The sequence below is a fragment of the Oculina patagonica genome, chromosome 14, assembly GCF_052425735.1.
Source record: "Oculina patagonica isolate OP01 chromosome 14, crgOcupat, whole genome shotgun sequence".
Taxonomy (NCBI): Eukaryota; Metazoa; Cnidaria; class Anthozoa; order Scleractinia; family Oculinidae; genus Oculina; species Oculina patagonica.
In genome coordinates this window covers 17,686,895-17,807,838 of record NC_135771.1, presented here as the reverse complement: position 1 = coordinate 17,807,838, position 120,944 = coordinate 17,686,895, and the positions used below count along the sequence as shown (strand labels likewise).

Genomic DNA, 120,944 nt, shown 5'->3' with positions numbered 1-120,944 from the left:
TGTTTGTACAGCATGTTTTGGAATTATTTTAGATTTGGTTAGTAAGACGCTTCTGAAGACCTGAGCAAAACATTGGGAATGTACAGTATTAATAGGAACTTGAATGGAATTTTTCACAAGTTGGATAAAGGTATCAACTGAAAAAAATGGAATTCAAAATGAGAACTTGGATTTTGTTGTAATTAAATTTTATCGCGGATTGGATGTATAATATCACGGCTTTGAAAGTCTTCAAATAATTAGAAAGGTTCCTTTCTTCCTTTTGATCTTATTGTTATTTTTATGTATTGATTATTCGAAAGTGGTTTTCGTTGATACGAAAAAAAAAACGGGTTTTCACTGAATTGCCTGAAGTATTTTTAGACGTGATAATATTGGCTTAATCAAATTACATCGTGCACGAAATATTTGTTATTCTTTTGTCTTGAAACTTTGAGGAAATTGAAATTTTTGTTTGACAGTAGTGTATGAAAGGCATTTTATAGAACTGAATAAAAAATAAGAAACATTGATAAAGGTTATTTCAAAGATTTATTTTGCCTGATTTTGAAGGGTTTCAGGAGTTTTAAAGAGTGCTGGTAAACGGCTGTATGTTGTTTGTGATTACGGATCTTATTTAGTTTCGAACGCTCTAATTTTTGAAAGGTTAAAACAGGTTAAAACCGGGCGGTTTCATGAGTTTTTTGGGTAGAAAGGTACGGTGGTGGTCAAAAAAAAAATGTTTAGAAAGGAATGACTGTAGTAGCACTTAAGTCGGAGGTTTGCGTGAGTCACGGGGTATAGTATGCGTGAGCTGGATTTCCGGCGTCATAACGGCATGTTTTGTTTACTGAAAGATACACTCGACGTTTAGTTAGCTTAGTCGGCTTGGGAAACTATTTTAAAAATGAGTGTTGTAATAGTTAATTAATAGTAATCTAGAATTAACCCACTCTCGATTGGAGTCTGTTCTGGATTCGCGCTACCTTTTCGCCGCGAAGGAATTTTGTAAAATTTCGCTAGTGGAAAGAGGTACTGTAAGAACAGTATCAATAACTCAAAAGGAGGAACTTCTTTGTAGCTCTGAATTAAGACGTATGATAAAATTTTAGAATAAGAAACTTTCGATATATGGTTTTCATATTGGTTTTGTCAATTTCCTTTTGTGGCAGATTTTTTGAGAATCAGCTTTTCTTTCGTGTGATGACAGACACAGGACAGAACGAGAGGTGGATGAGAAAGATGCCGAAGATGAATAGGCACCGAAAAACGACAAGAACCGTCAAGGACTTATCTTTAGAGGGCGGGGAGTTTTGGCATACTGTATTTCGAGGACTGGACTGGACTAGTAAAACGCGGACTAGTATAACGCGGACTTGTAAAACGCGGACTAGTAAAACGCGGACTCAGGTAAAACGCGGACTTGTAAAAGGCGGACTAGTAAAACGCGGACTAGTAAAACGCAGACTTGTAAAACGAGGACTAGTAAAACGCGGACTTGTAAAACGAGGGCTTGTTAAGCACGGACTTGTACTCACGGACTTGTAGAACGCGGACTTGTGAAACAAGCGCTTGTAAATCGGATAAAACTAAACGGTTTAGCGAGCGAAACAATTTGTGTTTGAAGCTCTTGTGTGTTTCTTCGACGGCATATTTCTAGCTTTTTTGAGCACTCTATGGTCTGTTTAAGCGTGGAGATGTTTTTGCAGTATAGCACATGTTCGTTCTGCAAACCCCTACTAAAACAACGGGATTGATGCTATGAGTTGTGTGCATATGTTTCTTTCTTTCCACTACTTGACGTCTGTTGAGTGTAGTCGTTTGTATTGCTCGCACGAGGTAGAACGGGGCCCGTCCAGAAATCAGCAGTCAATCGTAAATAGGTGACGGGCCTACACGACTCCCCACATTAGAATATTTCGTTGAATGTTTAAATTCGGTCTTTCGACCTTATTTGCTTCTGACTTCTTTCTGAGGGTACTGTTTTAATTTGGGGGCAGTATGTGGTAAATAAAGGTGACGGGCCTACACGACTCCTACGTTCGTGACATTAGAACATTTGCCGTTATATGTTCAAATTCGGTCTTTCGACCTTATTTGCTTCTGACTTCTTTCTGAGGTTACTGTTTTTTTTGAGACATTATGTATTGAAGAGAGCCGTAAGATGATTGTGGCCAAGGAATTCGAAGTGTCTAGAGGCGTTTTACAAGTCCGCGTTTTACTAGTCCGCGTTTTACTAGTCTAGTCCAGTCCAGTCTACAAGTTAAAGACACATCAAGACCACCCCATTGTGAATTGCCATAGCACAGACAAAATTATAGTCAATATCTTATGTGTTTTTAAGAGAATTACATAAGAACCAAGGCATGTCTTGTCTTGCCTTACATTGACATGCAATAATTTGGAAATACTAAGCTCGTAACAGTTTAAGACAGAATCCATCAGGAATTTGAGTAACATTAATTTTAGTTACGCAAAAATTGAGCACCAGAATAATTTAAATCCTTGTGTTCTTTTCATACCTTGTTAAAGGCTTGACATGTGATAACACCAACATAACACCAACAACAGTTCTTTATCAGTGGGGATTGAAGAAAAAAATGGAAACATCATCACACAGTTGACCCCCATGCAAAAACACTCCAGGATGTCACGGGACTGTTTGGTGTCCGTCTGCCAATTTCTAACTTCAAATTCCAATGTTAAATTCACATTAAATTTTCAATATTTCTTAGTTGTCTAAATTTTACTAATTCTTTTAAAAAAACTATCACCTGCCAAACATCCCCAAAAATCACTCAAAAAATTACAAAATACCGCAATACATAGATACATGGGATGAGTGAAGTTTCCTTGGATTCCTTGAAACACCAACAAGATATTTCCGTTTAAGGTGGCTGATAATGGGTTTCAGTATTTCCCAGTCCTTATACTTTGGTTCAGGACTAAAAGCCTTCATCAATTGCTATTACAGTAATGGTATGAAACAAATGTCCAATCATTCATCGACAAGTTGTGATCATTTTCTTGACAATAGTAGTTCCCCGGTAAACAGTTTTAGTACTGTCCCATCAAAGTGCAATGCCTGGAAAATACCGAAAAGCACACGACCTTCAGGTGAAACCGCACCTTACAGTATTACCAATACACTGCACTTTGCTAAGTCTTAAAACTTTACATTGTCTAGTCGTCTACTTTAATCGTTTATTTGTATTGTGTGAGATACATTTATAAATTGAAACCATCATGTCATTAAGTAATAATGCAATCTCGACAACGTTCTAGATATTATATTATGCACACTAATACAGCTCATGCAAGCCCTGTGACTTACACAAACACAGTCGGACTGAGTGCTACTTAAGTAACTGCTTCGTGGTTTCTGCTGTACTGAACCCTGCCTTTCAAGGCAAAGCGCCCGATTTTAAGCTTCTCAAGCTTCTCAATGTTCTTGTTTATTACTGGTTCGCGGCCGGTTCGAGGCAATTAAGCGTGATGCGTTACTCGGCGCGGCGGTACCGGTTACTCGTAATGATTGTCTTTTGTCCAGTGATTTATTATTAATCGCGCCACGTTAATAAAAGGCGAGCACAACATAGCGAGTTTACCGACTGAGAAAAATCACATCTCAATTCACACCGCGTGCTCGATTACACTTCCTAAAACGATAAAAACATGCATTCCTTGCTTGATGTGTTACTCGGAATAACTGTCTTTTTGTCCATTTTATCATTTATTTATCGACACTGCCATCTAAAATTACGCACTCTCGTACCAGTACCTTTTCTAAGTGCGTCAAGGCCCGCACTTTTTAACCTGTGGTTACCACTAGTTAGCTTTAAATCTACTGAATTTCCTCGACCGTTGCAAACAAACCACCTGTACACTAAATGTAGATAATATTTTCCCTTGCTTCTAAGGCAAATACCCATCATTTTAAAGTACATCGTCACTAAGAAGTACAGTTATATCGCGCGCTTCTTTGACTTAAACATTAAACAGTGTCAGGTCTATCTATTCCATAATTTTCAAGTCTGTCTAAATTTTCAAGGCGATGTTTCGGCAAATCTTCAGCGGAATGAATTTTACCTTCATTTCCTTAATTAGCATCCCGTGTCAGACAGGAGACAAAAAATGAAAGGAAAAAAAATACACTTTTAAATAATCACTAGATAGCCGTCATTATCCTACTGTAAATAGCGAAAACGTTTTATGAGAAGCCTGGAGAAAAATTTTAGAAATTAAAAATTCACGCGCAAAAAGACCATTCAGAAAATTTAAACAAAACCAGATCAATATCTTTACCAAGAAATAAATGGAGTTGAAGCTCAGATTTTGTCAGCTGAAAGTCTTGCTGAATCATGAATAGTCATTTTTAAGCGATGATCGTCATCGACGAATAATTGGAGCAAAGCAAAACAAGTTCATTTTCTATTTCTATGCACACCTTGTTTGACAAGTGTAAAACCTTATTCAATTTTTAAAGAAATCGAAAGACTTTTCGTGATTTTATTTGTTTGCATTAATTATTATTTATGGTATTTTTAATTTTGGGTAACGTTTTAGCTTTTTAAACTAATATTGTAAAGATTTTGTCACTATGTAAATGTGTCATTTATTGTTTATAATAATGTCGAAGCTTGGCGAAGAATATTAGGAAAAGAACTTCCTATACCGAAAATTAACAGCATCAACGATTGTAAAATATTAACTACCGTATTTATTTGATTAAACGCCCACCTCGGCCCCTCAAACTTCCTGAAAAAAAAAAAACAATGAAGTACACAGGAGGAGTATAAGAGGCTTCCCCGAAGACCGAGTTTTCTTAGTTTTTTTTTTTTTTTTTACAAAAACTTTCAATGAACAGTTAGAATTCTGCTTTGGTTCAACTTCACGGTTTGTTATTATTCATTGTTTTGAGCCAAAATAAACTAACTACTTGCTGAAAATTTTATATAAGCGCCCAGCCTCGAATAATTGACCACCCTCAAGGTCCAAAAGGTATCATGAATATTTAACATTAATTGTTATTATTCATTGTTTTGAGCCAAAATAAACTAACTACTTGCTGAAAATTTTATATAAGCGCCCAGCCTCGAATAATTGACCACCCTCAAGGTCCAAAAGGTATCATGAATATTTAACATTAATTGTTATTATTCATTGTTTTGAGCCAAAATAAACTAAATACTTGCTGAAAATTTTATATAAGCGCCCAGCCTCGAATAATTAACCACCCTCAAGGTCCAAAAGGTATCATGAATATTTAACATTAATTGTTATTATTCATTGTTTTGAGCCAAAATAAACTAACTACTTACTGAAAATTTTATAAGCGCCCAGCCTCGAGTAGACGACCACCCTCAAGGTCCACAAATTTAATAAGCGCTTAGGGCGCTTAATCGAATAAATACGGTATAAACGTAACACTAAAAAATACTCTGTAATGTCTTTATATCAGCTATATTAACTGGATGATGTATAGCAATTCAAATTTTGGAAACCAGAACTGTAAAATGTTATTTTTTGTGTCAACTTTCGTGCCTTTTAATAAACAATACCTTAATTATGTCTTATCATTGCTTATATAATTTGGGCTTTTTAAAGATGTACCTGTTTTTAAATTGAATAAATCACGAAAAACTATTTTAAAGGTATCATCAGTTAAACCGCGTCCTTGTGCGCTATTGTGTCATTTCGTCAACACGCTTTTGAAGAAACACGGACTACTCGCGGTCTATCAATACCATATTCATGGCGACTGAAAAGGTAAGTTTTCTTTTCCGATTGTTTTGCTTTTGTTATATTCGTTGTTAGTTTTAAATCTACTGAATTTCCTCGACTGTCGCCAACGACTAAATGTAAATGAGATTTTCCTTTGAAGCTAAGGCAAATACCCATCACAATACTGAATAGAATCCCGATTTCTCGAATCCAGCCCTCGGTATGTCGAAACTGCCAATTTCTCGAACCAATTTTCGTTTCGCTTGGATATTACATTTTTGTAATTTTTAATAGCCCCCATTTCTTGAACCAATTTTCGTTTCTCTTGGATAGTACTTCTCTGTAATTCTATCCCCGATTTCTTGAAGCAATTATCGTTTCCCCTGGACGTTCGAGAAATCGGGATTCTACTGTACGGACGCTGCGAAAGCGCTCTCTACTGAGTCTTTATTTTGTCAGTAGATACCGTAATATATCGTTAAGAAGCGACACGTTGTAAGAACAGCCTTTGAAAAATATTACGAAAAGAAAAGTAGTTCACGCAGTAGTAAACTGAAAGATAAACAAAGCCTTTTGTTTCTGCCAAGAAACTTATGAAGATCAGCTGCCTTTTCGTTCCGAAATTTGGAGTTCGTGCGCCATTTATCGATTTGTCAGCCGAAAAAAACAGCAATTGACGATCTTTCAGCTAAACTAACAAAATATAACAGTATTTGATATTATTCCAATAAAATAATATAAGGAGTTTAGTTAAAAGCAAGACATTAAAATTTCATTGTCTACCTTTTTCACGTTCAGATCCTAAATTTTCACACGTGAAAATAGCTGTAAACATTGTTTCGATTAGTCAGCTGTGTTTTCAAGGTAACGTTTTCTAGCCGGTGGCAAAAGATTTCTTTTATTCTAAAATGAATATTTCTGCCTACAATTTTAGTATTTTTAAAGACTGGTTTTCACTAGAGATGGAGTCGGGATCGAAGACGTAATCAGATTCGTTAGAGCGCTTAACACCCTGTGAAAATCGACAAACGGAGTCCTAAGTCCTAAGTGAAGTCATACGATCGGAATACGAAAAATGTGTCAACCACGACAGTTTGTCGTAACACCGAAAGAGAAAATCTGTTCTCCAAGAACGATTGTCACATAAGATCTAGGCTTCTGTCAAACATTACATTATTATTATTATTATTTATTACTGGTTCGCGGCCGGTTCGAGGCAATTAAGCGTGATGCGTTACTCGGCGCGGCGGTACCGGTTACTCGTAATAATTGTCTTTTGTCCAGTGATTTATTATTAATCGCGCCACGTTAATAAAAGGCGAGCACAACATAGCGAGTTTACCGACTGAGAAAAATCACATCTCAATTCACACCGCGTGCTCGATTACACTTCCTTAAACGATAAAAACATGCATTCCTTGCTTGATGTGTTACTCGGAATAACTGTCTTTTTGTCCATTTTATCATTTATTTATCGACAATGCCATCTAAAATTACGCACTCTCGTACCAGTACCTTTTCTAAGTGCGTCAAGGCCCGCACTTTTTAACCTGTGGTTACCACTAGTTAGCTTTAAATCTACTGAATTTCCTCGACCGTTGCAAACAAACCACCTGTACACTAAATGTAGATAATATTTTCCCTTGCTTCTAAGGCAAATACCCATCATTTTAAAGTACATCGTCACTAAGAAGTACAGTTATATCGCGCGCTTCTTTGACTTAAACATTAAACAGTTTCAGGTCTATCTATTCCACAATTTTCAAGTCTGTCTAAATTTTCAAGGCGATGTTTCGGCAAATCTTAAGCGGAATGAATTTTTACCTTCATTTCCTTAATTAGCATTCCGTGTCAGACTTGCGACAAACTTGGAAGGAAACAAAATACACTTTTAAATCACTAGATAGCCGTCATTATCCAACTGTAAAAAGCGAAAACGTTTTAGGAAAAGCCTGGAGAAAAATTTCAGAAATTAAAAATTCACGAGCAAAAAGACCATTCATTAAACAAAACGAGATCAACATCTTTACCAAGAAATAAATGGAGTTGGAGCTCGGATTTTGTCAGCTGAAAGTCTTGCTGTTTCATGAATAGTCATTTTTAAGCGATGATCGTCATCGACGAATAATTGGAGCAAAGCAAAACAAGTTCATTTTCTATTTCTATGCACACCTTGTTTGACAAGTGTAAAACCTTATTCAATTTTTAAAGAAATCGAAAGACGTTTCGTGATTTTATTTTAATTTTGCATTAATTGTCATTTATGGTATTTTTAATTTTGGGTTGCGTTTTAGCTTTTTAAACTAATATTGTAAAGATTTTGTCGCTATGTAAATGTGTCATTTATTGTTTATAATAATGTCGAAAGCCTGGCGAAGAATATTAGGAAAAGAACTTCCTACACCGAAAATTAACAGCATCAACGCTTGTAAAATATTAACTACCGTATTTATTTGATTAACCCCCCACCTCGGCCCCTTAAACCCCCTCGAAAAAAAAACAATTAAGTACGCAGGAGGAGTATAAGAGGCTTCCCCGAAGACCGAATTTTCTTAGTTTTTTTTTTTTTACAAAACCTTTCAATGAACAGTTAGAATTCTGCTTTGGTTCAACTTCACGGTTTGTTATTATTCACTGTTTTGAGCCAAAATAAACTAACTTCTTGCTGAAAATTTAATAAGCGACCAGCCTCGAATAATTGACCACCCTCAAGGTCCAAAGATTTAATAAGCGCCCAGGGAGCTTAATCGAATAAATACGGTATAAACGTAACACTAAAAAAGACTCTGTAATGTCTTTATATCAGCTATATTAACTGGATGATGTATAGCAATTCAAATTTTGGAAACCAGAACTGTAAAATGTTATTTTTTTGTGTCAACTTTCGTGCCTTTTAATAAACAATACCTTAATTATGTCTTATCATTGCTTATATAATTTGGGCTTTTTAAAGATGTACCTGTTTTTAAATTGAATAAATCACGAAAAACTATTTTAAAGGTATCATCAGTTAAACCGCGTCCTTGTGCGCTATTGTGTCATTTCGTCAACACGCTTTTGAAGAAACACGGACTACTCGCGGTCTATCAATACCATATTCATGGCGACTGAAAAGGTAAGTTTTCTTTTCCGATTGTTTTGCTTTTGTTATATTCGTTGTTAGTTTTAAATCTACTGAATTTCCTCGACTGTCGCCAACGACTAAATGTAAATGAGATTTTCCTTTGAATCTAAGGCAAATACCCATCACAATACTGAATAGAATCCCGATTTCTCGAATCCAGCCCTCGGTATGTCGAAACTGCCACTTTCTCGAACCAATTTTCGTTTTGCTTGGATATTACAGTTTTGTAATTTTTAATAGTCCCCATTTCTTGAACCAATTTTCGTTTCTCTTGGATAGTACTTCTCTGTAATTCTATCCCCGATTTCTTGAAGCAATTATCGTTTCCCTTGGACGTTCGAGAAATCGGGATTCTACTGTACGGACGCTGCGAAAGCGCCCTCTACTGAGCCTTTATTTTGTCAGTAGATACCGTAATATATCGTTAAGAAGCGACACGTTGTAAGAACAGCCTTTGAAAAGTATTACGAAAAGAAAAGTAGTTCACGCAGTAGTAAACTGAAAGATAAACAAATCCTTTTGTTTCTGCTAAGAAACTTATGAAGATCAGCTGCCTTTTCGTTCCGAAATTTGGAGTTCGTGCGCCGTTTATCGATTTGTCAGCCGAAAAAAAACAGCGACTGCCGATCTTTCAGCGAACCTGACAAAATATAACAGTGTTTTTTTATTATTCCAATAAAATTATATAAGGAGTTAAGTTCAAAGCCAGGCATTTCATTGTCGACCTTTTTTCACCTTCAGATCCTAAATTTTCACACGTGACTTATATCTGTAGCCATTGTTCCGATTAGCCAGCTTTTTTTTTTCTAGGCAACGTTTTCTAGCCGGTGGAAAAAAGATTTCTTTTATTTAAAAATGAATATTCCTGGCTACAGTTTTAGTATTTTTAAAGACTGGTTTTCACTAGGGATGGAGTCGGAGTCGGAGTTGTAATTAGATTCGTTAGAGCGCTTAAGACCTCAGTTGTGAAAATCGAAAGTCGATTGCACGTGGTCAAAATATTTAGGAAATTTTGCAGATTGCAATTAAACATTCAGGTAGATTCACGGATAAAATTATTTAATAATCTTCAAAAAATCATTCTCAATCTGCAAAGTTTGATGCTTTAATCAACCGTGTAACGATTTCTTCAAAACTTTGCGCTAAACGACTCGTTCTTGAACAATGAGCAACATGACTGTACCATATTTCGTGAATAAACATTGATTAAACCACTTGTTTATGCGCGATTTTGTCATTTCCTCAAGACGGGTTTTGAAGAAACACGGACTGCTCGCGAATGGATCTATGTCTACCATAGTCATGGCGACTGAAAACGCACGTTCCCTTTTCCAACCGTTTTGCTTTTGTTATTTTCTTTGTTAGTTTTAAATCTACTAAATTCCCTCGATTGTCGCCAACGACTAAATGTAGAAAAAATATTCCTTTGCCGCTGGGGGCTCCGCTATTAACACGAAAAAGACTTTGAAATGTCTATATATCAGCTGAAAAGAAATTCGGGTATTCTCTTCATGAAAGAGAATACCCGAATTACGTGTTATTTGGGATTTTCAATGGGGTACCTGTTTCATCTGATAAATCACAAACAGACTTCGATTTTAAAGGGTTATAAATAAATAATGATTATAAACCTCGTATTCAAGAACTGTTTTGTTCAGTCGCTCTTAAACACGATTCCTGAATTACATCTATCGGTTCTACAGCCATGGCTATTGAAAAGGTAAGCTCCCCTTTCCAGCCGTTTTGTTTTTATATATTTCAGTGTTAACTTTTAGTCTGTTGAATTTCTTCGACTGTCACAAACAACCTGCAGTAGGCTGAAAATTTTCCTTCGCGTATAAGGCAAATACCCGTCCGTTGAAAGGCGTACCGTAACTAAGAAGTACGTTTATATAGCGAGCTTCTTAAATTTTAACATAAAAAATTCTTGGTCTGTCCTGTAGTTTTCAAGTCGATCGGCATCATTTTTCAAGGCGGCAGTAAGTTTAAAGAATAAGAGTGCTTTTTCCGCGTATCACAGAGCTTACAATGTTAAAATTGATAGCGAAATAAATAAAGATCCACGTTTAGAAAAGGACGCTGCGAAAGCCGGCCCTCTGCTAATTTTAAGCCTTAATTTCATCAGTAAAGTCGTCATTACCTGTCGTTATAGAAAGCGAGATGTTCAAGGAAAAGCCTGTGAAAAATATTACAAAAAGAAAAGTAATAATTCACGCACAGTTTAAGTCTAAGCCGAAAGATATAGTACAATAACCTTTCATTTCTGCCAAGAAACTTAAGCCAGCGACACACTAGGCAATTTTATTTTGATCGCCAGCGATCGGCGAATAAGATCGCTGATAACTGACATGCTAGATATCGGCGATTTTATATGTCGATCGCGGCGATCGGCGAAAATCGCAATCGCTGCACCGGGCACACTTGGTGATTTTCGCCGATCGTGGCGATCGGCGAATAAAATCGCCAAGTATGTCGCCGGCTTAATGCAGATGAGCTGCCCTTTCGTTCCGAAGTTTAGAATTTTTGCGCTTCTTGTCGATTTGTCAGCCGAAAGAAAACTGCTAGTGTCTATCTTTCAGCGAAACTGACAAAATATAATAGTATTTTTTATTATTTCAATAAAATAATGTAAGGAGTTAAGTTCAAAGCCAGGCATTTCATTGTCTACCTTTTTCTCCTTCAGACCCTAAATTTGCATACCTGATGTGTAGCTGTAAACATTGTTTCGATTAGTCAGCTTTGTTTTCTAGGCAACGTTTTCTAGCCAATTGTCAAACGATTTCTTTCATTTTATAAAGAACATTCCTTGCTACATTTTTAGCATTTTTAAAGACTGGTTTTCACTAGCGATGAAGTTGGAGTCGGAGTTGTAATCAGAGTCGCAAGCGCGTTTACGACCTAGTGAAAATCGAAAATCGATCGGAGTCCGACGGAATCGGAGATTGAAGAATCAGAACGTTTCCGTTTTCTCCGATTCCACTTATGACTCCGTCGCTTATGATTCGGTGTAAACTAAATTGTCGGAGCCGCAAGCTGAAGCGGAAGAACAAACTAATCACAATGCTGGTCCACACACCCTTTGACTGCTTTCTTTCTGCTTGCGCCTCCGACAATCTAGTTTTCACTAGATTCTTGAAAGCGACGGAGTCATAAGCGGAAGTCATCAATCGGTTTGATATTTACTAGACCATAACATTTGCGCTTCAGATTACGGCCCCGACTGTCTTCTTTTAAGAAATGTGAAATGATAGGCCTGCTTAGCTCATTTTCTACCGTATTGGCCCAAAACATAAAGAGCTCAACTCAAAGCTTATTGTACTGACTTAAAACAACAGATCGCACGATCACTTTTTTTTCAGCAAGGACCAATAAGCTTTTCTTTGATTCCCGTAGAAATAACATCTGCCTATTTGAAAAGGTTTTCGTTATTATGAAATATAAGCGGCAAAAAGCGATCAAAAAACAGCTGTATTCTCAGACAGCCCTTGTTAAAATAATAAATATAAAAAGAAAAAACACCTGGTTTAGGGGGAGAACGTCGCTATGAGATTTTTGGTTAGCGAATTTCTTTAATTTTGACTAACTGAAAAATAGCCTATCCATTCTGCAGTTGTTTTAGCTTTATTAAAGGTAATTAATCATAAGAAGTATTTCTTCAACTTTTACTTCCAAGTAGAAAAGATAATTTAGTTTTTCCGTATATATTAAGAAAGAAGCTTTTAAAAACGTTGTAGGAAAAGCCTAGAAGAAAAATGTTACAAAAAGAAAATTCACGCGCAATTAGTCTAGACAGAAAATTAAAACAAAACCTGTCAGTATCTTTGCTAAGAAATAAATGGAGATGGAGATCGGTCTTGCTGTATCTTGAATAGCTAAGTTATTTTTAAAGCAGTATGACAGTCATCGATAGCATTTATATCGTATTTTTTTTAGAAAGACGATTGCACATGTTTTTCTCGGTTTTTAGTGCAGAATGCACTATTGTGATGGTTTGTTGGGGCTGTCGTCCGCTAAACCCCTAAAGCGCTATGGTGTAAACTTTAATAGTCAATTAATTAATTATTTCTTGCGGAGGGGGTGGGGGTGGGGAGCACCTGACCGTACCCCTAGGTAAAACCTGGAGCACATCTACGTTACTTTCATATGACCACAGGCAGACAAGTCTCTGTGTTTGAGGCCGCGTGACTTAAGCGTCACGGTATGCGCTATTTGATCCCATACATTCACTGTAATTTGTAACGATTGACCTCCGCTTGAGTCAACTGATCGTGAGAAATGCTCCATAAAATACTGAATTTCGCATCTTTTCATCCCAAACGTTGATCTACTGTAAGCCAGATAAATAAAGTTCACTTACCTTTCATCTTTTGTATGATCTTTTGTGTTTTCATGGGGTTTTGAGGCCGTTAATTCCTCGATAGTCGTCACCGCCCCCAGCTAAAGTAAGAAAAAATGACAAGGCTGGCAACTTCGATGGCCCGCGGAGATCGACAGCCTCCCAGTTTTCGGCCAATTTCTCCAATTCCACGCGTCGCTCGCCATCCAGCCTCGGGCAAGTTAAAGGTAGGTAATTTTCAAAGATCTGTGCCAAAAATCACCGCAATCGATCGGTTCTAACATGCTTAAAAGCCGCCGCGAATTTCCAATTTTGCTGCGAAATCGCCATCGTCAGAGGATGTGAGCAACAGAGGTCGCTCATAACGCCGATATCAAATTCAAATTAATCGAAAACAACGGTCAGATTACGCCCGCCAGCGACAAAATTACCCCTTGCCCCATCCCACAGCGCACGGCATGTCAGACGAAAAACCCATATCAATAATTTGCGTTTTCTATAGTTATGCTTTAAGCATTCACTTTTTCAATAGCCCATTAATTAAAATTGTGCCTCTTTCTTAGGAAAACAAGATGTAGAGCTAGCAAAAAAGGTTATGCAGTTTGCTGTTATCACAGACATGCCGTGCGCTGTGGGATGGGGCAAGGGGTAATTTTGTCGCTGGCGGGCGTAATCTGACCGTTGTTTTCGATTAATTTGAATTTGATATCGGCGTTATGAGCGACCTCTGTTGCTCATATCCTCTGACGATGGCGATTTCGCAGCAAAATTGGAAATTCGCGGCGGCTTTTAAGCATGTTAGAACCGATCGATTGCGGTGATTTTTGGCACAGATCTTTGAAAATTACCTACCTTTAACTTGCCCGAGGCTGGATGGCGAGCGACGCGTGGAATTGGAGAAATTGGCCGAAAACTGGGAGGCTGTCGATCTCCGCGGGCCATCGAAGTTGCCAGCCTTGTCATTTTTTCTTACTTTAGCTGGGGGCGGTGACGACTATCGAGGAATTAACGGCCTCAAAACCCCATGAAAACACAAAAGATCATACAAAAGATGAAAGGTAAGTGAAATTTATTTATCTGGCTTACAGTAGATCAACGTTTGGGATGAAAAGATGCGAAATTCAGTATTTTATGGAGCATTTCTCACGATCAGTTGACTCAAGCGGAGGTCAATCGTTACAAATTACAGTGAATGTATGGGATCAAATAGCGCATACCGTGACGCTTAAGTCTGTTAAGTCACGCGGCCTCAAACACAGAGACTTGTCTGCCTGTGATATGACGATCTCAAAGGTATATATTTGTTTTGGAAAACCCTTTGCTCTCCTTGTGGTACTACTCGACGTTCTAGGGCAACGTACTTTACGCCAAACGCATGCGCAGTTTAGTCTACGTTTTTTGCTGGAACTCTCATGAACATCGCTTGTATTGCGTGTTTGTTGTAGGATACCTGCAGACTTCGTGGCGCCAAGTGAAAACCGCAAATTAATTATATTAGATTTTTAGACTTTTACAGCGCTTTCGTAATTAGGAATGCAAAAACTTGCACCGGGATTTTCGGCATGAAACTCCTGATAACCAGTAAACAAATATCCGAGTTTTACTGCGTTTTAAAAAACCTTTCGAAAGAGATGTTTTTTGTCTAGATTTGCTCTTTACTTTTTAAGGAACGTCTTTCGTGCGGTTTTATCCGCAGCTTGATTAAATTAAAGTGAAATAATTGGCTTTATTATTGAAAGAAAGACAAATGCCATCAATGTCGCCGTGAAACAAAAAAAAGAGGAGACAAACGAACAAAAGGTCACGTTACGGCGTTTTCAAGGAAAACAAAAAAGTATCGTGTTACAAAAAACAGAAGTGTCGTGTTACGTTTGCAAAGATTAGCGTAACAAAAAACCCGGGAAGGAATACAAGTGGTGTTTCAGCATCTAATTGCAAAACAATTAGGCAAATAAACACGAACATAAAACAATACTTTCAATTGTCGACTCCATTGCATTCTGCACTGTCCTTTGAGTCTCTGAGTTATACTTATCATCTTACGAGGCACCGGAATTTTCGAGTATTCTGTCGAGTGACAAGCGGATAGCAATTAATCGGCGCGTGGACCAGTTGGAAGAACCAATAGGGAAATCCCTCGTACAGCATCAATCGGAAGCGATCGCTGGATATATATATATATATTATTGATACATTATTATCAAACATTAAAAAAACTGTTCTTTATCAGTGAGAAAAATGTACCAGTTTGTTTGAAACACTTCTTGATTTGCGGTTTGACTTGGCCATGTAAAAAAATTCGGACCTTTTTCCCAATCCTAGAATTCTTAATTTGAAGCTGAAGCCGGCATCTTAAAGTACAGTGCAATTGTCTTTTTTAGACAGCCGAAAGCCGTTTTCATTCATGGCCATAATCATTCAACTCATTTGTATGTCTTGGAAAGACTATATTCCATAATATAGAACTTATATATAAGAGAAAAATAAAGTACCCATTCTCCCTGTTGCAAAGCATTTCCGTGAAGAACACCAAACGATTTCTGATTAAGTCCTTTTTTGGAAACAGCATCCACTGAAAGCCAGAAGATCTTCAAACTAGGCACAATACGATGCGGCAGGCGCGTCTGCCACTGCACAAAGAATTAAACATATCCCCTTGATATATCCTTTTGGTAGAATAATGCCATCTCTCTTTGTACGTCTTGGTAGTGGAAGAATTCTGAACTTGGGACTAACCGAGACTTTTTTCACCAGATATATAACTTTTTATTTATAAGTAAGATCAGTATAGAATGTCAGTTAAGCCTGATAGTTATTTCTTTGTCTTTTTATCAGCCTTCGTGGGAAGAATTTTTTATGTATATAGCGTTCGGGGTGTCCATGCGGTCGAAGGACCCAAAAACACAGGTCGGCTGCGTTATTGTTGACTTAAAAACATTAAAGGTATGTGTTTTAAAATATCTTAAATCATAAACATTGTAGATGACTGTGTTTACACGCATGGTGTAAACTTTCCAAAAATATAAATCAGTTTTCTTTTGATATTCTTGACAGATTCAGTCTATTGGTTATAACGGTTTTCCGCCTGGTATTTCGAACAGCGACGAGAATTGGTCCGATGAAGTTAAAGATGGCCTCGTAGTGCACGCCGAGGCGAATGCAGTCCTGCTGAAAGGTGGGGCAGATCTAGAAGGATCCATTGCTTTTGTTACCCTTTTTCCATGCGGAGAGTGTGCAAAACTATTGATACAGGTAAGCTGAACTGAAAAAGAAACCGGTGAACTATGTTATGCATGGTCTTGCAATTTTTTCATGTTATAGTATCCTGGCTAGCTATAATTTATAAGGTGCTCTTTAGGAATTAGGAATGGTCAATCCGAGACTTTGCGAGACGGCGAGACCCTTGTTTTTAAAATTCCAGATTGGAATTTAGAGAAGTTTAAAATAATCGATATTTTAAAATTCATTCTAAAACAATAGACATCACTACAAAGCTCTGGAGAATTAACCCCACAAACTCTGTAGTTTATTTCCCGGAGCCCCGTACTAAGGTCCTTTGTTTTAGGCTGAATTTTAATTTATCGAAATTGGACTATTTTTGAGCCTTCCGAGACTGCTGGTAATAGCTTATGACCACATGGTACAAAATAACACCTTGTTGGAGGGAGGGCTTAAATAGACTTTTTAACGTAGTCACAGAGAAACTAATAATAAACGATCAGCCTTTTCATCAATGACTTTGCTCAAGAAATTTATCTTTCATTAGATGAAATGCTTTTTGAAATATCTTAGGAAAAGCAGCGATAAAACAAATTTTAAACAAAACACGACACTTTTAAGTTTTGCAGACATGTTTCAGCATTACATATTCTTCCAATATGATCTCTTACTAGGCTGGAGTCAGAAAAGTTTACTACCTGTCCTTCAGAGACAAATACCGGAAGTCTGAGGGCATTTTTAAAGCAGCCAAGGTGGAGTTTGTGTAAGTTGAATAACATAACGACATCAGAAACGCCTTTAAAGAGCTCAATTCTAGCAAGTTAGTGCACAGTGCCCAGTTAGTGTATGACTTTGTAAGGCTATGCCACCATGACTTAGAGGGGCTCCCTGGGGGAAGAGGTAATTCATATATTTCATATACCATTTTCGACAGAAAAGGTAACTTATACCTTCAAAAGAAAAACTGTACTCCTGTCACATACCTACAGAAGATATACTGGATCCCTTTTCTTAAGGCGCATTTACTCGCAACATAAGCGTATAGCCGTCGCATTTGCCAGTTGGAATTTTTTATTGTTTTCGAGCTAAAAAACAATAAAATTTCCAACGGGAAAATGCGACGGCTATACGCGTATGTTGCGAGTATTTACTAAATACTCGCAACATACGCGTAGTACGCCCTTAATTTTTCACTTGAATAACCCCTTGAAATGCGTAAATAAATTAACCATTTGGTGGGTATGTTTGAAATATTTTGAAAGAACCTTTTAACCACCAAAATAACAGTTTTCACTATATTTCTGTATACTTCAACACGTGAAATCCCTACCCTTTTATATTCCTGCTTCATGTAAATGGATGAATCTTTTATTTTTCGTATTTTCAGGCCCTTCCGGAGAGAGGAGGATGGAAAACTAACCACTTTTCAAGATAGGTTCATTAAGATACTTGAAGGAGCAAGAAGAGACACCCATGTCAATAAGACGAATTTGGAACTATATGAACGGCTGAAAGAAAAAAAGAACGACTTGAAGGATAATGCAGATTTTACCAGTCAGTGGGACAGAGAATTGCTCCAATCAGGGTTAAGCCGATCTGACGAGGTAATTAATAAAATTATTTTGCTTGCTATAATCGCTGCTATTTCCTTAAGACGAATTTTAAAACTTCTAATTGTCATTTTCACTAGGTCCTGTTTAGGAAATGGGAAGATTATTTCCTTTTCCTTGCACTCATTGCCAGCACGAGGTCTTCGCCAGGAACTGTCAGCGAAGGAGCACTCCTTTTAGATTCTAAAACATTGAAGGTGTGTGTCCACTTTGTAGAGCTGAAGCATTCTCTTTCAAATGTTGCTTAGTGAACTAAATTTTTGTGGTAGCAATAATTCATACTCCATGTGAAACGTTTTTGTTTTAAGGCTAGAGTTTAGGGCCGATTAATAACAGCGAAACACAGTTTAGACAACAGTGGCGGTGAAATAAAACGGTTTGATACTTTCAACCAATAGCCACACTTGTTATCAGTCGTCTAAATGTGGTCTTTGTGAACAGTGACTATTCCACGTTTCACCATACCCAATCGCAAAAGCCACTGACCTGATATCGAGTCACTGACCTAATATCAAGTCACTGACTTGATATCAAGTCACAGACCTGATGTCGCCAAATTCTTGGTATAATTTTGGATACGGTAAATGCGTAATCGTACCATTTTGGTACACTCTAAACGCGTATCAGGCTCGCTTGGGTATTTTGGATCAGCTTCGTCTCGCCAAATTACTAACGCAAAGTAGAATAAAAACAAGAATGTCTACAGTTCACATTTTTCGGGCGCGAAATGTAAATTGTATTTTTGTGCAGTCATGGCACGTTGTTGTTCCCTGTAGAGTGAGCGTCCTGCAAACTGAACATGCTTCTAAACACTTGAAGCCAAACAAATTATGCCAAAAAGGTTACTCGATAGTTGCTCCTGAAAAACAAAACGCTGCTTTATATTAAGAAAATTTCTCCAAACTTATACTAATTTCCCTTTGAAAGTAAGGCTTAATGCAGTTTCACTGCAAAAGAAGTACCTAAAAAACATTTTGAGGCCAAATGTTTTTGAATTACAAGGAATTTTTTTCACTGAGAAAAATCGCGAAGATATCGATGACATCCTGATCTTCCTCGGAAATGTTCGGCAAACTTCGTTTAACTTTCGTATGGCCTTCGAACAACACTCGGACAATTTTCGAAAAACTTTGGTTTAGAAACTGCTCAGAATGTAAAAAGTTGCTCGAAGGAAAAAAAAGGGGCTCGAAATATGAAAAGTTGCCAAAAAGTTGCCGAAGACTTGTGGACAGCTCTACTGATGGGTCACTGACGCTGAGTGAGATCTCTTGTTTAAGAGTGCATTCCTGTATTGTAAAGCATAGTGAATAACCGGCACGCATACATGCATGCACAGGCGATGACGCTTTACAATGTTGATCCCAGAAATTGCATTTTTATTTATTTTAATTTTTGATTTGCTTTAACTACAAAACGAATTTGCAATACATTACATACGTACAGTATAATAAAATAAGCACATTTAATTATTATGAACTTCATCATTCGGGCAACAGAAAGGCCCAGGATTGATTTCCACACAAAGTCGATACTGAAGATTGTGTGACATTTTCGTATTGAAATGTAACCAAGTCAACACCGCTAAAAAGAATCACTTGCATTTATTTATGCAACTTATCAAACAAACCATTTTAGATCAGCTAAATCAGCAATTGGGTAGAAATATCAAATTCTTTTAGAATTCTGGCTTCTCATACAAATAGGAATACGGATACCGTCACTGCTTTATTTTTAATGGCTTGAGATAAATATTTTCTAAAACAGAAAAAGGAAAATGGCGAGTCGCGAAGGAAAGAGGAAATAACATATTATTATCGAAAACAATGCACGCCAAAACAAACAAAGATCAGATAGCTCACCTTTGCAAACTAATCAAGATACTGTACTGCCATCGGTTGGCCGGCCTTTTTATACTGGAACGGTCTCAAAAGTTATGACACTAACCGGTCTTCACTCGTTAAATTCTTATCGCGTATGCCGATCTTGATGAATATCGCTTACAGATCGAATATTTTCGATCTGTAAGCGAGCTCACAATTATCCAGTACATCATTCTCTCCTGGCCTCATACCTCCGTTCCACTGTAGAAATCAAGCGCGTTTTGCATACTGTACGCTCTAAGTTGATTCATACTCATGACAATCAAAGATGGCGTACCAAAACTGAGTAAACAATCAAAGTGCATAGTTCCCAGTGCTACTCGGTTGGAGTAATCGTAACATTGCCCGTGCACGGGCGACAACATATAGGCGTCACCGCCTAAAAATGACATGTTTAATTACATGTAATATGTATTTCATTTACAGATGTGCTCGCTGTCATATAAAGGGTATCCAAGAGGCGTTGAAGGAAGCCCCGGTGAAGGCATGATGGTTTCCGCATTAAGCAATGTTCTTGCACTTCGCTTTTGTGAAGGCAACTCTTTTTATGCTTTTTCGACGCATTTTCCGAGCGAAAACGAGGTGAAAAATCTTGCCCAGGTGAGAAATTCAAAATATTGTTCAGTATCGTACCGAGTTTCCCGGTGTCTTCCCATATATTTGATCGTTTAAACTGAATTGGAACATTTATCTAAAATGACAATGTCCCCGTTTTAAACGAGAATCCGAATGAGGGCTATCATTTAACATGAGAGCAGCTATACTTTGGAACACTTTTCCTAATTTCCTAAAGAAAAGCGAAAGTTTGCATTGTTTTACAGTGAGAACACGAAAACCGTGAACATTTTTATTGGCTTTGAAAAAGGAAGTAGAAGAAGAGTTGACAAATAATTCACGAGAAATGACGGTTCCTTTTTCTCCGTCCATTTGTTTATATTCCCTGCAGTTTGAGCTATCATTCGATGGTTTTCTGCAGAAATGTTCATATGCAACATAGAGTGAAGTGTTCACGGTTTTCTGGTTTAAACTGTAAAACAGGCCTAATTGATTTTTACGTATCTAGTCTTAACGACATTTATTGTATTTTACAGTTTTATTAATTTTTAATTCCTATCTCTAGAAAGTTCTTAGTGTGAAATTTTAAATTGTAAATATTAATTTGTTGTAATTTGTAATTCGAGGGCCGCTACTTTATCAGTTTTTACTGCTTGCCGTTAACCTTGGTTAATAAAGTTGAACTGAAATGAATAAATGAATTATTTCATTAATGTACTATCAAACTGTGACTTTATCAAGAGGTTTTACAGTTTAAGGTGGCTGGCAACGTTTTTTAAAAATTTCCAGCACTTTAATGACATGATAGGTCATTACAAACACTGTTTATCAGTTGTTGCAACAATGATAGTATCAAACGTCTGCCCAACCATTAGCCATTGACACTGAAAGCTAAAATTAACTTGTTTCAAAGAGGTTGTGCTGTTCCTATGGTAACCTGTTAGTTCAACAAAATGACCACAACTTGTTCCTCAAAGATCGGGAATTTGTTGAATCATCTTTAAAATTGCGACGGTTTTTGTGCACATCAAAATTGACTCTGTAAACAACAGACCTGCTTTAGATCTTCAAATGCGCTCGCACCAAACACAATTAAGCAATTGTTCATCCTTGTCTTCATCGTGATGCTATTAAATAAGCTTGCCATGAATGACTAATTTTCTCCCTTTTTTTATTTAAATACAGGCAAGAGTTGAATGTCTTTATTTCATATCGCCTGCCGGTATCAGTGAAAAATCGCAGGACATCCTAAAAGCCGCTAAAGTCAAAGTTGTGTAAGTAGTCAGCATGTGTAGCTTATTGTCTTTTTTCATGCAAACCGTTCGCTAATTTACGACACAACATAAATATATACTCCAGGGTAGTACCCCTTGGGATTTTTGGTAAGGGTGTGACGCGCTCAGTTCAAGTTCCTCAAATCCATTTTTGGATCGAAACGTCATTTTTCATACCTTTTACATATTTTTGCGGGGTAACTTATTTTTCCCTCTTTATAGTTCCAATATGAAAAGCTCAATGAAGAGAGAGATAAATACAGTCGTGTAAATACCTTCATGTGGTCCCTGTAAAAATCATACCAAAATGGTAAATCCATACCCCATTTTCCGACTAGAACGCTCAGCGACTATGTAACGGGGATTTTGCAAATTTTTAGTCCAAACTGTTCTGATATAAGTGGTAGGCAACTTTACCCATGAAAAACATTATCTTTGAACATTTAACTGAAGATATAACCTTTATTTGGGGATTGAAATCAAACTTCGGCTATAACAATCAATTGTTTTGAGGGCGCGCGGAAACAACTTGAAAACGTTGGCTAACGTTTTCAAATTGCAATCCATTTTCATCCGCAGCCAAACGCGCTTTTAAACAGTTTCAGTGCTCTGAAACGGCAATTTTTAATAAAAATGGAACATTTTTTTTAAGTTTCCTACGACACAAATAGAAATTTGGCTGTTCAAAAATCTGTTAAAATCCGTCCCTTTAAGCTGCACCGAGCCTCCGGGAGATTGTGTTGGGGAAATAAAATGTACTGTTTTGTATCATGTAATACATCTGTCTCATTTATAGGCGCATGGATCTATTGGACACAAAAAATGTAGAACAAGAAGTACAACAAACTATTGGGAGACTAGGAAAAAAAGAGGAAGTGAATACGGTTTCTTTTGATAACTGGCCAACAAATCAGTGGACGCCATATGAGCTGAAGCCAAGGAGACGAGATGCCGAGGCAGCCGGGGTCCTATAAGTTGCTTCTGCAGTAACAACTCATGAAGCATAGCTTTTGGCATCGAGAAAACTAAACGTTAACAAAAGTCATAGTCCAAGCGCTCATGCCAAGGATACTATCCATGCTCCTTTTTAATAATAAATAGAAGTAACTCTTCTTTTCAAACGTCCCCTCTCCAAAAGAAGAGTTCATTATTCAAAATGCGACTGAAGCCAAAACCGACTGGATTGGTGACTATTGATTACTAATGACCAATTAAATTTCAAGTTTTGATCGACTCTCATTTTTAATAGTACACTTCACTTGAAGAGTGGACGTGTAACTAGATAATAAACTAGTTTACATTAGTGAATTCATTTTTTGGTGGGAACGCTTGTTGCAAAAACTTCCTGCAATCTTACAAGTAATTCATATAAATTTAAAAGCAGGTTAAACCTAATTTACTTAGAGCTATAAATGTTTATCTACCTCAGAGCACTAGATATTTAAACATTTAACATGAGAAATTTTATTATGAAATTAAAATATCAATTTGGAAAGAAATTCACTTTTTCCTTAAGAGCTATAAATGTGTTTTAAAATATTGTATAAATGCATATGACTGCATTTTATGTCTATGAATTTTTAAATACAAATAGAGGAATCCTTAATCACACTTTTCTCTTAGATTAAATTTGTATGTAGAAATGTAACAAAGAGTAAAATGTTATTTCTACACATTGTAAGAGCTTTATAATAGAAAGAAATAATAGAGAGAAATATAAAGTTGGAAAAACAATAAAATTTAAGAATTCGTTGTAGAATGTCTACACTGTATGCCCATGAATTACCAATATAACTAGTGCAGTACTGAATGAAATTTCTATTTTTTGATTTATACTTTAAGTACTTTTTCAATCCCCCCCCCCCCCCCTCCTTCCCACCCCCGTACTTGTCCACCCCGGACCTCCACGTAGTTTTTCAATCCGGGCTCCCACCTTTTTATTTCGGTACTTTATCGACATGGGTTTAGTGAACGCACCAAAACATGTTTATTAGTCGTGGAATCGAAAGTACATGATGTTGCAATAAAATCACGTGATCGCCTTATTTTGAAAGCTTTAATAAATTTACATAAATCACTACATGGTTAAAAAAACCCTTGGCGCATTTGTTTGAAATTAACCTTTTATAATAAAGTTGTCAGCGCTGAACTTTTTACTTACAATCTCGGGCGATTCAAGTTTGTACAAGATAGCGTTTTGCTTCGGCAATGACGGACTAAAAATTTTGTACTGGAAGGACTCACCTTTGTGTGCCTTACACACACCTTTTATTTTTAACGTTCTTTTACTTTTTTAGCTATTAAGGAAAACATGTATGCGACGTGCTGCGTGTAATATTACTTATTACAATGTAAGTGTTAGACTTCTCGTTCGAGTGAACTTTGAAAGACAATTAACTGCCGATGAAATCAACAGTCTGTGATGGCAACTTGCTTTGTCATTTCATTGGATTGACTGTGAGATTCACACACGGTTCATGAGGGAATGGATTGCCTTGATTTTCCCCCCCTTATCTGACGTATAACAAAACTTCTGGGACGCAGCGGGTGGGGGTGGGGGTTGTGGCAAGGAGTGGAGCGCAGAGTGTCCACCTACTTCCACTTCAACAACATTTAACCCATGAATGTAGTGTTGTAATTTCGGATTTAACGATCTGTTTCAATCAACAAAAGAAAAGGCAAAAATGCCATTGCTGTCAAAGCAAGAGTAATTTGTGACTCTACTGCCTTTTACTTCTCGTTTTAGACACAGGTTAATTGTATAGGAACAGACAATACGAACAGCTGACTGTTTTTGATAGTTTGAAGTATGTTTCGGCCAGTGAGAAATCTGTAAGCGAACCACGTAAGCTCTTCGACGTTAAGCGAGTTTTCCATATCTCAAGCTTAATCGTCGTTACTTAAAAGGGCTATGTCACGCAATCAAAGGCAATTTCGGCACTGGCCAACTGTTCATAGAATTAACTGTAAAATAACTAAAAAGAAACACAGAGAGGCCAAAAAGGGGCATAGATGGGCAAAATTCGAGAACATTAAAACGGATTGCGTTCAGGTAAACTTATGAAACGTCGGCCCAACCTTTTTCTAGTTTATCTCAATTTGTATCAGTGTCATTTACAATGCACGAAAATCATTCTTGTTTGTTATGTTGCCGTGAGTTTGCCAATTAAAGACTTTTGCTCTGCCAGTTTGAAGTTTAGAGCTCTTAATTAACGAAAATGAATACAATAACCTAAAATACCGTGACCTAGCCCCTTTTATGTCGAATGTTTTTTTTTTTTTTTTGCCACAATGACGATGATGATGATGACGAAGGCGATGACGATGACATTGACGATAATGATACCGAAGACACTTCACCGTTTAGCGAATGGCTTTGTTTTGATCGATATTCTTTGTAGTTTCATTACTAACTGACGAGATTAACACCGGATTCGTTAAGTACGTGGTGCTATCTTTTGCCTTTTGACGAAGTTTGCGCTTTCGCACGAGGCTTGTTGTCGGTGTGAATAAACTCCCAGAGTTGCTTTGCGCTGGCAGCATTGCCTAAAATAGTAGCGAGTCTTTCTTGTGACAACGCAAAAAGTTCTTGAATACTTTCGACGTTTTTCATTATAGATCTGAAAGAAAAAATCCAAAGAAAAGCTTCAGTTTGTATTAACAAACAACCCTACGTCCCTAACAGTCTATTAAGAACGATTTCCAAATGAACTGATCTTGGGTTTACGACACTCATTACAAAGATTGCAGTAATCCAGTAATTGGGACAATATTTTTAGAAATGATTTACAGGAATGAGTATATCAATTTTGATTTAGATAGGCCTGCAACTTACACTGTTTTCTTTCCTTGAAGCCCTAAAAAAGGGGAGAAAATTTACAAATTGTACCTGTAATTCTTGAAATTTATTCCGGGAAGCTTCAAAATAAAGTCCTGTGGAGGAAAAATATATCAGTGTGCAAGATAGATTTAAATAGAAGTAAAAACATTTCTCATCAAGAGGTAAAACAATACGAGAAAGACAAATAGCAAACTAAAAAACAAGCGAAAATAGCATGCTCTTGCCTCTTTGAGGCTAACGCTGATTTAGAATTTATAACCCGTCTCAGATTTAGGGAATCATGCAAGTAAAAAAAAACAGAGTTTGTATTTAGGCTGGGGATAATCTTTTTCTGGAGATAATCTATTTCTTTTTCAGGCCGTGTAGCTTTGCTCAAATGTTTACGTTTACGTCCTTACCCATGTACATTACCCCCCCCCCCCCCCCCCACCCCCATTCCTCCTCATCCTCCGCCAACGCCACCACCACCCTCTACCACCGCGTTCTTCTCAAAGAGATATGATGGTTGGTCTAGTCTGATGACATTATGTCAGCCCACGGATAGATAAAAATACACAAATGTATAGTATTTTCCAACCTGTGGTCCTATGTTGTATGTGATATCAGACGCAGCTGCTGTGGGGTCAGATCCTACAGCCATGGCTGTGTTAGCATCTGGTTCAGGGTGATTCGCCTAGTAGTTAAAGGACAAAGGATGACATTATCCTTAATGCTGGGAGTGCTAGCTATCAGTTGTGTGGACTTTAATGGTAACAGTTACATCGTCAACAGTATGACGGAAGACTCTGTATGCTGTAAAGTAACCTTATACTCGTGCCTGTTTAGTAGCTAACATCTCACGGGTACTGAGGTTCCATTCACACCTTTAAAATAATAGAACCACCTTTGCTTGTACAGCGTAATAAACAGTACCACATGAAAGTACTGCTCAGTAGCTTTAATTTGAATGGTCACACACTAGGGTTTTATTGACACACTTAAAAGTTTGAACCACCTTGAAGAGCATAACAAACAGTACCACATGAAAGTACTGCTCAATAGCTTTTATTTGAATGGTTAGACACTAAGGATTCTGAGACGTAAAATATGGAACTAGATTTATTATGCCGAGTTTCTTCTTCCACGTAACTCACCTCCTTCAATACTGAATATTCTCGTGAGTGTTAAAATAAATAACTACTTAACAACAAAAAAATACTATACTGCTATGGATAAAAATAGATACAAAAAAAAAAAAATAAAGTTAGCATCGTTTGCTTAGCGCTTGGTCGGACGGCAGGCTTTTCTTAAAGGCCGCCAAGTTTGGTGCATTAACTGTTTCATTGGCCAGGCTGTTCCATTCTCGTATCGTTCTCGAGAAAAACGAGTACATGTGGTAGTCCGTCTTTGAGCGAGGAATTTCGTAGGCATTTGAATTTACGTGCCGGGATCTCCTTTGAAGTGGCGTCATGAACTCTTGAGCGTCCATGGCAATCAAGCCTTCATGAATTTTATACATCATGCAGAGTCTAAGTGTCTGTCTCCTAGTTTGAAGGGAAGTCCAGCCGAGCTCATATAGCATGTCCCCTACGCTAGATGTGTTGCTGTATCTGCCAAGGACAAATCTCGCTGCCCGACGCTGCACCATCTCGAGCTTACAGTGTATATATGTTTCCCTGTGTGTATGGATCCCAAACGGTGCAGGCATACTCTAGGGTAGGTCGGACCAGTGTATTATAGGCAGTGGACTTGAGTGCAGTAGAGTTAATCTTTAGATTCCTTTTCAGAAATCCAAGAGTTCTATTAGCTTTACTTGTGATGTTGTTTCATTGTGGCCTTCAAGGACAACATACAAAATGGCTTCGCAGTGTAAACGTCAACTAGCACTCACCTTCAAATCGTCAAATAACTCAGCAGTTGCATAAGGACTGTGACACCATAAGATTCGTAACTGAAAATTGATCACCATCACCACCAATGAATGAATGAATGAATGAATGAATGAATGAATGAATGAATGAATGAATGAATGAATGAATGAATCAATCAATCAATCAATCAATCAATCAATCAATCAATCAATCAATCAATCATCCATCCATCCATCCATCCATCAATCAATCTATCTCAATATCAATCATTATCACCAATCAACGTAACAATCAGAGAAGTTCCTCGGCTAACGTTTTCACTCGCCTAGTGGACCACAACTACCGGACCTTATCCCAGTTTCCATAAGATGAAGTGACATGGAGTAAACCCCCCCCCCCTCCTCCCACCCCTGGATGGGATGCTAGTCCATGAAAAGCCACCCGCCAACCCCCTCCTTCACAGTATTTTGTCAGGTTGCCTTAACAGTTCAGCGGCAGCCATTTACACAACCTCGTTTCCGGGGTCTCTCTCTTCTGGGAACGAAGTTGCCATTTACACTCCTGGTTGTCGAGGTGCAATAAATGTGAGAGTGAAGAATCTTGTACAATAACACAATGCACCAGCCCCGACTAGCGCTCAAACTCCGATCGCTAGATGTCCAACGCACTAATCATTAGGCACCCGCCCCACTCAACGAATAACCATGGGGAAAGAAAACTTCCAAAGCAACAAGAGAGTGCTGTACATGAAAATTCTTTTACAATTCTGCCGTTGCACAAGTGACGAGTTCAGCCATTTAGGCGTGAGTAAGGTATTCAAAAGTGTTTTATCTGAGAATCAAACACAGTTACCCTGATCTATAAGGCCATCGCGCCTCTCAAAAGAGTCTTCTTACCTTTGGAAAATGAAGTGTAAGTAAAGACAACTTGGAAGAGATGTCATTGAAGGAGACTTCACTTGACAAACTGGACTTAGCCTGAAATAAAGGAACACAAGTAACGCCATTTTTAATATGAACAAAACTTTTTCAACGGTAAAATCTGCCATATTGAAAATCGTGCAAACGTGGCGCGTAATGCGGAGTTTACCGCAAGACTCTTTCTGTGGACGTGTTTCAACCCGCCCACGCTAGATTTTCAAACATCGGCTGTCTAGGTGACACTTTTGCGGTAATGAACGTTTTTACGCGCGCTACTGATATATCATTTTGTGTCTTCAGTACAACTCGGATTAATATTAATCCGCGGATTATAATAATAGATTATAATAGGATTATTATAATCCAGTAATAGATTATTATAATCCAGTAATATATTATTATAATCCAGTAATATATTATTATAATCCAGTAATAGATTAAGGCACGGCAAAAAATTGGAAGGATTAGATTATTATTAATATTATAATCCGGATTAATATTAATCTCTATTATAATCCCGATAAAATTCCTTGAGTGTTCGGATAACAGATATGTCTATTTGACTATCTAACAGATATGTCTATTTGACTATCTGACAGATATGTATATGACAAACACACTGCAGACTTACAACACAGGACTGACAGAACATAAGGGACGGACCATTAGAAAAGTGATAGGGGGGGTGGGGAATTTTCGGCTTGCAAGAATTTTTTTTTCTGTCCATTTCTTGTGCAGGAATTTTTTTTTCGGGTGAAATCCTCTGCTCGAATTTTTTTTTTAGACAAATGTTATTTTCTTCAGACAAATGCCATGTTTTGTTACTTTATACCATGTTTTTTGACAAATGTTGCTTTGTTGATTATTTTTTAAATATTTTAAAAATGCTGTTGTTCATTGACTTCATCCTTTAGGAACTGTCAATAAGTACCGAGGGGGGGGCGAGGGTTGGAAATTACATGATCCACCCCGGGGATCCACCCCGTTCTACAAAAAATAGTTAATAAGGAAAAAGTCTGTTTGATTGTCTGTAATGGATTAGAGGTTTTTGAATTGATATCAGCTATTAAAGTGCGATCCCAATCATACGCCACCATATTAATATAAATTGTCCCTAATGGACACTGTAATTCTATATGTAGTTTCTTACACATCTTCTTTCGCTTCTTAACACACCAAAGCAGGATGAATTTCTCGATCACGTCGTATAAGAGATTTGTGTTGTTCATATATTTCTGTGTAAAGTCCGTGGGAAAACATAGACATAAACATATGCAAAAACTAAAACAATACGTAATAGAAATTCATAAATAATTACTGCAGAAATCCTATTTGACCGTAATTGACAACATAAACTAAGACAAGACCACTGTATATCGTACCGTTCATGTTTGCAATCTGTTTGAGAAATGAGTTAACTAGTAAGCAATCTACGCAGGCTAGAGAGAGACGAGCTAAAGGAATGTTATGATCACAATCCATCTAGGGGGGTGTGGGGGCATGCTCCCCCAGAAAATTTTGAAATTTCTAGGCTCTTAAATGCTATTTTCAGCGTTCTCCACCATATATTTCGTCGAAAAATAGATCTCATCAAGTGTTAAATGATGGCAGGTATTTTCAGGTATTAATAGGACCTTTCCTTCTGCACGAATTTTTTTTCTTTGCCTTCCCCTTTGCACGATTTTTTTTTCTTGCGATTTTGGCTTGCATGAATTTTTTTTTGGTTTTTCCCCCACCCCCCCCCCCCCCCATCACTTTTCTAATGGTCCGTCCCTAAGTCACTAATCACATCCGTCAATTGTGGTGAGGTGACGGGCCTACACGACTCCTACGTTTGTGACATTTGTACCTTTACCGTTCTGTGTTAAGTTCTGACTTCTTTCTGAGGGTACTGTTTTTATTTGGAGGCATTATGTATAGAATAGAGCCGTAAGAATTTGGCCAAGGAAGTGTCTAGAGGTCATTAGTCCGCGCTGCGTGGCTTCCGTTTGTAGAGTTGAATGACACCTCTAAATCTGTACTCTACCACATGTTGTGCTAGTTCAGTTTGTTTTGGCTCAATTCTATTTGCAAGATATGCTTTAGGCTCTCAAAATGTTCGCCCTGGAAGGACAAGATATGAATGTTCCGTGTAAATGTAAACTACTTGCATTTTATTGACGCCGGGCCCGGCATTTTAATCAATACTGTTGCAAGATGTATCGTCTTATCACGGATTATCTTGGTCCGGCTTCGCCAGAGACTGACTGTTTCAGCTTTACTATGAAAAAGCTGAAAGTTGGTTTCAGAGAGACACTCTGTGTTGTAAAGGCAATTCTTCTTGCATTATTTTGATCGAGCGCTCTGTCTTTTTAGCTCGATGTTTAGGATTTTTTACCTCCCTTGTTCGTTGTGTTGCGTTGGTGTCTGTTGACTATTTTGCGTTTTGTATATGCCAGTATATGCTTCAGTTCGAAAGCTTTGGACTAGGATTGAGTTGTTGAGATTTATTATTAAGATTAATATTAATCCGATTAATATTAATCCTAATGGATTAAGGCACGGCTCAAACCTCAGTAATATATTATAATAATCTATTACCGGATTATAATAATCTATTACTGGATTATAATAATCATTAGGATTAATATTAATCCGATTAATATTAATCCGAGTTGTCATGTGTCTTTAAATGGAAAAAGGTCTGGTGCAGTTAAAGGAAATACAGTAGAATCCCGGTGACTCGAGCTCGGATAACTCGAACACCCCCACTAATTCGAACTAAGTCCCAATTCCCTTGGATTTGACCCCACTTTTTAGTCATTTTTACTCGGTTAACTCGAACTCGGATAACTCAAATTCCCCGCTAATTCGAACTACATTTCGTTTCCCTTGACCAAAATTTACCCCGATAACTCGAATTCTGGTTCTTGCAACTGACTATGATGCCCACTGAAATATTCTATCAGCTCTTCTTGTCGTGTAATAGGATTTAAACACTAAAACTAACACTACAGCAACTTAATTTTAATAAGTTAAAGTGCAACGACCAGATCACGTATTTGACAGTCATTTCCCAATCTCACGAGTCATACATAAATTCACAGTACTGTATTATCACAAGAATGCATAATCGCGTAACACTTTCTGACGAAGTGCTGAAAAATCAGTTAACTATCGTTAATTAACATGGCAAAATGAATATTCAATCGACCCTGATAACGCGAATCCCCGCTAATTCGAACTGTTTTTCGTTTCCCTTCAGAGTTCGAGTTACCAGGGGTTCTACTCTATGATCATAAAATTGCAGAAAAGACTCTAAACGAAATTAGATGCTCCTTTTAACCTTTACACGCTTGCATAGTCCGCATGCAGCCGTTAAGCTTGCTCCCTGCGTTGCAGGAAAATTACCGTGTTCATGCAAACAAAACATGCTCTATTAAATAGCGATAACACGCTGAATTTATGGACACTAACCTGCAATGAAAATGACTTGTTAGGGTCAAATTCAATTAAAAGAATGGGACTTTTGTAAAATCTAGTCATTGCAACCGCCTGGTTGTACCTATTACACAAACATACAAATAAAACGACCAATGTAAAACTAAGAATATACACAAACATGAACCATATTTACAAACGGCAATCAAACAGTTCCAACGGTTTTAAGATACCAGGATAGTAATAAAACAACATCATTGATGTTTTTCTGTGTTGTATTGTACAGGGTTACAAATTTTAGCCAATTTTAGGCATCGGAAATGAACATCAAATTCGGTGAAATATAAAAAATAACCTCTTAAAACAGTGAAGGAACATTTCAATAACACAGCAAATACAAAAGAAGGTACGGATGGCAAAAAGTGACGAAGATTGAAACGGATTGCAATATGGGTTTTTGAAATATTGTTGGGCTGAACAGTTTTCAAAGTTAGTCTCGTTTGCTTAATTGTAACTTTAAATTATAACGACTGGGAGACACATTTGGTTGTAATGAAGCTATGGTTTTGTCATTTGGATGTATAGGAGTAGCTTCTTTGCAAACATTTAGTTTCATAGCGAGTATTTGGCAAAACTTCCAAAATAAACTTAACTCAGCCGTGACACAGTCCCTTTAAAATGGCCGTCATATGTTCTAAATGGTGGCCACTGACCCCATTAAAACTTGTCGTTTCCAGCCTAACGCGTAAGCTTGTGCGGAGATTATCAAGTTATATAGTGTACATGATGTGGTATTGAAACATCACGCACTGACTTGTTTGGAAATGCTCGTTCCAAAATTACACCATTTTAAAGCAAAAAAAGATCTTCGAATACTCATTAAGCAACTTACAGGGTTCGTACTCTTTTGAGCATTTAAAATTCCATGACTTTCCATGACTTTTCAAAGTTTTCAATGAGCTACATTTGACCATTTTACTTGGGAATTTTCAAAAATTATCTTGATTCTGGGTGCGTTTTTACCCTTTTCCTCACAAAGATAACCTGCCTAATATATTTTCTACGATCAATACCATTTTCTATGACTTTCCATGACCCACACTAAATTCCATGATTTTTAGGCCTGGAAAATGAAATTCTAAAATTCCACGACTTTCCAGGTTTTCCATGACACGTACGAACCCTGAACTTATAGACACTTGCAAAGAAAGTAATTGAAATAATTCTGACTTCCACAGTACATCAGCAGTTTCCCTTACAAAAGCTGAAAGTTAACAACATTAATTTATAGATAAGGATAAATTTAGATAGAGGTACGAACTTAATACTCACAGCCTTCCATTGTTTAGAGAGCCAATCAAATCACTTATGCTCTTTCGTTCAATACACATGTCTGGGGTGAGAATGTAATCACCGACCTATGAAAATCGATAGCATTAACCTCAGTGATAGTCAAAATAGAATTAAAGCTGTCTGATAGCTAACTCATCGATTAGGCAAGAGTGCTTTGTATGTAGCTTGTACGACTTATCAAAAGACTGGTGTATGCTTCTAGTTTCAGTAGCATGAAGCGGATAGAAGTATTTTTTACTCCCCCTGGATGGTATGCTAGTCATCACAGGGTTACTCCCAGCATTCTGTAAAGTTGCCTGAACAGTTCACTGGTATTCATTTATACTCTTGGATGAAAAAAAATGGCATTGTATATTTGCCCTGCCCTAGAACACAAGGCAATGACCCCAGCAATCGGTTCAATTTGGACTGCTAAAATCTGAGTTAAAATGAATTTTGACTGACTGACTGACTGACTGACTGACTGACTGACTGACCACGCAATCCAGAGCCAAAAAGAAAAGACGATGGCTTAGAAAGGCACTAAAAATCTAAGCTAAGATGTGTACCAACCTCTAACGTTACAGGTTCCACATCAATTCCTCTTCGATGTATCAGTGAAGGAAGTTCACTGCGAAACTCTCGCATGTCGACAATCACCTACAACAGCAACAAAATGATATAACATGCGATACGGTGCATCAAACTTTATTTGCACTGCACTCGATGTAAGTAGGGCTAAAATGAGCAAATTTGAACCAGTCTCAATTTTATTCATTGCCTACCCGAGCCTAGTACAAAGGGGTGTTCAAAATTTTATGTTATTTTTGATGAAGACCTGCGAGCAGCCATATTGAAAAGATCTTTTTCTAGACCTTTCTAGGTGCCTTGTTTTCTGCGCCAAGTGCTCCTGCTTTCCTTGTGCTCACAGCATCTGTTGCTTTAGATGGATCTCTACTCAGCATCATGGATGCATCTGTCTTTCCTTCACGTTCCTCCGGGACAACCATGGTCTGCCAAAATAATAAGTTAATTAAAGACAGAACGGTTGTAAGAAGGTAGTAGAGCGGTTAAGTATTTAAAGTAATTCGCATTGCTTTGGTTTTGCATTACTAGCCTGGAAAACTATTATGCGAAAAACTATTACGTTCTTGTAAGTAGTTTCAGAAAAACACAAACTTACTCCTTTATTTTTTATCAGCACCTCAAATGCCTCTTTTTCTTTGCGAAGAGTTGTTAAATATTTCTGAAACACAGAAACAAAGGGGTAACATGAGAAACAAAAAGAAAACCACAACAAATAACCAAACAATAGAAAGCTTAAAAAATCAAAGTCAGGAACACAATTAACTAAAAACGCTAAGCGAAAAAAACATAACCAAAACAAAGGAGACAAAGAGGCAAAGCAAAAGAAAGCTCAGAAAATACATGAAACTATAAAGGACAATCTAAACACTAATTAGAATAAAAAAAGTAGAACAACAGACATAACTAATGCACTGATTTGGGCGAGAAACAAACCACACAACAAAAAGAATAGCTTTTACAGTAGTTACAACACAACTTAAAATAACTTCAGTGTACAAAAGATACAAATACAACATATGGAAAGAAACAAAAACATTTCAAACACACTTCCACGCTCATTCACTCATGCTACAGACATTCAAAAACCATTTCCGACCAACTATGTTCTCTTGACAGATCGATGAGATTTCACAAATGCTTACTCATGTTTGACCACAAATTCTTTCGTGCTGTCATCGACTTTGAACCTGCTTAGATTTCACTCCTGTGAACGCCCGTTGATGCATATGATAACCCTCGTTCAACCTCATTCCTATACTATTTTTCTCCCGAACAGCGGCAGGGTAATCGAGCTTACGTTTAAACGGGCATAAACACTCGTAATCACACTTGTTGGTACCTGTTCCTCCACGGAACCAGTGTAAATTAAAAAATACACACGAAGAGGAATTCCAGGTCTTGAAGCCTTGTAAACCTACAAAACAAAAACATAAATCTAATTCATGTTTCAGAAACAAAAAACACGAAATGACTGTGTAAAGCTACCTGCAAGCTCTTGAAATACTAACTAAAAGTAAAGTCTGTCTATAAGCTTTTATGGCTTACCAGATCGGGGCTTATTTAAATCTGTTTTCTAAGCATGGCGAAATATTCTCCCCCCCCCCCCCACCCCCCTGCTGGGACGCTTGTCTATCTCAGGTTACCTCCCGACCCTCTCCCCTTTCTTCCACCCATCCCCCCATAAAGCAGTTTGGCCATGCAGGTTGCCCTCACAATTTGCCAGAGCCCATTTATACTCCTTGGTGGATAGGGACACTGGGGGCGGTAAAGTTCCTCACCCAAGAAAACATGACGAAGACCCTGGCCAGGGCTCAATTTAGGACTTCTTAATTTTCGATTCGGAATCATGCGCAATCAGTAGTTTGTAATTCTACTGGTCCTCAAGTGTAGCAGTTTCTATTGTTTTTGGGGGCTAGGGGCATTGTTCTTGTTGTTTGTTCGATTGTTCTCTTGAAGGGTAGCGAGCCATTCATATGATAACTTGGAAGAGCTGCCACCCGACCCAACGCAATAACCATTACATGCCACTGCGCCTCTCTACAGAAAGAGAACTTAAGGTCATTGCCCTGTATTGCATTACGCATCCTTTCTGCGCGAAATTTTACGCGTAATTAGCGCGCGCACATAAACAAAATGGCGGCTTCTTAGTCCGCGAGAGAAGTAAATTGTCGCTTTCTTGTACGAGTATGGTGACCTATCAATTTTTTCTCATATTTTGGGTGTAGCGATCAAATTCTTTCTGTAAAATGAAAACAGATCAATTCCTTTGTACTTGCAGAGGAATTATAAAGGAATTATTTGGAATATACAAGGTCTTCCTGCTCCTAAACGAATCTGGTGACCCCCCTTTTTATTTCAAAATTTAAGCTCCCTTAAAGTAATAAACCAGTAGGTGAAGTTTGGTTAAAAATCTATGTTCAGTTCTATTTCAAGGTAATGACCTTAAAGCTTCGCAAACGGCGGAAGTGCGCATGCGAACTGAGAATAACAAAGTTTAAAATAGCTACTGAAAACAAGGCTTACCTCTAGCTGACGTATAAACTGCATTTGTGCATCATACAACACAACGTAACGTGGCTCTACTTCACAAAGAGTCCTCAGTAAACTGTAGCGATCACTAACAGAAAACAAAAGGGAAAACTGAAACAGTATGACAAAATGCGCGGGAAACCGTGGGTCATCTGGGTCATGTGTGCTTGAGTGAATGTGCGTTTGTTTAAATCGATTGTGTGTCATTTACAATTCTGGCCTTACAGGCCCTAAGAAATTACTTGTTTATAGGCTTTATTCTAGAATTATATTAGTTTTAGAGCAGTTGTCATTTGAGTGTCGTAAAACCAAAACCAAGGTAATCACTCTGGCCAATCACAAGGGACACAAAAAATCCAGTGATCCAATGAAAACTCGAAGCAAATAGACGTAGCCGGCAAGAAGCGCGGGAAAACGTATGTGAGCGAATCACGATTGGTTTTGGTGTTACTTCTGATTGGCTGAGAAAGTGGCGCGAGTTTTTTGAAGCAATCACTACCTAAGTGTAGAAATGCAAAACCAAAGCAAACGAGAATTATTTTCGACACTCAAGTTCAAAATCGCTCTAGTAGCAAAGACTTGGTTTCAATTAGGTTTTAGAGCTCACGGCTCACTTGAAAACCATTACTTAATGAATGTGATTCCGTAATTTGATAAAATACTACAAATACAGACTGTTTCTGAAGTCTGTCTTCTACATGAAAAGGAAGCACTATTCACAGTTAAGCAGGCATGCATCTATCGTATGACCGTATGACTGGTCCCGAGGGAAACATTTTTTTGTTTCCCAAGAAGGGTCCAGACATTAAGTGATTTGTTTTATAGCTCAACAAAGACACTAAAAGAACGGTGGTAGTCAGTCAACATTCGCGGGAACAGTGCTTTGTTACTTGCTGACGTCATAGATTTTAACCACTCAGAGACTTTTGGCGGGAAACAGTTTTATTGTTAGTTGTCATGTGACCTTGAAGTAGCCAATGAGAGCTTGCGCTGTTTGGGAAAAAATCCCAGCTATTTTAACTCTATTCACCTGTATCCCGTCAGAGGATGAATGATTATCACTCGTGAAGACAACAGTTTTATTGGAGGGGAATCCTCTTCCGTTTGCTTGTTTGCTTCATCACCTGGCTGTAAATGAAATAAGATATCAGCGTCATATACGGTTATTCATAAAATGGCAAATGAAACATCTTGATCGGTTGATCGGTTACCTTTTTTCAGCTCGGTTTATAAATTTGCAAAAACATGAAATCAATCATATTTCCCCAATACGGACATCACACAAGTTTAAAAGATCGTTTCTTCGAGTCTTGCAAGACTCCTGAGTAGTTTTTTTTAGCTTAGAGGGACTCAAAAATACTTAAACGAAAGTGTAAGCCCCCGCCTTTAGCTGGATTCCCACAAACTTAAGTTTTTGTAAACTATCAGTTGTGTTTGCAGCAGAATGTGTAAATACAGTTTTAATACATGCGTGTATTCTATAAACGAGCTTGAATCCGTTTGCCTACAAAAAAATTAATACTTACCCTTAAAATGACATTTGATCTTGAGCCTTTTGGGAAAAGAAATACAAGAAATTAGTGTCTAAAGCACACTCACTAGACAGCACTCGTGTTTAAGTGGTCAATACCGCTTAAGCTTTCCCGGTTTCCGTAGCATGAAGCAACTAGAATTATTTCTACTCCCCCTGGATGGGATGCTAGTCCATTGCAGGGTTACCGCCTAGCATTTTGTCAGATTACCCTAAGGTAACAGTATGCTAATAACCATTTAACGCCCGGCAAAACGAGAAAAGAAGTTTCCAGAACCCGGGTCCAAAAAACCCTGTAGCGCGCGCATGTTTCCCCAATGTTTCCCAGTTTCCCACACGGGAAACATTGTTTCCAGCGTCTATTTTGTTTTCAAGAAGCAAAATTTGCTTCTGCTACACGGCAGAAACATTTAGTGTCTCCGCGCGGCATGAAAGCATGGCAAAACGAGGAAACGATTATGGAAACATGTTTCCTCGTTTTGCCAGCCCTTAGACTTCTGGGTGCACAGGAAGACAACATAGCGACCTGGCCAATGCTTGAACCAACGTACAGACCATTAGGCAGTCGCGGTCCCCACATCAAGGTAAATTCAACAGGTATTTTGATCAAAAATGGATAGCAACGTTATATGTGGATCACTGAAAATAGCAAGATGCTTAGTGGTTATAAACCAGTTGCCACAAGAAACAAGTTCCCTTTCTCAGCTGGTGTACTGGGGGATAAGAGACTTGTAACAATGACAATTTGACTTTGTAATCTTACAGAAAACAAGTGAAAATATACCTTTGAAAAGCTGTGTTGTCGATGTACTGGGTCTAATGAAGATAGAAAAAATCAATCAATCAATCCGCCTTGGAAAAGCGCGAAAAACAAAAACGAACAAACAACTAAAGTAATACGCAAACGAAGGAGCCAAAGAATGAACAAGGAACACACAAGGGAATGAGTACGCGAGCGAGACAAGGAATGAACGAACGAACGAACGAACGAACGAACGAACGAACGAACGAACGAACGAACGAACGAAAGAACGAACAAAGGAGCGAGCGAACGAGCGAACGAACGAACGAAGCCGAACGAACAAACGAACGAACGAAGGAAAGAACGAACAAAGGAACGAACGAACGAACGAACGAACGAACGAACGAACGAACGAACGAACGAACGAACGAACGAACGAACGAACGAACGAACGAACGAACGAACGAACGAACGAACAAACACGAGTACTTACCCATCGCTTGCGTCATCTTTGCTCACAGTCTTCTTTGATACTGTAGCTTTCCCTTTCGCTTTTCCCTTTTCCCCAGCCTTAGCTTTAGGTTTACGTTGACGAGATGATGGTAAATCCTGCAAAAATTGGAAAGGAATATTTAATTGAAAAGTGTCTTGCTCAAGAACACATCATAAAACTTGGCTAAGCCCCAAGACCAGAGCGAGGTTAATGCAAAAGCACCGCACGGTATACTTAAGTGTCCTAAAATCTTCTACATGTTTATTAAAACAAAACAACAACTTCTTTCGAGACTATTAAGGTGGCTCCGTAGTTATTCCAGGCGCACTCGTCCATGTCAAACTTTGCGTTATACCTTTTTCGGCTTTGACGTGATGGCTATGAAACTTTGGGAACACTTTCGCCTATCATTCAGTAATGATATGATTTAATTTGATTTTACTGGTGAAAAATATTTTCCGTGTTACTGGCGTTTAACTGGACCCCACTTTTTGGACAAAATCGCGTCTAGTTTAAAAATTTGCCGATATATTTTTACACACCATAGCCAAGTTTCAGGAAAATCGTTGGAGCAGAAGTCCGGAAATACTAAAGTCATGTAAACTCAACTCTTATATTCTTTTGAAAGTTTCCATACTTGACGCTCGTCGACGAAACAAGCTACGACCCCAAATTTTCGTGAGAGGCCTCTCAAATGCTTGCTAAATCAGAGTGACTAGCCGATTGTTAATCGTGCAAACCGTTAAAAAGTATTCGCTAGTTCTGTAAACATTATAAAATGCATGAAAACCTTCTTCACCCTCCAAAGTTGCGTTTTGCAGCATTTTGGGAAAAGTATACCGCGGTTTTGCGTCAAACTCCTGCAACATAAATTTCAATGTACTGCAAAATGTTTACATCGATTTTTGTTGCTGTGCCGTGCTGTGAGCTGGAGAATTCTTCTTGGGAATGTAAGCTACTCCGCGACTGAAAGCAGGCGAGCAGTTTTGTTTATATAATTATGAATACGAAATAAGCATGTGCGTCATTTGTTCCAAGAATTCGCACCTTTAAAAGGGGGCGTCAGTGATATGCGCGTCAACCACGTCAGGATGGGAGGATCAAAGAATTTAAACTATATGTGTACCGTTTATAAAAATTGCAAGCACTAATGCAACTTATTGCTGTCAGTGGAGGTTTGTGTTTTCGTAATCTTATTAGAACAAAAAGTAATTTTAGCGTAATCCAAAACACTTAATAACACCACCTCATGATTTGTCTCATGGAGAGTACATCTCCCATCCCTTCCTGAGGTGGTTAGCACGCATATCACTGACGCCCCCTTATCATAGGTGCGAAGTCTTGGAATAAATGACGCACAAGCTCATTTCGTATTCGTAATTATATAAACAAACTACTCGCCTACTATTAGTCGCGGAGTAGCTTACAATCCCAAGAAGAATTCTCTAGCTCACAGCACGGCACAGCAACAAAAATCGATGCAAACATTTTGCAGTACCTTGAAAATTATGTGGCAAGAGTTTGAAGCAAAACCGCGGTATACTTTTCGAAAAATGCTGCAAAACGCAACTTCGGAGGTTGCAGAACGTTTTCATGCATTTTATAATGTTTACAGAACTAGCGAATACTTTCTAACGGTTCGCACGATTAGCAATCGGCTAGGCACTCCGATTTAGCAAGCATTGGAGAGGCTTCTCACGAAAACTTGGGTTCGTAGCTTGTTTCGTCGACGAGCGTCAAGTATGGAAACTTTCAATAGAATGTAAGCGTTGAATTTACATGATTTAGGATTTCCGGACTTCTGCTCCGACGATTTTCCTGAAACTTGGCTATGGTGTGTATTAAGTGAATATAAGCTGATTCTAGAAATTTAGCAAAAATTTATCGGCAAATTTTTTTACTGGACGCGATTCTGTCCAAAAAGTGGGGTCCAGTTAAACGCCAGTAACATTGAAAATATTTTTCACCAGTGAAATCAAATTAAATCATATTATTACTGAATGATAGGCAAAAGTTTTCCTAAAGTTTCATAGCCATCGCGTTAAAGCCAAAAAAGTTATGACGCAAAGTTTGACATGGACGAGTGCGCCTGGAATAACTACGGAGCCACCTTAAATGTAACACAAAACTTGTGCCTGTCTACAAAAACAAGTATTGTACAAATTAATGTTACTAACCATTCCAGTCTTTTGAAATGAAGTTTTAAGAAGTTTGGTAAATATTAAATCTTGATATTTCCAATAATCGAATTCACATTTTTTTAACTCTAAGCTTACCGCTTTTTTAGCGTTAGCTGCAGCAGCATCGCCACGCACAGTTTCGTCACTGAAAGTAGCTACAAAAAATAACAAGAGACAAATCAAATCTTTACATTGTCTGTGAGCTAGTAGAAACGTTGAGTGATGACTAAAAATAATTATAACAGCTAGCAGAGCCCCACCATCAAATTCAGTATACATAATCGTGCTCAAAATCCCGATAGTGCACGCTAAAGCATTAACCAATTGTTAATTAATGTTTTTTTTTTCTTTTCTTTTCAGAAAAAATGATGTAGGAAAGGAAATTTTGCCTTTCCTTATAGTTGGTTTATACTTGGAAGGTGTTTTTTAGCCTGAAACTTCCGGGCAAATAATTATATAAAAGGCTCATGGAAGAACTCGCTAAACGTAACTTTGTCATGTGCTTAAAAAGGAAAGAAAAAATAAGGGGAAGAATAGGAAGAGAAGATGTACAGGATGGGAGAAGTTCTGTGCTACGATTACCTCTTCATTTAGAAGGTGAAAATCTTAGTGTAGTTTTAATGTCATGCGAGAACAAGGCCAATGTTCATGAAATACTAAACATCACAGAACGATATACAATGCAAACACAGCTCTGCAGGCTGACGAAATTGTATCTTTTCTTATTTTTAAATTTAAATAGCTTTTCTGTAAGTGCATCGGTTTGCTGATACCCTCCTTATCACGCACAGTACTACCTTATTATAGGAAATTAACGCTTCATGAAATTAACGCGAATTTCAAAAATTCGCGTTAATTTAAGTCGCGTTAATTTTTGTTAACGTTAATTTCCGCGCCGTTAATTTTGTGGAGCGTTAATTTCCGCGACCTTAATTTCCATTATTTTGGCCCCAATTTCTCGATACAGTCCAGACGTTCTAAACTCCTAGGAAAAAGCATTTTTTCATCAGGGTTGAAATCTACCGGTATCACTGAAACTGTGAAGAACGCTGGAAGCGGTCAGATTCTTTCGCTTAACCCATACATTTTGCTATCGTGTCGGACTTTACGCGTAGCGCTGAAATTATTAACTTTTTCCTGTTGTCTCAAAAGGTGTTTTTCTTTGTGTACATCGCGTTAATTACTTTCATTTTGAAATGTTACCCTCTCTTTCGCGTTAATTTCCTTTATTGGGAAGTAACTTTTCCTTCGATTCGCGTTAATTTAAGTCGCGTTAATTTCAAATACTTTAATTAACACAAGCGTTAATTTCCTATAATAAGGTATTTATGTAGTACAATAGATACCCAATGGTGCAGAGGTACAGCTACACGACCCTTTCCACGCATTGCATACCTATATGATGCCAGTGATGATGCATTGCGTGGAAGGACTACGGCTACATGGCTCTTTGTACGCAGTGCGTGCCTATAACACTAGATGCTTGAGGTACTGGCTGATAACAAAAGTGGAAGATTGGAAGAAGGAGAAGCATATACCTGTCTCTGTAGCTTCACCCACTGTGGTTGGATTCTTCAGCAACTTGTTGTAAAGACGTTTGAGCACGGCTTCACCACCATCACAAAGATACTAAGATGATAAAAAGAAAGAGGTAAAATAAACTGATAAACATTACGCCCAGTTGTTATTAGTAAGAAACAGGCTGCACCATGACCAATTCACTACTTTCTTCTAACTTTTGACATATTTTGGGCAATTTTAAGCATTAAAGTAAGAATTAATGTTGACCTGATCGCATGGGGGAGAAGGGGACAAATCAAAATCTGTATTTTGGTACATGATTTAAAGTTCAAGAATATTTTTTTGAGGCATGAAGACGTCTCCACAGTTTTCGGTGTATCTTCAGGGATGAGAACGCGTGTAAAAAAACAAAGAAAGTTCCGAATTTCAATCTCCTTGTTTCCTTCCGGTTTGGCATGTTACAGAAGGCAATTTTCTTTGCAACTTGGAATGCAATGATGACGGCTGAAAAACGCGGCAAGTTGCAGAGGGGTGTCACTCGAGGCTGAAAATTATTATCTATAGATCTCTGGCTAGCGAATGACGCGCTCTAAAAGGCGGTACTTGCGTTACCGTTTGGCCAGGGCTTTACACGTGTATCGCAAAGTTTGTTGCGCTACAAGTTGCCTTGTGTAACATGGCCGTTAGCATCAAAGCTTATTAATTAACGATGTTAAAATATTTACATACATCTCTGAGCTGTGAGCAAGTTCTTTCATCATAAGCAGCTATCAGTACATGGCCAGGACCGACTGGAAAAAAGAACAAACAGAATCAAACATTTTATGTATGAGAAGTCTAAAGGAAAACACTCACTGCAAAATAATTGAGCTTTGGCAAAACATGACGGCAACGGCAACAAAAATGTCGCCAAAAAATCCGCGTTTAGATCTTGTACATTTCGTCCTCTGCAAAACAACATGAAACGACCAAATTCTGCTTTTTTTGGCAAACTTGAACCAACCTTTCTTCTAGAACAACGGCTAATTGTTTTGCATGTTTGTTTGTAATTATACCGTCAGACATATAATTTTAATTATGATTTCGAATGAAAGCGTTACAAGTATACGCGGCAATCTGAGTATTCGTTGGAATTTTGAATATCGGTGTGGGAGTAATCTACAAGTTTGAATGTTTTTTTTGGCGCGTGAAGCGTTTGTTTCCTTTTGATAAAGCCTATCTCTGTAGCACTGTTACATGGCTTTGAGTTTGGAAAATTATTCTAAATTTGTTGTGGCAAAAGTACCTTATTTCCACGTGTGAAGAGGATAAAAAACATAAAAAATCACGTTTGCCAATTGGGGAATTCTAATATTATTGTCTTTTTTTCGTTTTGCTCACTGTAATGTTCTGTGGTGTTGTTTGTTTTACTGACCTTAATTTGTATTAACATAATTGTAACACTGGCTGCCTGCTCTTTTTAACTCTACAGTTATTTCAGGCAGCCAGACCCCCTAATTATTTATTTATACTATATATATATATTCTCTTTTTGTAAATATTTAGGGTAAATAAAGTTTTGTTGATGTTGTTGTTGAATTTAGGTCTAAATTATTCAATTGAACTTGCTAATGATGAAATGGAGTCATCGAAACGTCATTGGATTTAAATATCGCTGATTTTCATTCTAAAAAACGTAAAAGTACAAAGAAAATTGTAACGTACGTTTGCTATCATTTTTGGCATCGTCACGCTCTATCTCGTCCAAGACATCTGCAAGTAGCTTCCACTTCGGACTCTCTTCTAGAACAAGATCCTCTGTGTTAAAGGAAATGAAACATAGCTTAGTGAACACAATGAACTTAATAATACAACAAAATATTGATATGTTCATTTTCTATTTGTGTATGTTGTTCTGGCCGAAATTTCGGGTAAGAGTCTAAAGAGTGGGCAATAACTGAAAAAAATCAGTACCAACCTTTCCGATCTTTCTCGTCAGTGGAACTGCTGTAAGTCCAAAAAAACAGAACTCTGATTACTTTTAAATTCCCAACGTTTTGTGTTGAACTGACCAACTCATTTCCCTTAACTAAACATCGACATGGATATTAATTTGCTAAAAAAAGTGCCTTAAATCATTTTTAACCAATTGCAGTTGCACCACGATATAAAATAAATGATAAAAATAAATACATTCATCATCTCTGAATGTACTGATATACCGTCTTATGTTTCTTTTACAGTTGCAGTTGCAGATCTAGGGGAGGTGCCTAGAGAATTCCCCCCCCTTCTCAATTTCACAATTTTTCTCCCCCCCCCCACCTTCATTTGCCCCCCTCCCCTCTTGCCCCCTTTTTAAGCAACAAAGGGATCTTGTTCACCCCTCCCCCCCCCCCCCCCAAACACGACTGACCCACCATTGCTTAATACCCGCCTGTGGCTCCCTATATACCTCATTGGACTTAAAAGGACTACCTTCAGTGAGAAATCCAAGCTTCTTTAAAACTATGTATGGAGTGGGAAGATGGAAGGCGCGGTGGCGCAGTGCCTAATGCTTAGTGCGCCGGACTCCGGATCGAGCGGTCCGGGTTTGATACCTGGCCGGGGTCACTGTGTTGTGTTCTTGGGCAAGACACTTTACTCTCATAGTGCCTCTCTCCACCCAGGTGTATAAATGGGTACCGGTGACATAATGCTGGATGGGGTGGGGGGGGTACCCTGTGATGGACTAGCATCCCATTCAGGGGGGAGTAGAAAATTAATATTCCTTGCCGCACAATGCTACCGAAACCAGGATAAGCTCCGGCAGTATGAGCCGTATGGCTCGAGGCTTCCCCTTTTTTATGGAGTGGGAAGGACACTATTAAAGTAGTTGGCTTAATAGAGCTTGTTCAGGAAGGCTATTATGCAATGAATGTACATTTAAACTTTCTGTACTCACTGTTTTGAGTCGTCTTTCTTGCTTGAAGTCTCTCCTTTCATTTTCTTGCTCTTCCTTTCTGTGTACTCCACAACTCTGGATTTTGCATGCTATTAATGAAAGTAAGAAACGATCAAATGAGGGACTCTTTATCCAGATCTACCACTCATATTCTCTCCCATCGTAATTTGTCTTCAAGCAAACCACAGTTTAAACTAAGTTCAAACTCTCCTTCTCTTTTATGTGTCAACAACTTAACTAGAATGGTCACTGGAATCAATCTCAGATTATTTTCACAACATCCCCTTATGCAAGCATTTAGACACTGCAATCCATTACTATGGCCATTGTGATGTTGTTAACGAAGAAGTGGCGCAGCATTTTGAAACGTGGGTGGGGGGGGCATCGTACTCCAAGCCAAGGGCATATCCCCCTGAGGGTGGGGGGCGATCCCCCTATTCAAATTTCCCAAAATGTCTTCATCAACGGTGTGTCCATAATCGATTTGTGACAATGCATAACTAGGCACTTCAGACAATCCTGGTTCATGGTGTTTTTTGGGTAGTCTTTTAAGGCGTTGGAGGGCAGAAAATGTACGTTCTAAAGTCGCCAATGTCTCAGGCAATGTCAAATACAATCCTAACAGCTTGCGGACTTCTCCTAGTAGCGCGTTTTTGGAGAGGAGTTTCTTTGAAAGTCCTACACCATATTATTTCGCCAAGCACGATCCTGATGAAACGATTTGTGAAAAAATCACGAGACTGAATATCTTGATAAATAAATATATGCTGCGCTAACGATACTTTCGGCACTGAAATTTTGGGGGGGGGGGGAGCTGAGACCCTCAAACTTTTTGTCTGGCAAGAGCCCCCCCCCCCCCCCCCCAACTCCCTGCTCCGCAGCCTATGCAATGGATGCAAGTTTCAAGCTTTCTGAATGTTCTGATTGCTTAAGTTTTTAACTCCCTGGCAAACATTACAGATTAAAATGAAACTCTTAAGACTTTATCGTGCTTTAGGAAATCTCTGTTCGCTGACAGAAGGGATCTTACCACAAACAGGGAATCTGCGGCATCCATAAACATCCAAAGGGCATGATTCTTCACATCACGCTGACTCGCCCTTAACAAAATGTTAGTTAAAAAAATTGAAATGCATGCAAATTGAAAATGAACATCAAATAACGTAGAGCTCCGAAACAAGCGGCCTCTTTTACATTTAGAATACCTTATTATAGGTAATAATATACATACAAAAATTTCTGCATGCTCATTGGCTGAGAGCACGTCAATTAATCCCAAACAGTGCAGAAAGTTGAAATTGAGCGCAGAAAGTTGAAATTAAATTGATTGACAGGAAAGTCGGAAAGCGCTCCAAAACAAAATGGCGGCCGATGTCGGAATGTTGGAGAGAGCAAAAATCGAGCAAAAACATAACGATTCATGAAAAGTTTGACTGATTTAAAGAAAGTTATAAGTATATAAACCAAAGTACTAGGAATTGGACGTTTGTACAGCAGAAGAGAGGCTTTACGAAACTACTGAAAACTACCAATCGTGGATTTCCTTACGCGACGGCTCGTAAAGAAGAAAGATTACAAGCACGAATTGAAGTTGGACATTTCAGCCCAAACCAATACAACTGAATAGAGATAAAAGCACCTGATAATGCATGACAGAGAGGTTTAAAATTCCCTAGCGGTATCGGGATTTTACAAAGCCCGGCAACTCCGTTATGTTTAAGAACGAATCGGAAAGTAAGCCACTGAACACGTTTTGTTTGTCATCCACTTTAAGTGAAATTTTTGTATGTGTATTATTAACAAGTAATCACATGATTTTTCTCGTACAATTTTGGGATAAATCAGCACTCGTAATTTTTTCAAAGACTACAAATTGCACTTGCCCTATGGGCTCGTGCAATTTGGTTAGCCTTTGAAAAATTTACTCGTGCTGATTTATCCCAAATTGCACTCGAAATCATGTGATTACCTATACAAATTAACGCTTCATGAAATTAACGCGAATTTAAAAAATTCGCGTTAATTTAAGTCACGTTAATTTTTGTTAACGTTGATTTCTGCGCCGTTAATTTAGTGAAGCGTTAATTTCCACGCCCTACATTTCCATTATTTTGGCCCCAATTTCTCGATAAAGTCCAGACGTACTAATCTTCTAGGAAAAGGCATTGTTTCATCAGAGTGGAAATCTACCGGTATCAAATTCCGGTATCACTGAAACCGTGAAGAACGCTTGAAGCGGTCAGATTCCTTCGCTTGACTCATACGTTTCGGAAAAGTATCACGAAAATTGTTCCGTCTCAGATTATACGCACCTAGTGTTGTATAAACTTGTTCCTGTTGTCTCAACAAGTGTTTTTCTTCGTTTACGTCGCGTTAATTTCCTTTATTGGGAAGTAACTTTTCTTTCGATTCGCGTTAATTAAAGTCGCGTTAATTTTAAATACATTAATTAACACAAGCGTTAATTTCCTGTAATAACGTAAGCTAGCCAAAGAGGCCGCAATTTTCAGATAGCTGATATTTTCGGGTAGCTAAAATATGCGTGAGTAATTGAAGAAAAAATTATGGTGAACACAACTGTACAATGAGCTTAATGTCACTTTAATTCTCTCTTTCCCACTGATTCTTCAGACTTTTTTGATTTTTTTTTTCATGTACGGTAAAACACTAATATAGCAGCTATCCCATCTGCATGGCACTTGAGGGAACAGAAGCTACATGTACAAGTCTAGCCTGAATTTCAGACATCCCTCTGTGCTCGCCTGCTTGCCAGAAGCGTTCCTTCTGGCAAGCAGGCGAGCACAGAGGGATGTCTGAAATTCAGTCTAGTACAAGTCATGTTAAGTTATGTTTTATTTTTTAAAGCACTTTGAACCATAAAATCTTTAGCAATTTAAAAAGTGAAAACTACAGTAGATGCATGCATGTGTCAAATATGCATACCTTAATGATTCCAGAAAGTTGTAGAATGTGACACAGTCATATTGTGTGAGGTAACTGCAAAGAGAGCCGTAAAAATTGTGATAAAATGGTAAATAGTGTAAACCACAGTTCTACTAATCATAGAGCGGTTTTCACTTGAGTGTCGAAAGTAATTTGCGTTTGCTTTGGTTTTGCGTTCACTGCGCTTAGTGATTGGTTTAAAAATTTCGCGCCACTTTCTCGGCCAATCAGGAGTAAAACCAAAACCAATCGTGACTCGCTCGCGCACGTTTTCCCGCGCTTCGTGCCAACAACATGTATTTGCTTCGAGTTTTGATTGGTTCACTCGATTGTCTGTCTCCTTTGTGATTGGCCAAAGTAATTACTTTGGTTTTGGTTTTACGACACTCAATTGAAAACTGCTCTATCCTACAGAACAATGTAGACACTGTCTGCATGTGCTTAACCTATTTCATACCTGGGCTGCAAATAACAGACAGACATCGGACACTGGCTGACCACAAATTGCTAATGTCTTATGAAATTTCAACCGTGGTTAGTTGGACAGAATGTCCGGACAAATTTCTCTCTTTTTTTTTTTTTTGCTTTTCATTGCAAACACCAATGTTCTGTGTTGACAACGCATTAGATTAGCAGATTCACGTATGGAGCAGTACTGTAATAATTTATGATGTCCGACCTTACTTTTGTTTTGTTTGATCAAAATGGTGACTTGGTGGGACGCATGTCCTTTCAAGGGAAAAATTACTTGTGCACCCCTATCATACTGATGTTTTTCAAGAGAATTAGCAATGAGGTATAAAGACAAAGAATTGACAGATTTTAGGAAGCCTCATGGTGCCTTTTAATAAATAAATGTGACTGTTTAAATTTAAGTCTCATCAAAGAAGGCTGTTCTGTGTGTACTGTAAAAAATCATTGTGGAATACGGTAACTTCTCTTTGGTTGTAGCTTAATACAATGGTGGTGTGAGCCCTACATGCCTAACTGGGGAAGAGCAAACTGTGTTTTCACAGGCGTTTAACAGGGCTGCAAATGACAGTCGGTCATCGGACATTGGCCGACCAAAATTTGCTCATGTCCGACGAAATCCGAATTGTGGTCAGACATGATGTCCGGACAATTTTTTGATCATAAATCATAAGTGATAACTTGTAAGTGGCCTTTTGTTTTTGGTGATGTCCGACAACAATTTTGTTTTGTCCGACTAAGATGGTGTCTTAGTAGGACATGATATGTCCTTTCAAGTGAAAAAAATTGTTTGCAGCCCTGGTTGAATGAGAGTCCTCTCTTTAGGGTTAATAGAGGTGACATCTGGCCAAAGCAGAAGTTGAGTGGTGCAATTTCAGGGACCTTGATAACTGCTGCTGAATATAAAGGGTGGCTGCGCAAAAAAAAGATAGTTATAGTAAATACACGTTTTCTAGATATGTTGCACAATGTTTATTTTATTAAAGGAAGATACTTACAGTAGAATCAGCCTTAACACTTTAAGATCAGCAACTAACTGCTTTGTCTTATTTCCCTGGAAATAGATAATAAAAAAATCAGAACGGCAACCAGGTTGGCCAAAATAACCACATCCTTATTTCTGCAAAAAGTTGCACAGTATTAAAAGTAACATCATTGAAGGCAAAGTAAATAATAACATAGGCCTAAAAATGCATTCAAATATCCTTAGCTACATAGCTGTCTGCACATAATGTGGGCCTAAAATGCAAAGTGATAAGTACTGAGGCAGTCATTACCATGTTATTTGACCTTTAAGAGTTGGAGCTTTCTTGAGCAAAATTGCAAGTGCCAACTTTTAAAAAAGGAAATTTTCTGAACACTTTGCATGCATTGCGGTCTGTTATGCTGTTGTTAGAAACCCTGGATCAGTTCATTTCAAGCCACATAAACTAGTTGTAAACTTTCATCAGGGGAGAGTTAAGGTGGCTCGACCCAGATTTTTTCTTGCGATACCTATCAACTTTGAAACCATCATACTTAAAGGGATTAATGTCAATGACATATCCACTATATTACATGAATTACACATAGACTGAACTGCAATATGATCTAAATTTTTGGGAGATCAGAATGAATATCACGTGACAATGACGTCACACAGGTTTTTGCTCTAAATCAAATTTTAGCCCTTAACCGCATTTTCTCTGGAGATCCTCCACGCTACGTCTACCTTGGGTCTTTGCCTTCAGCTCTGCAGAGTTTCATCGAAATCTACAAGAGGAATTTTGAAATATCTTGGAATTTGTTTTTAGATGGTATAATTTATGCGTAAAATAAAGACAAGACTTCATATAAAGAAATTTGCTTCTTTTTTATGTTTAATGAGAGGCTTTGGCCCTCATTCCTTTTAAAAATGTCCCATATCCGATATCCAAACCGTAAAAAGTAGGTAGACTTGCGCGATTTCGAAAAATATGAAATATATGAATCATAGTGAAGCTCAATGTTTAGCTCTATTTACCAATTTTACGCCTACTTTCGCAAAAAACACGATTATTTCAAAACTCGTCGATGAATTTTCCCCAAAATTTTTCAGGGTGGCAATTGATCAGTACACTACACAATCCCTGAATTTGATGCTCATTGAAAACTTCTAAGGTTGTCTAACATAAACGTAAAATTGAGTAAATATTGAAGCGATCTTAGTTTTGAATAATTTTGTGCTCTGGGATTTCCTATTGTTTCGAGTTGAGCACAACATCGAATTCCTGTGCACCACGTGTGAAATAACAACGCTTGGCCACCTTCCGAAAGCGTACCGAAATCTTTCGGAATATGGTAATATTCTCGAGTTCAAGTAAACAATAATGAATGAATAAAACTCAAAGCCGGTTATGTTTTGACGCCATTCCAGTCATTTACAAATGACTTGACAGTGTACTCAGAAACTTACCTCGTCTACACTTTCTTTCTTTTGATGTTTAGCGTAGCATTTAGTACTTCTGCATTTCTTGTTCTTGGCATTTTTAACTTTAAACTCAGTCAAGACGTCGACCACACAAGAAAAGTTGTGGCGTGACAATTTCTTTTCCATTGTTTAGTTTAAAACGGACTATATTTCGGAAATATTTCGGTGAGCTTTCGGAAGGTAGCCAAGCGTAGTCATTTTACGCGGGGTGCACAGGAATTCGATGTTGTGCTCAACTCGAAACAATAGGAAATCCCAGAGCACAAAATTATTCAAAACTACGATCGCTTCAATATTTACTCAATTTTACGTTTATGTTAGACAACCTTAGAGGTTTTCAATGAGAATCAAATTCAGGGATTGTGTAGTGTAAGGATCAATTGTCACCCTGAAAATTTTTGGGGAAAATTCATCGACGAGTTTTGAAATAATCGTGTTTTTTGCGAAAGTAGGCGTAAAATTGGTAAATAGGGCTAAACATTGAGCTTCACTATGATTCGTATATTTTATATTTTTCGAAATCGCGCAAGTCTACCTACTTTTTACAGTTTGGATATCGGATATGGGACATTTCTAAAAGGAATGAGGGCTAAAGCCTCCCATTAAACATGAAAAAGAAGCAAATTTCTTTATATGAAGTCTTGTCTTTATTTTACGCATAAATTATACCATCTAAAAACAAATTCCAAGATATTTCAAAATTCCTCTTGTAGATTTCGATGAAACTCTGCAGAGCTGAAGGCAAAGACCCAAGGTAGACGTACCTTGGAGGATCTCCAGAGAAAATGCGGTTAAGGGCTAAAATTGGATTCAGAGCAAAACCCTGTGTGACATCATTGTCACGTGATATTCATTCCGATCTCCCAAAAATTTATATCATATTGTAGTTCAGTCTATGTGTAATCTATGTGATATAGTAGATATGTAATTGACATTAATCCCTTTAAGTTTGAGGGTTTCAAAGTTGATAGGTATCGCTAGAAAAAAACTGGGTCGAGCCACCTTAAATGCCAATAAATAAACTGTTGACCCATTGACTCCTGGAGATTTTCCGAAAAAACGCCCTTGAAACGCAAAATGCATCCTTGTTTTTCACCAGAATCATGTTTAACAACTTTTCCGCTCGTGCATGCGCACAAATCAAAGTTTGGAGTTTTTGGACGATGACCCAGCCTACCACTTTAGGCTTTTCGTTTTTTTTTTTCGATTTTCCTTTTTCTCTTTTTCCTGTCTGCTGCAGTGTTTGGCCTTATACCAGGCTTCTTTCTAGTAGAAGAATTTCTGCGAAAGTGCAAACAAGGCAAGAACTACTTACTATATACAAGCAAAGGGTGGAAAGGGGAACTTTTCCTCTGAGTTTTTCACTAAAATTTTGAAGCGTTTTTGCATATTTCAAGCTCCATCAATCTAATCACGCTGGTTTAGGTATCATTGGAGAGGGTTTTGTTCTGCTTCACAATTTGAGCATAGATGTCGCCTTTCTGGGTGAAAGGTGATCACGTCACAAGCGGGACAAATGCCCAGATCCTTTAGGAGTCAATGGGTTAATATGCTTGGAGGAAAAACAAGCAGTCTGAGATACAGCAGGTCTGTGAAGCAGGTGCTTGCAGAATAATAGCGCAAAGTTAGTAACAATGGGGCGCGAGTAGAAGTGACATGCATGCCACAGTCAGAAAACATATGTGACACAACTTGTGCCCTGTTATTACTGAAGTGCCTTCTATGCAGGACAGGTTTCATTAAAAGACAAACATATACAGTAGATATATGTATATGATAAATGTGAGTGCGGCTATACTACTGAAAAAACCTGAAAGGCCTAACCCAGATATAACCACACTCATCTGGCTTAAAAAGCAAAGGTCGTGGGTTCGAATCCCGCTCAGAGCCTGAAAATTTTTTCAGGTTTTTTTCAGTAGTATGGCAGCACTCGCATTTATCATAAGATATACATATTCCATTGCTACTGCTGGACACATATTCACTACTAACAGTAGAGATCTTTTAATCTTGTTTAAAAATCTATGAAAAAATCATCAACTTAAGTAAGCAAGCTACCCAATTTCTATAATTTTTTTAGACCACATGTACAAGCAGTCCCTATTTTTTCGCAGAGTCCGTCGAGCTTGAAGCAAAAATTTTTCGAAGGGTCCTGGTACATGTAATTTACTTTTTCGCTTCACGCTTGACAGGCTTTGCGAAAAAAATTTCGCTTCCCGCTGGACGGACTCTGCGAAAAAATGGGGACTGCTCGTAGTCTATAAATTTTTATGTGGGATCTTACCAGTTGATGCCAGACCGGATTGAGCTGAAATCTCAGAATCTTGTCAAACGACTTGCTGATGCTGTTCTCTACAGTAAGGTCATCAGCATCAAGCTACATGTTTATGTGATGTACAACAAGACAATAAAGACACCTTAATTGCATGGAAATTGTAATTAATTTCATATTTTAATGGATGATGGAAAAGAAGAAAAAAAGTGTAAAGGAGTTAAAAAAAATAATGTAATAAAAAATAATCTAAAGCATAAAGAGTTTAAAGATTGTTTGTATGAAAAGAAAAATGTTTTTAAGATGTTATAAGGACGATCAGTGTTTGACATGATAAAAAATTTGGTTAGTATCTGATCTTAAAATCGGTTTAAAAAGTTGGTAAAAACGTATAAAACTGAATTTTCGGTAACTCTCTGTTACTTTCATCAGAGTTAAAATTGGTTCAGTTTTTGCATAATAAGTTTTTTTATACGTAGAACCACTTTCAAGCCTGTTAAAACACTGGGCAGTATCTTTAAGAAACCAAAAGACAGCCCCGCCACAAATCAGATCAAGGGAATTGTGTACAAGGTCAAATGCAAAACATGTGATTTTGCCTATGTGGGAGAGGGTAAATTAAGGATCATGGAATTCGCAACTCACCAGCAAACTTGGACATAATAATCAAGCGTGAGGGAATATGCTGCCCTCAGATAACATGAGTTCCATAGAGAACTCACCAGCAAACTTGGACATAATAGTCAAGCTTGAGCTTAATATGCTGTCCTCAGATAAGATGAGTTCCATAAGGAACTCACCAGCCAACTTGGACATAATAATCAAGCTTGAGCTTAATATGCTGCTCTCAGATAAAATGAGTTCCATAAGGAACTCACCAGCCAACTTGGGCGTAATAATCAAGCGAGAGCTTAATATGCTGCCCTCAGATAAGATGAGTTCCATAAGGAACTCACCAGCCAACTTGGGCGTAATAATCAAGCGTGAGCTTTACATGCTGCCCTCAGATAAGATGAGTTCCATAAGGAACTCACCAGCCAACTTGGACAAAAATATAGAAATTCCTTGGGGGTGGGGGGTCATCAAGGACCCCTCTGGAATGGAAATTCCTGAGGGGTGGGGGGCTACAAACCCAAAAACCATCCCTGGTGAGGGTATGGATATTTTCTGGAACCACGCAATATGGTTTTGGTTTTACAAGTCTGATTAGAAGGGAGAGTGGTGCAAGGTTTTCTTATAGTTAATTTACTTGGTACTCACTGTTGGGTTTGCTCTCTTCAGTTCTTTAAGACAGGTGTCAATCAAGTCAAGAACGGCTGTTTGGATGGCTAGCATGGAGGGTGTAAGGTGGAGATGAAGCTCAATGACCTCTGGCTTGAAAAAAATAAAAAAAAAACACACAAGAATTTAATTACTGCAGGATGATATAGCCTCTCATATATTGATTATCTATTGGTCTTTCTAAGGGTGTTCAGAGTTAGATGGTGCAACTATTGTCTCGTGCAACAAGGCTATGTAATAACAGCAATTTGTTAGCCTAGTTTATTGGTAAACTTACAGTCAACTCTCTCTAAGACGGACACCATCGGGACTGGCTCCAACTGTCTGTCGTAGAGAGGTGTCCATCTTTTAAGGAGTAAAGTTCCAAAAAATGACTCAAAAAGGGCAGGGATGGGACCAACAGCAGGTGTCCATCTCACAGAGGTGTCCGTTAAGAGAGCGTTGACTGTAATGATACATGTAATGATACTTTTAAAAACAAAATTCTTAAACGCACCTTGTGCTTTTCCAAAAAAGCTGAAACTGTTGCATGAAATCTTAAACAGAACAAAATTAAACAACTTTTAATAAACTCAATTATTCAGTAATTGCATAATTTGAATCAGACAAAGTCACTTACAACTTGCAAGTGTGATCAATTGGATTCACCGATTTCTTTAAATAAATCTGTTGATTTTGTAATTTGGAGTTTAGCCTTTAACGCCGTGCCTACCTTGGCCAGAGATAGAGTTTTCTAACAAACAGGTTCTTCATTACTTTCTCCACTTGAAAGAAACCAGTAGTAAAAGCCTGAGGATTATCTGAAAAGGCTTTAATAAAGCCATTCTACAAGGGAACAAGTCAAACATGAATTAGCCACAAAATTAAGGAGGCAGGGCTGATCAGGAACTACAGTTTTGTTGTAAAGCAGTGTTTACCTGCTTAGGGAGGCACTTTCCAGCTCTCATACTTGATGGGCCAGTGCTACAAACATTTCTCTGGAGCCATTTCAGAGCCACCATAAATTTTCGAAAATTTAAGGTGGCTCTGGCTCTGGAAATTTTTTTAACTTTGCAAAAAGTTATATCCTAACATGCTGATCATTACTCAATTATTAAAAAATGGGGGTCCCTGGACTCGTTTTTGAGTTAAAAGCACTAAAAGGGGAAATAAGGGGTGTTTTTAACAATAATTTTATACTGTTGCTATGGTAACCAGTGATGTCATGAAAATGATCCCAACTTGTTCAGTGATGATTGGACATTTGTTTGAAATCATTATTGTAGCATCAAAGTTTAAGAGCTAAAAAGTGCTGGAAACTGTTGTGAGCCTCCTTAAACAAAAACATATCTCATAAAAGATCATTTTAAGGTGGCTCCATAGGGTAATCAGCGGTAGGTACGTCTAGACGGTGTTTTGTGGCTTTAAAAATTCCCTCAGTGAAGTCTATAATTTCTTCTAAATTTTCACAGTACATGAGATACAAATAATAATAATTTTAGACAGGAAAAATGTTAAAGGCAACTTCTTACTATTTTTTACTAACATTATTTCAGTGTACCTTGTTATTCTCTCTATAGAGTCGCAATATGAAAGCCTCTTGGCAAGATTCAATGATTCTATCAACCAAATGCAAATAAAAGAATAAATATTATCAAGGAATTAACTAACACTAAATAATAATAAAAACATTTAAAATACATGTTTAATAAGGCAGAATTTTTTGTAGTTAATTTTACATATAAGGACTAGCAAAAAGGAAGTACATGTACATTTCCTTTATTCAAATTGCAATTATAATTTATGTTATAATGCCAAAGCTAAAAAAAAATTCTTTTACAAATAGCTTTATTTCGTTGTATGTTTGCTCGGAGTTTTCTTAACAAGATACCTTATACTGTTAGGAGCAATACATTTTTGATTACCCTAGTTGGTATGTAATCTGACACAAATGAACTGTCAGCACAACAGTTTGTCAGACTAAATTTGTACAAATTAAAGGAATTCACATACTTATGAGCTCGGTAGACGACAATTCCTGTCACCAGATGAATGGGCAGCTTCTTGGTCAGCATATCAACGACCAAGATTCTTGATGTGACAAACAGCACACCTCCACTAAGATAGACAGACTCCCTGCAAAGATGAGCGGTATAGTTTGTTACATACCAATCAAAAACTGGAAGATGCAGATGCCTTGTTATGGTGAAAGGGTTGAGCTCCAAATTGAGAGACTACATGTAGCAAGAGGTTTGTGTTGAGTCTTTGGGCAAGACTCTTATAACTCTTGCAGCACAGTTGAAACGCTCCCCTTACATGTATAGACATCTCCATAATATGGACATCTCTGAAGTATGGACAGTTCCCTAGGTCCCAGGTAAGTAAACTAAGTTAAAGTCTGCAATCATTCCTAGTGGCCCATCAGGCCAGAGCTTATCCCGGTTTCCATAACATGAAGTGACTAGGAGTATTTCTACTCCCACCTAGATGGGATGTGGGAGGCGCGGTGGCCTAATGATTAGCGCGCTCGACTCCAAGTCAAACGGCCCGGGTTCGAGCCCTGGCAAGGGCGCTGCGTTGTGTTCTTGGGCAAGACACTTTACTCTCACAGTGCCTCTCTCCACCCAGGTGTATAAATGGGTACCGGCGAATTTACTGCTAGGGGGTAACCCTGCGATGGACTAGCATCCCATCCAGGGGGGAGTAGCAATACTCCTAGTCGCTTAATGCTACGGAAACCGGGATAAGCTCCGGCTGTATGGGCCTCATGGCTCGGAGACAGACTTTACCTTTTTTTTACCTAGATGGGATGCTAGTCCGCTGCATTTATAAATACACCTGGGTGGACAGAGGCTCTCTAAGAGTAAAGTGTCTTGCCCACATAACACAGTGCCCCAGCCAGGGCTATAGAACCTGGAGTCCAGCACACTAACCATTAGGACACCTGCCCTGACCGGTCACAGTCTTTTGATTGTTTCATGTAAAAAATTTTTATCTTTTCAACGCCCCAAAAATGTAAACTTCAACAATTTTGAAGTTTACATTTTTTTTAAAAAAATTTTTTTACAAAAATTCCCCCAACCTACAGGCCTGTAACATGTAACATGGTGCACACAGGAAGTTTGGAGAGAACGAAGGAAGCATAAGAGTTGCTTGAGGCAATGGCTGAGAGTTACTCTAGCTTCTTGAGTGCTCTCCAAAGTTCAAACACTACGCTCTGGATTGATTGTGTGGCTCTGCTAGCTATGTAAAAAAGGTAGCTGAATGGCAATGGAAGTCAAAATAAATGCATGTACCTCTCAGTTGAACTGAATTCAGTGGTGATAACCTTTGGTAATGGAACATCTGAAGTTTTCAGTTCATCAAGTATATAGTCCTGAAAATAAGGCCAGGGCATTAATATTGCGCTTTCAGTATTCTATTCATCAGTTTAAATTCATTACAAAAGAAACAATTCAAAACCTACTTCTTCTTGATCTGTTGTGTTGATAACCAGGACTAAAGAAATGGAGGAAGGATCGCTTGTTACACAGTGGATCTTGAGAAAGCTTGTGACAACCTTCTCTATGCTCAATCCCCTGTTAAGCCGAAATTAGGAAATATTTAGGTAAAAATTAATAGAATATGAATTTCTCGATTGCTGGATCACTTACTTAGCTGTTATGAACAAACCGTCATCATCCATAAGTTCGAGAAACATGGCGTTTTCATATTCGGAAAGTGCCGCCATTTTGGAAGTGGCCAGAAATTACCGCTGACTACAAAAACGTCAGCTTCGCATTTTCTCAAAGCCCCGTCCCGGGACTCTCTCGTCCATCCAGTGACAGCACTGGCAGGGCCTGCAGAATATGGGCGAGAGGGGAAATTCTTTTTGAAATGGTCAGGTATGCTCGACAGAAAATTTGAATTGAATCCCTGACGGAGACCAATCTGGGCGTGACGCAACCCTAAACCTCGGGACCTTGACGGCTAAAATTTGGCGTTCTGTCCTGAGAACTCAGAGTGAAACCGAAATCTATTATTTACACCCCTAAGAGAGACGACAAACAGTCCCGTCACTTTCATATGGGAATCTTCCCTATCAGATGCGCTCACCATTCGCACTTCGCGCAGCCGAATGCTAAGTTGTTTGTTCCACGTACTAGACCATGCCGTATTAGAGAGAGGGGCCTGAAGGAGTAGGAGCTCCTGGTCACCGGGACTGGGAATCCCGGGGGGGGGGGGGGAGGCACTCAAAAAAGTTTTATACGGGGAGGCTCCGCCCCAAGCTTTTACCTCTTACCCTTTTATATACCATTTTGACAGAAATTGTACCCCTTTCGTATACCTTTTACTGAAAAAGGTACCCCTTTCATATACCTAAAAGACATGGCATAGACTTATAACAGGACGTTTTCTTGTCATTTTTATGCAGCGCTAAATAAATTAAAATAATACAGCCATAAAGTGCGTCTGTTCGAAATATTTTAACTAAAGGCCCTTTTAAAAACCTAAATGACGGATTTTCATACCCTTTCGTATACCAAAACTTGTGAAATCCCTACCCTTTTATATACCTGAAGCTTGAAAAAGGTACTCCTTTCGGGCGGAGCCTCCCTGTATAGGCCATTATATGGAGTACCCCCCCCCCTCCCCCGGGTGGGAATCACAAACAAAAAACAATGGACTGGGATTGGGGAAAATTAGGAAAACAATAGCCGGGAAATGGGATCTGGGCAAATTTTTGGTCTGGGAAATGGGATTTTTACACCCCTTCAGGACCCTCTAGAAAGATGCCTTTATTGTAGAAGTCACCGAGTCCAGGGGGGGGGGGGGGAAAAAAAAAAAAAAAAAAAAGAACACCACAAAATAACACTGCTTGGCTTGTCTGCTGCCGGATCTCTTGTTTAAGAAATGCTCGTACCAGACGTCACTTTTAGTGTTAATAAAACCAGATTGCATGATTGAAAGGCTGGTACAACGGCAGGATGGCGAGATTTATTGGCCAATTTATTTTTTTTAGTTGGTGAAGAGGTTTTATATACGCTCTACCAATTCATATATGTACAATTGAAATGTGAAGGAAGTGTATTTACAGTCTATTGCTACACTAGTACTGGTTCACACGAACTCTATAACTAAAACATTCCTAGCATGTGGAATATTTATCCGTAAGTCGTTAATTTGTAATCCGCTCAATCTTTTCCAATTACAATTATCTCAATATCCTTCTTCCGCTTTGGTTTATTATTACACGTTAAACCCACTCATAAACACAATGCGAAGCTATCCATAATTTGATCCCTAAAAAAGTCCAAAATAATAATTGTTTTGGAAAAGTTAATATAAAACCCGACAACAAAAATTGACTGATTTGAATGACGTCAGTCAGTTTGGCCACCAGTAACACCCTTACATATGTTTAAAACAAGACCAACATCAACAGCAACAGCAATAGAGCGATTTTCACTTGAGTGTCGAAAATAATTCGCGTTTGCTTTGTTTTTTAATTACTACGCTTAGTGATTGGTTTAAAAATCTCGCGCCACTTTCTCAACCAATCATAACTAAACCAAAACCAATCGTCTCTCGCTCGCGCACGTTTTCCCGCGCTTCGTGCCTTCTACATGCATTTGCTTGGCGTTTTGATTGGTTCATTGGATTGTCTATGTCCTTTGTGATTGGCCAGAGTAATAACTTTGCTTTTGATTTTACGACACTCAATTGAATACTGCTCTATTATGCTGTGCAAAATAACAATTTTATCTTATTACAGTACACAAAAGATCATCTTCTAGACACTTGACCTTGCCCAAAGCGCCCTAGGGACGGGATTGGATCGTGGCCCGAGTTTGGATGAAACCGTCTGCACGTCAAAAGTAGGTCCGTAATGCGTGGATAAATAGGCTAACATTTAGATGAAATTCACTTGAAGTTTTACCAGTCTATTTTAGTTCAAGTATAATTCAAGTAACAGTACTTTCGGTAACCACAGATTAGCAGCAAATTAAAATGACTGCCTAATACATGGATGTAGGACTACTGTTCTGCGTTGATTCGGCAATATTAGAGACAATGTTTTTCGTCTTCATTTATTTGTCGAAGTGAGTCACTTTGTAAAGAACAATCTGAGATGAAGCTGTGTTCATCTGCGATATAGACCCAGTTCCTGTATTTCTCCTGAAAGCGCTAACAAACGGGGGGATCCTGTGTAGTTTGAACACTTTCTTGATCCGTTTCACGAACTTCCCTTGCCTGAAGGCACAGAGAATTGGATTTATGCAGGAGTTTAGACCAAGGCATGCGATAGGAAACCAGAATCCTACCACGAATAGAATCTGAGTTTTACGATCACTGTTTAGTTCAATTGTATCGTGGATGCTTTCGACGGGTACAAATGTAATTATCAGAATCATTGGTGCCAAGAGAAGAAGAAAATTGCTGCCGACCACAAGAGCGATCTTCTTGAGTATAGCCGTTTCACGCTTGACGCCTAAATTAGCGCCCGAGCGACGAACGAAAAGAAATATTCGCGCGTATAAAGGGATGTTCGCGATGTATAGTGCGATTAGCACTCCTAAGCAGATTAAGAATGTGTTCTTCTGTGCGACTGGAAAACTACACATCATTGTTGCACTGTAAGAGAGATTAAGAACGTGGAATAGGGGGGAGAGCGCGTAGCAAAGTGAGACAATCCAGCAAAACAACAAGCATACTGCGGCCACTTTCTTGCTTAATCGATGATCAGGGTTCATGCAATGTACGATCGAGCAATATTTCTCTACGGTGAGTAGAAGGGAAGTAACTGCCGCAACACACTCAGCTGATGTAAATATGGCAGAAGCTAACGGACACAAGATTCCTCCACCAAGAACAAGCTTCTCGCCTGTGTCCAGAATGTTACTCAAGTTGGACAAGAAATTAAATATGTTCAAACTGCCAATTATAATCGAGTACATTCCGATGAAGAGGTCACAAACGGCCATGTTTGCGATTAGCAACATCGATGTTGTTTTGCGAAGAGATCTCGAGGAAAGAATTGTTATTAAAACGATCAGATTAAGTAAAATGGCCACTGCACCCATCACGTAGGAGGTATAGAATAGTTTTTTAGGAACATTTATCACTTTCGTTTTTTCGGCATCGTCTTTGGAAGATGGGATACGAATTGTTGGAGAACACCTTAAATTTCCGGCGCAAACTGGAACAAATCCATGTTCCACGAATTTTCCTACAGGATTGTCCTTGCCTTGTTCCAAGTTGAATGTGAACGAATTGGATATATTTGCTCTGAACAATGAACAGTTGGCGCATTTGTCACTCCATGTAACACCCAAGATGTGTCCAAGAGATGGCACGTTTAAGATGTTGCTATCTGGGGTCCATAAACTTCCGGTCACGATTAAGGTCTCGAGGTTTGGGAGTTGCGTAATGACGTCACCTTTCCACGTTTGCAATGGATTAAAGCTCAGGTCCCTGAGATGGGAAAGAATTCTTGTTAAAGCGAGTTAATTATTAAGACTGTCAATATATTTTGCTTTCAATTTATCTGTTTCTTTATCACTTTATACTTGAGTTGTCGTAAACTAAAGTGAGGTTATAAGTCATTTTTTACACCCAATATTACATATTTTACGTATATCTTGGTGTGTGGAGACCATTTAACAATTAAACTATGAGACCGAGTTTTCTATGAGCCGAACAGTCAACGAGGCGCAGCGCATAGCCGACTTGACTATCGCTTATATATAGTTGTTTTAGTAGAAACTCTAAAGAATTGCAGTACGTCCAAAACCTAAAATTTTCATTTGCGCATGCTTTTGTTGGCGCAATGAAACCATTTTTACATGGTACTTAAAAATTTAATTTGCTTTGCACGGTCTAATTTGACTCCAAAAATGAATAGTACAGCGAATGATGTTTTTCAGGCCAAATTCAGCCTGACTCTTCATCTAGTTGTTTCAAAAAGGTTGCTTGTATTGGAATTAAAGAAAAAAAAGAGAACGAATACTCACAATAATTTGACGTTATGGAGTGTTCCAAAGGCACCGTCTGTTATAGTGGAGATACGGTTGAAAGCCAGAGTACTGAAACAGAGAGAGTGTAGTTAGATCTTGTCTACGCGTATCGTAATTAGACATGGGAAAATAATGTACTTTTAACCTTTATAACTAAAGTTATAGATGTTTCTACTGTTGTTTAGGCCTGGACGCATAGATCGAATCGAAACTGTGTTCTTTGTAAATTAATAATTAGGCCAAGAATAAGGTGATTAAAAGACCTTAGTTCTTTGGTTGCTATAGGAATACTGATAAGATTAAGCTGTTAAAAATGTGACAGTTAAGAAAGGCACCTTATTTTCTAAAATTTTGTCGGGGTTTGGCTGTGAAGAGGTTTGAGAGAGATATTAGTATGCTGAAGGCTTCGACTTGATTCTGGGGTGTAAAAAAGTTTGATGGTAGTGAATAATTCAATGTGCATCTTAAATTAAATTGACTCTTTACGATCTGGAAAAGTAGCGAAAAGAGCGAGAGGAAAGAAAAATGGTTTGTTAAGTCTAAGGAGAAAGACACGAAATTTTTATCAATCATATTACTTACAGGTTGACCAACTGACTCTGATTCAGCAAAAACTCCGTGGGTATGTTTTGTAGGCCGTTCCTGGACAAATCCCTAGAGAACAAATTAATGAACAAATTATGGGCGAAATAATAAATGAGGAACGTTTGACTATAGATGGTCGTGAAATGTTCACACAATTCGCCAATATCTTACTCTTCTTATACTAATTCTCCAGGCTGAGAAGTACATTTATCATCTAATAAAACTGAAAAGAAACTAAAAATGTTTCCTTACAAGGATTTAAATAGAACCAAAGGCGTTGTTGGTTTGGTAGAACCATTTAGTTGGCATCTAGTATCCCAGAATGCATTTGGGTGTAACAAACAGTGACAGCGAGCGTCAACATCACAATGAGAAGAGTTCTCAAGGCCCTGGGCACTAGTTACCAGGTGTCGTAGCAGCAACGCGCCAGCGAGTAGCCATAGTGATTTCATCTTCTCTTAACTCCAGGCTCCTGAATGAAGCAACAAAATATAACTTGTATATTCACTCTTTCTCATTTGTTTTCACAACGTGCTTTTTGTGCCAAAGTTTCCTCCTTTAATTTAGGCCCGGACATTTACCCGGTAACTGACATTAATAAAAGGCGTCTTTATTTGCAAGTTGCTCTTTAACAAATTTGTTTCATCGTTGTGTGATATTTGAGTAGTTGCACAAGAAAGCTCAATATTGAAATTCAGGGTTATTAGTAATAAATCCTGTCGTTAAACGGTAATTAATTTTAGAAATATCATATTTTACTACAGCGTTCTGGTTAGAGTTTAGCGACTTACCTGATTTAAGATGAATTCTACATGTAATGAAGGGAGTCTCATTTCAAAATTCTAAATCAGCAAGCCACCAAATTGAAAGCGAAAGATTCGTACGAGCGATTCGTGCGCTTTTTTGATTGATTGACATATGTCAAATGAGAACTACTGTCCATTTGACATGTATCATATAGCGAAGAAAACGAAAACGTTTAATCAAGATTCGAGTGACCAGCTACAATATTTATCATGAGGATCAAAAACAAACACAATTATCTTTAGTTTAAAATTGATTTCAAAATGCAATTAGAAAATCCTTTTCAAGTGTTGCATTGATAGAATTCTCTACAAATTGGCGGAAATCTGTGAAATCACAGATAGAATTAACGAAGGAAAAAAAACACAACAATGAGATAATGGCTAGCAATTGGGAACTGGCCATGGCATGCAGGAAGGAATAAGCTGAAGAAATACAAAGCGGAAATATAAACCTCACAACTTTAATTTCTTGCCGGCGTAGAAGATAATTAAATTTAAGTCAGTGTGCATATGTTATTTGCAAAAAGCAATTTTACTTCCATTTTCATTTCTTACTTTTGTGTTTGATGCAAGTTGAAAAGCCTTCTTCCTTAAAATATCTGTCGTAATTCCCTGTGAGTCTGAAACCCAAAATATTATATTTATTACTCTTGCTGAACTATCATGAATATATTTCTAATAATGGTAGATCTGCGAATTTGGCTAAGCATAAAAAATTATCCCCTTAACGATGATTTTTTTCAATCTCGCTCTTTTCTTCTTGCCATTGTGCTACGAAATCACGGAACAATTAAATCTTGATCATTTTAAGAGATCTAAAAATGTAAACTTACCGTATATAATCTTAAACTGGTACTTCACTGCTAAGATTTGAGTGATCTAGGATGTATGACATGCGTCCCTATAGCTGCCGGAAGGAGCCTTCGATTAAATTTTTAATCTGGACGACGGCAGGAAAAGAAGCTAAATTATTTTTGCAGATATCATGAATATTGGGATATAGGTAACTAGATCAACCAGTTAAAACTGACCTCCCGCCCCTACCCTACATTAAGCCGCATGCATCGAAATATCTATTCCCCCTCGTTTAGTTTAGATTTCTCTGTAAAATGCTTCAGCTTTTCATTTAAACGACACTTTTGACAGTATTCCCTTCATTTACCGTTAGATGAGAGTTCTAGTTCCGCTTTATCTTTATATCGGATTCCATTAGCTTCCATTTACTTGAAAATTTAACTCCATTTAAATAACAATAAATTTACCTTAATCTTTTTTATGGCTTGAACAAATGGTTTCTCATTAACTTGGCTTCTTTAACGTTAGTTGTGATAATTCGTTTCATGGACTGTAAAGTTTCCTAGTCAATTGGCCCTTTTTTATATTTTCACCTTACCTCGGTTTGTTTCACAATGTGTTTGTTTTTGAAAGGAAACTGAAATGATGTTTTTGACAGGAATCTCGAGCAGAACTTCTCAAACACATTAATAATTCATCAAGTTAAAACAAAGAAAATCATAACCGTGAAGGAGGTTTGGATACCCGGCCTTAATTAGCATAGATTTTTACGATTCTGTTTACTCCGGAATTTTTTTTTTCGATAAAAAAAGGTATATCAAACACTCGAGACAGCGTTTCATCGGCTATCCAAACACCTCAAATTTCGTCAAAAATACTCCGCTGCTCGTAGTATTTTCAACTCTCTTCTCAGTAAAGAAATAAAATAAATAAATAAATTACCTTTCACGGTGTTTGGATATCCCGAAGAAACACTGTCTTTCGTGTTTGATATATTACATCGGAAACCAGTGTTGTCAAACGAAATATTTAGCGTGAATATCAAGTTACCTTAGCAGCAAGCAGTGGATGCATGCATAACTCACTGTAACTTTGAATTCGTTTAATTCCTGGCGAAACTTGCTGCGCACGACAAATTACGGAGAGCCTATCGATTGAATGGCGAAAGTAATTTGGAATCGCTTCGGTTTTGCTTCATTGCTGTCTGTGATTGGCTCAAACATCTCGTGCTAACTTCGTAAGAAATGCCAAACCAAACTTTACTCGCCCACACGTTTCTCCGCACTTCACGACCGCTACATGTATTCGTTTCGAGTTTTGATTGGTTCACTGGATTTGCCTTTGTCGTTTGTGATTGGTCAGGGCGACTACTTTGGTTTTCGTTTTATGACACTCGATTGAATTAAAATCTGCTCAATGATTTAGAAGAACTGTGAAAATATAAATATAAACAAAATAAACAAAAATGAAATGAAGAAAAAAATAAATACAATTAAAACATAATAATAAATAAAATAAAAATGTAGGCTATGAAGACATGGATGAATTGGCATTTATAATTGCATCACCTTGAAATTCATTTATAATTGCATCACCTTGAAATTGAATAAATTCACCAAATATTACTTTGGAGAATTACTTCAATTAATGATCTTTTTCGACCTTGTTATGTAAAACTGCTCTATCTTCTAATACTTAGCCTATTTTTTTCAACCTCGTCGTTCGTATTCCGTAACAATTTTCTACAATTTAAACCCCATCCTTCAAGTTGTTCTTTTTGGTTAATTGTTATCTTTTTTTGCGTTTTCTATCGTAGTAAGTTACAACACTTGGAGTCTTCCTTTAACGTGACGGTAATCTGACCAGATCGCCAAAACTAATTTAATATATTTTGACATGGTTTCTTCAATAATTACTCGTTCTCTGCAGTTACCGACAAAATTTCTCATTTCGGGCAGTGCTGCAACAAGGTAAGAAGATACCGTATTTTCTCGAATAAGCGCCGCCCCCGAATAAGCGCCGCCCTCAAATAAGCGCCGCATTTCGGACAAAAAAGTTAATAAGCGCCGCCCCCGAATAAGCGCCGCAGTCCCGAAGCGGCGCTAATTCGAGGAAATCCGTTTTGCTAAAAACTGCACTACAAAGCAACTCTAATGCAAACTTGGACATTTCGTTTCATCAAAAGCGATGTTTTGCAGTTTACAGTGATGGTTTTACTGTTCGACCATTTGTTTTCTATCAAACATTCTTACAATACGTAAATGTTGTGAAGGCCGCGAACTTTGCTAGGACAGCTAGCGCCACTTCTCTCTTCAGAAGAGACGAATTTGACAATCAGAAGATGCTATTTTCGATTACTGTAAAATATAAGACTCTTTGTGGAGTCAAATTTTAAATAAGCGCCGCACTTGAGGTGGGAAAAATTTAATAAGCGCCGCGGCGCTTATTCGAGTAAATACGGTACACAGAAAGCATGTCAATATGTACAACACTTTGACACGGCCCTTTTTGGCTCACAAACAAGTTTATCTCGACAATTTTTTGGGACAGTTCCTATTTGCTTGTGTGAAAGAACAGCAAGTCAGGTTTTACCCGGTTTTCTTTCACAAGTTTTTTTGCTGTTGTATCCCTTAAAAAAGTTTCTCTTTCTCGCTGAATTTCGTAATACTCTTTATACAGAGGAATACTTCAAAACGACATGGTAGATAAAATTTGGATTTCCAGAATAAAGTTTACCTTGAACTGAAGAACCGTATGTACACAAGCAAGTCTTGTATGCTATTTGTCTGGCAAGTATCCTTTGTAAAAAGTCTTATTGTTGAAAGAATGAGGAACAACTTGCCATATTTTGTCGTACACTCGAGCAAATAAATCTCGAAATGTCACGAAAACTAGCCCATGTCTGAAAATTTGCTTAAAACTTCGCATAGAGCTTGAAACATTTGCAAGGTATGCGATAACGATCCGAAAATTGTTTTCTGGGAAGCAGGTATTTATGTTTGCTTTAAATTTTACTCGAATTTTCGCTCGTTTAGACGGTTTAGTTTCGCACGTCTTTACGACTAGCGAAATGTTTTCTTATTTTATTAAAATAATTACGAAAATAAAAATTGAAAGCCATTAGGCCACTAGTATTAACTAATTTTTCAAAGTAATTAACTATTCGGTAAGTTTGGAAAATGATAACAAGAAAAAAAAAATGAAATTACGATTGTATGTTCAAAGCATGTCTGCCCTGAGAAAGACATCTCAACAAAATGTAAAATGTTTGCGTGAAAATTGCGAATTTTGCAGAGGAAACTAATTTGTGGTATAGAAATCCACTTAGAAAAGCGTCTACGTAAATTTTGAACGAGATTTAACGCACAAATTTTTGATATTTACTTTGACGATAAACTTGCCTGTTCGGATGTAGCCAGTTTTGAAGATTTGCCTCGTCTTTAACCAATTTAGTTTCGTGGTAAAGAATTGCCGTATAGCTTGACTGATAAATCTACCACGCGTACAGATTGCGAACGCCTCCTTTTATAGCGCACCTGTAAACTCGCATAATTTCTTCGGCCGGTCTTTTCTTTTCCTAGCCTCGACAAACAGCTGCCGTTAAAATGTAACAGAACATTTATTACAAAGCGCGACCGGGGTGAATTGCCAAAAACATCCGAAAATCTGCCGGCAATCTTTTCATCTTGCTTATATAGCTTGCACTAATTAAGTTTTCTACGCAATTGTACATGAAATTGATCAGGAAACTGCAATAAACTACAATCCATTAAGTTGCTTTTTTTCTCCTTGTGCTAAAAATGCTACAAGAAATTAATAGTATAAAAAGTGCTATTTCTCTTTCATTTTCTCCATAAGGTGAATTGAGATTTTGTAGTTCAATTTACTGACTAAAAACAAAAGGGAACATTTAACATTTTTTTAAACCACTTTTTTGTTCCGAAACAATGATACATGGAGATTATCGAATTCAAAGTTACCAAAATTTAATTCTTAATCTTCTAATCGGTATTGAAGAAAAAAAGGTCTCATTTTATTATATCGGTGTATACCACTTTCAGTTTCCGAATTTTTTTTTCCTGTGTTTATACTTTCGCAAATTCGCTTTATTAGAAGAAAAATTACGCTTTTCATTTCTAGAGGGGAAAATGTGTTTGCTGCAGGAAATTAACAACAACAATAACAACTGAACAAAAAAATCCCGCGTTCCGCCGAGTAATTTGTTCATTTAAATTTCCGACGGATTTTTCCCGACATGAAATTATCAGGAAAAAGTTGTATATATAGCGAAATGTTGAATGCAGAACTTTTCTTGAACGTATATATGGTTAAGAAACCTTATGATCTCATTTTAGTGATTTTTGCATTTCGGATTTTTTCTAACTGCTAAATCATGAAAGCGGCTCATCTTCGTGTACAACAAAGAAAAGCGTAATTTTTAAACAAAAAGCCCTAAATTTCATTTAAAACCGTACTGTCGGCACGATAAAACCATATTAAGAAGTATGCATTTTTTGCAATATACTTCAGGGATCCTGTCTTATACGCATGCCGCTATCTGCATACCCTTACCGTTTAATTTGCAATAATTGTATTTTTTCGTTTCTCTTTTGCTTCGAACTCGATTTAAGAAAAATATCGGACAACTATCTACAAGTAGTATTCATTATTTCTAGCCGATTATACATAAGTATTTATTAATCCTAAGATTTTTCCAGCTTTGTATTCATTCTGAATTCTTCTTTATCGTCAAGGGCATTCATTACTTGTGAGTTGAAAACCTGAAATAGAGATAGTGGAATATCTATTTCTTAAACCTACTGATACCTCCAGTGTTCTCCCTAGGATTTTGGGAAGGCCAGGTGGTATTCTGACTCTGATTTTTAAATGCCGTTAAAACCTGATTTGCGGAACTTGTTCCCCCCACGTTACTATCACTTTTCTTCTTTTTTCCAGAGTAATTTATAGTTTCTTTTCTGGCAACCCAAATCGGCTGGTTCCCCATCTTTATACGACACGGAACTTCATTTAGTATTCATGTACGACACCTTGAAGTGCTGTTGTGTTTCTGTAGCAATATTCGATAAAGCTAAGGTAGCTGCTGCTCAACAAAACGAATGCATCACACTCGCAGATTTAAACACATTAATGCGGGTAAATGACTTTATAACGATATTAGGTGCGACACAGTAAAAAAGTGATTTCGTCTTTGCTTATGGAGGAATTCCGTTCCAGATCTCAAAAGTGGGTTGTGTTACATCTTCAATTTTTAGCCAGGCGGCAACGATTTTCCCGTGAATCAAGCTAGGTGGCCCGCCTGGCCTTAGATACCTAGGGAGAACACTGACCTCCAACAAAACGTCGTTTCAACTTGTATTTTCTTCACTCAATCGAAGACTGCAATTTTAACCTCGATTTCACGAACTCCAGATTTTGCGGACCAATTTTCGTTTCTCCTTGATTTGAAAAATCGGGATTCCCCTATATCAATATATTCATTTTTTTTTTACAAGTTTAAGCCAGTTTCTAATCAATACTCATTATTTTTTTCGCTTTATCCATCAGTCCCGGATTTCACTTCTAAAATGGTGTGATTAACAACAATTCTTGTACCAGTGTTTTACAGTGTTGTAATTACTTTCAAAATCGGTTCTTTGAGACAATTCAAGTTGATTTTGTTTACACTTTGGCAAAGATCGGTACCCGCAGTGCTTATGAATGTATTTGGAAATCAATTACAAAAAAGTAATTTTTCTTTTAATTTTATCCAGGAGGCAAATTAAAATTTTCAATTTGATTTTTCTGACCAAAAAAATTGGGAGAATAATGTATCAAATTTCGTGTTAAAAGGACACTGTCACCCGGCAGTTTAACTTCAAAAACTCAAGAGCCTAAAGGCATATGGAACAACGATAGTGGTCCAATTTTGTTAAAAATCACCATGCAAGTGTACTGAAGCGATAAACAAGTGATATTGTTGTGATGCCATCAGGAACGTTAGATCTCAACTTGAAAATGTCAGGCTGATTTTTTCAAGTTTTGTCCTTGTGGACTGGAAAAACACCTAAAAATTATTATGGCTCCCTTCTTCCTTCAACAACAATTTACTTTATATCTCCATCTTGATGTACTAGGTGCATTTTATGTACGAGAAAACCTATTCACCAATTTTAGTATTTTTTACCGAAACGTATTACAGCGACGCGCCTTACCGTGGCCAACCAACAAACTTTTTTACAAGTGTCATCTTGTAAAATTTTACGTTTTCACTAGATTTTGTTGATAAATATGATTAACAAGTATCTATTTGATCGTATTCCACTTTGCAATGAGTCGTGTTCGTCAAACAAATAATAATATTATGATATGCACACTTGTAAAAAAGTTTGTTGGGTGGCCACGGTAAGGCACGTTGCACTCTGTAACGACTTCTTTCGCCAAAAAAGATTAGTTCAAACCTTAAAACAAAAAAAAAAAAATGCTTATTCACTTTTGCTTAGTTCCGTACCCCCGGGTGAGTGTATCGAATTTATGAGTTCGAGTTAGAAATTTCGAGTTCGAGTTACACGAGTTGGGGTAACATTTCCCAGTTGGTCACGCATAGTATCGCCCTTATCACCAAATGAAAGCTTACCGCAAGCAAATAGGAGTGGAACTAACCGCAAGCAAATAGGAGTGGAGCTAACCGCAAGCAAACCAGAGTGGAGCTAACCGCAAGCAACTCGAACTCGATATTTTAACTCGAACTCGATATTTTAACTCGAACTCGAAATTCTAACTCGAAATCGAACTCAACTCGAAATTCTAACTCGAACTCGAACTCATGAAATGGACAGACCCCCCCCCCCCCCGGGTAGGGAAAGGGCCGGGGTTATTCTTTTTTATCCTAATCTTTCAAATTTCATTTAATGTAATAATTCTATAGTTTGCGTGAAGACTTTTTTTTCTCTCTTTCTTAAGCGTCAGAAAGATGACTTTTCTGATTTTCGAAGGAAATTGGAAACGTCCGCGAGATAGCTTTAATTATCTAGTCCACAGAAATTTTCACCTTACCAATTAACGATTTTTAAGGGGAAGTGTGTTTTTTCCTCTCCGGCCGTGAAAATTGTTTACACAGGAAATTAATAGAAAATATAGTTATTCTCTCTCTTTTTTGGCCTCTTAAAGGCAAAAAGGCAAAAGTAATTATTTACTACACGACACGTTATATTGAATGTTGCGTTAACTTATTTTCTCAAAAATGCTGTTTGCTGGTGCTGCGTGTAATATATATTATCTTAAGTATATCTAAATATAAGCATGTGAAATAAGTCAAGCTATAAGGTTTTAAATATTTGTCTTATTAGCATAAGCGCTTTACTGTTTGATCGAGTTACTAAGATATCAATTTTGAATTTGAAAGAATATGATACGATTAACTTTCGTTATAAAATTTAGCCCATGTGTTAAACACTTTTTCTGTGACGCAGGTTTGAAAACTCGATATTTTACAAAGAATGTATAGGCTCATAAGCTCTTTTGCCACCCAAAAATTTTGCAGTTTTTGAACGCTTTTGTCTCCTTTAATTTTGCACAAGCTCTTTTGACATCTGGAGTTAGTTTGTATACAGCTATTTCGAGAAACGTTGTCGGAAAAAAAAGCACAAAACTGCACAAGCCAATCCCTAAAGGTAGTATGGGTATACGTATTGAGCTACATGCACGTGTTGAAAACTAATGAGATATAACAACAAAATAAGCGCAATTTTCAGGTTTTCTTTCTTTTCATGACATTTAGAAACAAGGTACGTTTAGACCCTCTGAAGTTCAGAAGAATTTTTCCTCACTCAAAGACATGCGACAGTAAAAGTAAAGCTACAGAACCATATAGGCCTCTCTGAGAAGAAAAAAGCAAATTGTCCACGTGCAAAAATACAAACTTGTAAATTTTTCCTCTTTTAAGGCCAATATGCAAAATTCCAGTGAATACCCAGACCACCTTTCGGTGTTGTCCAACAACCAAAAAAAAAAAACCTATAATAATATGTTATTTTCTATAAAAAGCGTGCACTTTGATGTTTTTTTTTTGCGACAACCTTTCCCCCCAACAAACACATCGAAATAGCTGTATAGCATGATGCTTTCTCTACACAAAGCCGTATGCTAATGAGGCAAAATGTAAACAATGACGTCAGCAAAGATCGCAAAGTTGAAACACTGGGAGTGGGGCTGGGGGGGGGGGGGGGGGGGGGGGGTGTGCCCAAGGCAGGGAGCCCTCAGAGGCGGAGGGTGGGGGTGAAGGGGTTATACCAAACATCACCTTTGGTGAACCAAGCAAAATGGTTTGGTCAAATGCAAATAGGTAATGCATACTGCCATTTAATTTTTTGCTTTAACAGTTCTGCTCTATTTCTCACTGATTGCAACTTAAAATAGAGTCAATGGAACCAAGAACCCTATTACAAATGTACACTGCACCGTTAAGGATTCAAGGATAAGTGGCTAAGACGTGCAGAAATTCCTGCAGGGCGCGGCTAACTTTGCGACTGCTATTTAGTTGTCACACAATATTCGTGGACAGACTAGACAAGAAGTGTAGACATTACAGGGCAATATTTCCTTTGCGTGCATTATTTAGTTCAGATAGCGGTACGAATACCATATGGGGTACGAGTACGACTTTCCAATTTCAATCCAGTTACATTACGTTCCCAGAGCCCTCACTCCCCCCTCTTGCATACCAGTTGAATAGGAGACTATCGGTACGAGACTGGTGTAAAAGGTGATAACCGAAAGCATGGGCATTAGGCTTGAAAAGTTGTACTCGCACTCCAATCTAAAGGTCGCTATTTCGTCCGCCCCAAAATGAGATCTTGCGCTCGGCATTCAAGGTGGCTAAAGGCTGCTATGCAAAATGTGGCCCTCTGATTGCACCATTTCGGTCACGTGCTTGAAATTCAGATCTGTGATTGGTTAAACGCTATATCCACCACTATTACTACTAATGACTAAACAAGAGGAACAGGAACCTTTTTAGGGAGTGGTAATGCCCTTTTATGGCCACTATTCAGTTACAGATCTGGTCTGTGGACAGACTGAAAAAAAATCAATAAATCCTTTCACGGTGCACGGTGTCCCTCAGGGCCAATGTTTCGCCTGTCACACAGCTCTTGTGGACAGACTAGAAAACGTCTAGTTGTCTTTCTACGACATGGTGTCCCTTATGACTGTTATTTAGTTCATCACACAACTCTTGTGGACAGACTAGATGAGAAGTGCAGGAATCTCTTAGGGTCTCCCTGGCAGTTTATCACCCAACATTTTTTGACAGACAAGTTTTTTTTTTTTTTTGTAGACAAGTTCAGGGTGTGATATCGCTTGTGGCCATTAATTCATAAGTCACGCAATGCTTGTGCATCACTGCCTTGCGAGAATGCTATTACCAAGCTAAACAATTCCAATTCCAAAATCACACCTACTAAAACACAAGTCTGTGACATGCTTCCATTTCTTCTTGTTCGGATCATACATATCAACTCCTGTCAGGGTGACGGGTGGAGAGTACTCCTCACTGGCAGTTCGGCCCCCAAACACATACAATAACCCGCTACTCACTGCCACCGACAGCCCCGCCCTTGGTCTCTCCATGGGTACCACTTCTGTCCACTGGTGTCTGTCCATGTCAAACTGCTCGACACTAGCTAAGGCTCCTTCTGATTCATTGTAGCCACCTGTTGGAAAGAATTACTAGAATTAACAGTTGAGACTTTTAAGAGATGTTAAGATGCAGAGGTCGATCGTTGAGTTTGTGGGGCCACCATTTGGTTTTTGAAGGTTCGCGAAAACTGGGGAGAGTGCAAAATGCCCGTGAGTAGGGGTGCAGGGGTTGAAAAAATCCCCCCCCCCCCACGCTATAAACACCCAGTGCTCCTAATCATGGGCATTTTGCACTCTCCCCAGTGAGTTACGTAAGTTTATGCTTGGGTGATGGGAGTGCTCCCTACAGTGGACTAAGGCTATGTCCAGAACCATTTTGAACCAGACCGGACCAGATTGGCTTCTGTTTACACGAGATCATTCTGGAACTGGTCTAGAACAGATCCAAAACTGGATCTGATATTTTGCTGGTCCAGTTTTGGATCCGTTCCTGACTGGTTCCGGAACGGTCCCGTGTAATAAAAGGCCTATCCGGTCTGAAAATCGGACCAGATCTGTTCCAGACCGGTCACGTGTAAACATAGCCTAAATGGGGAGGCTCTGTCATTCAAAAGGGTAACTTTTTCAGGCTGGAGACCTCAGTGAGTAGGAATTTCAAGAGTTCAGGTATAGGAAAGGGTAGGAAAAGTGTCATTTAGGCATTTAAAAGGGCTTTTGAAAATATCTTGAACAGACACACCTTATAACTGATTCATCTGAGCATTTAAACGGGTTACTCAAGTGAAAAGAGAAGCAATATTTCCCGGGGGGGGGGGGACTCGCATATGAAGTGACGGGGATGCTCGTCGTCTCGCTTAGGGGTGTAAATTTCGGATTTTTGGTCTCACTTAGGGTGTTCCGGGCAAAATGCCAATATTTTAAGCCATAATGGTCTCATTTAGGGTTACACAACTAAGAAATAAACAAAAATAAATTCTAATCTTAGTTTTTTGGTATCTTTTAGGGGTCAAGAAAAGCTTGAGGCACACCCAGATTGGTCTCTATTAGGGGTTCTTTTCAAAATTTCCGACGAGCATCCCCGTCCGTTTCATATAGGAGTCCCCCCTCCCGGGCAATATTTCTCCTGTAGGTATGTGAAAGGGGTACCATTTTCAACTGTGGAAGGTATATTATGAAAGGGTTATTTTTTCTGTTAAAAATGCTATGTGAAAAAGTACTTTGCACAGAGACTTTTGCCCTCCCCCATCTTGGGAGTCTATGTGCAAACTAAGTTAAAAGGCAGTACTTTAGTTGTTGCCGGCGCTTACAAGCAAGAATAAAATGAAAGACCTAGCCTCCCATGCAGTCGTTTTTAGGGGTGATCGTGTTTCACTCCTCCCCACGATCGATCAACAAGATCGCCCCTAAAAATGACTGCCTGTAGCTGGGAGGCTATGAAAGACCTGACCTAACAATAAAAATTAAACAGCCCTTGACTTGACTAAAAATAGATTTTAACTGTCAGTAATTTATTTATAACCTGGTAAATAATTCCACTGTAGGCCATTTAACATTGTGATCTGTGGCTCTCAAACTCATTATTAATTCATCAAAACAAAGAAGCCAGAATAGTGTTAGTGGTTTGTATAATTATCTGATCTTTATTTTTTATTATTTTGTTTTTGTTTTTAAGTAGGTCACTAAAATTGGCAGTTTAGCATAATTTTTTAACAGTTTTAGTCACCCAAGGGTTATCAACCCTTGGATGAGAGTGTTTCATCACATTCGAAACAGATTGAAGATTGCCAAAAATGCTCTGTAAGTTGCACATCCTATTTTCAACCCTCTTCACAGCATTGGGAAATCTGATGAAACACTCACTCTCAGCTTCACAATACTTGCCTACAGCATACAAGCTTCCTCTCAAAGCTGCAAGGCCCAGGTACGCTCTTCTGTGACGCATGTCTGCATGTCTGATCCATGTGTCACTGACAGGGTTGTAACACTCAAACACTCTGAGTTCTTCTCCTAACTCACTTAGGCCACCTGTATTCACAAAAATAACAGATAAAGCTATTTGTAATATAGCTGAAAATTTGTCCCTAACAGGGTGCAATCTTATTGGCTACTTTGAGGTCACATGACCTCTAACAATAAAACTGTTTCCCACTAAAAGTCTCCAAGTGGGCAACATTGACATCAGAGGATAACAGTGCACTGTTCCCACGAATGTTGACTGATGACATACACAGTATTATGCTATATGTAACAAATCACTTAAAGATGAATTCCAGTCCATACTCCGCAATCTCGGCTGCCATGTTTTTGTGAGCCTCACACACGAAGGAATGTTTACAAGCAAAACTAAAAATTCGCGACAAAGTTACCTTTTTCTTCATTATTAACGCAAGATATCCTTGCAGAACAAATAATAACGAGTAGAACAACCTTGACGCTATTTCAAAACGAACTGTAATGGCAGACTAAAAAACTTCATGTATGCTGTCACCGAAGTGTAACGTTTCAATGAATTCAAAACAAAAACAAAAACAAACCCCGAGTCTGCGCAGCACGGACTGGAAATCAGCTTTAATGACTGGTCCCTTGGGAAACCAGTTAATTTTGTTTCCCTCAGAACCAGTCATAACGTGTATAATACTAAATGAGTCACGTCACAATATTGAGGGCCTGAAGGGGTAAAATGGGAACTGGGTTTTGTCTATTGTTGTCACTGAGAAATAAGATTTGGATCACTGGGTCTGAGAATCATAAACAAAAATGGGACTGGGAAAAGGGATTTGGGCAAAGTTTAGGCTAGGAAATGGGGTCTATACCATGCCCCTGTCTCTCAATATTTTTTAAAGTCATTTCTTCTGATATACAAAATTGCTTTCAAATTGAAGGAAATGTCAACATATTAGTTTTCTAAGGTAGAAAAATACCAAAAAAATGATAAGAAACTGAAAAAATAATAAACATGGATCCGGATGGCTATGAGGAAGGTTCATGATCATGTTCAACATAATTGAAAAAAAAGAGGCAAATATTTTTTTCCGCAAAGCCCTGTCCTATCTTCCATGTGGTGGATGTGGATATTTTCTGGTCGACTGCACATTGGATAATAAAAATCAAACTTTTTACAAGAACTACAAATGAAGATTTGCCAAAATTTAATGTGTTCCTCTCATGAAAAAGACTGTACTTTGGACAAAACTTACCAGCCGCATAAATTAATCCATCCATCTCGGCGACTCCAAGATTAAACCTCTTGGTTTCCACTTTACCAACAACTTCCCATTGATCGAGGTCTGGGTCATATCTCTCAATGTTTTCGGCAATCTCAGATCCCACCCAACCGCCAATCACAAACATAAAATCTTCCACAACACATACGCCGCATGCTACACGAGGTGCTATTAAAGGGGCGACAAGCGACCATGAATTTAATGCCGGGTCATAGCACTCCACAGTGTCATAAATTAAGGAATCATTTTCACCACCAATTGCATATATTAGGCCTCCGATGGATCCCACAGCATGCCCACTACGAGCAAAGCTTATCTGTGCTGTGGTGAAACTGTCGCAAGTCTGCAAAAAGGAGTCAAATTTCTCGACCGTGAATAGAGATGATGTGTCACTCCATCGCCCTCCTACCCGCCGACTGTAACCTCCTATGATGAAAAAGCACTTTCTGGAGGCACGGCGGGGTTGGGTGTGTACTCGCTGTTCTCCACGGGCTAATGATTGGTAACTACGGTACCCTTCAAGTATTCCAGCCAACATTCTTTGAATACTTGCACTCTCACATGTGATAAGGTAATTTTCAAGGAATTTAGGGGAGATAAGTGGGAGTCTTATTCGCTCAAGGATATTTCCCAAAGCCTCTCTCCCCCTTGATAAGTCATACAGTACCCATCGCAATGCAGCTTCGAACACTTGTTCCTCAGATTCGATTTTAAGTTCTTCCGATTCCAAAAGTTGAAGCAAGACACTTTTTGTGAGTTGCAGAAACTCGTCTTGTTTGGATACTTCCACAAAGTTTCTATGAATGAAATCTAGCGCCGATTTGGACAACGGCGAACAAGAATGGGCATCAGCAAATAGGTAAATACCAACGCAATTCGAAGAAGCAAGTTCGTGCTTTAAAAAATCGCAGCACATGACTTCAATGTCTTCGACTTGTAACATCTTTGAAGCGGGTAAAAGCTGTTGTACGTTATCTTCATTCACTTCAACTTGCCCCGTGTAGATAAAATTAAGAATTGCACTGAATACCTCAGCGTCTACATCATGAATTTCTACATGATCCAAGAAGCTTTCTGCCATTCCACTTGTAAACATGACTTGGAAGTAAGGACTAGCAGCCGAGAGAATAATTCGATGTACAGGAAATTCCTTGCCTCCCACTAACAAAGTCGCGTCACACATCGATTTTTCTTTCCATAATGAATGTAGCTTTTTTAACATCTTAAACGAATGCTCTTTGGCAAACGATATTTTATCAATTTTTACCGTTCGATGGTCCTCCATTTTGTTGTTGTTTGCCTTATGGATCGCGGGCTCATACGAAAAGAGTATATTACTTGGGGGAGGGGCAAAGAGCGTTTATTGCACATTGACGTCGGGGCGGGGAGGGGAGGCGAAGAAAGCACTAAGGATGGGCCGGGGAAGGAAAAAAAAGTTGAAAAAAAAAAACTGTTTCTGTTTGTCTTCCCCAATACAGTCAACTCTCGCAGAAGCCTGCAGGATAACAAGATTTGTGATTTTATTCGATTTTACCACACATTGACTCATTAAACCAATAAAATCTCGAAGAAAATGTATGCGAACAAGCCACGATTTGTTTTACCATAGTTATATTTCTAATTGGGAAGGAAAATGGCGGGAGTTTTTAAAACCAATCACTAAGCGTAGTAATGCAAAACCACAAGAAATATTTTTTAAATAAAAATACAATGAAACTTCAATGTAGGCTTCGCACCGGACAAAGCTATATCAAGACATTTTTTTTTTTTTCATTTTAAGTCCTGTTTGACTTCAGAACCATGTTTACTTTTTCGTTTAATAGACCTATTTGAAAACTCGTTAGAATATATTGCTTGAAGCTGCTGCGCGTGCAAGCTCGTGCAAGCGCGCGCTTTTACCTTATAAGGCGCGTGTCCTCCATTATTTCGTCAAGAATGCAAAAGTTCGACTCAGTATCAGATTGCCGTTCAGCGAATCCAGTCGGGTTAAAATTCAGGACGCTTGTTATTTAAAGTAAGAAAAGGAAATTTAAAGAAAGAAGTTTCAAAGAAACTGTATCAAAAGTGAAGCACTATGGCAGCAAATCGAAAAGGTAAAGTAATTTTTATTCATTTTTGTGCAAGTTTCTTGATTTTTGTGGTTTTTTCCTCGTAATGTCGTACTGTAAAGTGAGGTTCTTCGCTAGAAACGTTTGAATTTCTCCTTTCCTCAGCAGATATCAGAGAAGAAAGAGAAAGCATTACAGCAAATCAGGTAAATTATTTAAGAAAAAGCAGTTTGTTCTTCAAGTAGCCGTATACTCGTTTTAAATTTCGGAACGAATTTTTTATTTTTCGACTCGCCATCGAAAATCGAAAATTACTATACGGAAAACAATTAAATGCTACACTAAGTTCTATGAGTGGCTATGTCTTGAACAGGGTTTTTAGTAGTGCGAAAAGTTTCTTTAATAATTTGCTCATTTATCATGGCGACAAATTGAAGGATAGTCTGTTTTGGGATGAAGAGAGACGTTTTCAGAAACTTTCTGGAAGATTCGGATTTAGCTTGGTACTTTAAACGTGGCGTTGAAAAATCGATTTAAATTTTGAAATGCTCGATTTCAAAAAAGCAAAAAATGGTGTCAAGCAACGCATATCAGCTAGTTGGTTAAGGGTTAGAAAATATTAATTGTTGTTATTTGGCTTTTTAAATTTCAGTCGTTGGTAATTACAGCCACATTCGGCGAAGAGAAGACGGCCAGAAGAGTTCAACTGCTTAAAAGGTAGGGAAACATGCTGTGAAATATTTCTACCCTTGAGGCCGAAAGACAAAAAGGAAATAGCGAAATTTAAGGAAAAATAATTATCAATTATTCTTGGTGAATAGTACTTTGCTAATCACCTCCGAGTTAACCAATCAGCGCGAGCGAAAAGCACTATTGCCTTGTGTGGTATACACTAAAATGATTTTTCTAAGATCGCTTCCAAATGTCTTGATTTTCTACATTTTACCAAAACAAGTATACCAAACTCTGAAACACTTTTGTTTTGAAAGTACGCCAATTTTTAATTCTTTCCAAGCCACGTTTTGCAGCCTGTGTGTGTTGGCTTTTCACATGTTTTCAGTACGCTCGAGATCATCGAAACACCCATCCCTGCAGCCAACCACTAAAAACTGGGATCGACCTTTCTCTCTGCCAAACTCTTTGCACTTCGTACATCCTGTAATTTCTTTTAAAGTGATTTTTGCTTTGCGATTTCAGTAACCTGTTACCAGTGGTCGAACCAGCTACCAAAAACTTCCACGCCATTTCGTTTCTAAATCTGTCCATCCTTTAAATATTTGCGTCTCTTGTAATTAACTTGCATTGTTGCCTTTTTTACTCCTTTCACGCAATCCCACAGGGATCAACGGCCAAAGAAGAGCAGAGAGGAAGAAAAAATAAAGGTTAGTCAGGAATCGGAGCTACGAAAAGGGGACTGGGTTGAGCCTAGTACAACCGCTGACATCAATGCTTGACAGATCGACTTCGTTGAATACCGCATTTACTCGAATAAGCGCCGCGGCGCTTATTAAATTTTTCGCGATTCAAGTGTGGCGCCTTTTCGAGGGCGGCGCTTATTTGAGGGCGGTGCTTATTTAAAATTTGGACGCCACAAAGAATCTAATCTTTAACAGTAATTGGAAATAGCGTCTTTTGATTGTCAGTATTCGTCTCTTGCTGAAGAGAGAAGTGGCGCTAGCTCTCCTGGCAAAGTCTGCGGGCTTCACAACATTTGTAGAAGTACGTATGTAAGAATTTTGGATAGAAATCTAATGGGCGAGCAGTAAAACAATCACTTTGTTCTGCAAAACATCGCTTTTGATTGAGAGAAATGCCTAAGTTTGTTTAAGAGTTGCTTTTATTGTGCTGTTTTTAGTTAAACGAAATTCCTCGAAAAAGTGCCGCATCGGGACTGCGGCGCTTATTTGGGTGCGGCGCTTATAAACGTTTTTGTCCCAAATGCGGCGCTAATTCGAGGGCGGCGCTTATTCGAGTAAATACGGTATACAGAAAGTAGTAAAACATTTACCAACATTATTATCTCTTCTCTTAATTTCATCAGTAAAATCCGTCGACTGGTATCATTAATTTTAAAAAGTAGTTATTTGAGAACTTACAATTAAAACTTACGAAAATTGTCTTTTCAAAATGGCGACTACTTCTATGAATCTTCTCTTTTCTGTGAGAAAGTAGTAATTTACAAATCCGTAATTAAAAGTTTTAAAAACTAAAAGTGTGATTTTCTTTTGCCATTTTGAATTGCAGATATTAAAAGATCTTGTAGTCTCTCAAGACGAAAATGTAAAAACTCTGAAAAGGGTCCTTAGGTAAGTATTAAAAAAATACAGCTAAGTGCTTGACAAAAACGATGAATATTATGAAATTCAAAAAACTTAGTTGCAAACTTTTAGTTATGTCTAAGATGTGAGAGAACTTTAATTTTGTTTTACAAACATTGAAACGATGGTAGGTTAATAAAGACAAGAAAGAAATATTTTAGCACCATTGGTTAAACGAAAGCTGGCAAAAAAAGCAACAACTATAAAAATCTTATAGTAAGGATGAGCTTCCTCGACTAATAATGACACTCTATAAAATGTTATAGATAGGATTTGGGCGATCGCGTTTTAGATCGACATTTTATTCATGCAGTCGAAATTTAAACTGGTCCACATATCTATAAAGGATCGTTTATACGAATTATTTTCTGCATCCAGTAATTTTAGACTAAGGCGAAAAATTCTTGTCTTTTGTCTTTTTTCTGCAGAAACACAATGGAAGCCTTAATCAAGGAAAGAAAAGAGAAGAAAGAGCTCAGCATCGAAGTCCATAAACAGCGAGAGTGAGTTTGAAAATCTTTAAATACGGGTAGTCAGGCGTTTTGGCTTAATCGAGCAATGAGTGCAAAAATTAAGTGATAAAAACCTTCATGTTAGTACAGCATAGGCGGCGGAGCAGAGGAGGGGGGCAGAGGGGGCTGTAGCCCCCTCCCCCCCCCCCCTTCCCCCCAAAAAAAGCGTAAAATTGGTTTGTCAAGATATTCCGCCTCGTGAGTTCAAGCTTTGGTCTCTAATGTGTTATTTCATTCTCTTATCAGACAACTTGCAGAAGTTCAAAAAGAAGCTAAGAACCTTCGAAATGAAAATGCCAAATTTAAGAATGATATCGGTTGGCTCCAAGACGTGAGTTTGTCACAGGAAATCGAGATAAGATTATATCGAATACAGAAAAAGGAGGTGAGTGCAAGCTTTGTAATAAAATACAGCAGAAGAAAGACTATCATGGTATAGTCGGGGGAGTAAATGCTAGTTTTGGCAAATCTTCTTTGAAGAACTCGAAGAGTTTCCCAATTATATCAGTACTCCGAAAGCAATGGCGCGTACAAATACGACATGTTGCTTAGCAACTTCTGGGAAGAAAACCGCGGGCTCAGTCATTTCTCGGAGAAGCGATGTTGCCATCAACTGGCAACGTGTTACCCCGAATGGGTAACGCAATGGACGGAAACTCTTGACCGAAAAAGTTTAGCCAATAAAGGAATTGTTATGACAGAAAGTACGCCATTTTTCGGGATACAACGGGAAATCCGATAATCTGTTTGCGTATTACATGTATTAAAAATTGATTTGCTCTTGTTTTTGCTTTTTTCCAGAACGAAACCCGTCAAGCACAGCTCAAAAGTCAAAGTGGTTTTGTTGGCCGATCATGGATGAAAACCGATTTTTTGAGACGAGTTGTTAACGCATTTTTTTCTCCATTTTAAAAAACCTCTGCGCAACAAAGGGAAGAGATATAGCTTTCAGAAAAAAAGATGCGTCAACAGGGACCTCAAAGAGAAAAAATGAGGATCTGCGAATAAACGTGCTTCCGGAAAAAGGCGACTGAAGTATCAAATAATATTAATAGTATATAAAAAAAACGTTCAATAGTGGACAGTTGTCTGTTAAAGAGGTGAACTGAGATTTAGTCAAAAATGGCAGCTGTGTAAAGGACAGACGTTATCTGTATTATACTTTCTATAATACTTAATATTAATGCATGTAACGAAGTGTAAACCAAGTCAGGTCAAGATTAAATCTCAAAAAACATGAAGTGTAGTTAAATAAATGAAAAATCAATCAAAGTATACTTGCTGTTTGTGAAAATGATTGGTAGAAGAATCTATTCTTGCATATATACACGAAAATCTCATTCACTCTCCTACACGCCCCCACCTCTCCCCTCCCCCAAAAACAAATACAGTTGAGCCTCAGTTACTCGAACTCGAGGGAAATGAAAAACAGTTCGAGTTAGTGGGGTCTCGAGTTATCAGGGTCGATTGAATATTTAATATGCCAAGTAATTGTTGATATTTAACTGATTTTTCAGCACTTCAGTATACATAGAACAGTGCAAATTAAACTTATCCAGTCAGAAACTCTAACACGACCATACATTCTTATGATAAGGGTGGAAAATGACTGTCAAACACGCCATTACGTGATCTGTTCCGTCGCGAGTTGCAAGAACCGGAATTGTAGTTATCGGGGTAAATTTGATCCAAGTTTGGATCAAAGAAAACGAAATTTAGTTCGAGTTAGCGGGGTTTTCGAGTTCGAGTTAACCGAGTAAAAATGACTGAAAAGTGGGGTCAATTCCAAAGGAAATGATATGGAAGTTAGTTCGAGTTACCGGGCTTCTACTGTAAGTTTGATTTTGTTTCTTTACACGGGTAATAATTTTAATGAGCACGAGTTGCCACAAACAATCGTTGCAGGAATAAACTAATCAAAAATCATTCTTTCGGGTTATATTTTCTCACTGTTTTAGTATATACTAAAGCAACTATTCACCTCGGTGTCGGTGGCTAGTGGTAGATATTTAGGGATGGTAGTTTATTCTTACTTCGAACCTTCGTAATATGGCCATGGGAAATGAAACACCTGTGTTTTGTTTTTGGGTACGGGAAAACGCCAGATAAGATTTTCGGAAAGATAACAGCAGCTCTCAAAATTCGGTTAATGAGATTTTGTTCCCTTAAAGCTTCTGCCACATCAATACTTAGCTAGAAATCCGAAAAGATTTACTATGTCAGTTTACACAAATATGCCTTTAAAAAGGCCTTAAATGTTACGGAAAACTGAACAGTACATTCGAAGACTTCTGACTAAATTTCCGGAGTGAACGCTAACCGCAAGCAAACTAGTGTCATACAATTCCATCATCCCGCCGAATAGAGTCATTCCACATAGGCGGGTATTAATAAACTGGCCACCTTCATATCCTGGCGGGGAGTAACATCCATTCCATAGTTTTGCCTGGAAAACGAGATGTCACAGAAATCAGCACCAGGATTGCCAAGGCCGCTGCAGTTATGTCCAAGCTCAGCAAGCGCGTCTGGGAGAACAGCCAGTCCTCAGCACTCTTCTTTACAGCAGCAAGTGCTTGACATCATACGCCGGGCAAGAGGAGCGGCTCAACAGCTTCCATCTCCACTGTCTCCGACGCCTCCTGCACATTAAGTGGCAGGACAAAGTAACCAATGCTGAGGTTCTCGAACGAGCTGGCATTCCGAGCGTGTTCATGCTGCTCATACATAGGCGTCTCCGCTGGCTCGGGCACGTGCGTCGCATGGACGATGGCCGCATCCCAAAAGACATGCTCTATGGAGAGCTACGCGAGGGATCCCGCCCTGTTGGCCGGCCAAAGCTCCGCTTCAAGGATGTTTGCAAGCGAGACATGAAGAAAGCAGAGATTGATCCAAACACATGGGAAGAACTAGCTGACATCAGAGTGGCCTGGCAACATGCAGTATCTTCAGGAGTCGGGAGGGCTGAGAATACCAGAAGTGACCAGCGGGCCTTGAAGAAAACCAGAAGGAAGACCACGGCAGCCTCAATTGCAGCACCATCCTCCTTTGTCTGCGTTATTTGCAACAGACTGCCACTCCAGAGTGGGACTCTATAGCCACTCGAAACGATGCTCTGCTTCGACATAGCGCTACACCATCGTCTTCCGAGACGAACGGCTGCCAAACGACGACGAGATAGAATATATGACTTTACTTGGTAGTTCCCACTCATGATCAGATTAAAATATAAGAATTATAAAGAACATTATGATTTAGTATATACCACACAAGTGAATAGCGCCTTACGCACGCGCTGATTGGTTTACTCGGAGGTGATTAGCAAAGTACTATTCACGTCTGCGGGGCAGCAAAAGAGAAACAAACTTGGTCCGCTAATGATTCAACTTGTGTGGTATATTACTATTAAAAACAATATTATTCACCTCAGTATCAGTGAACGTGGTGGATGTTTACCTCCACTTCGGCGAATAATTGCTAAATACAAGAAAAATGACCCAAACTAAACTAACTACCTATTCAAAGACAAACAAAAAGGTAATGCTTTTCAGGGATGACAAGTTCACACGAGCCGACAACCTGTCTTGGAGGCCGAACTCAACAGACGCATTGGAAAGGCTGCAACAACACTGTCCAGGCTGACAAAACGAGTCTGGGAAAACACCAAGTTAAGTTGACAGAGCACACCAAAGCTCAGGTTTATATGGCGTGTGTAGCACGCTTCTCTATGGAAGCGAATCCTGGTCCCTGCGCTCCCGCAAGAAAACAAGACTTAACGCATTTCATATGCATTGCCTAAGGCACATCCTGGGCATCTCATGGGGAGACCATGTAGCCAACAGCACAGTGCCTGAGAGAGCAAGGGTCGCTTCATGTTTACCCTCCTGAAGCAGAGACGCCAGAGACAGATGCGTTGGTTGGGACACGTCACTCGCATGAAGGATGGCCGCTTCCCCAAGGATCTTCTATATGGAAAGCTGGCAGCTGGGAACACGGCAACAGCAAGACCCCAGCTGCGTTTTAACAAAGACGCTTGTAAACGTAGCTCTTGGCATCAACATGCAACACCAACACCTGGGAGACAGTCGCAGCAGACAGGGAAGTGTGGAGTGCAAAAGGGGCTCGCGCAGTTCAAAGTCGACCTGATGCGACGGTCTGGGGAGAAACCATCCCACAGGAAGTCTCAGCCACCAGCGGAGAGACCTGCCTCAGCCTTCATCTGCGCCCACTGCAGCAGGGACTGGCACTCCCGCATCGGAATTCACAGCCACAACCGGGCGCTGTACCTAGAACATCCAAGGCACAATTCAATAATCCTCCGGGATTGACAGATGCCTACTTCTACTACTAGTTCACACCAATCGTTCGATTGCGTTCGGTAATCGAACATAATCGAACTCACACTAAAATTTGGTCAATAGAACAATATCGAACGTTCGATTACCGAACAGTCGACACGGACAATCGTACTCAGTCGAACGTCGACATTCTGTACGGTGCACCGTTCCCCGGATTAGTCCTGCGTGATTTACTTATCAATTTGCAAGAGACAGACTCCGAACAAAATCGAATCGGATTGAATTCGATTGGTTCGAAAATCGAATTCACAGCAAAATAGATGTTCGATTTTGTTCGATTACCAAACCAAATCGAACGATTGGTGTTCGATTGGATACGCCAGGATAGCGCTTATTACAGGTTGTAGAAATAAAATCCTGGAGCCAACATCGTTTGGGTTGAGTTTGTCGTTGGTTCTTGACCTTGTTCTGAGGGTATTTCTCCGGGGTCGACCACCTTCCCTCCCCCCCCCCCCCATTCTCTGGTGGAATGGTAATAGTATATTGCTGTATGTGACTCAACAATAAAAAGCTAACCGCAAGCAAACTGGAGTAAAAGCTAACTGCAAGCAAAGTGAAAAAAAAAAAGCCAACTGCAACAAACCAGGGTGAAGCTTACAACAAGCAACTATGGGTGAAGCTGACAAGCTGAATATGGTCACTCTTTCCCTGGGGGTACCCAGTTTTCCTTCTTTTACAAAAACCAACACGCAAATACCAATTTCATCCCAAAATGCATGTACACTATGTAATAAGCTTTTGAGAACTCTTTCCTGGTACGTGGGTAAATAAAACTACATTTTACCAGTTTTTCACATCACATCATTCTCGTCCAAGAGGCTGCGACCCTTCTGGTCAGCTATTGTGGCCTCTGGGGACCAGAATGACATAACATCTGACAAGGTCTAAGCATTGAGGCTGTTTTGTGTTCTTAATTACTGTGTGTTTTATTATTATTATGTTTTCTCGCAATGCTGGTTACCGCTATATGATAATTAAGTTTATCAATAATATTTACAATGCAATATTCTTCTATTTCTACTTTACAAGTTAGCTCTCACTGGCAAGTAATGCAGACAATGCAATAATTTTAAATAAATTGCTCAATCTGGCAATATCATCTGACAACTTGAACATAACTCTATGCAAGAAAACTTTGTGCTTAGCTACATGTATTAGTGCTTCAGTCTGTAGCTGTTTGCAAATCCTTACCTAATTTGGCATAATTTTCTGAGATTTAACCCGAAAAACTTCACGCAGATGATCCTTTAAAGAGATCTGCAGTCTCTTAGATTTGTTGTTAACTAAAGCCTGATTCACAAGCGACATAATGACAAGGTCACACAAATGCAAAGGCAACTGCTGTCCAAGATTTATGTTAACAGAGTGTGATTTCAAACATAACATAGCTGGAACATATGTAACCATAGCAACACAAGGAAAAACTGATCTTTTCTTTATGTTGTTATACCACTTGTCTCTGTCCAGGCTTTGCATGCTGCGAAAAAATGAAACCTTAGCAACAACGAATCAGAGACACAACAGGGTGTATACGGATCCCTTTTGAGCTATCTCATCAGAATGGATTTTTTTTTTTTTTGGGGGGGGGGGGGGTGAAATATCATACATTTAAAATAAAATGTTTCCTTATGCTAGTGTATATTTAAATGTTTCCGCACCTTTAGGTAATACTGGGGGTACCTTATATTAGTAAATTTCTAGTAGCCTAATTTCCTGCGGGTTTAGACTACAAGCACTCCTGATTTTTTCACAGAGTCTGTCAAGCATGAAGTGAAAAAACAAATGATTGCAAAAAAAGGGGGGATGAGGCGGGGCAATGCACAATTTCTTTTTTTTTTGGGCCACCCCTTGCCCCCATTTTTTGCGTGATCATTAATTTTTTTTGCTTCATGCTCGGTGGAAGATCATTTAGTTTTTTTGCTTCATGCTAGGGATGGGAAAAAATAGGGTAGTCTACTGTGAGCTGAAACTACATGTAAGTGATAGTCCGAATTCGAACAATCCCACATGGACATTTTCTATAGCTAAAATTAGGTTAACAATGCAAATGGCTGGCTGCATTTACTGTATCAGTAATTGTTCAGGCAAATGATTACAGTATCAAAATATTGTTGTGTGGTGACATTTCACATCCTTGCCATTTCACACTTAAATCTGGACATTTTTAGCCATAACCTCAGGCTTCAGTGCAGCAACAATGTCCTTAGCACTGGGTCTTTCTTTGGGATCTTCAGAGGTACAACAACAAAACAACTGAATCACTGGGCTCGTCATCCAATCAGCACTCTGATACTTTGCAGGTAAAGGTGGCCGTGTTCCCAAGGCGGCTAAATATTCCTCGGTATCACAAGCGCCGGCGTCTTCTTCATCCTCACTGGTCATTCCTGTGTCACCCTCATCGTCACTAGCTGGAAAGAGACGGGACCCGAATGCTTTATTTATTTTTCTCACTTCAATGAAATATGTTTATTACTTTGGTTAGTAAGAGGGTGGTGTACCTTAACCTAATGGTGAGCGTGCTAGGCTCTGGATCAAGTGATCTGGGTTAGAGCTCTGGATGGTGTCACTGTATCTGTTCTTGAGCAAAATACATTACTTTCACAGTGCCTCTCTCAACCCAGGTGAATAAAGGGGTATTGGGGAATTCATGCTGGTGGTGGTGTGGACTCAGTCCTAGTCACATAGGACTCATATAGGTATGGAATCCGGAGTAAGCTCTGGCGAGGTAAAAGTTTAAGCAGGGTTCGTACCCTTTTTCACAAATAATTTTCCAGGACTTTTCCAGGACTCCAAACTTTCCAATTATAACCTTTTCACTCCCAAGACCTCAACATTATTTCTCCTTACTGTCTGCCATACATTTCTTATAAATGTAAGTTCTGAAAATTCTGGTGTTCCTTGAGTTTAACAGATTTCCAGAACTTTCCAGGACCGATAGTCTTTTTCCAGGACTTTCCAGTCCTGAAAGTGTCAAAATGAAATCCCAGGACTTTCCAGGTTTTCCAGGACCCATACAAACCCTGCTTAGTTGCCTAAGCCCGGGCCAAACGAGCATGAGAGTTGATGAAAGTTGACTCTTATGAGAGTTTTCGTCAAATCTCATCCACTATCATCAACTCGGGCTATACGAGAACAATCAAACTCTCATCAACTCATAAAAAATTTGAACATGTTCAAAGTCAATGAGAACGCATGGAAATTTCAGGCCAAATGAGAGCAAGGAAATGGAACTCTCATCCTTGTTTGGCCCGGGCTTTAAGATTGAACAAACCATGCTTAATTTCATTTTAAAATGTGACAAGAATAAAAAAAAAATGAAACAACAAATCGAAAAAACAGTGCAGGAGCATGGGGAAACAGAACTGGATATTGATAAATAACAGTTGGACTAACTGCAGACCCCTTCCCCCTCGTAAAAAAAAAAAAAAAAAAAAAAAAAAAACAGGAAGATTACATTAGTTTCGCCTTTTTAATGCCCAGAAAAGGGTGTCCCTCCCTCCCCTCAATTTGATTACCGGTATTAGACATACAAAATTCACCAAAGCACTACCCTCGAATAAGCGCTGCACTTGAGGTGCCAAAAATTTAATAAGCACTGCACGGCACATATTTGAGTAAATACGGTATTTGGGAGACTTCCACTGAAAGATTTTGTCTGAGCTAGGTGAGTGGTGGGGGACAGGGGTGTCAGAACCTCCCATTTCCTGTACCTTTTTCTTCTGCACCCCCTCCCTTCTTTTCCATAGTGGTTCCCTCCTCATTGTTTGTCCCAAAGAATTCCGGTTATAAGCCCTGGGCTTATACACCTTCGTAAGGGGTTTTGGGTGGGCTTATAAGCCGAGGGGCTTATATCCGGGAGGTCTTATAAGCGGAATGAAAAAAAACGTTTCGAAACGAGCTACAGGAGTGTTGATGGAAATACGAAAACACATAATAAAGCAACATTTAGCCATGTTCAGTACTGTCATCTGGTAGAGGGGGGCTTATAATCGGATGTATTTTTCAGTTGTGGGCTTATAAGCGGGGGGGGGGGGGGGCTTATAACCGATAACCAGAATTTTACGGTATCTATTGCAAGATATGGCAAATCATTGCAGAAGTTTCCTCGTTTTCTCCCGGTTCCTCCCACTTATGGAATTCCACATCCCACCCCTTTTCTCCTACGTCTGCTCTTTTCCCCAGTCCCCCTCCACAGATGACTTCCAGAAAATATGGGGGAGTTTATAGCAGCTCTGAATATAGAACTATGCTTTGTTCAAATAAAAGGTTTCGACAAAATCGTGTCCTCCCAAACATTTCATTGATCATACGAAAAAAGCCTTTCCAGCTCTAGGAGGGGGTGGGGGTGAGTATGTGAGGTTTGGGGTAGGAGGAGGGGTTGAGGAGGGCATGGTCAACTGGGTGTTAAGGCTGTGGAGGGGGACAGGGGGGAGGGAGCCCAGGAGAAAAGGGGCAGGAAGCGGGAGGAGAAAGGGCGGGAAGCGGGATTCTTAAGGTGGCGGGAACCGGGAGAAAATGAGTGAAATTTCGTAACATTTCATTATATTTCGCAATAGACATGGAACAAACAGGAGAGAACAGCTACGAAAGGGGCGGGAGGCAGGAGTAGAAGGTACGGGAAGCGGGAGTAAAAGGTACGGGAGGCGGGAGGTTCAGACCCCCTGGTCCCCCCCCCCCCCCCCACACAAGGCTGGCAATGGAGATTTCATTCACTCGATTCACCAAAAGGTTTCAAACAAATTCATAACCAAAATTGAAAGGAAATTGATGGAATCTCTACCTGCTAGCAAATCCACGTGTGGCACATTCAAAGCGAGCATCTCCCAAATCAGAAGCCCATAAGCGAAGATATCGGCTTTATCGGTAATAACACCACTGTTCAAAGCTTCTTTACACTTCCATGGTTCTGTGCCAATGTATCTATCTTTGGGATTTTTCAAACCGCTGAGGTCATCTTTCAGCCTGATTGCTACGCCAAAATCGCACAATTTCACGGCGTCAAAGTTGCCTCTTATCAAAACATTCCCACTCTTTAAATCGCCATGTAGTAGCTTTTTCTCGTTGTGAATGTAACTCAAAGCGTTCGCAATATCCCAGGCAACTTTTAAGACTTCTTCGTAGGTAAATTCCTCCTCAAGAAAAGCTTTTTCTTCGATGAGAGTTTCCAGAGCTTTTTCACAATCTTCCATCGCAAGGCAAAGTTCGCCGTCGACACTTCCAGAAATGGCGCGAAAACCAACAATGTTTGGATGTTGTAATTGTTTTAAAATACTAGCCTCCAAAGCTAGTCGTTCGCTTATTCCAGATCTTGCCTTCTTGTTGACCTTTTTGACGGCCCAAGGAGATCTCATATCATTTTCGTTTGTCTCTCGTTTGAATCTATAAACGGAAACTCCAGTTCCATATCCAAGTCTTGTCATAAATGGAGACGGGGGAATCATAAATGGCGATGCATGAAACGGCGACATTGCGCTATCTTCACATAAACGACTCCCACTTCTTTGGGTAACGGGCGTAGAGAACTCACTCATGTTTTAGAAACGGCTAGAAAAATGCTCAAAAACTGCTCGAATTTCTTATCGTGACTGCCAACCGATTTTTGATCGATTTCGTTGCCGTTTGTTGTCACATTTCAAAAATTCCGCGTTTTTATTGGTCAATGCTCTCAATGCTTCATGGGAACACACGCAGCGTCGCCGCCATATTGGATTTCGCACGAGAGGTTTTGTAAAACACAGCTTTTCTACGTTTCAGCGTTTGTTTACAATGTATCAACAACACTACAATCAAAACTACGGCCAACACGGGCCATACAGTCAGTATCCGGGACAATACGCTGGCTACAGTAGCGATCCAACAGGGCCAAGTTCATATGGTGCTCAATCTCCTCGTATTGTTTTGGACGATTACAACAGCGATCTGAACTTTGTCATTGAGCCTGATGGCGTAACAGGATCGAGTTTGCATAAGGATGGCTTTGAATATATGTGGGCTGGAGCAAGGGCGACTTACGGTGTTCGATCAGGCAAGGTAAAACACTTTATAAACACGTTTGTAGACGAGATGACATGTTAATCGATTGATATATATTAATCGATGGAAATCGATATTCATCGATAATAATCGATATCAATTAATCGATGTAAAATTTGTAAATCGATGTTAATTAATCAATATACTAACACTTTTGTAATTTTTCATTTATCAGTAATCAATCATTCATAATATTGCCATGGATTGCCAAGCATATCACATGAAACATTTTTTTGATTAAAATAATTTCAAGAAGTTTCTTTTCGTTGCTTGTTTTTGTGACAATTCCGCCAACATACCGACGAAGACCAACCAAAGTGATCCCGCGAAATCGTTTAGTATCCACAATCCGAACTTCCTGACATGCAGAGTCCGAAATCCGCTCCAAAATTCTCAGCTAATCCGCAATCCCCTGTATTTTCGAAATCCGCAAATCTGCTCAATATTTTGCATAAATCCACAATCCGTGTGCTCAGTTAAAAGGCTAAATCCGTCAATCTGCGAACCTATTCATCCCCTTCCCAATAGCCGATTCCCTCTATAGCGCGCGCCTGCAGGGAATCACGGTAGTTGTATTCATCAAACCATGCGCGAAACTCAGCGACGATGCACGCTGCTGAGTCTCGCGCATGGTTTGATGATACAACTACCGTGATTCCCTGCAGGCGCGCGCTATAGAGGGAATCGGCTATTGTTCGATTAAATTAGATCTAGTGCGGTCATTGAACAAAAACAAACTCACACAAATTAAATGCAAATCAAACCAAATTTGATTTCATTCAATTTGTTCTAAAATGGCACTTACAAAGAAGTTTTGTGTTTGATTTTGGTTTATGGCCAAATAAAATCAAATTTCATCATTCCTATAACTTTGATTGACTGTCATTGAGTTTGATTACATTTGATAAAAATTTGAATTGATTCTATTTGAAGTGATATGGCAGGCGATTTGCATTGTCATCAATTTATAATATGTATCAGTCAATTCCAAGCGAGATCATACCCCCCCCCCCCCCTCGCTAGGCAAACCCCCAGGCATTTGACTTTCTTCAAAATGTGTGATCAAATTCCCCACTAATTCCCCCACTATGTGAGGTCAAATTCCTTACCGGTTGGGACTAAAATGTCATTGCGAGTTGGGTTTTCTAATTAACCCTACTAGATGCGCCAGCTTTTTTGGAGGGGGTGGTCTGCAAATGCCTGAGCAAATCATGTTCTCACATTATCCCACACTACCTCACACTACTACTCACTGTTTAATTCTTCCTTCATGTTTTGGTCCAAGCCATCCAAAGTGACATACCCCCCCAAAAAAAACACTCTTACTTCTTTCCATAATCCAAAAAAAAGCGATGGGAAGTTGGAACCAAAATATATAGTGGTAAATCTAACTTTTTTGCTACACTCGCGATCCACAGGCGAGTGAAGTTGCTCCACATCGCAGTACAATCGAAAGTAGATTTTGTTCTGTACATACCACCATGCCGAAGGAAACTTATCAGCTGTATCGATTAATGTTGAGGTCCTGAAGATCCCATTTCCACGATTTTCTTGTCTGGTTTTGTTCTGAGGATGCGTAACATTTCAGGAGAAGAAAAACATAACGAAATGGCCGCCATTTTATCTTTGCAAATGCAGTCGCTCAAACTCGGGTGACTGTCGGCTTCACGACTTAAATTACAAAGGGTTTTTAAAGTTAACTAACGATTGATAGTACAGCAATTCCTATTGGCCCAATGTGTTTCCTGTGACTTAGTAACCAATCAAATTGCTCATTACAGTAATGGGCCGATAACATCAGCCTCGGCACATCTAGGTGTTAAATGCGAGGCCGATTAGATCAGCCTGTGGCACATCTAGGGTTAACTGTATGTCTAAACGGACATTATGCCCTATTAGCCAATTTTAATAGGAAAAGATATGTTGAAACTACTAATGTAACCAAATACTAACTTCACGCGCTTGAGCTCGCAAGCATTTTTTTATAGTTTATGACACATTTTGTCGACGGTCAAATGCCTGACCATCCATGCATTCCCCACTATCCACAAAGAGAGATACACATCTGGGTTGTCACTTTGGCAAAGTTTTGAAGTACACAGGGTGGCTTTATTGTTGGATTAGGTGGCTTTTTTGTCGTCTAATAAAAAAAAAAAAAAAAAAAAAAAAAAAAAAAAAAACAAAAAAATAATCTATAATAATTTCTAAAGAATCAGAAGAATATCCCAGTAGAGTAGCCAAGAATAATAAACTACACTGATGTAGATGGTGATTTTGGCCAGTTGCAAGCAACTTTTGACAACCCTAGATACTTGTTTTCTGCAGCTAAGTGACTTTCAGCTGCCAATAATATTGTTGGATACATTGTACTTTTGCAGCAATGTGAAACCCTAACATACTCCTGTTATTTGCAGGTGTGCTTTGAAGTTCGTGTACTTGAAAAATTACCAGTAACAATGCCAGAAACAGAAACGAATCCTCATGTTGTGAGAGTAGGCTGGTCTGTGGACAGAGCAAACCTACAGGTAAGAAAATAATAAGCCTATAACTTGGGTCCTTGGAGTCCTACAAGTACATACATGTATTACAAAAATTTCCTAAAATTGTTACTACATGTAGGAAAAAATTGGAAAACCAGCATTTACATGACTTGTATGGGTCGTGTAGCAGCTCTTGCAAAGTCTCACATGAATGGCTCGCTACCCTTCGAGAGAACAACAGAACAAACAACAGGAACAATCCCCTAGCCCCAAAGACAATAGCAACTGCTACAGTAGGAACCAGTAGAATTACAAGCTTACGAGAGCTCCTACACTACTGTCATTTATTTCAATATTCAGGTCTTAAAATTCAATCTGGCCCTTGCTAGAGCTCCAACGGCTATTCTAATGAAAGTCGTTGGCTGAAATACTTGCCTCTCCCTAAAGTGAGATGTTTTTGGCTTCTAATGTTGCTCTCCGACATGTGCCACACAAGGGTGGCCATCTTATTGAAAGCACTAGAACATCACTTGTTACACTCAGGGAAGCACATTGGTTATCGCTTAGACTTCAGGGCCGGGTTGTTCGAAAGCCGATTAACACTAACCCAGGATTAAAAGTTTATCGAGGGTTCAATTTCTTGTGGATAAAAGTGTTTTTTCAAAAATGGAGGACAGAAAATATAAAAAGAAAACCTCAATGAGAAGTTAAAAAACTGAAATCAAACTTCACACTAATCCTGGATTAGCTTAATCGTGCTTTGAACAACCCGGCCCAGGTGAAGAGGGTCAGGCTCAAGTTCTTGCTAGGGTCATTGTGTTAACATGTAAACTCACAGTGCCTCTCTCCTCTCAGGAGTATATATGGTACTTGAGTACTAGAGAATTGCTGGGGGAACCTCAAAAAACAGGGTTCGTATGGGTCCTGGAAAACCTGGAAAGTCCTGGAATTTAATTTTGGCACTTTCCAGGACTGGAACGTCCTGGAAAAAGACTACCCCTCCTGGAATGTTCAAGAAATCTGCAGATATGTCCAGGATTGAACGCTAATGAGATGCACGTTCCTCATGACAGGCATCACAAAGTGTCCTTATTAATACAAATTCACCAAAACACACCAAATTTTGTCAAATATGAAGTAATAATTATGGAAATGTCAAATAACACAGTCAAACATGAAGTACTCATTAAACAATACCTGCGTTCAATCCTGGACATAAGTGGAAATCTGTTTAACTCTAGCAACAACTAAATTCTCAGAACTAACATTATAAGAAATGTGCAGACAATGTAAGGAGAATTAATAATTGAGATCTTGGGAGTGAAAGGGTTAATGAGAATTTTGGAGTCATGGAAAAATCAATCTGAGTCCTAGAAAAGTCCTGGAAAATTCTTTGTGAGAAAGGGTATGAACCCTGTAAAAATGCTGGGTTATCCTGGAAAGGAGCAATACTCCTAGTTGCAAAATGCAAGGGAAGGTTTAGTTTAAAAGCCTGGCCCTGGTTGACCAATGGATGGATAATGCTATGCACCAGATAAATCACTATCCAGAGGATAGTGTAGTTTGTTTTGTGAACACCTACCAGTATCCATTGGAAGGCGTGACCCACCTTTTGAAATATTGGGGAGCCCGGGCCGGCCCCCCCCCCTCCCCCCCCGGCCCCCCCCCCCTGCAATAACTGGGGGGGAGAGGAAAAAAAATTCCAAAAAAAAAAAAAAGACCCCGGCCGGGGGCAAACGGAACGCCACCGGAGCCGGCGCACAACCATTAGGCCACCACGCCTCCCATAATATTGGGGCCTGGTAATCCATCTACCTATGCAGTAGTCTTGAAGTGGAGATGAATTACAGTGTATTAATTCATGTAATGTTCTCAGTACCAGTAATACTTATAGTGAAACTGCTAATTTGGAGGTGTCCTTTTGTATATGAGTGTTATTTAACCTATTATCATTGCCATAAAAGTGGCCAACGCAACTGTGATAAATAGCGTTACTGACATCAACAAAACAATTTATTTACATCTTGTAGGTTGGAGAAGACAACTTGTCGTATGGTTATGGCGGCACTGGAAAAGTTTCTGTAAACAACAAGTTCTTTGACTATGGCGAGCCATACTCCACTGATGACACAATTTGTTGTTGCATAGACCTTGATGCTAATCCCAGGGTTATCCTTTTTACCAAAAATGGAAGATATCTTGGAGTGGCTTTCCGTCTTGGTGCCGAGTCAAATGGACAGACATTCTTCCCTCATGTTACGGTGAAGAACATGCGACTTGCAATCAACTTTGGGCAACAGGAACCCTACTTTCCACCTCTCCAAGGGTTTACCTTGATTTCGAGGTTGCCACCTCAGTGTTCAGAGCGGGGATCAGTCGGGCCAGCGTCGAGGAATGACTCTGAGATTATCATGATGGTGGGTCTACCCGGAGCTGGTAAAACCGTTTGGGCTATGAAATACGCCAGGGACCATCCAGAGAAGAAGTACTGTGTTCTTGGAACGAATATGATCATGGATAAGATGAAAGTGATGGGTCTGATGCGAAAGCGAAACTATCACGGGCGCTGGGATGCACTTATCAAGCAAGCCACTGATGTCTTGAACAAGATATTCAAAATTGCTGAGAGGAAGAATCGAAACTACATCCTTGACCAGACCAATGTGTATTTCAGTGCACGGAGGAGGAAGATGAACAACTTCCGTGGATATCGACGGATTGCTGCGGTGCTTGTAAACAAACACGAGGTGTTGAAGGAGCGGACTGAAAAGAGAGAGAAAGAGGAAGGCAAGGTGGTGCCAGAGTCAGCAGTCCTTGAAATGAAGGCAAATTTTGTTCTACCAGAAGTCGGTGAGGTTTTTGATGATGTGTGGTTCATTGAAGAAGACAAAGCCAGCGCCGAGCGTCTTGTTGCTGAGTTTCAACGTGAAGGAAAGGAGTATAAAGAAAACGAGAAGAAAAGAAAGCCGGTGGAAGAATCAGGATCAGGAGTGAGCCAATCAACGGTAATGAAGCGACCCCGTACTGACCAGCCAGGCCCACCCACGTCTTGGCAAAGTGGTCCTCGAGGTCAACATCCAGGCCACAGTGACCGTGGAGGATTCCAAGGAAACTATCCTGCAAGAGGGGCTTATGGTGCATCAAACAATGCGTCCTTACAAGGCCCTCCACCAGGCACCGACAGGGCCCCAGTTAGGTCGTATAATGACTATGGACCACCTCGAGGATATGGAAGACCAGGCGAGCCGTATGGTACATATGATTCTTGGGCCTCAGAAGAGTTACAATGACTATGGAGCTCAGGGTCATGGAAGACCAGGGGAGCCATATGGGTCATATGATTCAGGTCCTCCAAATAGGTACAATGATTATGGACCTTCCTACAGACCACAAGAGAGCTACAGTCGCAATGACGGGCATTCATTTGACTATTCTAATAGCCAACCACCTAGTGGTGGGGACAGTAGATACGGTCAAGCCGCGCCTGCATATGGTCAGCAGTATGGGCAATATTACGGTGGCCAAAATGCTGCACACTCTTACCCCCAAGAGCAGGACTATTATTCAGGGGGAGTGGGGAGAGGGCAAGCACCACATGGTGGGAGAACTGAGCAGTATAGATACGGCGGAGGATATTAGGCACTTGTTAGCAACCACACTTAACCATAATAATACATGTATCAAACAAAACCGAAAAAGGATGGCTTTTCGTTCTTGAAAGATTAAGAAGAGTAGGAGATGATCATAACTTTGAAAGGCAGAACTGCTGGTGAAAATATCTTAGTTTTTATAAGGTTTTTGAAAGACAGAACTGCTAATGAAAAAAAAAGTTTTTTAATAGTAGGTTTTTTAGGTGCTTACGGAGTTTTCAGTCACAACGAAGGAATGTTTCGCCTAGCCTACCTATAGACTTCTCATATTACCTTTGTTTCACGCAGAAAAGGGACCTTTTTTTGCGTAAAGCAAAGGGAATAGAGGACCCCTCCACGTAGGGTACAAGAAGATTCCCAACAGCAGCAATATCTGTGGTATTACTTGGCGGTCGTTATTTTGGCCGTGACGCGACAGGAGCGTTGCGCGACGACTCGATTGCATTTTCCGCCAACTAAACTAACAAAACAAAACTTGAAGTATAACAAATAAACTTTAAGTAAAAAAGCGGTGAAAAATCACTTGAGCCGAGCCAGGCCAGGGCGCGTAGATTTTTAATCGGCACACGTTTTTGACACGAGGAAGTCATGTAGTTTTTAGCTTAATCAGCTTTTTAAAAGTTTACCGTTTTTTTCTGATCAGCTTCCTGTATCGTTTAGAGGTGATAAGCTTGGGTTTCTGACAGTCTCGTTAAACCACCAGTGATAAATTTATAGTCTCTCTCTATCTTTTCCTGACAAAATGTTTTTATTATTATTATTATTAAAAGATGACAAAAAAAAACAACCGTTTACTGTAACGACATAGCCCCTTTCACGGTTTCCAGCGCCATTTTGACTGAAGGTGTAAGGGGGGCCACTTTTCAAAATTTAAGATTCGTAGTAAAAATATAGCAATGGCGTTGACGTGGCTAAAAAATATGTCACTGAACACGACAAAACGTGTTAACCGTGAACCGACAATATTTTGGTTTTGTCTTGCCTTGCATTTTTGTTTGGGACCACGTCCGTACGTCATCTTGTTTCTAAAAAAATCGGTCAGACGGCGAAAGGGTTTGCATGAAATTTTGGTTATGCAGGGCTGCAAATAATTTTTTCACTTGAAAGGACATTATGTCCTACTAAGACACCATCTTGCTCAGACAAAACAAAATTGTGGTCGGACATTACCAAAAACAAAAGGTTGAATTTTATTTCCTTAAAATTACTGAGCTATCACTTTCCTTGAGATCTCTTTGCACTTCTGTTTAATACTTATTATTATTCATGGTTGCCGTAAAATGATTTACGATCAAAAAATTGTCCGGACATTATGTCCGATCACATTTGGGATTTCGTCGGACATGAGCAAATTTTGGTCGGCCAATGTCCGACTGTTATTTGCAGCCCTCGGGCAAAAATGTCCTGCGAAAAGGAAAAGGGCATGAAATTTTGTTATGTTACAGTCTGAATCCGTCAGTCCTCTAGATTTTACAAAGAAATTACAAGGTCAAAATGGCCCCAGAAACCGCGGTGTTTGGTCTATTCTTAAAAATAATTGGTTGAATTTGAGCAGTTATTGGTTAGTTTATCTGTCAATAAAGGCGTCGTGTTCGAGTTGTTACACAGTATTTATCGTATGCACTCAGAAGTTTTTCTTTTCTCGAAAAACGGATTGTACATTCATTCAGCAAAAAGTTATAAACTTTTCGTTGTTGTTCACTTTGTCCTAATAAAGGTATTGGCCTCTTCGACGGTTTATGTACCCGTGAATTGAGATGTTCTGTCGCTACTTTTTGGGCCATGTCGCTTGTCGGAATTTACCCTGGCAGGGCGTCAACTGAGAAGACGCATTTGCCAGCCCCGTCCCAGGCTCTGCGCGAACAAGAGAACAAAATTGGCAAGGGCTAAAACCGAGTTACGTAGTTGTGCAATAACCGGCATGCGTGTGCCTTCGAACCAATGCACTTCTCATTTCCTTCTTTGCGGAAGGGGGACGGAAGGGGGGGGGGGGGGGGAGGGAGGGGTTTGGATTCGTATTTGTTTACAGAACGAACTTTCCACGCCAGTAATCACTTTAACTGAAGTCACCCGTTTATTTTTCGTCCCAATCCATTCTTATCCCCAGAGCCGCATATCGCTTTGGCCTGGGGAGACTGGGGACACCTGGTATGATTGGCTAGATTAAAAAAAAAAAAACAAATTTAAAATCCAGCCAATCAAATTAACCGTTTTAAATTCCCTCATAACAAAGCTAATGTTGCAGTAAATGGTTTGAACCCAGGAGTATTTTTTAGTAGTTTATATAGTATGATCGTCCGGGTGAGAGTAGTTCTGAAAAGAACTGTTGCTGGTGACTGACGTTTCAAAAGCCTGAGCGAAGATGAATTCCACCTTTACATCAAAGCAAGCTGAAAATTGACCCCATCGACTGATTAGAAAATACGACTGTCGGAATACAATAAATATTCTCGCACAAGAAAACACGGTAGCTATATTTTTTCTTTGTTTCTTTTCCATAAATTATTGATCTTGTTTTCAGTCAGTTTACCAATGTGTATTATCTCTAAACTATTGTAGTTATAGTGTAAACCCACATTATGGCCGGTTAGCTGGAGTTCGTGCGCCCGTTTGTTGCTAAAAATATATAAATATACACCAATGTTCTCCATCTTTCCGCATAACATCCTTTGTTGACTCAGATTGAAGGAGTTATCTTCGTTTGCTCTTGTAGTCTTTTAAAAATTAATATAAATATTTGGTACAATTTATTGCAAATTCCGATTTCCTATGATATTTGCTCCATTTCTTTCAATTCAGGGGAAACCTGCAATTGAACACAAATTATGGTTGTTAAATTAAATCTTTCTATAGTCAAGAGCGTTTTCATATAACGTCACAGCAGCCATATTGGTGTTTCAAAACAGAGGAATGGCCAACCTTGTTCCCAGGGTCTCTCTCCCCGCGGTTGAGGAATGGCGGCCATATTGGTGTACCAAGCCATTCCTCCGGGAATTAAACTCTATTTTTATGCAATAATTATCTTTTGTTTTAGTAAACCAATATGGCCGCAGGCTAGGACGTAAAATCTTTGGTACCCCGAATGGAAGCAGGGATGACGCAGCAGTGAGGGCGCTCGCCTTCCATCAATGCAGCCCAGGTTTGATTAAGGCCAGGTGTCGTATGTGGGTTGAGTTTGTTGATGGTTCTCGTCCATGCTCCGAGGGTTTTTCTCCGGGTTCTCCGTAAAAGCGGATGTCCCCGTAATAGTGGGGTGTCCGCAGGACGAGAGTCAGTGACTGTAAATGTCGGGGCGAAACTTTCCAGGCAGAATTTTGAAAATGTGGGTAGGTTATCCTGTTTTTAGGATAATTCGGTTCAGTTAAACAGAAAATGCTGTTCATCGATTTCAACACTAAATTTCCTAAAAATGGAAAACGCCCACCGCCAATAAGAACAATAACCGCACTTACTTCAAATGAACAACCAGTGGAGATTTGTACATCCTGGATAGATACACCGGGCCATAACTCGGTTAATATGAGTCCGTGTTCTTTGTTTACTTCAAATACACACTGGAGTAACAAAACAAAACAAAATGATAAGTCAACTCTCACGGCTGATGAAAAAAAAAAAAAAAATCACGGAAAGAGGGAAAAAACGATATTAAAACAATTACCTTTTCTGTTATTATCATATCCACACAGTTTGTTCCCGTTAAAGGTAGACTGCAGTTTTCTAGGATCTTGTGTTTATCACCCTATGAACAGAAAAGGTCACAAGCGCGAACGTAAATACAGTGAACAAAACCGCGTATAAGAACCTAAAATTTAAGAACCTGTTAGTCTAAAATTTTCATTTTAAACTCCTTTTTCATAAGAACCCATTTAGCCTAAAATTCTCAATAGGTTCTTATTTTACAAAAATGAAGGCAGATGAAAATTCAGAAAAAATATGTAGTCTAGACATATAATGCTAGTACTTTGGAAAGATAAATTTACTGTATGGTTGCCATCTTAACTGTATTCTAGATAATTATTTAATACAGCAATATATTCCATATCACATATGCCCTGTAGTAGTTATCTGTGCTGATCGCTAGTGCCCCTACCAAATTAAGAACCTATTTAAGAATGTTAGTAGTCTAAAATCTCACTAAATACCATTTCAATAAGAATCTATGTGGGCTAAGTTGGAAAAGTCAAGGTTCATATATGTGGGTTTTTACTGTGCTGATTAAATCTACTTCAATACTATCCACAGCGCCAATTGCTACGGGAACATGCTAAACAAAAGGTTTAAAGGGACAACGTCACGGCATTTTAGGTAATTCTATTTATTTTCGTTATTTAAGAGCTCTAAACTTCAAATTGGCAAAGCAAAAGTCTTTTATTGGCAAAATCACGGCCACAAAACAAACAAGGATGATTTTTTGAGCATTGTAAATGACACTTTCATACAAATTGAAAAAAGAAAAACTTGAAAAAAATCGGGCCGACGTTTTTGAAGTTTACCTGAACGCAATCCGTTTTAACCTTCTCAAATTTTGTCCATCCATGCCCCTTTTTGGCCTTTCTGTGTTTCTTTTGAGTTCTTCTACACTTTTATGCCGTTATTGCAACATTTCAGTTAGTGTTGAAATTGACTTCTAAAATTGCGTGACATAGCCCCTTTAACGTAGAGTACAGTAGAACTGTACGTGCGTTATAAATTATCCTCTGCAAAAACAACGTGGAGTGGCTTATTACTACATTGTTTCTACGTGCATGCGTGTGGATATAGGTGGTATAAAGGCGCCGCTCACTGTACTTGCCTTTGCGACATGTTCCATCGTGACAATGACTTTAGAACCACTGGAAACTAAATCCATTGCTCCTCCCATTCCTTTGACCATCTTACCCTGTCAATCAATCAACCAATCAATCAATCAATCAATCAATCAATCAGTCAGTTAGTTAATCAGGCAGGCGGGCAGGAAGTCAGTCAGTCAGTAAGCCAGTCAATCAATCGATCAATCAGGCAGTCAATCAATCGATCACTGAGTCAACTAGTTGCACGATAAGTCAATCAAAAAACCTATCAGTCAGTCAGCCAGTCAATCGATCAATTCAGTCAGTCAGTCAGTTAATTAGTCAGACCTCTCGATAGTTAATGACGGTAATGACCCTAAGGCTGCATCGCACTGACACGATTTCAATACATTCAACTTTCCTAAAACGACTAAAAGAATGTTACTTCCCACCCCTACCTCCCCCGGACAGGATGGTCTATCGGAGGTTACCCCCCAAGCTTTTATCAAGCTGCCCTAGTAAGGCTTTGCAAAACGGAGAAACGGAGACGCAAGTAGACGCAAGTTTCGGACTTGCGTGCACTTGCGTTGACTTCGTTGACTTTGGTGAAAATCAAATTTGCACGCAAGTCAACGCAAGTTTTCACCGTTTGTCAACCCAACGCAAGTCTCGCTGTTTACTTCAGGTAATAAATTGCAGGTCGCACAGTAGCATTGAAATGGTATTTTTGACAACTTGGGTGCACTTGCGAGTCCGTTTGACTAGCCAACGAAGTCTGTACGCAAGTTCAACTTGCGACTACTTGCATCCACTTGCGTTACCGTTTGGGCAGGGCCTAACAGTTCGCCGTTACACAGGGGATTCATTAAGCGCCGGGCACCGGGCAAATTGACCGCCTGTGAGCTTACTTTTGCCCGGCTGTTCTCTGGGCTTTCAAAGCGACTTTGAATGCAAGTTACTTTTCTCCAAATGATGCAGAAAAAAAAACATTACTGACTACAGCTCTAAAATTTTTAAAATTTGCCATGGGAGCAATTCAGGCTTTTAGCCAGGCTTTTTTGCCAGTGTTTAAATCCTTCTATGAAGTCAAAAACATCGTAGTGTGTTCGCTCGTTCGACGCCGCGTGTTAGAACAAAACTAGTCACCAGGCCCATCACGAAAGCACGCATGGAACGCCTGGATGTTCAAAATTGTTTGCGAACGAGGTGGCGTTTTTTCGTCGCCTTTTTCGGAGAAAAACAGCCTCAAAATGATCAATTTCTTCGTAATTTTCGTTTTTGAGGACGGTAAGTACCTGATTAATCGCTGTATGAAGGAAATTTTCTGTTTTTTTTTTTTTTCTGTTTTATGCAGAAAGGAGCGCCGAAGATGCGGAGGATGCGGAGGTTAGTGAATTATGCGGATCCGCACCACCGCATCCTGTCAGATGCCTTGCTTGCTCGAATTGTCCAATCAACGAACTTAATGGCTGAAAATCGCTGAAAATGCACCTACGACTATTCAATTTTTTACAAATTTCCTTGGGGGGAATGCCCCCAGACCCCCTAGCAGGATGGGGCCTTCGGCCCAATATTAAATAGTGAACGGTAAAGCTATAAATCCAGCCTAAAAGACTGGGAGCATGTCTCAAACCACTGGAGGGGGGAGAGCCATTAGCCCTTCCCATTTATGTGCCCGGCTGCTAAATCCATATGCCCTCCTGTCAGAAATCTTAATGAATCCCCTGGTACGGTACACATTTATACTCCTCACCCGGGTGGGCAGAGGCACCGTAAGAGTTAAGTTTCTTGCCCAAGAACACAACACAGTGACCCCAGCCAGGACTCGAACCCGGACCGCTTGATCCGGCGTCCACGTGGTAGGAAAGTGAATGCACTTACTTGTGGCAACAAATAAGTCGTTTACATGAAGTACTTACTGGGATCATCCAGTTGGCGATGTCTCCAAACTGCGACACTTGCATAGCTCCAAGAATTGTTATATCGATGTGACCCCTGTGAGTGGGTGTGACATGAAACAAAACAATCGTTTAGCTCGTTTCTTGCTTTCTCACAACCCATCAAAGTCTGTTAGAATTCTTAAGATGTCGGTGGGTTTTAATATGCCTTTAATTTACGTATAGAAGTGTGCTTTCCACGAGACCAAAAAATATGGTTTGAATCTCCTAGAGTTTGCAGTGGTGAATAGAATTTTTTTTCTGTTAAGCGCACTGGTCCGAATAGAAAATCGCGACTTTTTTAAGAAATTTGCAAAATAAAAGACAACCTCACAAGGTTTACCTAAATTTGTCATCAGATATTTCCGTTCCATGCGTTTTGCCCAAAAACCCCCCACCCCTCCCCATATTTTGTTGAAGGGCCCACATCTCGGAAATTGAACAGTTTTTGGATCACCTCTCAGTGGTCATAGCAAAAAGCTGTGCCTACCCTCTGATCATGGCAAATGATTCATCGCTGGAAAAATAAGAGCTGCCGGGAAGGACCGTCACTGTCTCTTTACCTGAAAACACACCAAAAGACGCATAGTTTGAAAAAGCACGACCCAGTGACTGACTTTTGGAAAATATAGGAAAGAAAAGAAAATGCACTCAAAGAAATAAATTCTGAGGGTGCATAAATGGACACTGTTACGTGGATTTTTCTGCTTTTCAGTAAAAAGTACTAAAATTGGCAAAGTTCTCTCGCTCGTACACGAAATGCACCTAGAAAATAAACGTGAAGGTATAAAGCAAATTGTGTCGATGGAAGAGGGGAGCCGTTATTAGTTTTAAGCTGCCACAACAGCAGAACTTGAAAAAGTCAGCCTAACGTTTTTAAGTTGAGATGTGAAGTTCCTGGTGGTATCATAATAGTACCACTTGTTTATAGCTTCAGTACACTGGCATAGTCATTTTTAACAAAACTTGACCACCTATTCGAAGGTTTCCATATGTCTTTAGGATCTTGAATTTTTGAAGTGAAGCTTGTGACAGTATCCCTTAAAGTTCGAGCAACCTATAGGCCAAAAAGCCAAAATCGTTTTTATCTGACTGTTTAATCAATGAATGATTCTGGTACCAGTTTGCATGATTTTCAGGTTTGCAAAACAATTACAAAGTTCTGCATGCAACATAAAAGAAACGTGTTGTTCTAAGCTGCTAAGAAAAGAGCGCTAAAGAACTTACCAGCATTGATAAGGTCAGGATCTTGTTCTCCTGGTCTCGGAAAGGGGCCCTGGAAAATTCACTTGTGGTTACCACAAACATGGAATTATGCAGCCACTTAGTTATCAACCTTAAAGGTTAATTAGGTATGGGTTAATTGACCACCGTAGCAAATTTGGAAAGCTGACGTTTCAAGTATCAGCTCCTAGTGTTTCTCTTGCCCATCGAACTTCGAAGCAACAAAACAATTTCTTCAGAAACTTATGGCCAGTTCCTTTGAAAACACGACTTATTTTGTTGAATATAGCTACCAGATTCCCTGAAAATCGATGATTGGCAAAGCTTGCCTAGAAATTACGTCCTATCCGTGTAATCGATACACTGAGAGGATTTTCCAATACACCACGGATGCTGCCGTCTGTCGAACAATTAGAACTCAAGTTTCATTGTAGTTCTATTATTTTTTTCCTTTACTGTCGCGATTTTAACACTAGGTTTGCTGTTCGTCATTTCATTTCCCCGCGACGCTGTCATTTGTCAGAATTCACCTCAACATACAGGACCTTTGTAACAGGTTCCTGTTAGAGCGCTTTTCAATTGAGTAACGAAAGTAACTCGCGTTAAGGTTTGCTTTGGTTTTGCATTACTACGCTTAGTGATCGGTTTAAAAAATTCGCGCTCTTTTCCATCCAATCAGAAGTAAAGTCAAAACCAGTTGTAGCTCGCTCACACACATTTGCCGCGCTTCGCACCAGCTACATGTATTTGCTTCGAGTTTAAATGGGTTTTATCGATTACAAAATGTCTGAGTCCTTTATGATTGATCAGAGTGATTACTTAAGTTTTGGTTTTGCGACACTCATTTGAAAACTACTCTGTTTGTTGAGAAATGCGTATTTGCCAAAAATATGTAATATCTTTTTTAATTTGTTTTAGCTGCTAAAGAGAATGCTGTACTGTATAGGAGGACGTATGCTCCACACGTACGCTACTAAATTCGTGCAACGGCGTTTAACTTACAAATAACTTCTTTCCTTCCCCGACCGCCTACACCGGTCAGGCGAGAAAAATGGTATCTTTCAGGGGTAAAAAAAGCTTCAGCAACGCCTAGATCGGTCTCCCTTAGGGTTATGGGTAAAATGTTTCGACGAGTATCCCTGTTCCTTTCGTATGGGAGCCCTTCTCCCGCATGAAGGGTTCTTCAAAGGTCATGAATGTATGTGTGTAACCAAGGCAACAAGAGAAGTGGGTTAGTTACTACATTTTACCATCAACTTACCAAGCCAAGAACTCCATTTTCGCTTTGCAGAACCACACTTATTCCTTTTGGAATATAGTTACTGGCTAGCATGGGCATTCCAATTCCAAGGTTTGCTGAATGCCAAACAGTTAAGGAGCAAAATATAAATTGTTACATTGATACTTAACCATCATAAAATAACTTTACTTATACTTGTAACACCTACAATGATTCAATCGATGGTCTCGTAGTAACTGTCCCGGGAATAACTAGAGGATAACTAGAATAAATAGAGCTGGTCGTTTATGAGAATGGGCTCTCGTAAAATGACCACACGCTGAAAGCTGGTTTCTTACCAGAGCTTTTAGCAAACTGCTTTCTATTTACCAAGCCCTGTACACATGTGTACAGGGCTTGAGGTGAATAGAAAGCAGTTTGCTAAAAGCAACGTTTTCCTTCCACATTAATCCGGATAAATTTGAAAACGATACGCTGTGTACATCACCGCACACAGCGTTGCAACGCATGCACAGAACTAATTAAACCTTTTGTTTCGACAGAGATCACATGACTATTTGACGTCAGCTTTTTCGAAAAGCTCCATTTTCGCCCGTTTTCGCCGTCCACACTACACCACCTAGCCGGCGTTTTCAAATTTCTCCACTTTGGAGAGACAGTTAGCCTATCCAGAGAAAAAAAGATGCGTTTTCAAATTTACCCGTGTTAGTGTGGACCGGGCCTCAGTCTCAGGGTAACACTCTTTCTTAGCCGTAAATCATCTCGAACTTTTAACTGGAGATCTTATCTTACAATTAAACAAAACTTCCTTCCATCATCAAACAACAATCACAAAACTAATAAAGCGTTAAGTTACAACCTTGAGGGAAATTTGCATATGATCAGCTCAAACCGAATCTTATCGTAAATTTGATTGTTGTGAAAGTTGTGTATGGTCGTCGTATTGCTTGCGATAGTGGTCGCAAGAGAGCTTAATAATTTATACCAACATCTGAAGGATACCATACATTCCATCTTTAAACTCCAGCGCTGCTCTTTTTATGATTCGTTCTCTAAGTTCAGCACCAGGAGATAGAGGCTTGCCATTCTCTTCTTTCTTTTGAGTCAGAGTTAGCCTCTACCAAAAAAATGTAACAGAAATCAATCAGTTAAAGGGGCTTCATGTAGGAGACGGTTTTTTTAAAGGTAATTCTGATAAATGTGAGCTCTATATTTCAACTTGGTAGAGCAACAGTCAGTCTTTCACTGGAAAAAAACAAGACCACACAACAAACAAGTATCGACGGTTTGAGGCGCCGATCTTACTTACCTCAATTCGTTTCTGATAGTTTGAACCTTTCAAAATCCCTTTCACATATACTCCTGGTAGGTGTACATCTTCCTCTGGAATTTCGCCATTTTCAACAATTTCTTCAACCTTGGAACAAAGATTTTTATTAGCAACTGGCGAAACGAGAAAACATGATTCCAGAAACACTATTGTCTTGTAGCGTGCGCATGTTTCCCCAACGTTAACGTTTCCCAGTTTTGCCACACTGGAAGCAATATCCGTCTAAAAATAAAGACTATTACCTTACTTTACCTATTGTTTCCAGCGTCTATTTTGTTTCCAAGAAGCAAATTTTGCTTCTGCTACATGGCAGACACATTTCATGTCTCCGCGCGGCATCGAAGCATGGCAAAACGAGGAAACAATTACGGAAACATGTTTCCAGCATGTTTCTTTTTGTTTTGCTGGGCCGTACACCTTTTGGAGATCAATTTCAAAATTCACCTGAATAAAAAAAAGTGGCATGCATGGAAACTTACTTAAAGTTAATATATTTATCATTTTACCAAGTTTGAAAGTAAATGGGTCAAAATCTGCATTTAGTGATGCAAATTACCTGCAACTTGCATTTACTGAAATACTTATTATTCATAAGCACATACTTTACACTCTTTCATATACTTAGCAATGCAAAAAAAAAATTCAACTGAAAAACTCACTTAAAAATATTTTCAAAAATAACACAGTAAATTATTACCTCAGCTATAGTGAACTTTGCTGCTTTTCCCATCGGTGCATTAAAATTCCTTGCTGTTTTTCTGAAAGAATTATTTTAATATAATACCATTGATCCCATTCCCTTCACTGCAAGTAACTACTGGTCAATTTGTTACTGGTTTACAAAAATACTTAATTTACAGCACATTTGTCCGAAGACATAGACATATGTTTTGGAATTTAGTGTGTAGTACAGCTGTTTTATTATACAGATATAATTATAGCAAGAGGAAAGACAAGGCACTTGCCTCACCTTGATTTTAACCCAAAATTAAAAACAAAATATGTTTAGCTGGGAAAATAATATCTGTTGAACAAGATTGATTTTTTTTTCAAGAAATACCTTATGAGAAATGTTTAAGAAAGAGTTTCAAAGCTTCTTGTTTTTCAATTTTCTGGAGGGCATGCCCATAGAACTTCCAAGCAAGATCTTGCCTTGTCTAAGCCAAATGGCTGGTTATGACCATGAAGCATTTACTGGAAAATAGGCCACTGGTAAAATGTTGGTTTTGACCTGATATCCATATTAGTTTTCTTTTAAGATGCTTTGGTGCTAAAAACAAGATTTTTCTCATTCTACCTGAAGATGAGATTTCCAGCCTTGTCGGCTTTCCAAGCTTTAATGAGAGCAAAGTCTCCAGTAATAGCCTCTTCCATGATGTACTGTCGGTCATTGAACACTCTTGCCTTGAGAAAAAAAAAATAACATCCCTGTGGTAAATGTGGGCTAAGTCTTACATGAATGGCTCGCAACCTTTCCAGTCCCAAAAACAATTAGCAACTGCTGGACTAGAAAACAAGGAAAACTACAAGCTTATGAGAACTGCTGCACTACTGCAGCAAGTGACCCTTTAAGTCCCCTCTCCCCCCCCCCCTCAAAAAAAAAAAACAAATTGAAAAAGAAAAGTGACACAAGAAAACTGGGTCCTTCCTGGTTCCCCTTCCCCAGAAAAGAAAAAACCCTGTACATGTATCCTCCCCTGTTTTTTTTTTCAGGATCAGAATTTTGCAAAACATAACCGTGTGACTTCAATTTGCATATCCATGGCTACGGCAAATTGCAGATACAGTAAAACCCCAGAACTCGAACTCGGATAACTCGAAAAACCCCGTTAACTTGAACAAAGTTCCATTTCCCTTGGATTTGAACCCACCCTTCAGTCATTTTTACTCGGTTAACTCGAACTCGGATAACTTGAAAACCCCGCTAACTCTAACTAACTTCCATTTCCCTTGGATTTGACCCCACTTTTCAGTCATTTTTACTCAAGTAACTCAAACTGGGATAACTCGAAAACCCCGCTAACTCGAACTAAATTTCGTTTCCCTTGATCAAAATTTAGGTCAAATTTACCCTGATAACTCGAATTGTGGCTCTAATGCAGCTTGCCACGGATGCCCATTGATATCCCATAAGCTCTTCTTGTCGTGTAATCGGATTTAAACACTAAAACGAATACTACAGCAATTTGATTTTAATTAGAGCAACGAATAGATCACGTAACTGACAGTCATTTTCCACTCTTACAGTATCACAAAAAAATTAATGTATGATCGTGTGAGAGTTTCTGACGAGATAAGTTTAATTTGCACTGTTCTGTGTACTGAAGTGCTGAAAAATTGATAAACTATCAATTATTAACTTGGCAAATTGAATATTTAATCGACCCCAACAACTCGAAACCCGGCTAACTTGAACTATTTTTCGTTTCTCTTCAGAGTTCGAGTTACCGGGGTTCTACTGTACAATTATAAAATTCTAAAACATCTTACTTGTGTCACACACTATTGATGTCAATAATTATCATTAGTACCTCTCTTTCCTGGCTTGGTATTGCTATGGTCCCATCCTTGTTGTATTTTATGGGTGAGCCACCATGATGGACCAAGGTCCCATATCCAGTAGGGGTGTAGAAGGCAGGGATTCCTGCTCCTCCTGCCCTGACCCTCTCAGCAAGGGTTCCCTAAAAAGAAACAAAGACAACAAATATAAACATCACTAAACGTTTGCAGATTAGCTGCTTCATTGTTACTGTTAGAAGGTACAGTGTAATCTGCTTGAAATAAATAGAAATGCTGTTTCACTCATCTGCTAAGTATACGCCGCCAAAAACGACCTCCACTTTTCCTGAGTCAAAGGCATGATATTTTAAGCAGGATTTTTGAAGACAATCTGACTATATCCAAAGCATTTCCAAGGACATAACAAAGACTCCTGAAGACTCTACAAACATTTCTGGGTCCCAGTCACATGATGTTATTGTGGGGAGTACTTTTCCCTTATAAAAATCTTAGAAGTTGGCGGCAGTACCCTTACTTACAGTACATGTATTTTTCTTTTGTTGCATTAATTTGAATTTACATGAAACATTAGATAGCGTGCAAGATAAGGCTGAGCTAAAAAAAGGTCCCGTTTCTGACAGGCATAAACAGATTGGTTTAAAAGCATGAGCTGGGGCATTATCTATTCCACAGGGGTGAGTTTTACACTTTAAAGTAGGCAGCATGGCAAAACTCTAACAAGGATATTTAAACAATATAGTTTTTATTTTTTAATAGATCTTCACCAAACCCTTTGACAATCTTATTAAGATTATTAAAAAAACTTACTTAAGATACAAAAAGGTCTTAAAGGATCTTCTCAGGATCTTCAACATTCAAGGATTGCCAAGTTTTTTTTAAGGATCTTGCTCAGATCTCGAATTGGTTTTTGTCAAAGATCTTTAAATTGTTCTTATAAAGATTCTTATTTTTAAAGGATCTTTGGTACCGGTAGGTCTTTAATAAGATCTTAGAAACTGGCTACACTAGTCTGAGTAACTACAGCCTCTAGCCATTATGCAGTTTTAATCATTGCGTCATGTCAGAATTTATCACCTGGGGAGTAAGCTCCACTTCCAATTCTCCAGAGAGGTATTGCCGCTCAAATTCTGCATTTTCACCAACATATGATGAAATCATTCGTTTTATCTGCAAGTAAATAAATTTAAAATAAATTTACAGGTAGGAATAAGCCTATTTTTAAACTACATTTAATAATAACAAATAATGCTTCACGGCAAACAGCTGTACCAAAGCTATTGCCATCTGAAAAAAACTCACTTGTTATAATAATAATTATTATAATTATTTTAGGTGGATGGAGGAGTGGGAGGGGAACCTACAGTCAAAGCTCTCGTAAGCGGACACCCTCGGGACACGAAAAAAGTGACCGTAACTGGAGCTGGCCGCTTACGAGAATGGTTCTCGGCCACTAGAGGTGTAGGGGAAAGATGATATGGCCGCTTACGGGAGCTTGCCCAGCTAACAATAACCGGACGGACATAGATGATGACAAAACAAACACTGAAATATGGTACTGCGATTACTGTAAAATCATTGTGACGAACGGCGATGTGAAGTTGATTGATAAAAACAAGATACAGAGGTTTTTTTAGGATTTTCTTTGGGGTGTCCGCTTACGGGAGCTTGAAAACAAAGAAAAAGTCTAAGTTGTAATCTGTGAAAGTGTCTGCGGCCGCTTACGGGAATGTCCGCTTACGAAAATGTAATTTTAAATACAGTGTTTGTATGGGAGTTACATTGTAAAACGGGGTTTCAGACAAGGCGGCCTTACGTAGAGCTGTCCGCTTACGAGAGTGTTATTAATATGTAATTATTATTTTGTTTTTTGCTTTTGCTATAAAGGAGGGGGTTTTGCTGGTCAAGATGGTAAAACACTCCGGCAAAGACCAGACTCTGAAATTACTGTACAAATGTGCAGGAAAACAACTTGTTCAGCACAGTAGTGTCTTTTACTTAGAACAAAATAATTCTTTAAGAAATCTACATCATAAGCACATAGACTTATCTTCAGGGGAGAGTAGGGGCAGGATACTAGCTATTGGAGAGCTTTTTGGGAGGGGAGCTAGTGTACAATGTATTTTAGTTTACAACATGCTAGAAAACTGATTTCCATAATTTGTTGTCGTAACTTTATGTGCAGTGGCGGATCTAGGGGGAGCGGTGCCTGACATTTGCAAAATGCAGAATGCAGACTAAGAGAACATAATGTCATATTGTGTTACCTTTACCATTATTGAAAGCTAACGGTAAACAGGCTAACCGGAGTGTATACGTAGTAGGCTAGCCGGAGTGCGTAGTAGGCTAACCAGTCAATGAACTTCTCACTCGGGTTAGCCTACTACACACTCCGGTTAGCCTACTACGTATACACTCCGGTTAGCCTAAATTATAAAAATATAGCACTTCGGTTAGCCTTTTTACGGTTAGCGTTCAATAATGGTAAACGTAACACAATTATATATTCTCTTAGTCTGCATTCTGCATTCTGCAGTATGCATTCTGCAAATGTCAGACACCCTAGGGGGAGGGGGCCGGGGACCCGGGGGCCCCGACTTATTTTTAGGCCAAGGGCTTCCTCCCTCCCCTTCCCCTCTCCCCCCTTATTCCAGTGTCTGGATGATCGCCCCCCCCCCCCCCAACTTATCTGAAGGTCTGGATCTGCCACTGATGTGTGTAAGTCTAGGCAAATACAATGAGGCGACAGTAAAATCTTTACAAACCTGTTGAGTCTTAAGCAGCAAGCCAAGACCAAAGTCATCAACCCTGGAAACATTTTATAATTATTTCACATAAGTAGTATTATTTTATAATTATTTAACGATGAAACTAGGAGAGGCGCGAGAGGCAGAGTTTCACATTCCTTGTTCAATCTCCATAATGACAAACTGCCAACTCTTCCTTGCACTTTTAATTTTGAGTGCCATTTGAAACAGTTCAAGCCATCAGATAGTTGCTAAAACAATGTCAAATATTATTATGAGAATCTTTTGTCAAGGGGCAGTAATAGGGCACACAGATTAACATCACGGCAAAGTTCTCGTTTTTTAGTTTTAATCAGAAGCTTCTGTTTTAATTTAATATTAATAATAAATGTCTAATTTCTAAAGTACTGTACATGTTCATTTTATGGAGCACTTATTTTATAAAACAAGGCAATGATTAAATGACTAACCCAGCATTGTTACTGACACAAGTCAAGTTTTTCACTCCTGTTTTAAGAAGACCATCAATCAAGTTCTCAGGAATTCCACACAGCCCAAACCCTGTCACAAAAAAAAAAAAACATTTATTTACCACCTGAAATTTTAAATTTAGATTTTCTACTTGGACCTTGCCATGAGACCTTTAATGTAGTTTTACATATAAAAAGGTAAAAGGTAAAGTCTGTGTTCAAGCCTAGTGTCCCATCATGCCAGAGCTTATCCCAGTTTCAGTAGCATGAAGCAACTAGCCTACTTCCCCCCAGATGAGATGCTAGCCCATTGCAGGGCTACCCCCAGCATAAAATTTGCTGGTACCCATTTATACACCTGGATGGATCTAGCCACTGTGAAAGTAAAGTGTCTTGCCCAAGAACACAATACATTATGTTCCTGGCCAGGGCTTGAACCCGGACCACTTGATCCAGAGTGAATCCAGAGTCCATCGCACTAGTTAATCATTTGGGTACTGTGCCTCCCACCGAGTATTAGTTATTTACTTAAAAAATTGCACTGAGTGGAGTACAGTTCAGGGAGTAACTGGGCAAGTAATTTTAAAATTGGCCAAGCGCGCAGCCAATTTGAAACTACAGGCTTGATTACTCTCTGAATTGTACAACACGAGGTCCAATTACTTATTAATCGTATCAGTAACAAAATTTGAGGTTAGGAAGTCTTTGGGAACAGTTTCTGTGTGAAAAATTCGGTAAATTCAATTGCACACGAAATAGGCACACGTATAACCAATCAAATTAAATTGAGAATTTTGTTATGAGATACGATTGTATATGTTGTGGTTTAATTTTATCTATGGTTTAAAATTTTTGAAACCAGTTTGATTTTCATTTCCCTTTGTTTCAGATTATGATAATGAACATAAGACAATGAAAAATAAAAATCAAGCTGGTTTGAAAAATTTTAAACCAAATATAAAATTGAACCACAACATATATAATTTATATTATTACATCACTACAATTAAGTGATCATTCTTGTCCCCAGAGCCGCTTGTCCCTCTTAGCCGGAAGAGCCAGGGCACAAGGAATAAGTGGCTCTGGGGACACGTGATTCGATTGGCTGGATTTTTAACAAAGAGAATTTAAATCTAGCCATTCAAATCAACTGTAGTAAAATCCCTTGGAACAAAGGGATTTTGAAACGGTTGATTTGATTTGCCAAATTTAAATTTCCTTTGTTAAAAATCTAGCCAATCAAATCATGTGTCCTCAGAGCCACTTGTTCCTTGTGCCCCAGGCTCTGCTGGCAGAGAGGAGCAAGTGGCTCTAGAGAAGAGTGATAGATGCTTGATAGTGGATGCCAGTGCTACTCAATAAGAGGTTAAGGTGCTGACTCGTAGCATTTTTTCTACTGACCTCCTACAAGTAACTTTGCACCATGCGGAATGTCCTTCACAGCCTCTTCTCCACTGTTGTAAAATTTAAGACTTCTAGAAGAACTTGTAGAGAATTTACAACCAAGTATGGCCTGTTAGGGGAGACAGAATAACAGTAAGAAATATGGAAAATGTGAAGACGACCAAAATTAATTAAAGTTCACTTATTAGCATACTGGCAGGCATAAAAAAAACTTGAATTCCAGATTGCCCTTTGGGCAAGCAACTCTTAAATTTTGCTTGCCTAGTACAGTTGCATGCCTGTCTTAGTTTATTCTTTTGTACAATAATTTTATTCAGCAGACAATTTGCCTGGGCACTTGTCCATCGTACAAGTGAGAATAAAATTTATTGCACAAAACAAGAATCTACTTGTCCCAAATGACTGAACAACCCTTTGTTTGGAGCTTATTGAACTGATTGGGTGCTGGTAATATCTAGGAGCTTCCACTAATTTAAAACATTATTTGGCAGCGAGCTTCTAGATCCAGACTGTTACCGTGGCTGGCAGACTGGATCCTCAGTGGTAACTCAGCCATGATTCTCAAAACTTATCCAGCACCTCGTGTCATTTCTCATGAGATGACCTTTCTTTTGAGATGCATCTCATCTCTCTTAAGAATCGATCACTGAACCTTTTAATATGGAATATATTACTTGCAAGAAGCCAGCTTATCTTTCAAAGATTTCTGCTTTTAACAAGGACTTCTTTTGTGCTTTTTAAAGGTATACATGTCTCTGCATTATTGTACCACACCCAAAAGAACCTAAGTAACTTCAGTGATCTGATACAAAGAAAACTGCTGTTTCTTTTATATGTTGATGACAGCAGATATACACTGTACATTTTTGTTTTCATATAATAATCTTGCATTAAATTTCTTCCCAGGTTTCAAGTGCCCATTTAAAGCATTTTGCAAAGACAGATTCACCAAAGAAGTCTGTTGCAGACTTTTGCTTGTGGTAATCTTTGCAAGGTGTTGTACAGTTTATATTTATTAAATAAATGTGATTTGCAAAAAAATAAAAAAAAGACTTATTCAATAGCATAATTATCTTTACTGTTTGAGCAATCCTTGCATTTATGTGAACGCTCGATATTTCTCTTGAGTGTTCCGATTCGAAAATAAGTGGAATAAACTTTTAGTTAACTGTGGTTTTAATATATTCTGGTGAGCTAATCCTCTCTCAGATCATGGCAAGAAAAATAAAAACAACAATTTGGTAAAGCGATCCAAGGCGATTCAAACATATAAACCAATTAACCCGAACAATAACAACAAGCTTTTCGTTTTGAAACTTTTGCGACTTTTGTCAGAAGAAAACTTAGAATGTCTTACAATTAAGCTTACAAGTGTAGTAAGCCTTAAAATTATGATCGATAATTCCAACTGCACATTTGAGCACATGTCTATGTAATGAACGGATTAAACAAATAAACAGCATTGAAAGCAAACAAACTGGAAGGGACAATACTTACCAAAGCGTTGTTGTTGAGTCTTAAAGGCAATCTCGTTCTCAATAAACGAGAAAAGACGTATTTCCCTAAAGTCATCTTGCACGATCGTCCTTCCCGCGTTGAGGAAAACAATAAAGAATGAGTCAGTTTATGGACAGCGGATTATACCATGAATGACCATCCCACATGAATACCCCTTGTCGATTTTAGATCCCCTAAAATTATGTCCCTTGAGGACCCACGTCACAGAAGGGGCCTGTGCAAGTTTGTTTACCGTAAATGATCTAATAAACGCCCGGGGCGTCTATTAAATTTGTGGGGTCCTAGGGGAGGCGTTTTAACGCGTTTATTAGAGAGAGCCGTTTATTCCAATTTAACAGTAGCAACATCAACGAAACAAATAGGATGGGTAGTTTTCTTGTGAAGTACGATACATAACAGAGTTGGTTAGGAGATAAATCTAATCTGCGCTAATGCAAAACCTAGAGATGTTGTTCATAGTTCGATATCGACGTATTTATCGTCATCAGGGTCAACCATGTTGGCGTTTTCGATGTCCGAGTCAAGCAAACAACTACCTTATTGCTACTTATTTTCGCGGGATCTTAATTTCGCGAAAATGGAACGGGCTTATTTCGCGGGTCATAATTTTCGCGGATTTGGCCAAAAATGCGTAATTAACATAAAAAATGCAATAAAAATTCTTAAAATAATTTTCGCAGGTCTTTAATTTCGCAATTTTTTGAGAATCGCGAAAATCGCGAAAATTAAGTCCCGCGAAAATAAGTAACAATAAGGTAACTTTATTGCGTGATTTTACTCCATGGAGCACTTCCTTGGTTTTTGAGATGATTCTTGGAGGGGGCGTCTATTAGAGACGGGGCGTTTATTAGAGAGGGGCGTCTAGTACAAACTGTGCCCTTCAGGGGAGGCGTTTATTAGATGCGAGGCGTTTATTTGAGAGTGGGCATTTATTCGATCATTTACGGTATACCATTTCTGGCAGGAAGGTAACCGTTTTGTGCATCTTCCATAGAAGAGGGGGCTGAAGGGGTAAAATGGGAAATTTTCACTGGAAAAATAGGATTTGGGTCACTGGGAATAGTAGAAGTGGGACTGGGATTTGGAATAAAATACCCCCAGTTTTGGATTGAGCATCGTAAAACTGAAATCAAAGCAATCACTCTGGCCAATCAGAAACGACATTGACAATCCAGTGAACCAATCAAGACTTCGAAACAAGTAATACATGTAGCCAACGAAGCGCAGAAAACGTGTAGAGGGAGCAAGTCACGATTGGGTTTGGTTTTATTTCTGATTGGTAGAGAAAGTGGCGCGAGTTTTTAAACCAATCACAAAGCGTGGTAATACAAAACCAAAGCAAAGGGAAAAAGCCTTCGACTCTCAAGCGAAAATTGCTCTAACCTGTCAGAAATAAACAGCGAAGTCGAAAAAAGTTTTAGATATTTATTACACATTGAGTTTTACATGAATGTTTTGTTTATATTTAGAAAACAAACATTGCTTTTGTGGCTTGAATTGCGGATGGAAAATGAAACACAGAAAAGTGAAACGTACAAAATATGTATCTCTGACAGGTATTAATATCATAGGCAAAAATAACACCATGCCTAATGTCTGCTGAATTATGTAAGATCGGTGATGGGGGAAAGATATGGGCTAAAAGAAATTGCTTATGTAAAGCCTTTGTACTGGAAATATTAAATAATATTTCCTTTTACTCGATACTTGTACTCTATGTATAAAATTGAAGGAAACAGAAAACTATATCCCTGGCGAAAGCGAAAGTTTATACCATGGTTCGAAAGTCTGACAATTCTTGCGTCGTTATTTTGAAGCAGAACCCCTTTTAGCTAATGCAGACTAGAAATTTCCTTTCCGATTTGGACTTCTCACAGAACGGTAAGTACAATAAATTGAACACAAGTTTGAACACCCAAAACTATTTTATCTTTAAAATAGTTTTAATTTACCAGACCAAAACTACAGAAATTTATTTTTGACATTTGTAATGCTGAAGAGTTGTATTTGTCAAATTAAATTAATGATTTAGCCATTGAGTGATAGCAGTGGTAAACATTGCCAAACATTGTAAAATACTTGTTTAAAATAGATAAGATTTTAAACTGATTAATCTCAATACGTTTGCCATTTCAACATAATACAAATATTTTAGATTCATGGAGGGCTTATTTTAGAAGGATTTTGCCTCTGAGCCTGGGAGGGGAGGGGGCATATTTTAAAGGCGGATAGAGGAGATTTAATTTATTTTTAGAATATTACCGAAACTTCTCGTTACTTCTTTTTCATTTCTCACTTTCTTGGAACATTGAAAAAATTCCAGTCGAAATAGGAAGTTGAAATCTCCAGGTTAAAAATCGGATGATTGTTTAATTTGATTATTGTC

The 120,944-nt window shown here is 38.8% G+C and overlaps 8 protein-coding genes across 12 annotated transcripts; 3 read left to right on the top strand and 5 right to left on the bottom strand.

Annotated features, from left to right (window-relative positions):
- The first annotated feature begins 5,644 nt into the window (after positions 1-5,644).
- Positions 5,645-23,463, top strand: LOC144638640 (uncharacterized). Of its 2 annotated transcripts, XM_078497857.1 has the most exons (10): positions 5,645-5,748; positions 8,704-8,818; positions 15,999-16,106; positions 16,218-16,415; positions 17,057-17,145; positions 17,770-17,986; positions 18,073-18,189; positions 20,299-20,472; positions 21,613-21,701; positions 22,498-23,463. In XM_078497857.1, the coding sequence occupies exons 2-10, from the start codon at positions 8,804-8,806 to the stop codon at positions 22,673-22,675; spliced, it is 1,185 nt and encodes a 394-aa protein (XP_078353983.1). In that variant the 5' UTR covers positions 5,645-5,748; positions 8,704-8,803; the 3' UTR covers positions 22,676-23,463. The 2 variants fall into 2 exon arrangements, with proteins under 2 accessions (XP_078353983.1, XP_078353981.1); XM_078497855.1 differs by lacking the exons at positions 5,645-5,748; positions 8,704-8,818 and adding an exon at positions 10,485-10,547.
- Positions 23,464-24,211: 748 nt separating this feature from the next.
- LOC144638614 (DNA repair endonuclease XPF-like) lies at positions 24,212-58,705 on the bottom strand. Its single transcript, XM_078497814.1, has 34 exons — positions 58,617-58,705; positions 58,430-58,541; positions 58,260-58,339; positions 56,977-57,099; positions 56,525-56,582; positions 55,697-55,809; positions 55,481-55,520; positions 54,964-55,077; positions 53,716-53,808; positions 49,981-50,036; positions 48,512-48,565; positions 46,599-46,668; positions 45,569-45,657; positions 44,606-44,634; positions 44,353-44,445; positions 43,378-43,439; positions 42,666-42,756; positions 41,224-41,282; positions 38,948-39,063; positions 38,497-38,528; positions 37,708-37,733; positions 37,212-37,309; positions 36,176-36,269; positions 34,992-35,066; positions 34,248-34,310; positions 33,940-34,077; positions 33,638-33,724; positions 33,065-33,150; positions 31,769-31,856; positions 28,289-28,369; positions 27,413-27,472; positions 26,120-26,215; positions 25,591-25,634; positions 24,212-25,321 (listed from the first exon to the last, which is right to left on the bottom strand). The coding sequence occupies exons 1-34, from the start codon at positions 58,691-58,693 to the stop codon at positions 25,153-25,155; spliced, it is 2,766 nt and encodes a 921-aa protein (XP_078353940.1). The 5' UTR covers positions 58,694-58,705; the 3' UTR covers positions 24,212-25,152.
- A 1,111-nt stretch (positions 58,706-59,816) lies between these two features.
- Positions 59,817-65,647, bottom strand: LOC144638625 (follicle-stimulating hormone receptor-like). Of its 3 annotated transcripts, none has more exons than XM_078497831.1 (5): positions 65,614-65,647; positions 63,798-64,017; positions 63,543-63,614; positions 62,958-63,029; positions 59,817-62,418 (listed from the first exon to the last, which is right to left on the bottom strand). In XM_078497831.1, exons 2-5 carry the CDS (start codon positions 63,995-63,997, stop codon positions 61,035-61,037), a joined length of 1,728 nt encoding a protein of 575 aa, XP_078353957.1. In that variant the 5' UTR covers positions 63,998-64,017; positions 65,614-65,647; the 3' UTR covers positions 59,817-61,034. The 3 variants fall into 3 exon arrangements, with proteins under 3 accessions (XP_078353957.1, XP_078353955.1, XP_078353956.1); XM_078497829.1 differs by lacking the exon at positions 65,614-65,647 and adding an exon at positions 64,907-65,358; XM_078497830.1 differs by lacking the exon at positions 65,614-65,647 and adding an exon at positions 65,185-65,358.
- A 7,856-nt stretch (positions 65,648-73,503) lies between these two features.
- On the bottom strand, positions 73,504-79,292 carry LOC144638624 (actin-binding protein IPP-like). The gene is made up of 3 exons (XM_078497828.1): positions 77,980-79,292; positions 76,664-76,807; positions 73,504-74,856 (listed from the first exon to the last, which is right to left on the bottom strand). The coding sequence occupies exons 1-3, from the start codon at positions 79,289-79,291 to the stop codon at positions 74,573-74,575; spliced, it is 1,740 nt and encodes a 579-aa protein (XP_078353954.1). The 5' UTR covers position 79,292; the 3' UTR covers positions 73,504-74,572.
- Positions 79,293-79,920: 628 nt separating this feature from the next.
- Positions 79,921-84,144, top strand: LOC144638672 (uncharacterized). 2 transcript variants are annotated; one of them, XM_078497893.1, is made up of 8 exons: positions 79,921-80,099; positions 80,220-80,260; positions 80,707-80,771; positions 81,394-81,436; positions 82,299-82,360; positions 82,801-82,875; positions 83,131-83,269; positions 83,686-84,144. In XM_078497893.1, exons 1-8 carry the CDS (start codon positions 80,081-80,083, stop codon positions 83,794-83,796), a joined length of 555 nt encoding a protein of 184 aa, XP_078354019.1. In that variant the 5' UTR covers positions 79,921-80,080; the 3' UTR covers positions 83,797-84,144. The 2 variants fall into 2 exon arrangements, with proteins under 2 accessions (XP_078354019.1, XP_078354020.1); XM_078497894.1 differs by having other exon boundaries at positions 79,923-80,099; positions 80,223-80,260.
- Positions 84,145-88,139: 3,995 nt separating this feature from the next.
- On the bottom strand, positions 88,140-92,888 carry LOC144638646 (lymphokine-activated killer T-cell-originated protein kinase-like). The gene is made up of 2 exons (XM_078497862.1): positions 92,020-92,888; positions 88,140-89,647 (listed from the first exon to the last, which is right to left on the bottom strand). Exons 1-2 carry the CDS (start codon positions 92,768-92,770, stop codon positions 89,388-89,390), a joined length of 1,011 nt encoding a protein of 336 aa, XP_078353988.1. The 5' UTR covers positions 92,771-92,888; the 3' UTR covers positions 88,140-89,387.
- A 17-nt stretch (positions 92,889-92,905) lies between these two features.
- On the top strand, positions 92,906-100,251 carry LOC144638621 (heterogeneous nuclear ribonucleoprotein U-like protein 1). Its single transcript, XM_078497821.1, is given in 4 exon segments — positions 92,906-93,269; positions 95,687-95,797; positions 97,783-99,018; positions 99,020-100,251. Coding segments are annotated over 4 exon segments (1,983 nt in total). The 5' UTR covers positions 92,906-93,005; the 3' UTR covers positions 99,392-100,251.
- Positions 100,252-101,654: 1,403 nt separating this feature from the next.
- On the bottom strand, positions 101,655-118,642 carry LOC144638629 (succinyl-CoA:3-ketoacid coenzyme A transferase 1, mitochondrial-like). Its single transcript, XM_078497835.1, has 18 exons — positions 118,538-118,642; positions 117,038-117,149; positions 115,637-115,727; positions 115,185-115,227; positions 113,497-113,589; positions 112,434-112,583; positions 111,200-111,306; positions 110,600-110,660; positions 109,882-109,989; positions 109,575-109,689; positions 108,594-108,688; positions 107,336-107,384; positions 106,599-106,671; positions 106,091-106,166; positions 104,195-104,281; positions 103,061-103,141; positions 102,855-102,956; positions 101,655-102,208 (listed from the first exon to the last, which is right to left on the bottom strand). The coding sequence occupies exons 1-18, from the start codon at positions 118,610-118,612 to the stop codon at positions 102,170-102,172; spliced, it is 1,557 nt and encodes a 518-aa protein (XP_078353961.1). The 5' UTR covers positions 118,613-118,642; the 3' UTR covers positions 101,655-102,169.
- Between the last annotated feature and the right edge of the window lie 2,302 nt (positions 118,643-120,944).

Excerpts from the sequence above, each read along its gene's own strand:
- LOC144638640 (XM_078497857.1), top strand. Across the intron at positions 17,987-18,072 it reads GGTTAAGCCGATCTGACGAG|GTCCTGTTTAGGAAATGGGA; the intron begins GTAATTAATAAA and ends CATTTTCACTAG. Across the intron at positions 18,190-20,298 it reads TAGATTCTAAAACATTGAAG|ATGTGCTCGCTGTCATATAA; the intron begins GTGTGTGTCCAC and ends TTTCATTTACAG.
- LOC144638614 (XM_078497814.1), bottom strand. The coding sequence starts at position 58,693 with ATGGCGGCACTTTCCGAATATGAAAACGCCATGTTTCTCGAACTTATG. Across the intron at positions 44,635-45,568 it reads AAGAAAGACGACTCAAAACA|CAGTTCCACTGACGAGAAAG; the intron begins GTGAGTACAGAA and ends TTGGACTTACAG. Across the intron at positions 28,370-31,768 it reads ACAAGTCATTTTCATTGCAG|GCTAAGTCCAGTTTGTCAAG; the intron begins GTTAGTGTCCAT and ends CCTTTATTTCAG.
- LOC144638625 (XM_078497831.1), bottom strand. The coding sequence starts at position 63,997 with ATGAAATCACTATGGCTACTCGCTGGCGCGTTGCTGCTACGACACCTG. Across the intron at positions 63,030-63,542 it reads CAGAGTCAGTTGGTCAACCT|TACTCTGGCTTTCAACCGTA; the intron begins GTAAGTAATATG and ends TCTCTGTTTCAG. Across the intron at positions 62,419-62,957 it reads CTCCATAACGTCAAATTATT|GGACCTGAGCTTTAATCCAT; the intron begins GTGAGTATTCGT and ends TTCCCATCTCAG.
- LOC144638624 (XM_078497828.1), bottom strand. The coding sequence starts at position 79,291 with ATGGAGGACCATCGAACGGTAAAAATTGATAAAATATCGTTTGCCAAA. Across the intron at positions 76,808-77,979 it reads TGGATTAATTTATGCGGCTG|GTGGCCTAAGTGAGTTAGGA; the intron begins GTAAGTTTTGTC and ends TTGTGAATACAG. Across the intron at positions 74,857-76,663 it reads AGGAAGCTTGTATGCTGTAG|GTGGCTACAATGAATCAGAA; the intron begins GCAAGTATTGTG and ends TCTTTCCAACAG.
- LOC144638672 (XM_078497893.1), top strand. Across the intron at positions 81,437-82,298 it reads GAGAGGAAGAAAAAATAAAG|ATATTAAAAGATCTTGTAGT; the intron begins GTTAGTCAGGAA and ends TTTGAATTGCAG. Across the intron at positions 82,361-82,800 it reads ACTCTGAAAAGGGTCCTTAG|AAACACAATGGAAGCCTTAA; the intron begins GTAAGTATTAAA and ends TTTTTTCTGCAG.
- LOC144638646 (XM_078497862.1), bottom strand. The coding sequence starts at position 92,770 with ATGAGTGAGTTCTCTACGCCCGTTACCCAAAGAAGTGGGAGTCGTTTA. Across the intron at positions 89,648-92,019 it reads ACACGTGGATTTGCTAGCAG|CTAGTGACGATGAGGGTGAC; the intron begins GTAGAGATTCCA and ends GTCTCTTTCCAG.
- LOC144638629 (XM_078497835.1), bottom strand. The coding sequence starts at position 118,612 with ATGACTTTAGGGAAATACGTCTTTTCTCGTTTATTGAGAACGAGATTG. Across the intron at positions 108,689-109,574 it reads GTTTAAAGATGGAATGTATG|CAAACCTTGGAATTGGAATG; the intron begins GTATCCTTCAGA and ends TTTGGCATTCAG. Across the intron at positions 104,282-106,090 it reads TCGCCAACTGGATGATCCCA|GGTAAGATGGTCAAAGGAAT; the intron begins GTAAGTACTTCA and ends ATTGATTGACAG.